Source organism: Rhamphochromis sp. 'chilingali', assembly GCF_963969265.1.
Source record: "Rhamphochromis sp. 'chilingali' genome assembly, chromosome: 3".
Taxonomy (NCBI): domain Eukaryota; kingdom Metazoa; phylum Chordata; class Actinopteri; order Cichliformes; family Cichlidae; genus Rhamphochromis; species Rhamphochromis sp. 'chilingali'.
The window spans coordinates 32,094,490-32,238,668 of record NC_137931.1 but is presented as its reverse complement, the minus strand read 5'-3'; the positions used below and the strand labels follow the sequence as shown (position 1 = coordinate 32,238,668).

Sequence of the window (144,179 nt, the reverse complement as noted above, 5' to 3'; positions counted from 1 at the left end):
CTAACTAATGCTCCTTCTAAGTTTTTGTATTATAATGAAAACCTCCTTACAAAAATCTGATTTTTGAGCAGTTGTTTTGTTGAATTAACAAGGCACTTATATAATGACAAAAACATTTTTTGGATCATACATATTGTTGCGCATAATTTATACTGCAGTCAAAAAACAGGAATCCTATTAGTCGTATTAGCTGAGGCAAAGTGTTGCATTAAAATATGCTATAATTAAGTTTTTGCAAATATACAGAAAATTTATACTATATAGTAGCCTGGATAACTAAAATACTTCTTTCCAGAAACATGCTGGTATAGATATATATAGATATATCTATATATCTAGAGGGAGAATACGAGCGAGAGAGAGAAATACATAGATCTGGAGGGATCTGGAAGTAAAACTACCCAGTTTCTGGGTCCTCGTGAGACATGCTTAGTTGTATTTTCTGATGAAGGGCTAAAACCTCTACCATCCCTCTCCCTGAGTGGGGTACGCTGGTGTGTAGAAGGTGCCTCTGTAAATGCCTGATCCAGTCCTCCTGAATGGAAAAGGGACCATGAAAAACTAGGTCGCAGAATCTGCAGAGATACACCAAAAGAAACTGTCAGTGTTTCTGGACTTCATGCATTTCTTCTAACGCCTTCTAACTAAGATGTAGTTTTATTCATTCTATACATTGTAATCAAAGATTCTCAAGTTTTCCAGTCTTTTCCATAACTATATAAAATTCATTGAGGCTTCAAAATGGCATTGTTAGAGACATGGGCACTTTAACTAATAGAAGTTACTAAACCATGGCTGTGTTTGTAACTTGACTTTTGGAGCACAAGTTCACTATCACTGTTATGCTGATGACACTCAGTCTTATCTACCTGTTACACTTGATAGTCACTATATTTTAAGAACCTCTTTGACTGGATGATCTCACGTTCCTGGACAGCAATACATTTCCTAAAGCAAAACGGACGTTATTTTATTTGCTTTCCCCCAAGCTCCACAGATATCTTAACTATTACATTCAGTCCTTTCTCCATAGATATTCAAACCGTAATTTAAGTTCCTAGAGTATTCGTTGATAGTTTCTGGACTTTTAACCCTTTGCAGCAGGTGGTAGTTCGGTTCCAAAAAAACTCCTCAGTGATTTGTTTATAGTTAGAATCTAAGTTAGATCTAGCTGAACTACCAGGTATATGCAGCAAGTTTGAGCTAAATGCATTCTCAAAGCCAAACAGCTTCTCTGAGTGGCTCCTTCTGGCCCAAAAGAGCAATGTGGTAATTACTATTAAGAAAAGTTGAGCTGTCCAGGACTTTACAAACCACTGGGTGACATCATGGTGTGCAAATATACAGTCATAAAACTGGGTGCAGACAAATTGCTTGCAACCATCAAACATGCAAATGTCAATATTCCAGCTTGTCCTTTATACATGTGCCAGTTTAAGCGTTGTTTTGTTGAAATACTGTGTATGTAGCCTTTCATTCCTTTTACCTGCAGGTCAGTGTGCACATCTCAGTATTCAGTGAAGGTAAATTATTATTTTTAAGCTCCGGCCTTTGTCTTGGTTTCTTCTTCCTAAAATCATAGTCTAGAAAAAAAAGCACCAGAATTCTTTATCTCAAGAAATACATCCGTTTATCCTTGACATGAACTTCTAAATGCACATTTTGCAACATTTTGTCTCTAAATACAGCAAATATCATCTGCTTTTCATTTTACTTCAACAGAAATTACCTTCTTCTTCAAAAATTGCAATCCTCTTCCTGTGTGCATTTGCTTGAATATGACCAGGAAGCTGGGAAACAGTGGGGAAGGTGCTATCACACTGAATATAAATCTTTTTTGAGTCACATTCCCCTGAAAAATAAAATAAATGATGTGAGTGTATTTTACATTTCCCTAATATTTAGGTTATATATTCATTTTATACAGTTTAGCCTGCGCATGATACCATATGTGACAAATCCAAGTTTACAAACATTAGAAGTTGAATATTTACGAAGAAATATAGAATATATTTGAGTTCATGCAGTAATTTTATTATCAGATAAACTGTTAGTCCCAGTGTGCGCTAAAGTCTTCTTCCACCTGGCTGCATTCTAAGCATCTTATTTGCACTCTCCTGTTTGGAAAGTGTTACTGGTAAAGTTTAACACAATCTTGTGTCTTCAGGGGGACTTTTTTCACATACAATTCACCACCTCGAGGGAGTCACAAAGGATTCCTAAACTACACACGCAGAGACACACACACAAAATCACAGATATATTCATTTTCCAGGAAAACTGGCAACAATGATGCTGTACACTAGACTGCATGTTAATGATTAATGATATCTGGCATAGTTCAGTAGATATCCCAAACGATCTTTCAAAAATTAAAGAACCTGATTTTACTTTTCAGTGTATTTGTATGTCAAAGAAAAATATCCCAAAAATGTGAGTAACACATGATTTGAGAGTCATCTTGACCTTGAGGTGAGAAGAAATGAACTCGGTGGTGCATTTACGTTAATACCCAAATGTTATTCTACAAATTGCCATTAAATCAGTCTTTAGGACAGAAGACATGGGATAAAACGTCTTTGGGAAGTACACTGCAGCTTTGTCCTCCTTAGTACCTCACTGAAAATTTGATTTGGACAGACATTAAACAAAATTGTGGATTCGTGGATGATGGGCTTGTGACACAACATCAAGAGGATTTCATGTTTTTTTAATATGAACTTCAAAAGCACTTTGGTGGCATTCTATGCAGAGAATGTGTTTTTCCCACAAATCAAATGACTGAACAATTCTCACACTGTTTAACTGTATTCTGTCGACAATAAACACGTTATCTGGGATGAGACATGGTAAATTTGTAATAAAATATGAATTAAAATCTGAGAATTAGTTGGCTTTGACGCAAGTGAAGGCAGCTCAAAAACAGGACACACTCTGAATTTAAAAGATATAAAGTTGTTGTTGATATGGATGCGGTTATGTTTTATGCAAGCCTAGCGTTTGCCTGGGTCAACATGCTATTCCTCTACTAACAATTAAATGAGAAATAAAAAGACAATTAAATAAAAAACTATTAAAACGCAACAATAAACTACACTTAATGATATAATAACTGACATACAGTAGCTTGTCTTACATATGATCTATTAAATGCATGATAATGATACCTCAACTTTTGTTTTTCTGCTTTGGCTGGTTTTGCATAACATTTAAAAATGATGTATTTTACATACAGTATGATGGCTGTCCAAATCTAGACTTAAAGATTCCATACCAGCAGACCAGTTTGGTTCCCGACTGGTCATCTCTGTTTTGGCCATATAATCGTTGGTCATCTCACAGATCACCCTGGTTGCATAGGCTTCTTGGCTCACTGCAAGCTCCACACTTTCCTGTTTGGCTTTGAGGAGTTCAACTAAAGTGCTTGATGTGGCTGTAGTGCCTCTTTCTGCTTCCCCATGTAGCTTCTTCCTTTCTGAGAAGTTATCTACCATGTGTTTACACACAAGGCTTTTCTTTATGGGATGCAGACTCCTTTTGACATGTTGGAGTTTCCCTGGGATGCTTGTCTGCATCAGAAAGAGGCCATTGCTGCAGATGAACTTCTGAGGGGCTAAAGGTTGAGAGGAGAACTGACTCTTAGTCAGAAGGTTGTTCCAATGTTCCGTTTTGTTCTGTAGCAATTCATTTAGTGCGCACAGCGGAGACTTACTGCTGCTGGTAACCTTTGTACCTATTCGTTTCAGGTGTCCCCTCACATGGTTAGAGATGCCAGTTTTGCTATCAAAACATTCCAAACACACAGGACACGTGTGTTGTCCTCGAGTTTCTGGCTTAACAGCTGTAATATAAGAACAGTGTGTCACAATTTAAGGAAAGAAAAAAGCTATTTTTAGTGTACATTTTGGAATGTGAAACTTTATAGATATAGATTTTCTATAGCTGCTTTTATATGTAAGTCATATAATAGACCCTACTGCCGATCACAGAAATACTAAATCGTAAACCCTATACCATATCCTGAAGTGCCACTTTGAAATGGTTGTGGAGCTTTGAAGAACTTTGACTTCTGTCATGGAGTAATTAACCAAAGCTTCTATAGAGAGGTGCGCAATATGCAATCCCACTGATTAAGATTATAGATGCTTGCTCCAACACATCCCTGGCTCCATTTCTTTCTCCTATCAAAAATGCAAAATGATTTTCTTACTAAATTACAAAATATGATGTTATTCATCTTTTGATAGCATTTAAGGACATACAGAACACATCTGATAGGTGGCACGCTTACACTAAAATTCTACAGTATGTGCAGGCACCTAATATTGCACAAGCTAGGCTATAATGAGCCAATCGGTGTTAGGGATATTAGTTTTGGCACACAGTCCATTCAGACTCGGTTTGTATTTATTATTTGTTAAAATAATCGTACCTTTTTTTCTCATGCCAGTAGAAATCTTTCTGCGGATTCTTGGCTGATAGTCCCACAACGCCACTTGCTCCGGTGAAACCATGTGCCGGGCATTGTAGCTCACCCCAGCTCTGTGAAGATGTCCTCGCACGTGATTGGACAGACCCACTCCGGACTCAAACGTGGCGGGACAGTAAGGACAGGGCTTATGTTTTACTGATGGTGTGGGGGACATATCAAAACTATCACTTGGAGATGTATTAGGCAATTCTGTGGAATCATCACTCACTGTCGTTTCAATGTGCTCCTCTTTGATTATGAGCTGTTCTATGTCACTGCAGTCTTCATCTCCATCATCTTCAACCTTGAGTGCGTGGGGGCTTTGGTGTTTGGCTGTAAAGCTCTGCCTCTTTTTCAAATACCTCCGAGCATATGAGTTCCTTTCATTCTCGCTGCTTTCCAAGAAGCTGCCTGTAGCTTCGCTGGTGTCATCACTGAAGTTATCATCACCCTCACAGTCTTTCTTTAACTCCCTAACTGCACACTGTTTCTTAAGCCTCTGGCTAAGCCCAGGCAATATATTACCATTCATTCTTTCAGTAGTGTTATGCAAAGGTGTAGTCATTTTTCCCATTGATGGAGAATTTTGGCTTACTTGTACTTGTAAACTCCCGTTTACGGGGTCATTTTTGCTTCCCTGACAGAACATCTGGTCCAATTTAAGCTTCCTGGCTGTAAAAGCAGCGGCTGTAGGACGGTTTGCCAGCTTTAAGCTGCCAAAAGCCCTGCGGTCATTGTTTTCAGCATCTTCTTGTACACAGGTGAGATCGGTTTCCACATCCAATTTTTCTGCTGGTTGTAAGAGTAACTTTCCATGCTTGTCGATTCTCCACAAATATGGCGACAGCATGCTTTTAGTGCAGCTGGCATTGAGTTTAAACTGATGACAATTTACAGTGTTGTCAACAGTTTTTTGAATGTGAATATCCCCCTTTTCAGTGGAACGGTCGAGTTTTTCCTTTAAAGTAGATTTAAATAGATTTGGTTTACATCGGGCCATTGTTTTATATTTGCCAACATATGGCATTTCAGAATGTTTTCCTAACACTACTTTGTCTCTCCTTGGGAAAAAACTCATTTTACACTGAAACGGAACATGTTGTGCTCCCTCTGCATGATTAGTATGACTCATTTTCCTGTTTTGAGGCTGGTGTGTGTTGAGGTGTGCAACATGTAAGTGTGCTACAAGTGTCTGCCGTGTCAAGGAAATGTAATTACACTCCTCACAAAAGTAGTAGTGCTTCAAATTATCATGTGTTTTGGTACCCTGGACAAAGACTTTTTGGCAGTTACAACCAAACGTGCACCGAGAGCACGGCACTGTGGTGGCCCCATCTTCAAATTCAGTCTTTTTGAGACCTTCAATTTCCTCCATAAGTTTTTCCAGCCTATCTTGGTGAATAATGATGTGCCTCATGAGGGAGTTGCTATCACAGAACAAAAGCCCACACTCTCCGCATATAAAGGGCTGTGAATCATTCTCACTGTTCACCTGATTATGCTTGCCTAAATGATACATCATATGTCTATGGAAATGTCTTTTTTCCTTGAAATTAACATTGCATGTTGTGCATGAAAAGAAAAGTGAATCTCGTTCAAGTTGCTCTGCCTTCAACTGTTCCACTTTTGGACTAACACAGTTTTCATCTTCAGGGTCATTTTCCTCATTACTGCCTCCCTGCGCTGTGCTATAAATATGGCTCTCAGAGTCTAAAGCTATGTTCCGAGAAAGGTCTTTGAATGGCATAACTGAATATTTAATGTCAGATTGTGTACCCAAAAATTCATCTTTGTTGCCAGTGTCAACACTTTCAACATCATTACCACTGCAGAAATGTCTGTAGCTGTTGTTAACCTTTTCAAGACAGCCTAACATGCTTTTCGTGTGTGTATTGTGCTTCTTGTCTCTTTGGGGCATCACTTTGGTCTCCAGCCTTCTGTCGTTGTGCAAAAAGCATTTTCTTGTTGAATCCCACCTGATTACTTCAGTATTATCATAATCATCCAAGGAGACTCCAGACCGTTCCATGTCCCGTGGAGATCTTGTTTTTATTGTCTGTTTTGTCAAAGGTTGGCTAATGTGCATTTGCTCTGCACTGTCACCTGACAGCGTGGAATAGGCCAGTTTAGACTCATTCTCCTCCGAGTGAGACAGTGGCGTGTTGACACCTGGCTGTGTGGCCGGTGTTTTTACGTCGGGTCCCACTGTGTTCTTCCAAGCGTCTGATTGAAGCTCACTAGGTGGTGGTAACACCTCGGGGCTCGTGTCCTTCTCCGCTTGCCACACGGCATCCAGGACACTGTTGGATAAAACAGTGCCTTTGTTCAGGACACAGTGTACCTCTGAGTTGGGGTGTGAACCAGGTCCATTAACAAGTGCTCCTGAAGGCAATGAATTGTCTTCATGGGAAACAGCAGGGACACTGCTGTATACAAATGGATTCGGCTGGGTTCCATTTAAAGGGTTTTCGTGTTCATCTGAGGACAGACCTGCAGCATTGTTCTTCGGGGAGAATGTGTGAGTCTGTAATGGCTCCCGAGTACGACCTGGGCTGTCAGACACCGATTCCACGTCTTTGTCCTCTTGCGCATTCAGCTTCAGATCAGACATAGCAGCGATACTTTCTGAAATATGAAGAAGAAAATTATTCTGCAAACTTTGAGCAAGTCAAATAAAGCGTGCAACGTTTTATACATATCTACACGTATACACAGTATAAATAGAAAAAGATAACTCTTGCACATAATATAGTAAAATTTAATTCTTTTTCTCTCATTCTCACTGACAATGTGGTGTTGTTGAAAAAATCTTTTTTTTTTTCCTTTTGGGCTATTCCCACTGCTCTGTAAAATGAGAGTGGTATTATTCTGTGCCGCATTATGATTTTCCAACACCCTCTTTCGCCACCTCTATTCACAACAAACCCTGCTGTTAGCCTTGAATACCCTGGTGAGGATGCTTAATTATGTGAGCGTACCTCTGGGATACAACCTTCCTGCTTCTCCACCTAAAGTTCTCAGTCGCCTGCTAAAATTGACCAATTTCCATGGGAACAAAGTACACCTCCAATGAGATCATATTGCGTCTTATCACTCTGTGATGGTGCCAACACAGATCCCAGCATGAGACTGTTGTTACTTGAATCCTGACAAATTGGCAGGCACACAATCTGTCTGAAATACAAACACAGACTCACACAAAGAAAACATACACTTTGGCGCATACACGTGGACAGGCATACAAATTCGTTTAAGAGTGGCTGATTTGAAAGCACAGTTACTCCATATTTATTTGGACAGTATGAAACCAAATAGCTCTGAGCTATTAAAAATAACTACAACTAAAAATGTGCATTTTGGATCTTATAACAGATTATATTTTGCTGTCCAGAGCAGATTTAGTCTGAAACATATGTTCAGTGGATTTGACATCCAGGGCTGGTCGCTCTCTACAGGAAGCTGCATTGCTAACGAAGTGGTAAATTCAGTGTTAATGAGTGGCTTCACTGTTACCACCTCAGAGGTAAAACCTTCCGAGCTCCATATTCTCCCCATCTGTTGTGGTGTTAAAGGTTCGAAAGGGGAACAGACGCTCTACATTTAAAGCGAGCTTCACTGTTACCCCCAAACGGCAGGGTGGCAAAACCATCAAAATATCTTGGTTGAAAATGTGCAAGCCTCATTAGCAGCCAACTCACACAACTCGCTTCTATATATAAAGAACAGGGGCTCAACAGAAAAGCAAATTTTAAAAATGTATTTGCTTCTATTTACTTCATTTAGTCAATGTTAAAAGGCTGACTTTGCCTTGCCTGAAGATATTTACAGGGATTATGAGCTTTAATACAGTTAAGCTGTATGCACAGATCAATCTGCTGTGAGCTTTTACTAACCCTGTCTGCTATTTTCCCCAAGACTCTCACTTTGTATTTTCAGTTTGGTAAATGAGATTTAGAAGCAATATCATGATCCCTTTTGTGTTCATCATTGTGTTCTGTTACACAATAGAAAACAATATAACACCTCTCTTTTATTGTTGAGTCTTTAACATTTTTTTTGTTCTTCCAGCACCTACAGCTTCGATCGTGCATCTCATCTCGTGAACAAAATGATGTCTAGCAAATGCAATTCTCTATATACTACAGCTAAACCTCCAAGAACTACAATAAATGCAGCATTATTGGTACTAACACTTCATATACTATATGCACCATATTCAACTATTTTTATTGCTGATTGATTAATGATTGCTATTTACAAAACTGTTGCATTGCATTCATCCAGAAACTACACATTTAGAAAATAAAAGTACTGATTTTCACTTCACTAACAGTAAAAATGACTCAAGCTAACTCAAGCTATGCGGTTAATTTGATCTCCTGAAGCACGCTCTGATATTTGGTGGGCTGGGAAGCATGCCATGTACTCACGTTGGTATAGCTTTGAGTCTGGCTCTCAACTACAGCACGTGTCATGCTCTATTCCCTTTCATCCTCCTGTCATTCTCTACTGTGAACAATCCGAATTCGTGAAAATAGCATAACATTCGACTGTAAATTACTTGTTCTAGTACACAAGGTAAGGAGTAATTTTACATGTTCTTTTAGACATGTTCCAATATTCCTGTGAGAGCAGACAGATATTCCTAGAGTCAAAAACCTGCCTCTATTATAATGACAGAGTGCAAAGGTCACACGTTGTTAGCTAAATTCTGTCATTATTTTCTCTAGATCTCATGAGCCATCTATGTTATAAGGCTGGAACTTGGAGCAGTGCGATGACGGTCTAGGTTTCCAGTCATTTCTGCTGTTTTGGACAATCATTAGAACAAAAGGTCAAGTGAAGTGTGAAAATCAAAGGCTAATAAGACAGAAAATATGGAGGAAGACATACAACGGATGAAGAAACCTGAGCTTATATCATTTCTAAAAATGGTAAATACAGGAGAGAGGCTATGTGCAAAAGTATGTTACATAATGTCTTTCACAGAGTTTATTTTACACCAGCGAAATCAAAAAGAATGTGCCTAGCTGATGACAGTAGGTGTTGGAGGTGTAGGAGAGTGCACTTATCCCGGCTGTGATGGAAAAAGCCGTGCTAAAATCAATACGAGTAATTGGGGAGTTTTATCTTTATCCTACATGTGAATGCAGCCTTTTATATACGGTTGATGTATTTGTTTATGCTGCCTAATAATATATAACACAACAGATATGGTTTAAGTAAGGGACTGTACTTTGAGATGAGACAGGTACAATACAGTGGGAAATACAGTGGGTGCAGTAATTTATTGAAATGTGCAAACAAACAGAAATATAATATACAGTTTAAGGCACAAACAGCATTTGTACAATTCTAATGAGCTTGGAAGTCAATATTTGACTACTTTTATTCTTCAGCACAGCCTGAACTCTCTCAGGCAAGCTTTCATGTTATTTCTTTTTAAAGTTGTATTCAGGAAGATCGATTCTGTGTGGTGAAAATATCAGTAAAAATATTGGTGTATTTTCCATTGTGCATTTTTGGACATTTGTTTTGGTGTTCTAACATATTTTTGCCTGAAACTACATCTAGAATTGACATTGCCATGTTATTCATCTCATGCCAGTGAAGTAAAGAATTAAATTCTGGCTATAGGTGTAGAATATTTGTTGTACCATTTTTGTGAAAGCAGACATTTATTAAATAAAATATAAAATAAAAATACTGCAACACTAAACTTTAAGTCACATGAGGACTACAAACTGATTGACCAGGAGGTTGGCACTGTAAGGCTGGAAATGTCCAAGCAAATTCATTCCTCTTGTTCAGCTGAAGACCCAGGCTGGCAGCACAGTGGAGACAACACTAAAGACCAACTGAGACCAGTCAGCCAAACCATTTCTGTTGCTGGAGCTGTCTGTATGGATCAAGAGCCAACCTTACATTCCTCTGCCATTGCCTTTGCTGGAGAAATGCCTGAACGAGGGGGGGCACAGTCCCTCAAGTACTGCACTACACAACTTCCTCAGTTAATAGGATCTATTGATTTATTTGACACAATGTGAATTTATGAAGCTGCCTCTTTAGTGTGAGAGTATCAAAGCGTGGCTCAAAACAAACAGACGGAGATTCAGCTTGACAATCCAGTAATCCCAAGGTGAGCAAGTTCTCAACGAAGGTGCCACAGTGGGGGAAAAAAAGGGAGAAACAAACACATCGTAAAGTTTTTCTTCTGCTATCTTGGCCCTGCAGTTACCCACAGTACCACACACCAGAAAGGCAGGATGAAATTAGCAATGCACTGCCAAATCTCACTTCTCAAGCAGACTAACTGGCTTCTTGCACACAAAAAAAAGGAATGTGACACTACAAAACACAATTGCACATTCATAAAACACCATAAATTTCTTAAATTTGCACAAGAGAAAATAAAGAGCAAGTGGCTTCACACAGCCTCTTTGTCAGGATTACATAGTATTCTTTTATCCTCCTGAATTCTTGTCACCCAAAGGTCATTTCCATAATAATGGTCTCCATCCTCCCTAATGGGATTTCGCCTGTGATTATGTATGCCAGCGTCTTGTGCAGACACTATCAGCTCTGTCATCCTGAATTGCACAAATGTAATTACACAAAGCCTTTGATAACTAAACAATGTAATTTACTGCTTGAGTGAAAATATATATTGGAGTTATACGACTCAAATTATAAACTAAAGGAAAACATGTTATACGAGTACCACAGAAGGTATGTTCCAAAGAATATCACGTTCTTTATAGTATGAACACATTAAATGGTAATGCATGCTTTGAAAACAAGAATAAAAGCTCACAGGTAAGTATTACAGCAAGACGTCACTCAAAGGAATGAGTTTTATTCTTTTCAAGGCGTTAGATGGGACTCTAACATCTATGAACTAAAGATGAGGCTTGTCTCTTAGTCCCGCAAAGTATAAACAAAAAAAACTGTTAGCATATATGGGATACATCCAGTCTTGGAACACAACTTCACTATGAAGAGTTGATAAAAAATAAGGATTATGGTTTTTAAGATCTAAAAACAACATTTTAGTTAAGCGGCAGCCATCTACAGTGACTATGGCTCTTTAGCCTGCCTGTGTTCAGTATTTGACAGAAGACAGCAGCCTGTTACGTCAACCAATAAGCAGCCAGACAGATGGGCACGTAAGCTGTGGTTGTGCCTAAATAAGTAATCACTGGTCCCCACTGTTTTTCCTTTTTATTTTCAAATTAATTTAAAATAAAAGTTTGGTTTACTAAACTTAAATCGATTATTTTATTGCATCCTCTCTAGTCAGTACAGCACTATGATGACATAATGACACTATAAAAATGAACAATTAATTGGTAGGATTTATTAACTGTATCTGACTTTTAAAGCCAGACCCGAAGACAAGACTTGAAAACAATGTCTTCCCCTCTACATGCACAATTTTATATTCTCAGCCCATGTAAGTTTCAGTGTAATAAGACAAAACCTTCTGAGTGCACTGTGCACCAACTAAAACTCTAACTGGCTCCCAGTATTTCCAGTTTAGACTAATATGTTCACGTTTTATTGAAAGTCTAGAGCATCCTTGATGTCTTCCCAGCAGATTCAATTTAGTGCCAACCTTTATGTTTGTAATTGTGATTGTACTTACAGCTAGATCATGTGACATGTGATGTGGCCATATATGATAATGACAAAAGTTAACATGTAGCTTAGCATAAGGGCTAGAAGCATGACTGCTAGCCTAGCTCTAGCCTTTTAATAATATCGATCAGCAGGTTTACAGCTCACTAATACACATCATAAATCTAATTTGTTTAATGCTCAGAAAAGTTCACTGTAAAAGCAACATCAGGTGTAATTTCTTACAGTTTTTTAGCAATGTTTACTTTGTGCTATGCTAACCTTTTCAACTAGCCGGCAGGAACTCTATGCTTAGCAAACGGAAATGCATCACTCTTCTTGTGTAAATTATTGTAATTAAATAGAATGAAATAAATTTGTGGGAGGCCTAAACAAAGAAATAATAAGTGGAGAATTTAAAGTTTTCATTTTGAGACAATGGGACTCAAAGAAAAGAAACCGAGAGTCTGTCTGAAAAAAATATGAACAACAGAAGGCAGAAAACCCTCTTGAACCTGTCCACAACAAACTTCTCCTCGGCCCCCTCTCCTGAAAAACGGGAATGAGTGAAATGGTTGTGATGGTAGATTTACTGATGAAGAAAGGTGAAGCGAGAACATTCGGAGTGATAAAAGGGGACAGGGAGCGAGTGACAGTTGGGTTAAGACAGAAGTCATGTTCAATAGCAGGTAGAAACATCAAACAGTGAGTTCACAGGAAACCCATGCAACCTTGTCTTGAAGGAGGATTTTCTGTTGTGTGGAGTAGATTATATCTGTTCAAGCTGCTGACACGGCCTCATTTGGTGCCCGTAGTGTTGGAGAGGGATTAAACGATATAAACTTTAAAGCTTTAAACAATACCTTTCAAAATTAAATGGATTAAGGGAGGGATGTCTGATGGGGATTTCCCAAGGCTTTGTTAGTTTTAAACTCCACTCCTTTTAAAAGGGGGGGAAAAAAACACAGCGCTTAGAAATTTCTCAGGCATGTGACTTTTTTAATGAGGCTCCTCTCACGTTGAAGAGGGCAGTGGGCACAGGAGGGCTGCCAAGCAGATGGCTCTCATAAACATCATATCTGCTCTGTTTAGATACATGACTTCTCATCTCCCAACACTGAGAGGAAAACAAACCCGACCATCACCGCAAGCACAACCCACTTGCCTGCTTTTGGCAAGCTGTGCTGGCGCATTGAAATGGCACATTTCCATTTCCTGCATTTCTCCTTCATAACAATATGCATGAGCTGCACAATTGATATACATAACCTCTAATCTGTTATAAGTATGCAGAGAAGATGCAGCGATGGCGGTGGTGTGTATTTTTATTTAGTGGCAGTTAGGATGTTGGCTTTTATTAAATGTTATTATTACCATATGACTGAAAGTATATAAATACTAAGCAAGACAGAAGATGTTGCTATGATTAGGCCGATGCGTTCCACTCTGGCTGAGACGAGAAAAAAACATGAAATATACATATATATCAAACTTTGTTGCTGCTGCTTCACTGTAGACATGTGACCATCCAGATGAAAGCGAGTCAGTGTCAAACTGCTCTCCCAATTGAGGACGGGCTCCACATTGCCGAGCAGACATCAGTGAGCTTAAATTCAGAGGCATGTCAAGCATCGCAGGTATTAGGACGAAATCTCTCATTATCTTTCTTTAACACATAATATGAGCGTTCCATGGCAGAAACTGAGGGGGTGAGTGGGTGGGGCAGGTAGCAGGGGCTCAGCACTCATTAATGGCAGCCAAAGTGATCCCTCAGTAGTCACCTTGAATTCTATTATTAGACCAAGACTCCAAACAGAAACTGGATCAAGTGCGTCGTGCAGCCTTTGATTGGTTGTAGAGTCCTAGAAGCGGCTAAGATAAGTGCCACTGTGATCACGTGAGGTCAAAGAGATGACACGAGCTGCAAAGAAGCCAAAACTGTGCCTGTCGAAAAGTCGCAAGAAATTCAGAAGCCCACAGAAGCCTGTTTATCTAACTATCAGGGAAAGTGGACAGCTAGAGCACAGTAGCCTTGACAGCAGAGGGAATCCCTTGTCATTTCTCAAGGTCCACACACACACATACACAGACACACACGCACAGATGCGTGTAAGATGATTATTCAGTACTGCTTGTCAATTGTACCTTTTCAACTCGGATCAATGAGTCGTCTTGCACCGAGACCCTATATCAACGCCGGTCATTAACATGTGAGTGCCACTCTATCAGCCCCAGCTCCAAATAAATCAAAGGGTCGACCACAGAAGAAAAGAGGCTAATATTTCCTCAATAACCCCAGAGAGACACCATGGAGAGATGCAAATTGCCTCCCAGGAGACCCCGGGGGATGTGAAGGAGAAACTCGCTGGGAGGCAACAGGAAGCTAATGAGTATAATAGTAAATGTATACATGGAGAGGGAGAAAACCCTCTCTATTCATACCAATTAATACAATCTTATCAATGGAAGTGTACTGTAGGAGGAGGGCCCGTGTCTAACCCCTTGCCCTCCTCCCCGCTCGCACCTCACAAGCATCTGTATTATTCAACACAGGCCAAGCTACGGTCATTAGCCCTGTGGGAGGCTGGGCCAGGCCTGGGGAGTTAAAGAGATTTTAAAAACCACTCACTCCTCACATCAAAACAAATCGGACCAAATCAAAGGGGCTCAAAAATGTCCTTTCTTTGAGGGGCGAGGGAGGTAACAGCCATTGTTGTGAAAGGCGGCTTTCTGCGACATCAGTGTTAAAAAAAATTGCAGAAAAATACAAGCTAGCTAAAAGTGTCTTCATCAATCATGCTGCTTTTGTGAAAAACGATTACACGTTATTATAATGTCATGATATCAGATAAGAAGTTTAAATCTTAATTGTGTTAAATATCTTTGCATAATAACTCGAAAATTATGACATTCATGTATTTAATCAGTTTAATGGTGCTTAATAACTGTGACTTTGGAGCTTTCATAATTTTCTATATCATTAGCAGATTTTTTCTGTGCGTTGTTAGAAAGGTGGCGTTTTACTGTAGCTGCTGACACCATACTAAAAATAAATAGATTAAAGATAAAAACTGGAGTAAGGTCACTTTTAGAGGTTGGTTATAGTTTTCTCTGAATCTGGTATAAAACTCAAAAATCAATACTATATACATGTTTAGGTCTACTTGAGTTATTACCAAAACCACTCTAACAACATCACCATTGCACCTGCAGCTACTGAAACTTGCTGAAAACATAAAAAAAACAAGCATAAACTAATATACAACATTTTACTTCTGTCAAATATTGATTGTGATGCTACAATGTTAAAGCTTCTAATGACAACCTGAGGAGTTGCTATGCTTATTTCAGTATTTCTGCTACAAACACTGAAACAGAACATTTCTCCACTGCACTGCTACTGGTCAAAGATTCCACATGAAATTGTCCAGTAAAGTCGTATAGCCTTACCAATAAAGATTTTGGGAGTGAGCTGTAGTTTAAAGATGCTGCTGAACAACATAAAAGGGCAAATAAATGCTTCAAAAGCTCTAGAAGAAGCAGGCCTGCCACTATCTTTTATTTTGAAGGTCATTTAAAAGGCTGGATAATATACCTGGCAACAGCTGATTGGAGGAGGATTTGCCTCCTAGAGATCGCCGAGGAGACTGAAATGAAGGTTAATCACTATATAACTTCCTACATGTATTATCCTACACTCCAGATTTCATTGAGCATGTCTGTAAAAGCCCTCCGTCAGCATAATTGCACCTAACCTGTGCCCCGCATGCTCAAATCTGTAAAATATCACATCCAACTCAGAGAATAAATGGGAAATTAATGAGGGAAGTGCTGAGCTCAACCTCAGATAGGTATCACAGAAAGGGTTAGCTGCCTCGCAGCTCATGTACAATGGAAGCTCGCTAATCCCAACCCTCAAAGATAGAGGTTGTTTGGACTTGTGAAATGTTCAGAGGGATAAATGCAAGACCATACTGATTTGACATTTTTGCAGACTTGTATGCATTGGATCAAACTTGGAATATAAGCGATAAGTATATTTTAGGTTGTGGTAGTTCGGATGTAGTCATGCAAATATACTAAAACCAACCTACTAAGACAGAATGATTGTGCACTTAATGATCTGTGCTGATTTAATTTCTGTACATGTTCTTACATGTAAGTCATAACTGTATATAATTAGAATTTTATAAGGATTTTCCTTTAGGTTATTTATCTTAAGGTTTCATACAAAAAAAAGAAAAAAAACATGTACCAACATCAACTCGTTATAGTTTTCCTATTTATATTAATCACTGACTACATAGACCCCCGTTAACTGATGATGCTCTTCAGTGTCTCATTTCTTAGAGTGAGGGCTGAGAGTATCAGTAATCATATTCTGCCCCTTAGTGGAGGAAATGGTCCACAGCCCGAGTGAAACAGGATAAGAGAGGGCTTGATCTGCAAAGGCTGAACAGCAGACTGGATTGTGGACAGCTCAGTGCTTCAATCAGCCTTTGATGGACTGCAATAATCTCACCTGCCAGTGAATTAAGATTCAAGTAGCTCAAGTCCTTCTCTTCTTTAAAAGAAATTCCTCTCCAAGAAGAAGTCACTCCCATGACTATTTAAAAGGGGGGTACCACTCAATTTATATGTAAATTTAGATTTAGGAAGACCAAAAGTATTACAAACTTGAAGCTAAAAAAGAAAGTAAATTAGTAGTTTGGAAGTTGTCAACATTAACTGTGTTCAAAAGCGACTTATTTGAGGCATTTTATATAATCCGAACGTATCACGTGTCAAAGAATCAGAATGCGAGCATGCACCTTTAACCCCAGGTATTCATCTACAATACATTTCTAAGAATCCTTCACAGTAGAGCTGCCGTCACAAATCAAGGAAATGAAAAGCTCTCACATTATCTTCATGCTGTTTGCAGCAGAAGTGGCAGCAGTGAATGAAGCAGGACAAAGACAAACAAAAAACAAGAGTTTAAATTGCAGAAACAAATGCAAAACCACAGAAAAAATAAAATCGATTTGTTACAAATCCTACTCTCGGTTACTGACATTTCACTAATACAAACAGAGAAGAAGCACATAGCATCCAGCAGTCAGCTGAGTATTTACTGACGGTACGATGCCAGTGTCATGGCAATTCCAACATCAGAAATCACAAAAGTCACTTATATTTTAAGGAAATTAAACAAAGACTCGGGGATTGTAAACACTAACTGTGTGTCAGTGATTCTGTTTCACACTGGAAAATAATCAACAGCCAGCTTGTCACTCCCCGCAACCTGCCAAGAGTAGGAGTGGAAGCACTGACACATGTAACTGACATCTCAGATTTAATTTGACTGGTAATCACACCCAGCTATAGTTTCAGAGCATTTCACACATCTGAGCTACAGTTTCAGGTGTTAAGCTGGTAAGGAGACACGCGACTGTGCCTCTGCATGATAACACCTTCTCAGAGAGGGTCACATTTTAGGTTTATGCTCTGAGATTATGATTAGAATAATGATAGCAGAAGAAAGTTAGACACACACACACTTTGTTGCTTTACAATTAAAACACAATCAACACACATTTTAAGCTCGCCTTTACTGCTCAAATACATTTATTTCAGTTCAGCGGCTCTTTGAAACGAATTATGGACATGTATGCTTCACTGCATGTCACCTTGTTGTGATTCTTGTCTGAATACTAAACCATGAATGGATCATTATGACTTCTAAAGAGAGACAATATCCTATTAATGCTCCTGTCTTTTGTCATATGGAAAAAAGCTTGATATGGATAATCATGCAGTAAATAAAACAAAAGAACAAATCAGAACGCCCTAACTTATCAGTGTATGTTGAAGCAATAATTACTCCACACTGTTCTCATAAAACACCTCTAACAGAGCCAAAAGCAGGTAAATGTTCAGAATCTTTAGAATTATTATGCTGACAAGCTGCACACTAAACGGATCACATGAGGGGAGAAGCCTTGGTAAGATTTTGTGAGTCCATCTGACACACACTGCCGGAGGGGATATGTCTCCATTCTCAGCAGCTTTCTTATTGTTTTGGAGCCGTTAAAATCTTCACTGTTTGTGCGAACTTAAGCAATAATAATTTTCAAGTTAACCAACTTTATTTCTGTAAGAATTTTTTTGCCTTTGGTGTTTCAGCTCTTTTGCCTGTTTTACTTGCTATGATCGAGTATTACTGGAAAAATGCAATAGCCAAGCAACCAAAAATGATTAAGGCTGCAAATGTCACTGGGCCAACTTGACCACACTCGGTCATCAGTAAATGCAATCCACACAGATGTAAGGAAAAAAAATGACCACGCAGAATGAAATATCATCTAATTCCATCTCTTTCTGCTAACACACACTGTACAAGCAGCACTTTTCTTAACCTGGGATCCACCAATAAGACCAGGTTAGCTAACTTATTTATTTATATTAAAATCAAATCACTGGGAGAGTAATGAGAACGCAAGCGTAAAAATTTATTCTTGCAATTTAACTGAGTGAAGTGGTCTGATCACCTCACTTTGTCATAAACTGACATTGCATATTTGATGAATATCACAGGAGCCTTTTTGTTTGAAATAATCCTGCAGATTGTGAGAAACAAGCTGTTTCTAGTGATGGGTCGTTCGCGAACGAAATGGCTCTTAGAGCCGACTCTTTGACGTGAACGACGAGAGCCGGCTCCTTATCACGAGCCGTCACGTGTTTTTTTTTTTTTTTTTCTTTCTCTCACCCTCTCTCGCACTTTTTTTCCGCTTCACTCTGCACGCGAGCCTTGTGCTTTACGCTGGGCAGAGGGGGGAGGGGCGGTAGTTACACTCAGTAGCACAGGAACAGAGCCAGAGAGAGAAAGAGAGCCAGGGACAACAACGTCACATTAGAAAGATATAGTAATCATCCACAACTATTTTCAGTTGCAGATGATAAAGGATTCAGAAAGTTTATTCATGCAGGCCCATATGACAGAGAATATGCATGTTCTTTTTGTTTTCATATTATAATTTATATTTAATTGTGTTGTGTTTTGCAGTGTTTTGTGTTGTTTTCACTTTAAATTTGTAAAAGGAAACAGCTGAAAATTTAAATAGTTTAAAGTTGAAACGTGAATAGTTGATTTTTGTATTATATGATTTATTTATTACATTTTATGTGGCATGAATAAATAAAAATATATTTACAGTGGTCCCTAGAGACAAAGCACATACAAACTTCAAATCACGTACGAACTCTGAAGCATGTACAAACTCCAAAACACGTAAAAACACGTACAAACTCCGAAGCACGTACAAACTCCGAAGCACGTAAAAACTCAGAAGCACATAAAAACTCAAAACACTTACAAAAGACAACAGAAGTGCTCCAGGATGCTGGGCGCAGTGTTGAGCTTTTGTTATCTTGTGGCTACACAAGCCAGCAAGTACCAACGACCGGATTTGGTGTGTGATAGTAACAGGTAGATGAGGTTTTTTTTTAATTATTTGAATATATTTGAGTGCCTGTGTATAAATACACAAACAACACACACATGCTTTCAATTGTGTAATTTAAGTGATCTAGTAGCTCTGCTTTGGAAGTTCAGTTCATGCTAGAAATGTGTTTTGGAGTTTGTACGTGTTTTGTCTCTAGGGGCCACCGCATATATTTATATATAAACATATATAAATAAAACCACTTTTTTACGTAGTAATTCCTTTTGTGCATAATTTTATATTATTGTGAATAATAAATTAATTAAAGCAACAAAACAACCTGAAGAGCTGGTTCGGAGCCAAAAGAGCCGGCTCTTTTTAGTGAGCCGAGCCGAAAGAGCCGGATCTCTAAAAAGAGCCGGAAATCCCATCACTAGCTGTTTCAGCTTCCTCTCATTGAACCACCTTTTTCTGATTGGCTCTCTCTCCCAAACAAAAAGATTTAAAAAGCAGGTGGGTGGAGCTTCTGTTTGGCTAAAGCCCTACCCATGTTCCATATTAGGGTTGTCTGCCCTTTTAGACTATAAAAAATAGTCTATGAAACTTGTTTTATGAAATATATTAAAGAAGCTAATTATTATTTTCTGAAGCTAAAAAGTATTGTCAGCATATTTTAGAGCTGATTTTCTTGTTGACAAACAGATCACGTGTCATTTTATGTGACTCTCAAAACAGAGCATCAGTTTAAAATCAGATTCGTAATCCTCATTATAAAAATGTGACAAGGCATGACTATCGAGGTAATACATCAATAGTAAGTAAAAAATCAAGTATTTGTTTTAACCTGTTAAAGAGGGTTTTGACTCTCTGGGGCCCCAACAGAAAATGATAGAGCAATATTTACAATATCAAGCACAAATCAAGTTCATTATTTACTGGTTTCGGAAAATTTGTAGGCAAGAAAAAAAACATAATTTTTACACTAATCAGTGATGAAAATAATTAGTCACAACCCCGATATATTGTCAAGGCATGGCTGTATAGCTTTGGTATAATTCGCTAGACTTCCTTGCGGGTAGAAATCACACTTAAGCATCACCACAGTTATCAGGAACAGGCGATATCCACGCATTCCCTCATTATTTTTAAATTGAACACAAAAATGGTAGAGCAGATCAGCTACTGATTGGAAGGTCGGTGGTTCGATCCTTGGCTTCCCCAGTCTACATGTCAAATATCCTTGGGCAAGATACTAACCCCAAGCTGCCCTTCATCGGAGTGTGAATGCATGTGAATGTAGATTACTTTGCACTTGTGTTTAGAAGTGCTTGTATGAATGGGTGAATGAGGCATGTTGTATAGAGTGCTTTGAGTACTCCGGGAGAGTAGAAAAGTGCTATATAAGAATCAGTCCTTTCACCATTTACCAAAAATCAGGAAAAGCTTTGTCAAAGAGGATTAAAATTTAAGAAATATGTCAACTGGAGCTAAAATGTCTTTAGTCAGTTAAGCAGTTACTAGTTTAACAAAATGTTTTGCACCACATTACATAAAATATTGGACAAAAATGCTAAAAAAAAAATTATTTTGTCTCAAGCTTTAAATGTAATGATTTCCTGCTTTTCACTGTTTTATGCAGTAGTTGAGCATTTGCACTGCTGAGTGGCTAAAACAAGCCCTCACTGACGTCATCTTGGACTCTGAAAAACTGGGTTGGACATTTTCACCATTTTATGTGGTTTAGAATAATGAAACAATATCTGGTTTCAGGCCCAGTGGAAACTGAACTGGGCTTGAAATGTTCACCACCAAGAGAAACACTACAGTGGTCCAGTCAATGTGGTTCTATGAAAACCTCCCGTCTGATAAATTCCTGCAAATTCTTGGTCGGAGCATCTGATTACTAAAATATCTCATCTCTGCAGCTGTTCCTCAGCTGAGTTGCTAATTCAGGCCAGTGTACTCCCATTTAAGAAGTCCCACGTGTCTTCATTTATAGCTGTGTAAGCAGCCAGCCAGGCCAACAGAGAACACGTAACTGTTTGCTATGCTGTGCATTCAGGGACTTCAGGCATCTTGGTTAAAATATTTGACCTTGTAAAGTGACATATAATCAATTCGTGGATAACATGCCTCAACCATCTGATTTATTTAGTCGAGCAGTTGACTCCTTTACTCTCTGCGGTATACTAATGCGGTAAAACCAACACTAGGCTGTTAAGCTGCAGCTGCCTTCTTTCTATAGCTGTTTAAGCTCCTCCTTAGACACCTGCAGGGAGTGATGGACTCACTTATGTAGGTCTACACTTTGATTTGACTAAACCTCCAGCATAAAGGTGATAACAGGAATGTGATGCACACTCACAGCAAAAAATTGTAAAACCCTAAAATCACAGGAAACACTCATTATAAATATAAATCTGAGCTCATAACTAAACAAAATTATAATAAAGCAATGTTTCTCCAAACGCCACATGAGGCGCCCTCTTGATAAGTTCATTGTTGCTTTTCAGGAAAGAGTTTTCTTACTGTATGCTCATCTTGACTGGGTGTTGTGGGTTAACTGATTAACAGAACTTCCTCACCTCTCACCCAGTGACAGCTAGTACAGGCTTCTGCTACAGGATGCTGTATCGTTCCCAGTACACTACATGCGTTTAGTTCATAGCCACTGCTATGACTCAAGGTCAAATGCAACCTCACTCATGCATCCATTCCCTTAACGAATGCTTCTCCAGTAGGCTAGTGTTTTTCCACTGTATTGCCAGCTCAGCCACTAAAAGCCCAACTTAGGGTCTAAACCCTGCATGCTCTTTGAATTAAATTCTATTTTAGCCACTGGCAATTCTGGCAGCTTAAAACTTTCTTAGTGTCCTGCATCACTCAGTTTGATATGTCTTGTTCTTTTCAGCAAAAAGCTCCCTAGCTAAGAGCCGTGACTTTACTTTGACTGGCTATGCGACAGCGAGCTTGCTGCTCTTCCCACAGACGGAGAAACTCCAGCAGCGATATCTTGGACAAAGAGTGAGTGTCGCAATAGTGAAGCAACTTAAGTTAAGGTAAGACTACAAAGCTGCCGCCTGTTATCACTCACTGCGGTGTTTTGCCTTCACAGCGACCTACGACATAAGTGACACATCACCGACTAATGACCGCACCTGCTACGACGTATCCCTGCGCGCATCTGTAACACCTACCTCAGGACGAGCGCTCATGTCTTCAAGTTTGTCACTGCGCCTGACACCGTCTTCTCTCCCTCTATTAGACTGTCGCCATTTTGCTGTAAAAGCACGCAGGTTGCACTCTGGACTGCAGGAGAGGGGTGTTCACGGTAGGAGGTAGAGAAACGAGCGTCATCCGAACCGCACACCTACACCTTGTGTCCACCTTAGTCCAAAGAAAACGGCGCATTTGCACTGTTAGATTATCAAACGTCCTCGAATTTGACATTGTAACAATTAGTGAATGGCATAAATGACCTTGACCTGATTATGAATATTTTTGAGCTTACCTGCTCTTACAGAAACACGCACTTTATAATAATAATAATAGTAATAAGCTCAAAACGTTTTAGTCGCATTAGATTAGATTTTGCATTACATTTTTAATCGAGATGCACGTATCCTTTGATACACTGTGCTTCCCCAAGCTGAAATAAAAACTTGAAGTGCAAGCAGGACAGAAGGGGTTAAATGTCTCATAGTGTATGTGACCTTGAACTGCATTTGAAAATGCATCCAATGAATGAGTGAATATGGTGGAGGAAAAATGCTTCTGTTGTATATTTAATGTCCAATTGGTCTTGTACAAGTAAAGCAGTGAGCTTTAACCCTCATTTAAATTGTAGCATAATGATGCAGAATGCATTATTAATACCGTCTCATGTTTTCTCAAGTGTTATTTCCATGTTTCCACTGGAAAACCACGAAGCTTATCAAACTTCATGAGTCAGGGGGAAGAAAAGCGTGTCATCACGTGCTTCAGAGAAGTGTGGTGGTATTTATTAACATTTTTGTTAATGTTGCCTTACTCCACATGGTTCCTTTTAGACAATCCGGGACAGGGCGTGTGATTAACGAACCTCAGACGCTGAAGAAGATCTCTGGATGGCGTGCAGAAGATTTTAGCAAACATATCCAAAAGACTGGTGCAATCTTACTGCATAAATTTCACTTAACTTAACTCTAGAGTCTAAAAAACACCTCAGTCTGAATATTATGATTTTGCTTCATAGCAAAAGCTCAGACTTAATAGTGGATTTTAAAACTTACTGTTTTTATTGTGTGAAGTAATGTCTTTGACCATTGCATTTGGGGAAACCCAGCCTGCGTGTGGTGCCTGCATCACTGCTGGAGTGGTAATTCTCATGTTCACAAACTTATGAAATATTAATTGGATTAAGCAAACAACTAACAAATCTTTCAGTGTACATTGCTCCAGTGATTGCTATTATCAACAAGAGATAGTCTGCAGACAACAGAAATTTCTCCAGATCTGTTGCATATTTATAGAGTGGGCGAAATATGACTTATTTATCTTTGCTAAATTATTAAAAGTGTGGAATGCAGATCATTAATCATTAATATTGATATATTGCAAAACTGTAAGACATAAATATTTGTGCATAAATATTTATCTACTCCATGCCAGTGTGTATTAACTTTTGGTTTAGCGCCTTATTCAACAGAGATATGTTTCTTTCAGAGATATTTCCAAGTCACTTACTGTATTTGTGCTTGCCTCGCTGTGATCTGAGCTCGTCATTGCACCCACCTAGATGGCAGAAAACACAAAGCAATTCCGAGGAGCGTGTTGTCTTTTTGTGTGAGATATAGGGATTGACACAATCCCTCTGTTTTCAGAGCATGAAGTAATTCTTTTAATGGCCTGCCAACTGCGCACTCCAAAGTTTGATTTTGCTCTGCAAAATGAGAGCAAAAATCTCGAACAATTTATTATGCTGTTTGTGCCTCGCTTCGCTAGTTATCGTCTGCAATTTATTTCCTACCTTGGGGTACTGCGAGCCATTTTTCTCCATTTTCAGTGGCTCTTTTTTTTTTTTTTTCTTGATCCTGCACGCTGCTGACTAAACTCCTGCCTCCAGCCATGGTGTTGGAACATCACAGAAAACTACATCATTATGCTGAAGCTGGTTAACAAAGAGAGGCAGACAACCAGTTTAAATCACGGGCCACAAGACAGTATGCGAATTACCAAGTTCACCACGTCAGATGCAGCAAATTCATATATTCTCTCTCCAGCAGCGCAGGTGAACTGGCTCGCTAATGACAACTGCTTCACACCTCAGTCTGAATTCAAGGTCAGCACCTGACCACTCTGCGGCATTTTAAATTCTATTTTTTTCAATTATAAATCAAGCTCGAGTTGAAACGTGAGTCACACGTCTGCGTCAGCTCAGAACCAGCGATGACCTTTTTCCCAGACATTTATTAATACGTTATTTACACCTGCGCTGTTATTGCTGCGACACATCGTTAAAGGCAGTATTTTCGAGAAAATTATGATTTATTAGTGATTTAAAGTGGACACGGTGACGCAGATAAAGCCAGAGTATAGAAACTTTTCCCAGTTCTGCACACAAGCTGCAAATATTGCAGGTGAAAGAGCAGGAGCATCATAAAACAGATTTTAAAATGAAAAGCAAACAGCAACTACAGCACCGCAGCCTGACATTATAAACAGTAACCATTATTCAGTGTCTTATTTACTTGTTTCAATGGGAGAAATGTCAATATATTAATACAAGAAATTTACATTTTGCTGTTTATATACTGGGGAAAAAGGAGGAAGAATAACTTTTTAGACCTCACTGCTGAGAGCTGCACATCAAATGAAAGTTTAAAAGTATCTTCGGAGCACCCAAAGATGGCCAGGTCATGGCTGAGCCTCGTTTCTCTGAATGACATTTGAAAATTACAGACCAGAAGTCTCATAATGTAGGGCAGAAAGAAAGGAGTGCTGTTAAGCCGTCGGCTGAGCACCACTTATCACACTCAGACACACTCTGAAGGTGCAGTTCAGCTTTTGAGTAATGCAGCCTGTGCATCGCTTTGTACTGAATCAGTCTGTGTTGCATGTTAGCTTTGTCTGTGTATGAATATACATTATATTATTTGATCATTTTTAAATGATAGCAATAAATCAGGTTTTATCATCATAATGTGGAAGAGTCCAAGTGGCTCAAAGCTGAATTCATGATATTTGTGGCTTTAATAACAGCTGTATATTATGCGCACCTCACATGTGTCCGTATCAGGTTCTAAAATGTCAGGTATATTGTAAGATAGTAATAAAAAAATGTTTTGCACACCCTTTTCATTTCCACTTCAACCCTGCAGTTGGAGAAAATGACCACAAGGTGGCAGAGAGAAACTTAGTGTGTCCATCTGTACGGTGCCTTTTGAAATGAGTCTTATTAACTACCATTAAATCACTGCTCACAAATTGTAGTTTGATATGCAAAACGATTTTTAAACGCATATTATATGCTGTTTTAATCCGTAATATCAGTAAATATGGCATATTAGGGCTTTTAGTATTCTTAAGAGATTATCAGGCGCTCGTTGCCTGTGTGCTTATGCAGACTTTGAGCATTATCAAATATTAATTTTTCTAAACTTGGACTTTTAAGAGTAGCCCTTTGATGTAGATGTAATTTTTCATCTGCTAAGCAGATCTCACACAGCGGTATCTTTTAGAAAGCAGTGGGCCATAATTCATTGATGAGCCATGCGTGGAGCACAGATATTCACGCCCTAATGTTTATGCAAGATCTTAAACAGTTCTCAGTTGTGGAATGGATATAACAGAGCACTGAGCTGTTGGCCTCAGACTAGTTTAAAGGGCTAAGTAGAGGGCGAGGAAAACTGATCAGTGCGAGCTTTGTATTTATCAAAAATGCTTTAAAAAATCCAGATAAGTTATTTGGAACATGTGTAGACATTCGAAGAAATTAGAAGACATCATAACTTCACAGTTAGCGCTTTGAAAGCTACTTTTCCAAGTCTGTTAACAGCAGAAGGTCAAAGTGATTATTTTTTTTGTCACCGCTGTGAAAAAAACAAGCAGCGCTGCTTTGATTCTCGTCATGTCTGTTTGGCGCAGAAAAAATCAGGAAGAGTATTACAGAGGCAATTATGGCAAAAACAGAAAGTTTAAGGTTATCATTAGTAAATTATTCATTTCTGACAATGTTGGCCCTCGGAGTTTGGGAATTGATCTCTCTGTAAACACACTAAAGCAAGTGAGATTGACATAAATTGCACAGACGAAGCCATCTTTTGAGCGCTCTTCTTTCTCTTTCATGTTGCCTCACTCTGGGGGCTGAATGTTGCTAATAAAAAATGGGAAGACCTTGGGCGAGTAACACAGGCTGATTAGTTCTGTACACGGGAGACGAGAAGTGCTTTGGAGTCTGCGATGATATTTGTTTTCTTTTCACAAGATATCTGAGGAAGAGAAATAAAGAGAATGCTTAAAGTTTCACCGATGTGTTTGTTCTCTTCAAAGCACAGAGAAATCTTGTGAGTCTGTGTCAGATATTGTATGTGCATGCTCATTATTTCAATAAAGCCCATTTTGCCTCCTGTGATTGCTCCATAAAGAGAATAGTGGATGACCTCGGTTCTGTTGTTAAGTTAATGTTTTTGCACAAAGGAATAAGAGATGCTGGTTTGGATAACAGTGAGGTTACGGCAGGACCCCCCCTCCTCCCCATCTGCCTTGTTATCGGCCTCAAATGGACTCGATGAGTCCGCAGCAGAGTGTGGCCCTCTGGAACATGCTTCAGTTATTAATCACACAAGACAAACAGCACTCTTCTGTAAAGTTTTCCACTAATGGGATAATTGATTGGCAGTCTTTGAGCTTTCATGCAGCTGTATTATTTACTGTTGCACTTGCATGCTGCAAACTCTTTCAATTTAATTGAGAAACAATTGGGTATAAGGGCAACGCTGCCATGGGGGGTATCAAGCGATGGGACTGTTTTAATGATTCCCCCTCCAGAAAAGTTAGATCCACAGTCAACTGAGTCTCTCTGCACTCTGATCTCGCAATGACTGTACACTATAGTGATTTTTATTGTTGATAGTGATCATCTATGCTGTGAAGTCCCATCCCAGTTGGAAATGTATTCAGCATGTGACGCTGGCAACTCTGTGTCAGTTTCAATATCACAAATGAATTCTTTTGTTTTCCAGACAGTAGTGGTGCAGGAGTTTCGCTTGTTTTTAGTGGGAGTGTGGCAGCATACCATGTACTTTTTCTGCTCTGAGGCCTCGGCCAGTTATTCCCCCAAACTTTGGCACGATGAGCGCACGCAACGAGCCAAGCAGCTTCCTGCACATCCGGCTGCTGTATTAAATGTGCTACAGTATGCTGGTCTGTACTGTACTGCTGTGGAATGCAGACTTTGGCTCAGGGTTGCAGTCTGCACTCCTCCACATACTCATCTCTCTCACTGCAGAAGTGTCTGTCTGTGCTGGAGGGGTTCAGTCAGGTTCAGATGCATCTCAAAGTATACTGCACTATTTTTTCATTTCAGTCAGAGAGGGCTAAGTGTACTTTGTGCATGAATTCGAAGGATAGTACTACCACTGGGTACGGATACAGGAGGAACTAGCTCCAGTCATGAGTCTGTCTGTCCTTAATAATAAATACTGCATGTTACTGGCTCTTTTTGATGACGTTTTAATTATTTTCGGCTTAAATTTGCACCAGAAAATACAATTACCTAAGATGTGCCATACCTAGAATTATTATTTTTTCTTATGAATCATCTAAAAGTAAGAAAGTGGATGTATGAATTTATAGATTTGTTCTTTTCTCTAACCCAACAATCTTTTCTTCTCACATTGGTCCATGTTATTCTGAATGTATGATGTAGTCTGTCTGTGAAGGTTCTCAGTCATCCAGGTCATCGTAGTCAAAGGAGCTTGGAAAGAAAAGCGTCTGGACTTCTTTAAGTTGCTTGAAGACGTTTCACCTCTCATCCGAGAAGCTTCTTCAGTTCTAAGGTCAAATGGTGGAGAGTCCCAGATATAAACCTAGTGGGAGTATCCCCCCACAGAGGGACAAAAGGACCCCCTGATGATCCTCTAATCGCCTGAGCCAAGGTGTGAAACTGGGCGTGGGTCCCAATCAGCCAGAGTTTCGGGTGTGTTCATTGTGAAACCTGGCCCCACCTTATCATGCGAATTCCTGAGGTCAGATGGCCCAGGATGTGAGTGGGCGTTAAGGCGTCTGGGAAGGGATCTCAAAACTGGATTATAGATGGCAGAGAGTTGGTGTCGTAAACCCCCGCCTCTGTTCAAAGATGGTCGCTCACAGTGGACATAGATGGCTTCTTTCACTCCTCTTTCGAACCATCTGTCCTCTCTGTCCAAAATGTGAACATTGGCATCCTCGAAAGAGTGTCCTTTATCCTTAAGATGCAGATGGACTGCTGAGTCTTGTCCTGTGGAGGTGGCTCTTCTGTGTTGTGCCATGCGCTTGTGAAGTGGCTGTTTGGTCTCTCCAATGTAGAGGTCTGAGCATTCCTCGCTGCACTGTACAGCATACACCACATTGTTAAGTTTGTGTTTTGGCGTTTTGTCTTTCGGGTGAACCAGTTTCTGTCTTAGCGTGTTGCTGGGTCTGAAATACACTTTGATGTCATGCTTGGAGAAAACTCTCCTGAGTTTCTCTGGCTGATTGGGACCCACGCCCAGTTTCACACCTTGGCTCAGGCGATTAGAGGATCATCAGGGGGTCCTTTTGTCCCTCTGTGGGGGGTCACTCCCACTAGGTTTATATCTGGGACTCTCCACCATTTGACCTTAGAACTGAAGAAGCTTCTCGGATGAGAGGTGAAACGTCTTCAAGCAACTTAAAGAAGTCCAGACGCTTTTCTTTCCAAGCTCCTTTGAGTATGATGTAGTCAAAAAAAAAATGGCTAGGTCAAAATAGCACAAAACAACAGTGGGTCTAGTACATCCACATACCTGAAATTAAAGCTTTATGGTGATTATGACTGGCATAGTTGAGAGTTTTAAAGTAACCCTCATTTATAAATGAGTTGTCACATACTTTTTAACATATAGTTCTACAGTATATGATCATATATCTTACTTTCTAACTTCTGTTTTATTATACAAGTAAGTACAGACCATGGAAATATGGGATTTCCCCAGGCCGCATTCACTGCACTCTGTTTCAGAGTGGCAGCTAACTACAGAGCTGAAGCATTATATCAAGTAAAATCCATCTGCTCAGAAATCAAAACTAAAGCTTAATTCTGTCGGATTTTTTTCCCACTTTGTCTTTACCTAAATAAAAATAAATAAATAATAATAGCTACCATCCTGTTTTGGTAGATTTCTTTTTAATACACATATTTCAATTTCAGATTTGAAAGTGAAATCTATGAATTGTGTTTAAAACTAAAGATGCAACTGAACTATTTATTGGTAAACACAGCAGAAGGTTGTATGAAAGCAGTGCAGGATCTCTGTGTGTGTCCGGTGGCAGTTTGGCTTTTAGGTAAATTAATCAGCCTAAAAATACATAAAAGTTCTTACAGCCTGTTGATCAATCTTCTGATGTGTTTGAGGTTTTGAAAACACAACAGAGAGAAAGAGGAAGAGGGTCAGAGGGCCTCACTAAGAAGCTTTGATAACTGCACGCACAAATGTAATTATGTTACTCAGTTTAGATTAGCAAAGTTCTAAGCGGTGACCTCAACCAGTTATAAAAACTTTAATTCAGTGAAAATGATTATTTTAACCATTGTATGCACACACTCCCACATTCACACTGATACTCACCCAAACAATGTCTTAATATTTAATTTTATGTCAATGTATTAACAATATACTACTTTAAAAGAAAGAAAGAAAGAAAGAAAGAAAGAAAGAAAGAAAGAAATATTTCTGATCCTGCCAGGATCTAGGAAACATTTTGTTGTCCAGCTCATGGCATTTTATTTCCACCAGAGGGCGCTGCAGATGAGCAAATGTTAGTGGCTTCATTTTGCTAACTTTCCATTTCATGTGTACATGAGACAGCCAGGTAGCCTGAAGAAACAAATTGTGGCATGTTGTTGATGGATGTATTTATTTATTAAACTAAAAGTATGACTGTGGTCTTTAGATTATAAAAGGAAGACATCCCATAATTTATTAGATAAACTTGGACATAAAACATAAGATTCATATGTTAACTATGAATAAACAGACTGAAACGTAGATTTTTTATTTTTTTTTTTTTTAAAGGCATTTAAGAACATGCAGGGATTCATCTGAATTTTATGTGCGTGCTTGCATGCCCTTTCATATCGTCTGCAAATGTATGCTTTATGGTCCACTTTATTCATCTGGTAAGCATGTGTGTCAGTCTGCAAAGAACTGAGTTTCTGCCAGTGGGTGTGCAGACATCTGAATTTTGTAGCGAGGACACTGCTGCACAGTGTGCCTTCAATGACCTCAGCACTTCGACCTCAAATTGACATATGATGTTTTGTGTGTTATCTCACAGCTTGTATTGACTGAAAAGCTAAAAGTGAGCTCCTGGCAGTCGCTCTTTTTCTTGCGCACTAAGATACGTGGTCACACAGCTGCAGCCTGGCTGAGCCTCTGTGACAAAGTCTGAGTAAAATTCCACTCATCACCTTTTATTAGAGAGGCCAGTCGTCCTTTGGGACAGCTTCTTTAGTCTGATGGTTTGCCTCTTTCCCTCCCCATGGCAGATACTGCACAGAGCTCATATTAACGTTGCGCAATCCACTCTCCTGGTTCTTATCCAACACAAATGTTTTCTGCCTCCAGAGTGTTACCACGGCCCTCTGCTGTGCCAATGAACACATCTCGGGCAGCAGCAGAAACTACAATTTATGCCATCCCTGTAATCCTGCGGGGAAGTTTCTTTGAGCAAGAGCAAGAACATGCAATGGCTTCACTGCTGCCTTTTAATGAACAGATTTAAATGATCAATAAAAGAAACTTACATTTGTTTTTGCTGGCACTCCAGCCATGCTCCTCCCTGAACCCTTTGTATGCTGCTGAATCCTGACTGCCAACTGTAGTTTTATTAAAAAATATTGGACCTTTTGAGGTGCTGAATGATGACACTCCTTTGTTGTTGTTGAGGTTTATTTTCTTTTTTGTAGGTGAACCAAGCACACTTGATGGATGGAAATGATACTGCTAAGCCAGGACTACATCTCCCAGCACGCCTTAGGATGCAAGTGTGCTTTTGTTAGGTAAAGTGCACTCATGCTTTCTAGATCTTTTTCTTTCTTTCTTTTTGCCAATTAAAGTCACTATTTACTGAAAAGTTTACTGCTTAATTAAGCAAATTGTGAATATAATATGCTGAAAGGCAGAGGCTAAAAGTTAATCCTCACCAGCGAATCCATGTGTAAAACATTAATAAACAGGCTGTTTTGCATTGTGCAGATAGAATCGGTGTAGTAACTGTTGCAAGAATAACCAAAAAACATTGTCTTTATTATTACAGCATAAAAGGTTTGGGGATTGAGAACTAACTGTTGTGTTTGGCAAATGCAGAAGTATCTAAGGTAATGCTGACTAGGGCTGCAGGAGAGTAAACCTCTCCAAAGCTAATAAAAATAGCCTGATACCCTCTAGGCTCTTGGATACATCAAGGAAATAAGACACAGTTAATGTGCTAGATATGAAAAGAGTTTTTTGGGTATAACATTTTAACGCTTAATAATTAATTTGAAGTATCATATTTTCAATATGCTGGGTAATTAGCTTTTTAGTTATAAATGCTAATATTTGTGTTAGATAGTATAAATACACTGTTTAATCTATTTCTGCAGTTTTACTATTCTGATTTTCAATTTGGAAAAGAAAAAAAAAACACAAAATTGGAAGTTGTGATGCGGATCATTTCCTTTCATTTGTTCTTACTCTTATTAAATGAGGTGATAGTGGAAGGATGGAGAGCACGGCTAGGTTCATCTGAGGCTAGTCAGCAAACATCCACAGCGACCCTTTGGCCCAAACACAACACAAGCAGGAGTCTGCAGCCCTTATGCCAGGATGAGTTATTCCTTTCTGTCCCGTCTGGAGGAGACGCTGCTCTGCTGCCAGGATTTTCACTCTAGGGAGTCACTTCCTCTACACATCTGGATCCCTGATCTTTTTCTTTAATTTGTTCGTGCTCTAGGATTATTAGCATTCATCTGCAATTCAACATCTGTGAGCTGATCTTTATTCCCCCGTACTTTTTCTTCTTCTCCCCTCGATGATATGGTGTCTACTCACTGGGCTTACAGGAGGCAGCCAACTCTCTCCGAGCTGCAGATGTTTTTTGCTGCTCTGCACGAAAGAGCAGGTGGCTGCCGGACAGCAGGTAGACCACAGCTTCCTGAAGAGGAGAGCTCTGGCAAGAGGCTTTGTACTATTTCAAAGCAAGGTAAAACAAACACTAGAGTCAAAAATGCAGTGTGTTAATACTCAAAAACATTTTTGCAGGGGTATTCTTAAGATCTTCATTTTTAAAAACGTAGTATTGGTAGATTGATTAAAAACACGCACACTGATACATAAAAACAACACGCTTTCGTGTGCTTTTCGGCAGCTCGTGGATCAACTTTAAGCGTTCCTCTCCTATCATTTCCTGTTTACAGGCGGAAAATGAGGATACATGTGACAGTAGTCTGTCTGTGAAACTCAAGACAGCTGATGTAATTTCCTACATTTAACACCCCTTAACTCACATGCGCTAAAGTGGCCTCAACCTGGAAACATCTGGCTCAGATAAGATGTACTTCACAAGCACATTCAAATCTCAGCCCACAAAGAAAATAAAGAACATTTAGTGTGTGAAGAGGCCTATTTTCCCTCAACAAATCAACATTTTTTTTTAACAGTGTTTGATAAGGTAGCTCCTTCCTTGCTCCGTGCAAAGATTGCGTTTAAAATTCGAGCAAAGGCTCAGGGAAAATCTATGTGGTAGAGCCAGCCAACAGCCTAATTGTCAGTTGTGGCGAGTCTAATGGTCTAAATATGCTTTATAAGTGCAGGGAGAGCTTTTTGTGTGTACGCTGCAGTTTTGATCACAACAGAGCCTGAATTTTAATGATTGCCCACGTGATTACGTTTACCCCTGGGAACGGAGATTTGGTGCAACCCGGATACCGCACGAGCTATACGCTGGCACCATTAACCGTGCAGTTTATAGCAAAGAAGGTCCCTATCCGCTTTGTGGCCACCGCAAGCATGTGGTCTGCATTTTTACACAACACACTACATTTCCTTGGCACCACAGCTTATCAGATGTTGTTATCGGGGTTCAATCTGTGAGACAGACCTGAGCTAAACTGGCTTAATGTAAGGGTTTTACACTAAATCCTGTTATTGTCACAAATACGTTTTATCAGTTGCTCTTAAATACTGTTTATTTCTGAATGTGACCACATTGTGCAGATAGCATCTTTCCACTATTTTCTTTTCTTGGCTCAGTGCTCTGCAGGCATGCAAATAACACAGAAAACTGGGGATATGATTGTTATCCCAAACAGAAGAAAAACAATCACTATTCATCCCAGCCTATTTCTTTAATGTCCACTGAGTAGATTAATAATTTTAAATATGCATAATATTCACATCGAAACCCTTCTATAACTGGATTACTTAAAGAAATGTGAGGATTAACATTGAAGTGTCAGGTAAAAAGTTGACTCCAAGTGATTTATTTATATTTAATACTGGGCAAAAGTCTTGAGCCATCCTTCATTTCTTTATATTTTGCTGCGAAAATAGAAAACACATGCAGAGATTTATTGAAACATGCAAATACACATCGAAATAGCAAAAACAGTCAGTATTTTTTATGACCACCTTTATTCTTCAGCACAGCCTGAACTCTCTTAAGGAAGCTTCTTGTGATTTCTTTAAATAGCAACTAAGAAATAAACCAACCACTACAAAAATGCAAGGGCTGGTTTTTTTCTGTTCCACTGCAGACCTGATTGTAGATTAGCCTTTAAGTGGGTTAACAAACAAAAAAGGAAATTTGAAAAGGGTCAAGTACAAGGAAAAAACAACCAATATCCAAAGAAAAACTTTGAAAGACCTTCAGAAAGTGGTTTCTTCTATCCAGAAGTCTGAGCACACCTCACTGAGCTGCACCACATTACCTTGTTTAGCTTCTACTTGAGTGGTTTTTTCCCTTGGAATTAAACAGTTTTTGTCTGAGGGTGCTGCTGAAATACACCAGAAGGGTCTTTGGAGTTTTTTAGAGCCTGCTGCATAAGGGATGACAGTGTTGTTTTTTCTGTCATTCTGCTCCTCCATGGCTGATGTCTGACATTCTTACCTGGGAATCTCCACCAGTTGTTCTAGAGCTGAAGAAGCATCTTCAAAAAAACCCCAAAGAAGTCCAGTTGCATTCTTTTTAAGCACTCAACAGTACAACAATCAAAGTGCTCCCTAGTCAAAGCATATGTGTTAACAACTGAAGAATACAGAGAACAGTGAATACAGGTTAAATATAGGACACCACAAACATGAAAACAGACAGAGGAAAAAGGAAAATGAAAAAAAAAGAATATTTAAGAAAATCACAAACTGAAATCATAGTGACAGCAAAAAAAAAAAAAAAGCACAATAAGGGACCACAGGTTCAGCAAAAGTCTAAAGTTCACATAGATTTGAGGGACTATTCATTGAATGTTTGATGCTCTCCATGAAAGCGGTTTTCCCTCTGTGAGTATGTGACCACTAATGCCTCTGGATCAGCAGCACTGAGAGAGATGAAGAGCAGCAGTGATACATTTAGCTCCTGGAGGGCACCAGTTGATCTCTTGAAGGAGTCCAGACACTCAGCAGTGAAATCAAATCAAAGTGGACCAGCTATCTCTCCAGTGGCAGGGACCACAGAGCCCATGGTTTAGTGTGTTGCCTCAAAGGGCTGCTTTGAATTCTCAAGTACACATCATGCATACATTGAGACCCATAACAATAATAATAATAATAATAATAAGCCCACAAACTGACATGTTAAATCATAAACTGGTGAATGCTGAACTTATTTAGTTTTTGATTGCATACGGTTAGGTTATGGTTATTTGACTATCAGATATCAATGTTTTTTAAAACAATAAAACGATTCGTACCATAAATGTAATTGTTAGTGTCTGGAAACCATCATGCAAATTACCAATTAAAATATAAAATACTATTATCATTTTACATTACTCTTCTGGCATTGTTATACTTAAGCCCAGTTATTTCCATGGCTACCAATAGGGAGTGCCAAAGTGGGATATTTTTTATGTCAATAGTAATATCCCATTTTTACTGCTTAATAACATCATGTAGAGACATATAATGTAGCAGGAAGTGTGGTTTTTATTTGGCAGTACTAAACGAGGTAATTATTAAATAAACAAGCACAGTCTAAATGATCAGATCCAGTTGAGTTTTGCACAAATAAAGGTTTTCAAGAAGTCAAGTCCAAGATCACATTAAATGTCTAAATTAAGACCCCCGATGGCTGTTTTATCCTCGCCCTTCAAGCAGCACCAAAGAACAAAGAAAACAAGGAAAAACATAAAAAGGAAGAGCTGAAATCTTGTATGGAAACTTATAGAAGATAGAAGAGCACAGCTGGAGATGATGCTGACAGGTTCAACAGACCCATAAGTGGCGAAGAACTCAAGAAGTCCATTCAATCAGCACTGATACATAAGGCACAGTCAGTTTTTCACACAACAAGGTTGCTCTGTTAGCACTGCAGAATGAAGAAGGATATTTATTTGGTCACCAGCCAAACTGGGAGGAAAGGAGGGATCCCTGGTTATGGGGCAAAAAGAACATGAGTCTCAAACACTAAAAACCAGGTGAGCCATCTGTTTCACGGCAGCAAGAAAGGTTTACATGTGGGTTCATCATCAGAGGGAAGGAACAACGACTGCAGAACAGATTATTTTAAAACAGCAGTGTTCATGCAAGATCAAAAAATTATTATATTTTTTTACACAATTCTCTATTTTTTGTACAGGTCTGAATGACTTTTAATAATGAATATTATCATTTAAATATTACATTCTGCAGTATAGAATCTGATGTAAAATAGCTCTGCCCTTTGATGGGGCTTTGTAATTTCTAGGAAGGCTTCCATGAAAGCTTAACTAGCCCTTGCAAGGTAATTAACTAATGTCTCTTGGGCTTCTTTGGCTAAAAGGCTATGATTATAGGTGTAATTTTGATAACTAATGACATAAAATATTCACTTAATTCTGAAATATTTGATCATTTACGTGATAAATAGTGATTTATTAAGCATAAGCAAAGCTTCTCTCTGGAGTCTTACCATATTATTCTGTGTATCACTTTGGTTTTAGTACTTCATTGCCCTGTTTTAGTCGTTCATTTCTGCCACAGGGAATATGGGGTAACAATGAAGTAACCGCTTCATTCTAGAAATTAAATCCTATGTTGAATTTCTCAAAAATTTAGTTTCTCAAATGGCCAATTGAGTTTGGTTAAAAAAAAAAGGATTATCCTAGACTCTCATGATAAAATAAAGAAGAAATAAACATTTTAGTGAAAAATCGTCGCTATAATTAGATCACCCCTTCAGTATCCTTGTGTTCATGAAGGGTTTTTTTCTGTAACTTGGTCACTTAAAGTGAAGTAGCTTAAAGTTATGCATCATTAGGGAGCATGGCTAGTATTGTATTTTTCACAGTGTTTGCTGGTACTAAGACACTCTAAAGCTTTACATTTACATTTATTACAAGTCTAGACAAAGTTTGCACCCTATACAATATCCCAGTGAATAATGAATATACCTTGCTAAAAAGGCCTGCTAGCCAATGATGCAGTAACCAATGATGTTACAGTGGATACAACCATCTTTTATATACGGTCGTTGCTCAAAATATTAAATGCCATTCACCACTGCTAACAGGATTTACACAATCGCATGCATGCATTGCAGTTTTAATGCCCAAAATATATATATCCATCCATCCATGCAAGAATTTCTGTTGTGTCAAAATCATTTTGATGTGTTAGCCTTGCATACACTGGCAACCTGTTGCCTGGTCACAGCTGTGATAGGCTCCTCCCTAACCACAATCTTGAATCAGTTAAGCAGAAAACAATGGATGGATATAGCTCAGCTTGAAAATATTGTTGATTTGTTTAACTTTTGTTTGTTTGTTTCGTGATAAGCCCCAGACCTGCCTTGCAGGGACGCTCACCCAGGACCTCCATAATAACAGAGTGGGGAAAAATGCATCTGGGTAATGCATTAGTAGATCAACCAAAATACTGTGTGCCTAGAAACTCTCAGCACTGCTCACCAAGGGCAGAGCACTCTGCTCTGCATCATATCTACTTGTGATTTATCCCAGTACTGAGGTGTTAGCACTCCAATAAATTCCCCTCATTATTAGAAAAAATGGTGAACAAATGCAACACATGTGCATACCTAATAAGCTGAACAGCTGATGTAAACCGATGGAAGTCAGCATCTGCTGGCCTGCAGAGGTCTCTCAGATGCAGAGCAATGTGTGGCGTTTTCATGGATGTCAGTATTAATCGTGTGTTTGTAGAATATTGTTCATAGAGATTTATAACATCGTGTTGTTAAAGTGCACCGTTACGGCAGGGCGTAATGCTTATTTTCCCCATGTTTTTCATGGTGAATCTTTGCACAGCTGGGCTCCAGAACAGGACAAGAACCTTCACAAAAATGTGAATCCTGGAGATGTGTGACACTTCCATAAACAGAGGTCCATGTGAATAATTTGTTTTGGGACCTAACCCTGAGTGGTTTTACTATGCTGACCATATAGGGTGTAAAGTAGACTCTCGTGGTAGCACTGCATGACTGGATCTTCAGAGTTGGGAGAGCACTGTTTACATCAGAGCAATCAGGCCAGCAGGACTTTTATAAGAATCAGCAAGTTTTAATAAATTAACAGCCTGCTGCCCTTCTGCTCCTGACAGCCTGCAGAGTATAAGGAGCAGATATCTCAGTGTGAACGGTCTCTAAATCTACAAAGTTGTGAGACTGTTGTGTGGGGCCCTCATGACGTGAGCTCTTTAATTAATCACTGCTGTCTACAGGCATTTTTGATCTTTAGATGAATTGAAGAGCATGTCAAGCCAAGCTTTTAGAATGTATAAATTAGCAGATTTGCAATAACGTCACATTCTGTGAGAGCTCTGTACAACCAAAGTAATGCAGAACACATTTAAAAACAGAATTTAAAAACTCTCTTGCAGTAGCAGGAGTAAAGAAGAAGAGGACAAACCACAGCCAGGTGTAACCTAAGCTTGACTGGGTTGCACGGTGTCTGTTTTTAAGATTGTGAGAAGGAGAAGAGATGAGAACTCCTCGGGGAGTCTTTTTGGTGACGTGTCTCTGGAATTTAACTCAGTCCAGCCAACATAGAGGGCCCCATTATAGGATACCTTGGTAATTGTATTCTGCTGTTTTTCTTTGCCAGTAACATGACCACAATTAGGAGAAAATATTCCATATTTGTCCTTGAGGTACCTTAAAACAGATGCCAGTTTTCCTCTTTGTGTCATATTAACAGGAACGAGTGGAAGTGAGGAGGGAGACCCAAAGAGCCCAATGCAGCTTTTATTGCAGTCAGGTTTTCAGTTTACCAGAGAGGAGAAAACTGGTTAGTGGTGTTTAATGGAATTTGAGGAGTGAATTGTACACACAGTATTTTGATTAAATTCTTACTTAGGTCTCTTTCAAGGGCAGAATTACAACTTAATGTGGACCTGCCCATGGGTGGAACAAGCAAGTCAGGGCACTGCCCACACTCCACCTGAAAGCAGGAGAAAAACAGGGTGAAAAAAGCAGCAGTGCCTGCCAGAACCATGACAATTTAAGGCTGATCGGTACCACTTGCTGCAAGCTTATTAGACTCCTAGCTTACTCTAATGCCAACAAGATACATGAGATCCTTTTTCCTCCTTTTTTGTGAAATATTACAAAACAGAGCCATCAGCAATTACCTCATGTTTTCAAGTAAGTCTGGATATGACGTTAAGAGCCGAGCCTAATTCCAAGACCAACAGATTCAAGATGTTATCAGACTAAACAGTCATGATTCGATTGTTTCTAATTATTTAATTTATTTCGGAGTCATAATTGTTCCTTCGTGTTGCAGGTGTTAAATCCGCACATGAAAATCCAAAATAGCAGTTGTTATCTGTCTGCTGGTTTTTAATATAAACACACCTTTCCTATCTGCCCGCTCTGCTGGTTAGCTATTGCTGCACTGGATCACACTGTTAGGATAAGACAGGAGATGATTTACTGCACACTTTTGCAGTTATAATGTTTAGTGTGGGTGCTATGAACTTAATGGGCAATAGTTATGTCGTGACATACTGGTTTTATAATGACGGTCGAATTGCATTTTCTGTTTTTTCAGTTAAAACCTTTTGGAATCAACGCCTTTGCCGTTCTCACAGTCATCACCACAATTTAACTCTGACATATGTACACATTCATTTTTTCATGTCATATGTTCTTTTTTGTTATTTTCATGGAAAATGACTCAAAGGCAAGGGGTCAAAGGCTGATTTTTAATGATTTGTCCAATTAAAAAAAAAAAGATGAGTGGTATGACGTTTCTTCATCATCTATAGTGACAAATGCCAGAAACTAAATTGAGAGCCTGCATCATGGCCTTTATTTGAGAACATGTCTCTCAGCCTCAGGGCTGCTCCAGGCTTTGAGGACTAGTTTGTGAAACAGACTCCCACCTGATCCACACTGCTATTGTTTTTCTGTTCTGTCATGCCGGCCGGATATGTGATCGGTTATCAATGAATTTGATGATGTTATTGAGGCCATTTAAAGTACAGTCAGCATACACTGTTCAACAACACATTAAAGCCACCTAAACAACTAAAACAACTCTGACCAGAGAGGCATTGACACAGAACATTGGGAGTGGGTTATCTTAGATCCCGTGGGTTGAATTGGAGGGTCTCCTTGGATCAAACTTGCTCTGGGGCATCCCATGGATGCTCAATTGAATAAGAATCTGGGGAGTTTGAAGGTTGGGTCAGTGCCTCAGGCTATTTGTGATCTTCAGGTGGATTTCATCTCACTTTCGTTTCTGCAGTAAACAGAAAACTGTATTTCTGGTTATTATATTATAATTTAATATAGTAGGAGCCCTTATCTACAAAGCATTTGTTATTGACCAGAAAAACTGAATTAATCAAATGATAAAATTATGCATGAACGTAGTTACTCATGCCTAAAATGAAGGCAATCAGTTTTCTGATTCCAGCGGTTTTCACCACTAAACCCACTGAAAATTTGGCATTGGCCTCTCGGTGTGTCAGTGTCAGCTGCAGCAGCTTTCCCTTTCCATGCACTATTTTACTATTCTTAAATTACACCTCTGCCTCGTTCACCTTTCAGTGCTGCCTCGGGCAGCAAACATAATTTCTGCACATCTGTTTTCTGGATGACAGATTTCACTGATCAGCTGGGGCTTCCACTGGACCAATCACAGGAAAGGTGTGTATTTTCTCTTTCTCTTTCAGAAGGGGGCAGGCATCTGGTTGTGCTTAGTAGAGGGTACTTGGACCTGGTGTATTTGGTTTGGTTACAGCATAGATTTGAACTCTTGAGGGATGGCGAGGCATTTTGCCGGATCCTGGATGGAAAAACAGATCTTAATGAAGTCTGGCCTTTCCTCGTGCAACTTTTGCTGCGTGTCACTTGTGGGCCCGGGCAGTAAGTAAAAGCTGTGTTTTCAGGAATCAGATTCTGTGTAGTTAAACTGAAAAGAAGATTAATGTCCCATAAGCCAGGTTTTTTTTGTGTGTGTGTTTGTGTGTCAAAAATAAACCTAATAAACCTAACTAAGCTCAAATTATTTTATTTCAGAGATAACTGGAACTTCGCATTAAGCATCAAGGCCAGGTGATGAAGTTCCTAGTAAGTTCCTAAGTTTGACACGTCCCAAGTTTTGTGATTCAGTTCTAGGGGTTTCAGAAGATTGTTTTTAAAGCTTTTAATATACAAACACTAATATAACAAGGTGCCATTCCTTCTGGCACCTTTCTCCTCAACAATACACTCTGCCCTACTCGCAGACAAGCAGTGTTGTCTTACACCAATGAACACACATACAGTAAGGCATCTGCAGGTGAGACTGTGTGTGAGAGTTAAAACTTTAATGTGTTAACAGGAACAGGAAAAGCTGCTAATTATTGTCTCAAAAGGTAACTGGCGCTCATCAGAATCTGTTCCTGTCACATTCGGCTTTAGCATACCAAGTTCAAAACCTACATCTCCCAAGACATTAATTTTCAAGTCAGTGCTACAGTTAAAACAACAACAACAACAACAACAACAAAAAATGGTTAGAACCAATGACACGTAAAAACCAAAACTAACACAGTAAATCCCAAACTAACAAATATCAGTTTAACACCAATGACTCCAAAGTCAAAGCCAATATTCTCTTTTGGATCAGGATACATTTGGCTTTCTTGTAAAGATATGAAATCTTATATAAAATCTGTCTTATGTACTATAGTATGTTCAGTATAACAAAGCATTACTTTTCCACTTCATCTAGATTTGATTTTGGTTTTACCAAATTTTATGGCCAGAGGAAAACAAGAGGGAAAAAAAATGCCTACGTCCTTAATTTGACTTCGACTAACCAAAGATGATTGATCATACTTGACAAAATAAGAGTAAATTGTTAAAAATATTTACCGACTTGTGATTCTTTTCTCTACTCCGTGCAAGTCATGTGACATTGGCGTTGTGGTAGTTTGTTAAAGATTTATTTAACAAGGTATTTTCGGTAAACTGAATAAAAAGCAACAGGCAGAAAATGGTATTCTAAACACACATCTGCAAACATAAAAGCAGGCACCATCTGTTGCATTAATGGCATCTGCACCGCAGATGATATGATTGATGTGGCACAAATCCAAACGAGCTCAACAAAAGTTCCTTCTGTTGAAAATAATCAGTGATGGTCCTGCGCTCTGTGAGTTTTAGAGCAATAACAGTCACTCGCAAAGGTTAAAAACCTCCAATTCAGTCTATGACTTAGTGTCACAAAAACATAAACATATCTGTTTGCTCATTTAGAGAGCCGCTTTTTGGATCTATCAAAAACGACAAGTAACGCATAAAACAACCAACAGATTGTGGTTCGGGATTCTAATCTGTTTATGTGTCATCCACTCAAAACCACCTCCCAGAGCGGTTAAAGTTGCTTTGGGGCTGAGGCCACAATTTGGTCAAGTGTAAATGAATGATGTGTCTGCACGAGCCACGTGCGCCCCTAGGCTCCTCCTAAGAAATTACGACTTCGACCACACTAGCAGAAACATAAACTGCCGCCTGCCTCAAATGAAAATAGAGTTATTTTCACAGGAAACTGTTGGGTTTATGCAATCTGACTTCTCCTGTGCAAGGGAAGGTGCTGCCAGGTGCGAGTATAATGCAGACACATGTAGATCACGATGAAGTGAACACTAGATGAGGCGAATATGATGAGTCTAGCAGGTTTTTTGTGGTCCCCAGACTCCTTCATTAGAGAAGCATGTGGATAGAGAGAACAGCTTTTTCAAACAGGAAAGTTTGTCCAAACAGTACAGACTTATGAACTGGAAGAATCGACGAGTGCTGGCTCAGTTTTTCCAGTTTGTTTTTGTTTTCAGCTTGGATTGCGGCTTGGGCAGCAAACCGCTTGGTGAAATTAAACGCAGGGAGGAAGGACCCTGTTTGGCTCGTGCGTGCGTATCATGCATGAATACACACATTGCACACATGCATGCAGAGGTCCAGCTTGGAGATGAAGAAATGAGCGCAGAGAGAGAGAAAAAAGAAAAGATGTTAACATTAATTGACTGGGAGATGTTTGTGGTATAAAACTAGTTATAATTGAGGTTTGTCATTATGAGGAGGAGTGTAATTTCAAGCTACAGAACTTTTTACTTGTCTTCCAACTGGAATCACTCTTTTCCATTTTCCAGCAATAAGCACGAGGGCCTCCAATCTCTACAAAGAAAAAAAAAGAAAAAAAAGCACATGCAGTACCCATGTGCCACAATCAAAGCAGAACTTGCAATTCAGCAAAATGAGTCCTGTTTTATGGATTCTGGCAGCAAAATGAAATGTAGCCTAGTCATATTTTTGCGCAGTATAAGAACCAGCTGTGATGTGAGGTTAAAGTTAGTGGACCTCAGACAGGGGCTATAGTTTTAGCATGGCTGAGAAAAAATTACCTCCAATAGGAATGGTATGCTAACTGGACCAAATAAACACTTTTATTGCTCAATATGTTGAACTTGTTGAAACGCAGATTTGAGGGATATCTCAGCAGAGACCTGCAAGGAGATTTTGAAAATATCACCGTGTGTGTACATGAAGTGCAGTGGGAACCCTTTGGCTGATGTTAGTGAGTAATGTTAACCTCATGGAAGAACTGTGTGACAATGGGTCCCAGGGCAGAGATGTGTCAAAGCCCCCTACTGACTCACTCATGTTAGTGAGACACCCAAACTGAAAGCAGGGCGTTGTTTGTGTTGTCATTTTGATTCTCCTTGCGGTCATTTTGGTCTCTCCGAGGCTGGTTTAACATCTTCTTGTGTTTATTTTGAGTCTTTTTTTGGGTCATGAGTTGTTTTGTTGAAGTAATTTTATCTCATTTTGTTGTGACTTCACATTTTTTTTAGTAGTTTCATAAGTTTGATCTTTTTTCAGCACCTAAGCATTTTCCACTCTCAGTTAACTGCCTCAAAACTTGAAAATGAACAACCTTGGGTACGGTGGCCAACAGATAATTCTAAAGTTCATCTAAAATGATCATCTGCTGTTGTCTCACGCTATATCTGTCATCATCAACTGTGACACACACCTTTCTTCTTCTCTGAGGTCTTCCTCTTTTACTCTATGGCAGCTCCATGTTCAACATCCTTTGTCAATTATGTCCCTCCTCTGCACATGTCCAAACCATCTCAGCCTTGCCTCTCCAAACTGCCCAACCTGAGCTCTCCATCCGATATACTAATAGCTTCTTCAGTGTACCAATAAACACTGATTATTTTTAGCTGCAGAAGCAGTAAAAATGACCCCTTCACTAAAAGTAACAAATGGCAACAGGTTGTATTAACACGGGAAAGGTTTGCAAGATTTAACAAAAGGTTTATTGTGTGGAGGGGAGGTGAGCCAGAGATCGCATTTGTCATGAGCAACAGGGAGTAACCAACAGTGAGCAAAGGAATGCCTCACTGTTGACAGAACAATATGGTAAGAATGAGTGGCAGGACCGGGGATATATATTCTGGAGTTCGATGATTAGTTGATTGAGACCATATGTGCTATTGCAGGACCTGTGGAAATCAGAGGAGTCCGCACAAACATGATATGACACTCAACACAGAGGCCCAGTTCCACTCTTACATTAGTGGCAAATCTAAACGAATTTTCAGTTGTTTCATTCACGTTTATTCACCAACAATGCTGCTTGAAAATAAACTTAGTAATCGAGTCAAAACTCCCTGAAAACGTTTCAAGCTCTTCTGCCCCCAAGTATTTGCACTATAGACTGTTGGCTTTATTATCATCGGTACATAATATAAAAGATGCACCAAATATATTACAATGAGTGTGACTGTGTGGATCAGATCCGGCAGAGATGCACCAGTTGAGATTTTCTTAGAACTGTGTTTTCTCAAATGAGATCAGATTTCATTTGACACTAAGGACCTGCTTTTTTCAGTGCAAGGTTTGTTAGCAAACGCACAACATGTCTGCTTTTCATCTATGAATAATGTGTTCTTTTTCCTGCCGCAATATAGTTTTGTGCCCTGAGAAAGGAAGAGGTGCTGTAGCTGCTAAAGCTCTGCGTAGGTCCACAGACTGTTAATCTGGTCTCATCCCCCTCTGTTGTTGTATAACAGCCAAAAATTTCCCAATCTTCTCACTTAACTTGCTTCACATAATCAACTTTAGGACCAGATGTCTGGTCTAAATTAGTCTGGCCTCCCCAGCGTCAGTGTTTGGAGTCTTGTCAGCTTTTAAAATAAAATTTAAAAAAGCCAGAAAAGAAAAAAAAAAAACATCTCTTTTTAATTTCATCCTGCATTTGTCATGCTATATTGTCTGGGCCACATGCAATCAGTGACTAAACAGATTAGCTACAGAACAACAAATGTGTGTTCCAGGTACCCAGAAAGGGAAAGTTGGAAATAAAAATAATGACATCATAATCTACGGGCTGATTCGTTTGTTGAAAAATTCAATAAATTAGTCATCAGTTGGACAAGAGTGTTGCAGCCTGAGGATGCCTCGGTGGGGCCGCTTTTGGGGGGAAAAAATTACAGATACAGAAACAAAAACTTGAAAGGGGTCTGAAGGATTTGGGACATGTGGACGTACTGAGCCAAAACAGAGCTGGCAAAAGAGCTGCTTTACTCTTCGCCCTTGGCCTCTTTCCCTTTTCAGTTTACTCCAAGGCAGGCTGCTTACAGCTGTCTCTAAGGAGCCCTAATCAAAAACAAAAAAGGGTAAGGACTCACATTGCACTCATCTCAATGGTCACCCCCATCCCCCCTATGGAATCCTCAAGGCAGAGGTCCACATGGTCTATATCACGCTATGAGCTCACCAGTGGCGAGTCATGGCTTTAGCGCCAAAGAGCCAAACCTAACACATCATTATTGCAGCTCATTGTTCCAAACTGCATCCTTATAGGAGTTACCCACATGTACATACACTCACAAATAAGACTCAACTAAATACCTAAAAAAATGGCAGCAAAATGAACAGTCATGACAATTTCGTGAGTTATCATGAACATTTATTGGTCATAATGGGAATACAAATGTCGTGCATATAAAAAGTTTTATAAACCAAATGGAACAATAACGGCTAACTTACGCTTGACACATGTACAAACACCAATAAAAGGCCGTCTTGGCATTAAGGGGAAGTTGTAATTTGCCATTGGTTGCTTTCAAAAATCAAATGGGAAACTGCTTTCAAACCATAATGGGGCCCCAGAAAAATAATCCATAGCAAAGCAAACACTCACATAGATACAGACACACAAATAACACATTCATAGAAAAACATGAGGTAGTCAAATGGTTAAAAAAAATACAATCAGTAACTAGTAATCCATAACTAATCTATGGATTTATGCTCCAATTTTCAGCTGTTCTGAATTCAGCATTTACTGTCTCTCAGCGAAGCCACATCTTTTACTGCTACAGTAACACGTTTGGTGTGGGACAGCATTATTTCGTATTTATTAAAAACCCGACATTATCCATACCTGTTCATGAGGGGGGGGGAAGTTTTGAAGTTTTTCCCAGCTTGCACTGGGGCACAACTCAGGGAGGAATGTTGGTATTTGAAAAGTGACTCTCACAAATTGTATTGAATTGTTAGTTTGAGTGAAAAATATCCCCAAATTATCTCAAATGAGAAGATTAGATCCAGAACATAACTCGAGGCTCGGGCGCTTAACAGCATGAGTGGATGAGGGCGGGTGGGGGGTGAGGGGGATAATTATATGTTTAAAATGGCTTCGCCACACTCGATAAGAGAAACCACAAAAGTACAGGAATGCCAAAAGCGTTAATCCCGCTACAGCTGCTGATTATAGGCTGCGGCACATTTCAACTCTGCAGCGCATGGATCTTTCACTGAGGATGATCACTGTACCCTGCAGTGGGATATTGTTTTTTTACAATTATGCTAATTGCTAACAGCAACAGTGCTCTGCAAAAGGACTGCTGCATATATGCATAACTTAGCTTTACCAAATAAAGCTTTTAGCTGGATTTTGGCTGTGGACACACACATGGCAGGAAGCCCGATAAAACAAACAAGCTGTGAAGGTTGCTCCAAACCGAGTGTTTCTAATACAGCTTAATAAAAAATATTTCTCGGGTGTTATTGAAAACAGTTGGGTTTCCACTATCAAAATAACTGAAGGTTGATTTTTTTTTTTTCCACTGTTCCATCAGGGGTTTAGGCATGATTTCATATTTTTTTCATTATCTTAAAAGAGGGTATATGTCACTGTTGTGACAACCAAAGAACCAAAACAAGTTGGGTATCTGGGTTTTTTTTTATATAACAATGGGGAGGACTCCATCCTTTACTAATTTTATGTGGAAAAATATATATTTTTACATCTATAGCTACAGCTTATCTTTAGTGAAATAAACTTTATACTTAAGATGCACAACATCTGATTTCATTACTTCATATCTGACACAATTTATATAAAATAGCGAGAAGCGGCACATGGAAAATTGAACCCAAACACTATCTGACAAAATAATATCATGCTTAAACAAAAGATTTGTATTCCAGATTTGTTTACATATGATAATAATAACAATCTCTTTCTATTGTATTCTTTATGAAGTCAATAAGACACATCATCCCATCAAATAACAGAAAGAATTAAGAAAATAATCATGACATATTTTTTACTTTTTTTTTCCAAAAATATTAGTCCCTTTCTGACTATAAATACTACTATTTCATTTTCATTAAAGTGTCCTAAAGAATGGTATAACGTTTAAACAAATAGTGTAAATAAATCCTCCCGCAAATGTGTGTTATGTATGAGCAAATCCACAATTCACAGTACGTACACACATAGAAAACAATAAATTTCTTTTAGTTAATATATTCCAAAATATAATTTTATACACAAATATATATATATATATATATATATATATATATATATATATATATATATATATATATATATATATATATATATATATATATATATATATATATTTATTTATTTATACTCTCTGTAGAAAGCTTTATACATGTTTACATGAGGAGAGAAAAAAATGAAAAGCTTTAAGATGATACACATTCTGGTTACTGCTTACAGAGTTAAATGATAGCAGGGAAAGGGCCCAGTTTGTCCTCCACACACATACAGCAATCATTCATCAACGGTGGAGTAATCGTGGTGCTGCAGTTTGAAGAAGGCAGGAAACTATATGTTGGTAAAAGTCAGCTTCAGCTGCAGCTTGTTCAACACACAGTCAGTGCCGAGATTCATAGAAAAACATCTGGGAAAAGGAAAACCAAACGCTTTATGTTTGATCTCTTAAAAATGACAACAAAAAACTCTCTCATAAGGAGTTCAATGATTCATCAGCCAACTGACAAAGTTAGTCCTCGTGTTATCATGAGAACAAACCAAATCTTTATTTTGCAGCCTTTCAAATGTAAAAATGTTCTGCTTTCACTTTATAACTTTGGTTTTGGGGTTGTTGGTCTGACGGGCAATTGATTATCTAATAATTAAAACTGTGGGATCCAAACCATGATTACCATATAAAACCACGACTGTCAAAACTGTTAACGTAGTTTCTGTTATTATAAAATCTGATTAATGAAGCTCACGCTGATGATCCAGCGAAACTCCAAAGAAGAAAGAAAAAAAAAACTACTTTGCACACACGAGTAATTACAGTATTATACAAAAATATACAGGCCTTGAACGAGCAAGTCAGCGCTTCGAGAAATACCCTTATTCACTTGCTTAACATGAGTTGCATCAGTATTGAATATAGTGCTGAAAGCAGTGGCGGACTAGCGTAGCTTAGCATACAAACTTCCGGCAGAAAGAATCAGTAATATGCAGCACAAAAAGGCCACGCTTAAAAATGTCCCAAATTTTCATTTTAACTTTTCTGATATTTTTTTTTTATAAAAAGACAAGATCTAAAGTAGCATGTATTTTTAAAAAATCTTTGCTTTACACAAAAGTTGGTGATAAGCTAGGTTTAGCATAAGGAATAGCCTAGCTGCTAGCATCACGGTGTCCAAAGCTGTAGTTTGGTGGGCCTATTTCCAAACTTTTGGACAGAGTATTTAATGCTCACTAATCCACAAACCTAAGGGATAGTTCAGTCCTATAACTGAGCCTGGGCAACATTTTTTTTTTACATAAAATGTAAAATGTTCAATAATATTTCATAAAAGAGATATAAAAATTAAATCACATAAATCAATTTATGGCCATTTTTGTAACTTTAGCATTAAAAAGGTCTCACACATAACAGAGTCAATCACTCCCTGCAATAAGTTCCAAAACAATGCCTGCCCACTGTATAATTTATTTATTATTCATGTCATAATTATAGTCTTGCTGTCACAAATAAATATTGATTCCTAATATTTTGTATTTTATATTCACCATGACTTAAACATACTGAGTGTTTTAGGCCTATTACCCGGAACTAGTCTTCCTAGAAATGACTACCACTCCCCTGAACTACTCATTTCCACCAGGTATGCTAAGCTAGGCCACTCATCAACTGAACAGAGCTCTATAATTCACACACAGACAAAAGAAGTGTCAATCATCTCAAATAAGAATAAGCAAATATTTCTCTTAATGCTGAAGTCTTCCATTAACAACAGCTAGTAAAAGGGAACCCATAATGCCCCTGTGAAGTTGAGTGAAACTAAAACTCAAATCTTTGCCTATACCAAGAGTTACTAAAGCATACTATTAGATCAATATACTTTACCGACCTGTGTGGCTGAATCCATTAAAAAGTACAAACAATTCGAAAACGTGGAATTTTCTCAGCATGTCTTTCACATTTTTCATTCACATTTTTTTGGCATTTACCCTTTTGAATACATTCATACCCAGACTACCTTTTTAAAGCCATAATCTCTGTGTCAAGATGATGACTTGTTCATACTGCACACTTGTCCGCATGAAAATAGTGGTTTATTTGCTTCCTTGCAACTTTCTAGGTTCCACTGTCATAAAACAACGTGCTCCGGCCCAGCCATCAACATCTCACTTACTAATACTGACGTCACTCCAGCCTTATTGTGTTGGCTTGCTCTCTGAGCACACCTGCTTAGCACAACCAGCCCCAATCAAACCATTTAAGGTCAAAACAAAAGGCTGTGTTGTGGTCAGAAAAAAGCAGCATTTGGATTCGAAAGAAATGTCTGGAATAAACTTGCATCTGTTTCTCGGATGAGGCTGCCAAGCTGTGTCTCAGAACTAACACACATCAACATAACCAAGACAGTTCATTTGTCTGCACACACTTAAAGTGGCACCAATTTAGCACAAGGACTTAAGGTGTTATTTTTTCTTTTTTTTGTAATCATGCTTTTTTTTTCTGTCCTGTCACGTCCCCAAAAATAATTCCTTTCATGGAAGGAGATAACAAACCGGTCCCTGTGAACCGTCAGAACTTCCTGGCAGTGCATCCTGCTGGGCTACGCGGTGCTGCTGCTGGAACACGGCGTGCTTTGCATGCTGCCGATACTGTGGCCTGTACTGCTGTTCTCCGAGGCAGGCTGGGACTTCTGGACCGGCTGTGTGCCAGCTGTCTCACCTAGATGTAGAGCAGAAGAGGGAGTGTGGCCGCGGGAGAAAGGGGATTGGACCAGAGGGAGAGAGGAAAAATGAGTATAATTTACAAAAAAGCCAACCCTAGGCAAGAACATTACAAAGTGATTTGGTTAAAGCTACAAATTGAACTCCTCTAAGACTGTCGAGCCTCCATTGTTCTTCTGCACACAGAATAAATGGGCTGCATAAAGCTCCTACTGTTTACTATAACTGCCACTTGACATAAAGCTTTCACTGAAGCCCGTATAAAATCTGAGCATTCCTATTTAGATTAATGTACTTTTATCCCTAAGAAAAAATGTGTACTTTTACGTATAAAGAACTCGGGACTTCATCTGCCCTCATTTTTGACCATTTTCAACCATAATCTGCCACAGATTCTGTTTTTAAAAACGAATCCTCTAAAGATGCCACCTCAAAACGACCAGAAACAAATGGTCGCATCCTATCTGACAGATGATATTTTAAACAAAGAGAAGAAGATGTTTCTACGTTCACAGAGTTCATTTCTGTCTGGAACCAATTAGCCTTGCTTTAGCAGATAAAGGCGAACAAACACAACACGGGCCCTGTGACCGGAGCTCAAACCAATGACTGGTTTATTGTTCTATGTCTAAATAAGCGTTTCATTTCGTAAACTCTTGGGATCCAATGGCTAAAAGGAAGGGAAAATAGAAGTGCTTGAGTTTGTTTCCAAAAACCGTCTCTGACAGACAATGAACAGCTTCTGAAATAAAGCCAAGTCTGTGTTTAATTTGAGTATTTGGCACAATTATTACTGCAGTGTGTCCCTCGCTTGCTTTATAGCTTATCTGAAATGAAGATAACACATTTTCTCCTGGAGAGAGATTGTTCTATCGATAGTTTAGTTTGTACTAGAGGTCGTGTGTGTTTTATACATATGCTTGCATATATGACAGGCATATGTATCCACAGGCATCCCTTTCCCTCTTTCGGGCCCCACATTTCTCCTAATGTTTACCAGAACAGGGCTGCCAGCAGTCTTTCCCTCACAGGACCAAGAGTGCTGCAAAACAAAGGCACTTGGATTCACCTCATCTGTCAGAGGAAATTTAAATTCCCAAGTCTGATATTATCTTTCTAGATAGGAAAGATAAAGGCTGCTTTTATCTGACCGAAACATAAAGTGAATGAAAACTCTCTATGAAAGTTGTTGTAACAGATGTCTACTTAGGGACAATTTGCCTTAGATTTCAGTTTGGGAAAACACTGACCCCAGTATCTCTTGGATACAAAAATTCAAACATACAATGTCTTTGTAGTGGCTAAGGATACAGTAACAGCATCCAGGACAGAAACCTCTCCACCCAACATCCGCTCTTTGCATGCACCTGCACAGAAAGCACGCTAACACAAAGTTAGCAACGAACCCGGCTTCATGACGCAGTCAGGCTTGTTCTACCCTACTCCTTCTACAGCAGAATCCCTGTGGTGATCTCTGTGAGGTGATCTTTGGGCTGGTTAATATTCAGAATTTCTTTTGGTAGAATTTTCCCAGACCATGACAGCCAGAATCAGCCAAGCATGCTTTTCAAGGGCAGGAGAAACCAGAGCTTCCACATAAAACCCAGTCGTAGGACTGGGAGAACATACAAACTCTACATTAAAAATAACGACATAGCTCTGGCTATAAGACCACGTTGCCATTATAATTTTATAAAGGCTTGTGGAGTAATATTGCAGAAATTTGGACTCTAAAGTGAAATCTAAAAACAACACAAAGCTCTGCAAAATTTTATATATTTACAGCACAACTTTGAGCTAAATCCTAATGTGACAAAGATAATATGGTTATGTTTAACCGTCTCTTACTCACCATATCTGTCCAGCTTTTAAGCATGACGACATTTGGGAATTAGGACTAAACAGAAAGTAAAGCAGGGGCCCATGGCATTAGCGTCGGTCTTGAATGTAGTAAGTATAAGACACATTCACATTGTGATAAGTAAAAAGTATTTTAATTCATTTTAAGGGGCGTATAAAGTATTTATCATGGAGTTGAGCTCATTTGATACTAATTTATACAAAAGTCAGCCTCAACAAAAATCATGTAATCGTGAAAAAAGTGTTTCAGTAGTGACTCAACAGAATGCCATTGTCATGCTCTGATTGAGCTTAGAAAAGTTGGTGTGGCCGTCTAGGTTTAGGTTAGATAAAACAGTGAGTTTTCGGATTATCTTAGTAACGTATTTAAGATATGAGTGCTAGTGGGACAATTTAATATGGCCAGATGAGCTTGTTTAAGCATTTCTGAAATAGCAAGGCTTGTTGTGTGTTCTCACGGTCAGAGGAAGGACAGTGTGTGGGATGTACTGGAACAAATTTGATCCGAATGGGTCCAACTTTCAACCTGCAAGTTTTGCTGTGGGTATCAGATTACACGGGACACATTTAAAAGTCCTGCAGCATCCTAGGCCTCCAAGTGACTGGACCTGCTTAGGTAGGAGAGGTCCTAACATTTTGGCTCATCGGTGTCTCACTGAATTTCAGAGCAGATAATGTGTGAAGTTTCTCCTTGTGTCTGGCTGTTTTAACAGTTGGTTTCATTTTGTGGATGAAAACAAAATTCTTGCACAAGGTGACAACAGCTCCAGCAATCTCCAGCAACCTACAAGCCAACTACAATATATGTGCCAAGACAATGAGAAAACTGTCAAAGGTTATAATGTGAGGTTGATGTTAAAGCATTTACGTTGCTGACTGCCTTGTAGGGAAATAAATCGTAATAGATAGAAAAACCCAAAATATAATTCCAAGGACTATATCTAACTGTTTTCTGAGAGGTCCTCAGACCCTGAGGGGATAGACTCAGTTTAGTTTTCTTGTTTCATCATTGGTTTAAAATATGCTCTCAAGTGGTATTTTGAGTGGTTGCTTTGGAGGATATACTTTCTTGGGTTTACATGGGACAGAAAGTGTTGCCATATAAGGTCATTTCAACTAATCCTGCTTAACACACCCATCTAAAAGTGTATTTTAATAATGGAAGGAACTTGTGCCTTAAAGTCATCGCCATGCATGTTTCCTCCTAACTGCTATCTCCACCCCTGTTTTTCATGCGTGTTCACCTTTGATATGTACTGCCAGCCAAATGTAAAGATTTGTCTTTCTTTCTTGGTCACCCACTAGAAAATCCATGAAGCACAAGTGAAGTGGTTTTCTGAAGAGAAGCCAATACCAATATTGTGACAAAGATAAAGGCACTAAACTCTGACAGCTGATCTTTACGTCTAAAAGATATTCAGAAAGAGCTAAACTCTCATTAATGTGACAGAGCATGACTGGAACAGTTTGCAGCACTGTAACCCGACACGTGCCTGTATTGTTGTAACTACCTGGGAGACTGATTTACACTGCCAAACTGTGAGCTCTTAAAAAAACGTTCACTTTACATACCGAATGCTAAAGTGAAACAGCCTAAGTCCTTCTGCAAAACGCACTCAGCTCACAGATAGTCAGTTAAAAACTAAGGCAGAGAAGAACAGGGCAGCTCTATGCAACGGTGAACTCAGTGGGCTGCTGGGAACTCACTTCCTCTCATAGGTCAGTTAGGGTCAGCGGGCTGGGGACGAAGGGGAAGGTCTTGGCATCTAATGGACAGATTGTGTGTCTTTTCCTGTGAGCGCCCACTAAACCCTACAAGGGGAATTTCCAACTCGTCTCCAGCCATTGTACTGGGAATGTACTGAGAAAGACCACCCCATGGCCCCCAAAACATTCAAAGGCAGGAAAGAGAAGAGCTCTTGCTGCTGACCAACAGGATATATTTACAGTAGAGGAGTCAATACGTTATTGTGAGCAGGCCTCTGTCAGCAGCAGGATGTTTGGCAATCACAGCGGCACATTTCTGGCACAGAGACCCTCAGGCATTCCTTTGCATCTTATCTTTTCATTAATGTGGAGAAGTGAGTTGGGGCCACGGAGAGGCAGGTAAAGAACCTACCTGTGTGCGCGTAGATGAACCACAGAGCTGCGGTCAAGAGAGCCCCGATGACAAAGGCTGCAAAGGCGATGCCCACCACCACAGGAGTGTCCAGTACATACACTACTGAACAACAAACCAACACAGAACATGGTTTTAATGTTAAACAAGTGTATTATACATACAAATACAGTACAAATATAAATGACCTAAAATGTGTAAAACAAGAAAACAAATATTAGGAACTGAAATCGTAACTAAGTTCACCTTTTACCCAGTCACACTGCCCTAGCATCTATTGCCTATATTCTTGGACTCTAATAGAGTAGCTATGCATGATTTACAAAAAACAAACAAAAAAAACAACAACTATTGCCTGGCCTAGTTAGCTGTGTTATCAGCAAACTACAGATCCATAGTTACTGGTAAATTCTAGTTACCTTCTTCAGTTTGAAAGAAAAAAGTCCAGCAAGCATCACAACTGTTATGGTAAGGACCAATATGAAATAATAAGTGACCTAAGCTGATGATTCCTTATATAGCTTCATTATTTACTGGTTTATCTTATGCAGTTTATTCATTTTTGGGATCCATATAATCCACTTATATACACACGGACATACGCAAAATAAAATGCAATCATATAATACTTACCATCAGGAGAGGGCTTACGTGGCTCTTCTGATAATTCTGATGTAGGATCTGCAAAAACAACATATAATAGTTTAAATATATGTTGACTATTGCGTGTACAGATGCACAGTATACAGTATGAATTATGGTACATTAAAATAGCACAATGCAAGCTCTGAGTCAGCCTGTCAGGAGCAGCAGATTGCTGATACTGCAGTGTGTTGATAAGCAATTCTCTGTGGAATGTGATCCAGAAATCTGAACCAGGAAAACACTGAAAAAGCAGCTATTCTGTAAGCCGGCAGTGTCCTAACGGATGAACCTTTTAACTCCAACCAATCATGCTCACCCATTTATTTCAAGCCATCTGGAAGGCTTTCAAAAGTGAAATTAGCTATAATAACGTCTTAACAAACAATACAAAGGCGCTTGTGTACGGGCGAACTCAAGAGGCAAACCTGGTATACGTCCAAGCCTGGGGCACAATGGCTGCTATTCTCGGACAGGACACCTTTAAGTTTTCATCTCGGGTAATGGATGATGACAGGTCATCAGAGAAGACTTTAATTTCAGAGGGGACGATGGCCAGAGGACGTCCTCTGTGCCACCCTACTCCCCTTCGGTCTGGAGCTATCTGTCCCGGGTGACTTGTTATGCTAAAAATGTCGAGGCCATGAACACATGCAGCCTCATAAGCAGAAGATAAAGGAGGAATATACAGACTGAACCCAGCAAAGCACAGGAGTGTTTAATGCTCTCGTCTTAACTCGACTCAGAGATCATGTGCAAAGCTGAAAGCTCGGTGCTTTCAAATACTGCCTTGATGTCTATAGGGTACAGTTCTCTGCAGGACATCTGACTGGTCTTGAATGTTGTTTTCTACTTTTAACAGAACCAGACATCTGCTTCAAAGTTGAACTTTTGATTTATGCTAGCTTTATGTTGTTGCCAAACTTGAAACAGCCCTGATATCTCTACGAACATCATTTATTTATGTAAATTTGCCTGATGTGGAAAGAAGCACTCCTGCGTAATGACTTGTTTTTGTTCAACTTTGGCCTTTCGTCATAGAGCTGTCGCTCCAAGACTCTCAACACAGAAGAGTTTCAAACTTATAAACCATGCAAAGGTTGAATTCCGTAGCTCAAAACATATTATTTAACCCAGCTCAGGTCCACAAGGTTACTAGCTCTGCCTAAAGTGTGGTGTACAATCTGCAAGCATATGTCAAAGATTTACTCTCTTCTTTTGTTCATACTCTGCTGAGGCATGAATCCTAACTCATGTTCATCCTTTCTTTTTCAGAACTAAAAAAAAATACGTTTTATGATATTTTTAATGATAAAGTGAGCTTCTTGACATCTGGCCAGTGAATACAGCAAACCATATGGAGAGCCTCATTCAGTTGGTTTTAAAATAATAAATGAGATATTTTATGAGAAATCAGTTACTTAGAAAGACAAAGTTATCTAAAGGATGAACGCATTCATATATCAAACACTGCAGTTCAACCTGTTCAGTCCAATGTGATATAAAAAACTATCCTCTGCCTTTACACTTTGCAGACTTTAAACTAAATTAATACTACATGTACTGATGTGATGATATAACCAACACTGCCAGCCTCTCAGATAGATTATACCTTTCAAGTTTTTCTAAACGTTCCTGAACCCATAAAAAAGGGATCAAATTTATTGACATTGTGAAGCAGTAAATCTAATTTTGATGGTAGAGCTTTGAGGCTGTTATGTTTTTCCATGCACCAAGTTGGCCACAAGTGGCTCCCTTTGATTTGTAGATTGAACTCAGCTTTTTGGGATGTTGTCCAGTGCAGAACCGTGGCCCTTGAAAAGGCTGCTTATTTTGTTTGCCATCCTAGCATAAGCGATGCCTTTGTGTTCTTTGAATTCGAGGGGTTTTTTTTCCAGTGTGTTTATGGCATAAGTGTGTTTACTTACTCCATGGAAAATAAACCCGCTGCACTGGCATAGTGGTGCAGGCAGTGCACCCTGCCTGTACCACTTTGGACTAGCTTGGCTTAGACACTCAGCCATTACTTCAAATTTCACCGTCTCTGTTCACCAATATCCTCAGCATCAACACTGGCATGTCTGTGCTAAAAAGTGACTCCATCCATTTAGTATCATTGCCCAGCATTGGAGGCTGATGTCCAATTAAAATGTAATAAAGCCACAAACTTCTGGTTAGAATTATCCTGCACAACTCTGACTCACACTAGAGCTCAGACAAGTAGGAACTTTAAAGCTAGTAAAATTACTGATGTTTAAGAGTAAGACCAGGATCTGAAAAATACCATCAGTGCATACACTGCAACTGGGAGAAATCAATCAATCAATAAATTGTTTGGTCTATGAAGAGCTCATCACAACTGATATTAACATCCGAACAAAATACAGGGTTCAAATCCACAATGGAACTATATTCTGAATAGCACACATATACTGTAGCACAGAGATTGACCAAGCCAATACCAAAACCAAGTTTCGTTAGGTAAAGGAGTAATCAGTCTATTTTCTACCATTGTGAAATAGCGGTTGGGCTGTAGCTTACACCAATTAAAATGATCTAATTTACATCAAATCACAAGCCAACAAACATGACTCAAACTGACCCCAGGTCTCATGTTGATGTCATTGCTCAGAGGGGGATGCTAATATGAAAAATGCTGGCAGTCCGCTAGAGAAAAGGCACTGATTATATCAGTCCATTTAGGTTTAGGTCATAATAAATATCATGTGAAGGCATTACCTCAGGTCTCCATCCTGCCTTCTAAATGTACTTACACCCCCTGAGGTGCTACGATAAAGAGTGTGAACCAACAAGTGACTAAACATCGAGGTACCTTTAGGCTCTGATTGGGCGCTCAAAGCCAACAAGTGGACCACCGCTCCTCATTTTCCCCCTCACTAGTGGAAAGCTGAGGCCACAGTGAAGGGCCTAAGTGAAAACAACTGGATCTTAGTAACGTATGACTGTTCTTTTCCATGTCTCCCTCAGCATGGTCTGGTCCACAGCAGAACTGGGCCTCAGCGTTAGCACACTCCCCTTTATCAGCCATATGCTAGTTTGAACACACACACCCAAAAACACACTCTTGTGTACAGATGTCAATGTAAACGGAGACACACCATATGTGTATGCCTAAGCACCTGTATACACAATCATATACACACAACACAGTTAATAAGGACCAGATGTTGGACCGTGATCCCGTCGTTTGGTCTGATCTCCAAGTATCGACTTTATGCGGTTCCTCTGCCTTCAGAATTGCTTCTTTCACTGTGCATACTCGTATTTGTGGGTGTCACAGTTCCAAGCACAACTGAACTCCTGGTGTAAACAGATGTAAATTATGTTTGCTTTTGCTTTTACTGACCTGGTATGTGGCTCAAGTCATCCACCACAACCAGCGGTTGAGTCGAGACCTTTTTGTTCATCATCATCGCCATGATATTGTCCACAGAGAGAGAATCACAGTTTTCAATGGGTGGCAAACACTGTGCAGAAAATTAAAAAAAAAAACCTAATTAATAACTTGACATTCATATTTCTCAAACTCAAAAGTGCATTCACTCATATCTGCTCAAAAGTACTAATTTGGAATTCAAAGTAAGGAAAAGCTTGCCATCTTCACCCACTACAGCTGATGGCAACTGTAATATGTTAGCACCACAATCACAAGCCAGCCTCAGGATACTACACACACACACACACACACACACACACACACACACACACACACACACACACACACACACACACACAACCCCGTTCAGCTATCTTAGTGAGGACTTTCATTGACATAATGGTTTCCCTAGCCCCTTACCCTAACCATTAAAAATGATTGCCTAACCCTAACCCTTACAAAAAACAAAAAACAAAAAGAAAAACATGACTCTATTAGTGGTAGAAATAAGCTTATAATTATTTTTATATCTAAAATATTAAATAATTATATAAAAAATATTATATTCATATCAGATGGATTAGACCGTTTCCTCTTGCACTGAGATTGCAAATAAATGTGTGATTTATAAAAACTAACAAAAAATTATGTGGGAATGTTGAAGACTAACAATTAACCTCACAATTAATTTTAAGAGCACAAAATAAAGCACAATAAGACTCAGTGTTTTGTGGAGGCTAAATCCCCTCCACAATTCTTTGGAGGAATCTGTCTGCCTTTCTGGTTTTAATATAATGTTTTTAGTTTATTTTTAGGATTTTTTTATATATATACCACACTTCCCATTAGCTCAAAAGGTGAATTCTTACACAATAATTTAATCGAAGGACCAGTCAGTCAGATGGGACAAGTACAGTATACGCCAAAGAGGACCGTCGAGGGAAGGAGAAGAGGAGCAGAAAAGTTTATCAGGAGCTTTAAAGGAGAGTATGGATGATCCAGCGGCCCCTAGGACCGTGCACTAAAGCTTTAACAAAAGAGAACTAAATCAAACTCTTTTTCATACCTAACCATAACCTAATTGTAACCCTGACACTAAAACCGCATTTTGAGCCTTCAAACCTGTGAGGACCGGTGAGTGTGTCCTCACAAGTGACTGTTGGTTCTCACAAGTATAGTAGAATGCAGATTTCGGTCCTCACAAAGATAGCTAGACAGGAACACACACACACATATATATTTATTTTTTGGGGGGGTGGGGGTAACATTTAGGTAAGACTTACAGAAAGTAAAAGAAAGCACTTGCACCAGACAGAACAAATAACAGAGGGAGAAAAAAAAAGATGATTATTTTGCTCAGTGGTCAGCCACTTGGGAAACTGTGCATCGATGCATGGTTCCCGCTTAGGTTTGGGGGCAGACCTGACACTGAATGTTGCAGGTCAGCCGGAGTAAAGATTGTCTCCTACAGGCCCGGCTGCTCAAACAAACACTGGTGATACTCTGGGAGACTAAAAAAAAACACAGCAATGGCTCTTTGGGGAAGATTATTCTGCATACCTGTGGTAAATTTAGATTCCTCTGAGATGACTTTGAGCACAGAGACATCTCACAATGCAGGAAAAGCAGGGACACTTTGAAAGTTGAGTTGAAGATGAAGCTGAAGGTTTTCTTATCCATCTTTGTAGGATGGACAGGGAATTGAGGATAGTATGTGACGGAGGCATCTGTTGGACAAACTGTCTCAATGAGTGTGTACTCTGAGGACACGCTGGGATTGGAGTCATGAGAAATGAAGCACGATATGATGGTGAACCCCAGTTCTGGATCTGATGCAGTTGATGTGATCTGGAGCAGATGAGAGGCAAGTAAAAACAGATTTTATTTGTCAGTTGTCGTGACAGGAGTCTTCATGAAGTGAAGTGACAAAACTGAACAACAACACAATACTGCTCTGATCTGATGTGAGCTTTACTTTATAATATAATCATTTCTGGAAGAAAACCTAATCTGCTGTTGTCTGAAGAAAGTCTGCAAAGTAATCTTGTTGGACAAAACATGCAAAATGAAAAGGTGTCATTTTGTATTTGTGTTTCTTTAAGACAATCGCAGAAACAATAAATACAAATTATTATTGTGTTTTATTGCCTAGTCCTAAAATTGGGAACAACGATAAACACAAATACAAACAAACATAATTTACAAGATGTTAAAATGCTAATTTAAAGCTGAAACAATCAATATTTTCGTGTTAACACTGGGCAGGACAAAAGGGGCACAGTCATGGTGAGAACCCTCAGCTCTAATGAGCTTCTGGTTTCTTTTAGAGCGTTGTTTTGGTTTTATGCTTCAGCTCACTTTTGCTGTACCAGCAGCTGTTCAGGAAAAATAAAATTCAAATCCTACCTTTTACTAACCACAACAGAAAAAGAAGTTCAAAAGTTAGCAGGCAGCTGGTGGCAACTAAAGTGCCAAATAATTCTGTCAGCAGCAACCCAAAGCTGAGCCAAAATAGACTAAATAAGTCTTCTAATAGAAATATTGTGATGTATTTATTGCTGCCAGTGTAAAGATATGCAAAACAAAACAAGAACGACTGCCTGAAAGGTGAGAAACAAATATTTAGTCATGTTTTACTTATTTCTCAGTTAAAATAAATGCAATGCACTTAAGAGGGAAGGATAAAGACACTCTGTGAGCACTTTGTATTTACAGCACACTGGCTTTGTGTCCATGCTGTGAGTGAAGCATCTCATGCTGATGTCCTCCTACATCACCTCTTCAAAGGACTTTTCAGTCTTTGCTATCTCTTATATGACTAGCATAACTACTGTAGTGAAACAGATATTTTTAGCCAGATGACATGCAGAACTGTGATATAATAAAAGCAAGAAGTGAAAGAAATTATTAGCTTTTTAGCTTGAAACAGTCACAATGCTCTTACTGAGCAAAGGGCTCAGGAAGAGATTAAATCTGGAAAAGCTAAAGCCTCAGATGGAGGCAGATGGTTGCAGTTTTCTGCCAAAAGTTTTCATTTACACCAAACATGTATTCTGGCGTGAGAGGTAATGTATTATAAATGCAAAACATACCTCCACAAACACTTTCTGATTTTGTGAAACGGTGAAGAAATTCTGGCGTGCAGGGTTGTTGATAGGCAGCGAGTCGTACAGCTCCATGTTAAACGTCATGTTGTTGACCGGTTGCCTTGGTGGTTCCTGTACAATCCTGGGATCTGAGGTTTCCTGATTCTTAGTTTTGCTTGTGTATGTGCAGTTGAACTGTTTGAAGAATAAGGCAAAGCCAAAACAAATATCAGCAGGACTCTGACGTTACATTCCACGGCTAAGCACTCTCACTCCACATGACTGTGTGTCACTGTTTGACCACATTAAGACGGACCAGGAACAAAAGAGATATGTATAAACAAGAACAATAAGTGGGAGACGAGGACTGGATGAGATAAAGGAAACTAAGCTAACAAAGAAAAGATGGAGAAACTTCAAAATGGAAAATGGAAGGTCAAGTTCATTAAACGGACATCATGGAAAGATGGGGACATTGCAGCAGCCAGAAGAGTCTTTACTAGCAGCCCAAGGGGCAGTAGGAAACTGGTGTTTCTTCCAACTATGCATGATTTACTGCAGTTGCGCATATAGAGATACAGTTTATCAGTAGTCTCAACTTGTCAACTTTCCCCTTGCAATGAAGTGCAGATCTGACAGAAAAAGGACCACAATGATTCCAGAGTCTTACCAATATGGTAGATGAATCGAACGTTTTCACGGGAAGCATTCTCTCGGGCCCTCTCTGGTCGCTATTCCCATCTTTGGTCTCAGCATGACTTACAGTGACCTGCACATCAAAAAGAAGTTTGTTACTAAGCCTACGCTGACAAACCTGAGCACAACAATCAGCAATTGACGGAAAGTTTACACAAGATTTTTTCCAATTTTTTTCCCCCTTTTCTACTCCTTTAGTATTGCCTCATTCAGGCGGAGATTTGAATTGTTAAGAGAGGTCGGCAAAACATTCTTGCTTAAATCTGGGAATGTCCTGTGGCCTCAGTGAGACAGGACATATTTCTAATTTCTCAGTGGAGTAGTGGCATGTCAGGGCCTGAGATGAGTCTGCTGCTTTAGAGAGAGGACTGTCTCAATGACACTAACAGAGCTGTTTTGAAGTTTGCTGACCTGCCTTTGGTGCCACTGCTGAAATAAATCAACATATCACAGCAATGTGGGGACAACAGCCAAAACACATTAGCTTTGATGAGTGGGAACCCAGACAATGAAAATTAATCTCCTTTGACCGGAGGTCAGAGGTTGTCTGCACGTCCAAATGCTAGGACAAAAGATGACCTTGGACTTATGCCTGGGTTTTTAATCTGCACTGGACAGAAAAAGTGTTTTTTCCAAACTTCCCCGAACAAAAGATTTTAAAAGGCCAGGGTAGAAGTGATTCATGCTTGCTTGTTAGAACAAACATGCTGAATGAATGCATTCCACAATAATGAAGATAACTGGGGATGTCTTAATCACATAAAAGCAAGTGATCACAATTAGATACAAAAATGAGTCAGAAATGTAATCATTTTCCCTGCACATATTGTCCATATTTTTCCAGTTTCCATTTGTACACAAAAAGAGCATGGCTATCAGTGGACATCTTTATTAAAAAAATATTTATTTATGACAGGTGTCAAGCCTCTGAGTGAGCATTTCCCATGGCAGTGCTGACATTTAAGCACTGGTCATGGTCAACACCCTAACAACTAATCTAATCAAATTAGCCTTCAAAGCTTTCTGCCAGATCTTTTTTAAAATGTGATTTATTTTCTTTGAAAGAGTATGTGTGTTTGAGTATTTAAGCTCAAATGATGATCTTTTTCTAAACTAATCAAATACATTTATTCTCTGAATGTACTTAAACTGCAAGTGAAAGCTAAAAATACCTTAAAATAAAACAAAAAGGCTTTCTGACAGTGGGTAAATCTTTCCCTGACTTCAGAGTGTCACAGCTCTGTACTGCCCATAGATATCAATGCTTTAACAAGCCCAACATCTTAATATGTTAAACCTAGGCTAACACACATCTATTTGCATGTTAGTCACTCAGGAATTGTTTAGACAAGCAAAGTTTGACTTTGGCACGTGGTTAAAACTGTGTAAAGGGTGTATTTCAACAAAAACTAGTATCTTTTCTAAAGTTTAAACAAGTAGAAAAGAAAGTTTTCTGACTGAAAGCCTTTCTGTTAAAATGTTCTCATTGTCTTCTCATTAAGTTGACAAGTTAAAATAAAGCAAGATAATTATAGGGATTTTTTAGAAAATGAAGAGTGTTTTGTAGTTTATTTCAATTTAAAATTAAATCATATCTTTGTATTTATAGTAGCAACTAGAGGTCTGATATACAGAGAGGGCATTTTCAAGTAATTTCAGCTATACTGTAACACCACATAATATACTCACAGAATTGAAGTAGATCGTGCTATCCTCTATGGTGAATGCGGTGGTCTGACAGCCAGTCAAAGGAGTTTCCAGAGTGTAGTGGGTGGCATTGACTGTTGCTTTGCATTGTGGGTCTTGAAGTGTGAGGCTGGCATTTGTAAACCCGCTTGCCTAAGTTAAGAAAAAAGAAATAAAAAGACAAACATGGATGGAGATCAAAACATTTTTCCGTTATTAACTTTTCAGAATTGTAAAAAGAAAAAAAAAGGAGAAAAAAGTCCAAGTACTTGTGCAAAACCTTGAGTTCTCAGGAATAAACAAATCCCACAAGGTGGTCTAGCTCCAGCTCCCAATTACAGCCTATGCCAGTTTCCATTCTGTGATGTGGGCTGATTGAGCTGTCCCTATGTTCAGACGCCAAATGCTTGAAACAGCCCTGCCTGCTTCAGTGATTTACTTTTTCTCATTTCACTTTTGTAGATCTGAAACTTGCTATCCCCACACAACAGATAGGTGGGCTCAACTGTCTCCATAATTATCCACATGTAACCATTAGACCAAGACAGCATCATTATTTGGTAACAACCTCAGCACACAGTGCGTGCTTTTTGAAAATAAACAACACAGCGTCATGGAGGTTTATGCTAGTATTTTGTAATCGCTGCAGAAGACATTCATTCAGCCTTTTAATTGGTCTAGACGCTGCTAGTCTTTTTGGATGAGCTCCATTTTGTTGTTTTCCGCTCTTCTTGTCACATTTTGTCACACTGACTCTGTGTCGTGTGAAAAGAGACGCAAAAGTAAATCAACAAAATGCCTTTCTCATTGATCAGAAGCATAGAATACATCGATATTTAAAATAACCATTATTTGTAGCCTGTTGGGCTCCGGGCAGAATCAGAGAATGTCCGGTTGTTTACTCACCTGAAGACTTTGTTTGTCAATGCTGACCACCATCCTTTCTTTTTTGCACTGCACACTAAGGTCAACATTCAAAACGATTTCGGGCTCATTGGACTCGTAGGGCAGGTGTCCCAGCGGAGGCATGCCCCCAGTTGTAAGAAATGGAAACGGCAGACCGGATCGTCGCAGTGGCGTTCCATCTACAGGAAGAGGACTAGAATCACGCAGGATGGCGAGTTCGGGAGGTAATTTGCTCTCCAGAGAATCCACGACATCTAGAAGTCACACGTAACCTTATGAGGCTGATTTTCCATCCAGGAAACTACACCTACAACTTTTTACAATTGCACGCTAGTTTTATGCTTCATCATGAATGGAGGATGTGATTCTTCTTCAGCTTACCTGGCTCTCGAAGTCGGATATTGAAGTGGTTTGCCACGGGAGTGCTGGTGTAAGATGTGACTGGATTGTGGCCACGATCGCTTGCCCACTGGATTAAGGCTTGTGGCCCTGATGGCAAGTGCTGCATGGGGGATTTGGACACTAGTGCCTGTGAGCCAACAGTCACTGTATCAGAGGCCTGTGGAATAGAACTCTCATTAGATGCTTTCTCAAAATAACAAGAAGAGAAATTTAAGTTAGCCAATACAGAATCTGATTTACAAAAAAAAAAAGAAAAAAAAGAAATATGGTTTACTGTTCAGGTTTTATCACAGATATTCAACTTCAAGTACAGTCCTGCACTTATTCTGCATGAATCATGTGTGAATCATGTGAATGAGTGTGAGGTAATGGGCGTGTCGCAGCTCGATCATTGCTCAGAAACCAACATGTTAGCTTGCTCCTAAAAATTTGCGTCCTGCCCTGCTGCTCCCCCAGTGAGGGAGGCCTCATTCTTTCTCACAACCATTTCCCACACATTCAAGTCTCTTGAGCAACACTGACGAGAACCTGCTTTCTGACAGATCGAGGCCTGAGTTTTATTTTGGCCATCATATCACTAGCGTAGCTGACGATCTCTCACACATTGGTTGCACAAGCAGCGTATCCTGTGTACCGCTGCTGTCAAGTGAAAGTCAAAATGTAAGCAGTGGGGGAGCTAAAAAATGACTGACCTTTTGGATGTTTAAGATAAATGGTTGAGAGATGTCAGCTGTTGTAACCGGTGCAGGTTTACAGTAAGCTAGTGTTACACTCAAAGTCAACCATTTAGACACACATTCACCATGTATGTTACAATCTTGTAAACATCAATTAAAAAGAATAAAAACAACAGTGATGTTAGGTTCTATTTGAACAATTCAGCGGGACGTAACAATGCTAGAAGATCATAGCAATGTCTGTTGCTGTGTGATGCACCGCTACATGCTAAAGTTAGCAGTTTCACATATGCACAAATGAGAACTTTAACACACTGATCTTTACAAGGTGTAATCTTCCAATCATATTAACATTAAGTTGTTTGCTAATTAGCTCTAAAACAAAATAAAGGAAGGAATTCAGATTTTCCAGAGGCTGCTCTCATTGTGAAGGCGATTCAAATAAACTGCACCTGGGACCACCACATTAAACAATCCAGGGTGTGTACACAGCTATCACACTAGTCAAACGAAGTGGTGTTTGAGGGCCAAACGTGCCGGAGCATGGATCCTCCGGTGAAAATGCATCCCTTAGTTGTTACATTTACAGCCAAATTGATGTTTTTCTTTATGTTTTGTACATCTACTAAACTGCTAGCGAAATATAATCCAATAGATGAACAAAATTTAACTCCGTAAAGTTGTTTTATACACAATGCATGACACTCAATTGTTCTCCCCACTAAGTGTTATGGATTTTTGACCTGGCATTACACCCAAAAACCTGATCGACTCAGTGTATAGCAGGCAGCTGTACAAACATAGCATGCCTGGCAAAAGTGCAGTGTCACTGCTGCAGCAGCGAGTATCAGCATTAGACACTGAGGAAACGCAAGCCCTCTCCCACACACGCAGACAAACACACCTCAGGGAACACAAATATACATGCTAGAAAATGCAAACTTAAGAAAGTGGCATACAAAATAAAAAAAAGGTGTTGGTGATTCTCTTTCAGTTCAACTGGAATTGTTTTTTTTACTCCAGGAAAAGAGGAGCTCTAAATTCCAGCCTTGCAGCAATTGTGGTGGTTGGACCACGGCCAGTTGTGTATCGACATGATCTACAGTTAAACTATTCTTCTAAAGTGTGCATAGGTGTCATATTCTTATGGTTCCCGAGGGTCCTGAGACTTGAGTGGCAGTAATGAAGATTTAATATCAAAACTATATGCTCAAGCACACCGTTGATATGCACAAACCCATATTTCTCAGTAAGGTGTATACTGATATATTGTAGTAATTAGCCTCTGTTTGTCTTTTGTGTGTGGTGAGGAAGCCCGAAAGCCTGAATAAAGCGCTCCGCGTATTTCACATTATGATTGATGGGAAGCAGCTCTGGCCCAATACTGCAGCACGCCTGGCTCTGAAAATATATGATGCCCTCTTCACTCCAGCCTCTGGCTCTCTCAAAGTGATGACAATTCCTGGAGGTGCCACAATGACATTTCACAGTTCCTCCTAACCTGTTATCCCCACCCTGTCCCCCAGCGTGGACCAGGCGCCAGTTCAACACACATTTTTGCTGTGACAACTTCTTTGGCCAGCAGCGTAAAGTGTTGACATTTCTGTCCGCGACACCTACAGTGATATGTGATCAACTATATAAAATCATCCGTGATGCCTGGAGAGCAAAAAAGATATCATTTGATGGAAAGCCTTTGTCTCTTGTAATGCTGCCAACTTACCACCACATGCACATTGCCCGTCACATTGTGGACTTTGACGACCCAGTTCACAGATTTAGCGCATTTGAGCAGCAAGACAACGTCTCGATGTACCCAGGTACCTTCCTTCAGTGGCCGCAGATCAACTATGACATCCACCTGGAAAGCACTGCAGGAAAAAAGGAGAGAGAAAGAACAAATAATAATAGATGGTCAGGTCTACGTAATGTTACTGTGCCTTTGTCTGGCCAACTAATTAAAAAGCTGGAGGTATTCCCAGAAAAAAGAATGCAGACGTATGCAATACATAACAGATAACACCGCAGCAAGATACAACACATTCCCAGATTTTCTGTCTTTTGGGTGTACAGAATAATCACTCCACTGGGGAGTGAGGACATTATCTGGCAAACTGGAACGTTAGACCAAGTTTTGAAATCTCTTCCTCAAAAGAAAACCACTAAGTGAACATAACCCCCCTCCGCCTTCATGTTAGTTCCCATCCAAAATAAACTCCACAGAGATTATTGAGAGCATCCTGACCTCAAAAATAAACCGTGACAACATGTATTCTTGGCCTCTGCAGCCTTGGCTGCTCACCTGCTGGCGTTTGGGGCTTGGAGCTCAATGATGTGGACTTCTTTGTCTTTGTGGGGCACAGAGAGGACGCAGCCTTTTGATGTCTGTGGCTCCTTGTAGCTGCCCAGGTAGTTCAAAGACAGGAACTTGGAATCAATCTTGCAGGTGTCAGAAGACAGTGGATCTGAAAGTGGAGAAAAGTTTGTGTTACTGTTCAGAGGGGCTGTGAAACTATTTTGATCCTGCAAAGGAGAAATATAGCTTCTCGTACTTCTCTACCACAGAGAGGTCAGAGCCTGATGTCAACAACAGAACAGCAACCCCTGCTCTAGTGACGAATTCAACGTCCTGCTCACGAAACCTTCGGAAGACTGAACATTTGCTTTAACCCAGCTGTTCCCATCTACAGCAGAGTTGCTCTTGTAACCCTGCAGCTACTATTCGCAGCACTAACAAGGCCCTGGGTTGTGCGCCCAACGAAGTTGGCATAATCTGTCTTGCCATCAACAGGGAAATTAGATTTTATGTGGGAAATCTTAGCAAGATGTTTTACCAGAATTCTTTTGCAATAACAGGACAATAATATTCATGCTCAGTCATCAAAACTTCTTGTGTTTTTTCCTTCAATTTCACAACAGTTCAAAAAATTCATTAAGATGAAAAGTTGTGCTCATTCTCAGCACAACGGGAAAACACAGACAGATGCTTCCTTATTTGGCAAACAGAACTTTGGACAGAGTGTAAACTGAAGGCTGGCACCTTCCTCTCCAGAACTCTTGTGGCACTTAAAGAGCTGAGGAGAGACCTTGAGTGTGGGCATGCTAGAAAGCAAAGTGAGGATCTCTCCATCTTCATGAAACACTTCTGAAGATGTGAAGGAGTGGAAATCTACAGCTCTTTACTTGAAGTAAACATCATGGCACTCTGAGGTTTTGCCAAACCACAGCCCCTAATGACACCAGCCAAGAGCGTGAAGGCTGAGCAACCTCTCCGCTCTCCACAGAAACTAACAAAACACAGAGAGAACTTACTTAGTGGAGCCATTAATTTCTTTCTGGACACAAGCTTTGCTCTATATTCATGTAGTAATAGATTCTCATTAAAAACAAGTTATCTCGTCTGACAGCTGATGAAATGCAGAGTCGGATGTGTTGTCTGTTCACAATGTGAGAGCAGAAAATAAAGAATTGTAATTCTGCATCTTGAACATGTGTGAAAATCAATCATAGCCACCCTGGAGACTCCTTCTGTGCTCTTCACTTGAGAAACCCTCCTCCCTCAACTTATTGAAAAAACCAGAAAGAATTTGTCTAATTCTTTCTAACCTCATCTTTCCCTCCTAACTTTTTTCTTTCCTGGTAAAACTACCACCTATTCCCCCAACTACAGAATATGACACCTTGCACCTTGTTAAAAAATGAAAAGCAGTACTGTGTGTTTGTTTGGCTTCACTATAAAGTCTTCTGGTGTATTAACAGCAAAGTAGCAACTACTTTAGTGTCTGTAAGCCCCAAAATTCAGTAAGTCAAAGTACTAAACTCATCATTTTGGCTTCGTAGTTCAGCTGCCATAACTTTTGTTTTACAGCTACATTTTTCATTTCTTGTCAAACACAAAAACCCTTGCACTGTCGATAACTGCAGAGTTGTTGCTGACAAACGTCTATGTGTGGGTTTTTTTGTTTGCTTGCTCTGATACAAGGATTTTAAGTTTGAAATAAGGATGATAAAAGCGTGACATTTCCAATTTAAATGGGATCATTTTTTTGTCTTGTAGAGAAAGTACTTGCCTATATATGTTTGTTTTTTTAATGTATTGGCTTTATTCTGAACCCAGTCATTTTTAAAGATGTTACAATGTTACAGAAATACAACCATTTTTGTTCTGGGTTCCAAGAACTCTTGAGGCTGTAAGCAAGCAAAACTTAGGAATACCACAGGCGGCCTGTTAAAAAGTGTGAAAGGGTGACTGTCTTTTGAGGGAAGGAAAATCTTTTTCTAGCGTAGTGCATGTAAACCTCTAGCCTGGGCTAAAACACAAAAGCTAAGTAAAGTTATGAAAGCTAAAGGGGAATGGGGTGGAGGAGTGCCTTGGGGCCCAGAGCTATGTTTGGGAATGTTGGGAATCTGGTGCACACCTTCTCCGACTTTGATGTAGATGTCTTGAGTCATCTTGAGCTCAGAGAAAGAGGTGACTGCCCTGTACTTCTTCTGGGCCCAGTTGAGGAGTTGCTCATTGCCGTGGGGAAAGGTCTCTTGCTGTATGCGGGTGAAGAGGGAGAAGTTTTCCGGCTTAAACCTGACCTGTGAGCCCATAGATACCTGGAGGAGAAGAAAAAAAGCAGGAGTGTAAGGAACAAAGGAACTGTTGGGATAAAACGTTACCTGCTCTATATAACGTGTTTTCTTCAGTTTTTTCAGCTTTCCTCAAGTCCAACTCAATTTCAGAGAAAATGTTTTCTGTTAAAAGTGTTTCACTTGTTGAGAATTACATGCACTTCAATGTTGCTCATTCTTATTGCGTCACAAAAATATAAACTGTAAAACACAGCAAAGCACTAACTCTTTAAATACGATTGAACTTCTCACTTTTTTGCAAAGCTTGTACAAGTATGCTCAGGATATTTCTACACATGTTCCTCTACACAACCAGGTGTCTGGTTTCCAGTGTAGTGCGTCATCACAAATGTATAGTTGTGTTTTAAAGTGGCCACAAGGGGCTACAGATATCCCACGAGGGACAACACATATCTTTGACACACACAAACCAAGAAGGCAAGCACATTTACATATTAAAAACAGAAAATACAAACTTTTTCAGGAAAAGACCACCTTTGCAACTTACTGGAATTCAGAGCTTCATTTCAAAGACATAAACATTCACATACATATTTACTGAAAGCCTACCAAACATCCAAATGAATCCTAGCGCACGGTCTAGACAGCCCACCTCCTTGTTTTTCTTTCCTCCAAGGTATATTATCTGTATGCATGAGCTGAGACAGTGCTGGCAGGTGCAATTGAAACAATAAATCCATTTGAATCTGAGAAATAATACGTCAGACCACTTCTCTGTGATGAGTTTATGAAGTTGTCCCTAAATTGCAATCATGCTTCAATGATAACAGAGTAATATCCCTTCTGACTGTTTAGGCTTTTCAGACATAACTTTTCAAATCTCCACATGCACAACATCTGTCTGACCTCTGGACGCTCCTCTCAGTGTTCCTGGCATTGTCACCAGAGGCTGTAAATACTGCTGCCTAGGAGACAGACATTGTCGAAGAATTCAGGTTGACTTTATTTTTAGTGTGTTTACTACAGTAAGAAGCAACAGAAAGAAAGATGGCGAAGATGAGAGGGGTGGTGCGCTAAGCTGCCGGGGAGGGGCCGGGGTATCCTTGCCAAGCTCAGCAGAGTTTATCAGTTTAATTGCGGGAATACGACCATAATTAGTCGCAAAGAATTAGAGGGGAAAGCCTGAAAGCCAAATTAGCTCCAGGCCTTCCAGAGTGCTGGAAACCTCAGGAATTTGAAACGGGGAAGTGAGACACCCACTCTGGGCTTTAACAAACTCTCTCTCTCTGCTCGGCCTCTCTCTGCACGCCTGGTAGACCAAAAAGTGCTGGAAACCAAAGTGTAGTTTCTTAAATGGCATTTATAAATATAAATATACTGTACTGCGTACTGTTTACATAAGCTGTCATTCAGTTCTCTGGTGCTAGTTTCGTTGCTGGTGTACTTAAACAGGGTGCTTTAGTTAATCCATTTTGCTTATTCTCATGTCAGGAAACTCTGGAAAAAGATCTTAAAGATGATTGCATTGTATCCATGTCCTTATAGGGCTGTAGCATGGACTGTATATATTTTGAAACCCAACATCAACAATTTGGCTGCAACCATGTTTGTCTTTTGGAGCCAGAAGTGACCGTATTTGGTCGAGTTGTTGAACTGCTAAGTTATCGGTTAATCCTATCATGCCTAGTTAGCAAGCTGCTTCTAAAAAGTGTGTAGGTGCAACACAGTGACACATAGGGTTAAATAACCTAAGGCACTAGAATTTCACTCAACAAAACCAAAGCATAAACGTTCTGTGCTACACAGTCTGCCATATTATTTGTTAGATATTTCCATTGAAAATATCCCAAAAGACACAAAAATTGCACAAACTGGTAGGGAGGGCCCCGTTCAGTGACGTAAATTAGTGTAAAGTGGACACTGTAGGAAGTGAGCTTGTGAGGCTTTCGATGTTGGCTTCGTTTTTGGGCTCCAGCGGTTCCCGACTGAGCTGTAGAAAAGAAATACTTGTGAAGTAAAATTGTCTCTACTCTCGGGTGGAGATCTGTTTTAACAAAGTGCTGCCATACTGAGTTCTCTGTAATGGTGTCAGTTATTTGAAGCTGAGTCACAGTAAATATATTAGACTACCAAGCTGGGGAAGTCAAAATTTGCATGTTTCAACAGGAAGTCTGATGTTTCAGCTTCCAAAATTATTGGATCAGTTCTGGAGGCTACTAATGTACCACTCTTTTTCTGATTATAGTAACATGAGCAAGAAAATCGAAGTTTAAAGACATGACTGCCCTGAATAGAGAGACATTTCTCAAATTTTGCAGTTGTTAGAAATTAACTTTAGACCTCTGGCACTGACATACATGCTTTCATGTTCATAATGGTACTTTTAGTCAACCATGTTACTGAAAGTGGTTACAGTTGGAGAGATTAAATCGTTTTTTTTCTTGTCATTTCTGCTGCCCTCTTAAAAAAGAAACAATCTTATTCTCTATTAGATTTTTACCTGGATAAATAAAGGATTCCAGAAAGCTGATTCTGGTCATCTGGTCATTGCATTTTCAGTGTTTTCAATGAAGGATATATTAAAAATCATGTAAGATAAAAGCACATCTGCCAGTCCTGAAGATCCCAAACATTTAACAGTATATTTCCGGCTCTTTCTGCCTGTATGGATCAACATATTATGGCCATATGTGGAGCAAAAGGGAGACAGCATGCCAAATGTTTGAGATCAATTATCACGAGCTGCGTTCTCACTGAGCAACACCCTTAGTCTGGGAAATTGCAAAAAGCTGTTTGGAAAATAAGAGGTGTTGCAAACACAGGAGGGTGATGGAAAGTGCAGAATGAGTTGATGGATATTATGAGCATGCAATAACTCTCTGATATTAATGTGATAAATGCTTTGGTGGCTGATTTGATCTTCTCTTACTCAATGAGATACTGGGACCTAATCATGCTGCTCTCTGCAGATGTGTTCCTGTGAACTGGCAGGCTCTGTTGTGGAGAAAACAATACCATATGTCTCAGCGCCACTCTGGAGCGTTCCTCTGCCATTACTGTCTCCAAATAAAAACACTAGTGGCTACCCATGGTTTCCATTGGTGATTACAGTGAGGAGGGAGCTCAAACTATGAGCCTATAAATAATGAAAGAAATACTAGAGTGAAAAGGCAAAGTTTGGCAACCAGGCAGTGGACAACATACATGCCAACAGCTTAAACAGTGTTGTTCCATGAAAAGTCATAAAACATTTGCTCCAGATCAAGCCTTTCAAGCGAAGATGCAACACAGCTCAACCTCAAACCCACAAGAAGAAATATATGCATTTGGCCACAAAGTCAGCAAAGCACACTTTGCAGATGTCTCACTTCCAATCATGGTGTCCCTTGGTAAAATAAAATTTGGCCTTTATTCAGTGTTCATATTTCATGTCAGTTTAGAAACGCAATGATTCCCACCTGCAGGTGATTGACAAAAAGCACTGTGGAAGGCATGTTTTACAACAAAAGTCTGGCATTTTAAAAGCCATCGGAGTCCAGTGGCCAACAGTAACAGTGTGCTCAACATCTCTGAAGCTTTTCCAGGCAGCCCATCTGTGTCCATGGAGCCCTGAGCACAGGGACCAGGAAACAAGGACTGGCAGGTCTGATTCAGAGTCCTGTTAGTCGCAGGAAACAGCCTCTCCAGTGGAAAGGCAAGTGAGGGAGGTCTGGCATAGGGTTTCTATTCTGAAGTGTTAAGTCCAAAACCGACTTAACTTGACTCTTTGCTCTCACTAAAGCAACATCTCAACTCCTTTCTAAAGCAGAAAGAGTGGAAAGTTCCTTAATGTGCTGACCTTTTTTTGCATCAGTGGTCATGGTCAGTTGTCGTTTCATGTGCAGTACCAGAAACGAACCTTTTCTACCTCATTAAAGGCGTGGATGTCAAAGAGCCCTGTGATGAACCTTTCCAGGGTTTACTCCACCTTTTGACAAGTGGTTAGGGAAAAAAATGGATGAAGGTAAAAGCATAAAGCAGGTCTGACCAAACATCGATTAGAATTAGTTATGACAGTTATTGGAGATGACGAAGATGAATACCAATTAACAGTTAGGAGAAGACTCAAGCAAGATGTTGAGTTGTATTTCAGTTTTGTGGCATGTTAAGGAGGTGTCACTGTGGAGAGAACCTGAGAAGATCCGGGACTTCTTTGGGCAATGTGCAGCAGTCAGGCTGGTGGATAAGATACCAACACTGCCAGAGGGCTCAGTGCTGCCACTCAAACAGAAATACTTAACACCTAATTCAGCAGGGGCCCCTGTAGTCAGTCAAAGCCATTAGTTCGGCCTACAGTGTTTAAATTCCCTTTATCTCTTTTCAGCTCGCTCAAAAGCTGCTATTATGTGTCGGACAAATATTTTACTAAAGTGCAAACAAGAGAAAGCTGACGCCTCGGTTTGGTTGGGTCTAAAATGCTTCAATTTAATGAATACTGTGAATTAAGTCAAAGATGTAAGAATACATTTTATCATTTAAAAAGAAAATTCAATAAAAGATATTGTTAATTGGAGATTAAGCTGAAGTTATTAAAACCTTGCCAACATGGTTACACTCACAGCATTAGCTCTGCCTCGAAGTTTTCTTTAAAATGATGGTTTTCAGCTGCTGTCTGTTCGCCACCACTGACAAGGGAAGATATTTAGTGTGATGCTGACCTGCTGGTCTTTGCAGAAACACTCATCTCACTGGCCACACATTATCAGAGCTTAAGAAAACACAAGCTGGCCAGATGCTCATCCATCTGTATGAAATGCATCAGTTTCTTTCTGACATGAGAACATTTCCATTTGTACAGGAAATGATAATTAAAAGGGCTGTTTAGCACTCAGGCCTAATATCCTAATGTAGTAAATTTCTCTGAAAACTATGATCCCACTCAAGGACAAACAGATCCCATATTGGTTAGTGAATTTTAGGAACTTCAAACATGTCTGTTAATGCTTTATTTAAAAAAAAATAACAGATTTTCTAAATTTCTCTAAGAATAGAAGAAACCTTTCTAGGATACACGATGAGTAAAAACAAAACCTTGTCAGCTAACTATGTAAACACTTTATTGTACAGGAATCACTCTTGATGCAGAGGTGATGAGACCTAATATGACTCTGTGATGAAAGTCCCTGTCACACAAGCCTATAAGGTTTCATAAGATCTAGCAGAGGCCTATTAATACTCAGTGAATTACTGTTCTAAATGTCAACCAGGCTGGGACACACAGAACATTTTATTGGAGTACGTAGTTCTTAAAATTAGATATGGAGAGGTGACAAATTAAAGGAAAAGAAGTTTGTTTCAAGACATGACTGAGCCTTTACGGGAGAACCTCTCTGTTGAAAGTTGTAACATAATACACAAGTGGCATTGTCTCTAAACCAGTTTTCAGTAGTAAGAACACATATGAAGCAGACTATGCTCTGCTGTGTGCTACATGTGAGACAGGGTACTTGAGGACAAGCTAATTCTCCAGATACTGCCCAATGTTCATGAGTGAAGACAGCTTTAGCGAGGTGTTTGGTGTTATGTGCCCTTGGCCCTCTGGTTATCTGTAAATCAGACTCTATAATCCATCCCTCATAATTTGTTCACTCTTTATTTAGATGTCTCTGGTCTGGTCTAATGAGCTGGAAGCCAATAAAAGAGAACAGGAAGCTTGTTCCTCCTCTTTCTTCTTCGTCCGTTTAATTCTGATGTTAGGTTAGATTTTGCGACCATTCCAAGGCTCGTCTCAGTGAATTTGATGCTTTCTGTTGATTTTGGCTGGCTAATCACTTTTTTGTTTGGGAGTAATATTTGATTACGGTTAATATTTTGGGTTTTTTGCTTTTGTTGTTGTTGCTGGATATGTTAAGCATCGTGCATTTGCTTGTGTGTTTTACAGTGGGTTATGTTGGACAACTTTTGTATACACCAAGTGGAGTCTATAAAAGCTGAAATGCATTTAGCATTTAGCAACTGGTTCCTAAGGTTATTACCAGTGTTTTTATGATAGCAGTGGAGAGTGTTTAACATGTCAGACTCAAACATTTCACATAGGTTTTCCACCAGTTTGAGAAATGATAAAAGCAAGATTAACATCATTCTCAAACTTTTGGCAAACTATTCATTGACTGGGGGATTATGATTCTGGAAGATACAACATCTATCAGGATACAAGTCTGCACTGGATAAAAGTGATGACCCACTTTATTGACTTGTAGTGACCCTTTCCTGTAACAGGGCCAGTAGACTGAAGCGCTGCCAGCAAAAAGCTCCCAAAGTCACTGGATCCTCTTGCTGTCCTTGTGTTATGCGCCTGTGCGTAACACAAGGCTTTTGCCATTTGTCCGTATTCTCCTCCATATCACATTGGCTTTATGGGAAGATGTTTTGAGCTTAAGAAGTAAGCTTGAAAACTCTCAACCACATATGGAAATAATTTGCGTACCTGATGCTGCATTCTTGCACAATGCTTTGGTGTTAACATAGAAATTGAAAAATGAATACTTCTGGGAAGCCAGCAATACAGAAAAGCCTTCAGCTCACATGAATGCAAAGCGAAGTTTTCATAGTTATATAGCACAGTGAAGCCACAGCTACAACAGAGACCACAGCTACAGCGGAGGCTTCTGGGTTTCATTTCGCACTGATTTTCTCATGTGATACACGGGCTTTGAACAAGAGCACTGAAGCAGTGCATTTTTACATTTTTATTAAGTTTCCCAGAGAGGCCCCCTGGTACCTTCACTAAATATGGCTGACTCCCCAGGGGACCTGGCTCCAACTTCACTAAGATACCCTTCACTAAATCTTTGCCTCTTCCACCCGAGTCCTAAGAAAAACTTCAGTCTGCAAAGCAAGAGGAAGAGATCTTGTAACAAATAAAAGTTACATTTGTAGAAAGAAAAACACAGGATTTATCAATATTATATACTTGCTTGCAAACCAACTTGTACGACAATTTCAACAAAATCAGTAGACGAAAGGATAAAGTTGGTGAAGCTTTAGTGCTACAGTTTTTGGTACCACACCTTCACCGCTGAGGGGTTTTTTGTGATACATGGATACACCCAGTGTCATATGAACAGCAGCCAAGCTATCAACAGGACTGTGTAAAGAAGGGTGGGGGACACGACTCGGATGTCGAGCATGAATAAAGCTGACGAAGCAGATTGTGTTAGATAAATACATTTTGGCCCATTTATGAGCGTAAAAACAACCTCTTACAGCTGCATCCTGTATAAGATAATGTGAGTCAAACTTCCGCTAAATACTTCCAAAATTATATTACGACTAAAGAATCCACTGCACCAGATGAAACATTATGCACGGCTCTACACAAGCTATGACTGCACATGCGCGTTGACCAGATGTGCCCCCAAAACATTGGAAACCTCCCTTTGAAGTGCAGAACGGCCTCCTCCGCAAATTTACATCGCTTCAAATATGTTACTCATAGAAAAGGCTACTGAAACGGTAATGCGGTTTAGCCTGTGAGGAAATGAATACACAGTTTTAGGAAGCAGGACTTAAAGGATTTTTTGTGTTCTGGACTCACATAAAAGGTATGTTGGATGCGCAGAGCCAGGTTCTCTGTTTTGACATTCCAGATCAATGGTTGGGGGGAGCTGAGCAAGAAGACCAGGGGCTTCTGGTGGTGCAGCATTGACTGGATGGGCTTCAGATGTAAGTCAACCTGGCAAGAGCAAAAAAAAAAAGGGAGGGGAAAAGGGGAAAAAGAAAGAGAGAAATTAGCGCCCTGTTACCACAAGTATATTGAGGAAGTGAGAAGAGTAAAAAACACAAATCCTATGAGATCAGTCAGAGTACATAATAATAATAATAATAATAATAATAATAATAATGGATACTTTATTGATCCCCATGGGGAAATTACTTGTTTTTCTCTGCATTTGACCCATTCACTCAGTGAAGCAGTGGGCAGCCCACTAAGCAGGCGCCCGGGGAGCAGTGTGTAGGGACGGTACCTTGCTCAGGGGTACCTCAGGGTAGCCGTTAAGTGGATTCGAACCGCCGACCTTCCGATCATGGGGCGACCACTTTACCTACTGAGCTATCCCTGCCCCATAACATGATCTGATTTCACACAGCTGAACTGGGCAAATGTCAAAGCTTTGATATTCTCATGTTCCGTTTTGTATAAGCATTAATATCAGGCAACTGCTACTAGTCTGGTGAAAATCCAGCTCTGTTATGATGTAAATTGTTCTACGTTATCTAGCTTTGTGGTTGTTTATGTACTCACTTTGCTGATAAACTTACAAAGACGGCGTGCTGTGTTCTCCCTAAAAGGCACTTGCTTAGCTCTGATATGTATCCTCAGAGGGCTCTTAACTTTCACACAGTGGAGTCTTTGTTCACGGGGAAAAAAATAGTAAGTGGCGGGTCCCTGTAACCATCTCTACAGCTTGCAATTATGCCTTTTTTTCAGACTCCCATTAAAATAGATTTTCACAGTCTGTTAGTGAGATGGCGAAAACAAACGTGTGTGTTTTGGGACCTTAACTGATGTTTCTCGTTTCTAGTGTTAGCCTTCACTTACGCCAAAGTGAGTCAGGTGGTTCAAAGTGCGAGACTTAACCCAAAATCATCTCAGGCAAGGGTCTGGCTTTCCATCATTTTCTTTAAATTGTACTCAAACTGAAAAACACCAACTTACTAACAAACTGTTAAAATTCTCTATTGTTGTCACTGATGAGAACTGACACTCTCGGGGGGTTCAGAGGTCTGTCTGACACTCATCTTTAAACTTCCTCCTCTCTGTATTCACAGACTAATCAAATCAGCTCCATTCTGTGTGTCAGCAGTAAAAAGCTGTAAATCACTAACTGAACCCACAAGGACTCATATTTTAGGATCTAAACAACACCACAGTAAGTTAATTATTCACAGCTCAGCACAAGATCAGCTTTTGCTTTTGAACTCAAAATATAGCTTTTGTACTTCAATAACAGAACAAATGAGCTGAAAACAGAGTGATGGTGATTAAAAAGCAAGTTGACAGTTTATTATTAGCAGTGCTTGAATTAGTGAAAAACAGGCTGAGCATTAAGTTGCTCAGATGTGGTTATGGAGTGCGTATTATCGAGACAGAGATCTACACGCTATAATTGAAACCGTTAACATTTTCTGCTACACTCATATGTTTTCAGTCACTACAAAACGTATTTGCAAACACTGCAGTACTCATTTAGATGGATTTATTAATGGAAAAAGTAAACAGTTTGTTATAGGTTCTGAACCAGACTAAATACTGAACAGAGTACAATATCCTTTATCCCTTTAATATTGTTTTACATTTGCTCTTGCCAAGTTGATATTTTACGGTCCATGCTTATTCCCGGGGTGTCAAACACTGGAGTTTTGTCAAAACTGCTGGCCTTTATGGCACATCTGCGACACATCTTCCCTTCCAGCTTGTCGTTTCAAAGCTCAGTACTGGTAAAAGCGCCTCCGTGCCACATTTAAGCCTAATTTTTCAACATGCAGCCTCAACCAAGCTGGTTTTAGCACGGTTTTAGCGACCAAGTAGCATTGTGTGCCTTCACCTAACCAGCAAGAAGAAGCAAAGTAAAAAAAAACAAATAAATTTCTGCTATCACATTTTCAGACCTGCTCTATCATAAATAGAGCAGAACATCAATGGTAGGTAAAGTAATTTATCAGCAGTAACTGTTGACTATGCTGTATGCTGTCATAAATTTGGGGTGGTCGAGTAGGTTGTGATATGAAGCATTGAGCAGGTTGTTTTCTTGGCCCACCCCTACAGCATTATCCTCCTCTCTGACTCCCTAAGTGGCCACTGATTCACAAAAAGAACATCACGTTGTATTCAATAATATTCAGACTAAGCTTACAGATTTCAAGCACTAAAGGGATGGTTTCCAAGGAACTTACATACAACTACATTTAAATACAGTCATTGGAGCTTGAAAAACAAGCTACAGCAACTGTGCAATATATGAAAACACTTTTCACTTTTGAATGTCTTAATATATGCAAAACTTCTGTATTATTAAATTAAAAGCTTGATTTGGTAATTTTTTTACAGTGAAACTGGAAGTGTTTGCCGAGGAAACATTACAGGAATCTTGGGAAAGCATAAACAAGAAGCAACCGCACCATTTTATCGGAATACTTTCACACACAAACAAGACTGTGATCGCACTCGAAGCACATCCTCAAAGCCAACTTCGAGGAAGAGTCCCCCAAGGTGCCAAAAACATACAAAGATTTACAATTTATTTCAACGAGTAAAGATTTGTTTTTCAATGTGCTTCCTCATGTTGGACAAAGCTGCCACTTATACCAAAGGTTGACTTTTGTTTCATTATCATGTAGACTATAATAACTGTGCCAAATGATATCTTCTTTATCGAGAAGTATGCAGTTAATGAACAGGCTTTTTTTTTTTTGGCATTTCTCTTTTTTCAGTTTCCATTTGATCCATTTGTCACTAAAACAAGAATTCATTGTAATCTGATGTATTTTTGAAGCCATGCAGCATTCTAGACTAACATATACCTCAGCACAGAAGGAAAGTCTGACTGTCATTTTCTGAAGTACAACGATGTGTCACTGTGATGATTCATGAAGTCATTTAACAAGAGATACTAGCAGAACAAACAGAGTCAGCATCAAAGTCCAATTATCATTCCTCAACAGATGTAAGCCCTCAAGGAGAGTAATGCAAACCAGAATGTTCAGTTATGTGGTCCATGAAAGTGTTGCAAAAATCGTTAAAACGTCCCTATGAGACAAGGAAATGGAAGAAATTACTAAACACTTATCTATGAGGCAATCTGGATGGTGATCCAAACAAACAGATCAGAGATTCATCGCTCTCTCTGTCTCACTATTTTTCCCCTTTTTTTCATATTTGCTCCCCCCCACACTTAATCCAGACACTGGAAAAAGCGACTGTATTGCTCCTTTGAGGATAACAACAACCAAGATATAATCATACCTGGCTTGGCTCTAAGAGACTGGCTTCAATAGATGGAAGAAGGAGGTAGAAAGAAAACGAGAGTCGGGGAGAGTTGTAAAAGATGAGGAATTTTAAACCCAGACAGAAACTTTTCCAGAAGACGTGAGTCACCTGCAAACGCAGGCATAAACACAGCTCCAAGAAGAGGAAGTGCCAAGAGGCGCTAAGGGGTCGGAAAGGGTGAAAACTGTGGTGATTATTATCTTTTTTTTTTCCAAGTTTAATGAGAAAACAGCATTAATAAAAATCTAAACCCTTTCTGGGTTGCACAATGTAAGCAATGATGAGGACTCAGCAGCAGCTGGTGTGCATCTCTGCCCACAGAGTTGTGTTCGTGAGGTCTGGTGAGGCTAGTGGGCATAGCAACAGACCTTGTCAAGCAGCCAGGGTGTGGAAAGAAGAGGTGCAAAAGCACCAGGCATCAAAGTACCTCTTGTGGTGCTTGTAAGGATCAGGTTGCGCTGAGTTGTCCTTGATGGAGGCAGCTACCTTCGGAGAACCCTGCAGGGTGTGCTCGGGACAGGAGGCCACGGCACGGCTGATTGATTATCAGGAGCCTGGCACAAGGATTTAGGGGTGCAGGGTCCATTACAGTTAAGGGGGGCATTTGCCAGCAGCCACGGATGGAGGCTTGTCTCGGACTATCACGTTACTGAAATTAAACTCCACACAAGGGACGACAGCTGTAGCAGGATAAGCCGTCACGCATCATACCATTAGTGGTGGTAGCATGTGTAAACAATGGAAATGTGAGGAAAAAAACAACACAGCATCAACTTTAAGCTCTAAATCAGCTCCAACAACAAACACAGCGCCAACTACAACAAAACCGAAAAAAAACAAAACACAAATCACAGACAAGCTTTTGTTGTATAGCAAAGCCACATGGTTAGATTTAGATCCTACTGATGCCTGTGACACTGAAACGGTAAAGGGTGATTTGTTTGTCCTGCTTTGAGCATGCATTTGCAATTCCAGGACCTTTCAAGCCAACTTAATTACACAATGTTTCAAGAGTGCTTTATAAAGGCTGTGCATCAACATTGTAATGAAATACTTTCACCATCAAATATTTTGCATAGCCGTGTAAACCTGCACCCTGCAGTTAGAGCACACTATCACTGCGGCTCAGTGTCCTTGCAGGAAAAGGGAGTTTCCTTTATTGACAGAGCTAATTAAATGCCTGATGAACCCTAGTGATTCTGAAAAAAACCCAAAACATCCTTTAATTATCTGAAAAGTAAGACTAATCTGGGAACACACTCTCCCACCCAGGAAATAATAATCAGCTTCAGAAAAACAGAAAGAAAGCACAGCATGTATCACATGACATGAACCATCATCACTAAAATCCAAGAGTATATACAAAAAAAACAACAACAACAACGACATACACAAACTGTGGCTAAACCCCATACCACAACATTTTTATAGTTGAAAACATAGACAACAAACTCCGAGAACTGCCTGGAACCAATCATACTGTGTTATCTGATGTGTGCGTATGTGCGTGTGTCTTGTCAGTCTGGATCTTGGTTCTTTCCGGATCACTGAGGGTGTACAGAGAGAAGGGAAGCTCAGGCAAAGAAGCTCAGAGATAAAGGAGAAGCGGACCAAAACCTGTTGACCGCTCTTATCAGCGCCACCCACATATTTGAGAGAGATGGTGATGCTACCTGGAGCCTTCCTCCTAAATGTGATGATAATCAGTCTGTACTCAGCTAAATGCAAAGCTCCAAAGAGGGAAAAAAAACCCCTGAAAAGACGCTGAAGTGAGACAGGACGCCTGGATAGCAATCTTTTAGTGATATGACACAAAAGCAGGACATGTTGAAGTAAATAACACAGCACTGAAGGTGGGGAGAGGGGAGCACAGGGTCAGGAAGAAAAAAAACACTAGATTAGAGATGCAGTGAAATCAAAAGCATATTTAGCTGTATATCGCGTCCTGTGTTTTGTTTGGACTATGTTCCTTTTTGGGCAATTTCCATTTACCAAAAAAAAGAAATGTTAATTGCTTTTGTTAACAGGATCCTCCCAACTGCTAAAAAGCAAAAGCACTTGTAAGGGAATCTGCAACTGATTCCAGTTGAGACTGGTCAATGAATTTTATCATTACTGGCCTACTTTTCTGACAGTTAAAAATAGTAACGTATGACTCGTGCAATGGAGCATTTGTACACCTGAGTCCCGCGTTTTTTCTACTCTGTTTCTACACTTCATTCAGACATAAAAGTTACTATGTACAGTAGCGTTAAACTACAAATCTGTGTACAATCAGTAATAAATAATGGGATCAACAAAGAATGGCATTAACATGCATAGTCTATATAGGCCAACACCACAGTTACCAGTGTGTCTTCTAGAAAAGCGAGCTCGAGCCCTATTATTTGTCAGAGAATGCCAATAAAAATGGTATAAAAGGCACCAACCCCACAAACATGGTTCAGTGACTCGAATTAGCTGAGGTGAAGCCTAGCAGACAGCTCCTGGCCACAGGTACCTATAAGGTCATGTATCTGTAAACCCCGCCCCCAAATTTCAAAATTGCTGTTTGTGGACCCAGCCTTAAGTGGCCATTAGAGAAAATACAGTTTTTGTTGAATGAGGCATCCTGTTTAAAGCACTTTAAATGCTCAAGTGGAGTAGAAAAGCGCTATAGAAGAACCAGTCCATTTCCAAAAATGTTGTTGTACTTTAACATGTATAAGTGCCGCTACTTTTTTAAAAATAAAGGTTATTACTAAGTTCCAAAGTAAGCTTCAATTAAAAAAAAGAAAGACCTAAACAGGTTTACTGTATGTGTTCGGTTTGTCTTGTGTGCTAGCTAAAGTCATATCTGACACTGTTACGTTTCTGCCTGGTAAGTTCTTCCAGCTAGTCACTCACAGTCTAAGATATCAGCAAATTCCAGCTGATAAAGCAATCATCTGCTCTACCTCTCCCTGATTCAGAGCCAGTGGCTGTGTTTGATGTTTGCCTAGGGTAAACTGATTAGAAAAAGATGGGTGATTTGAGATATCACTGACCCCTTTTATTTATTTTCTACCCTATCACCCAACCTTATGCCCTGACAAGACTCCTTTTTTTGGAATTGCTTATTTTGGCTCCACTTGGGAACAAAGTGTTTACAGTAATGTTGGGCTCGTGTGCATTCATGCGCATGCAGCAGTGGCTTGTTAGGCAGAGTACAAAAGGCTACCTCTACACGTGACAGAAAAAACATGTGGAAGATTGTTTAAACTTGATACCTACATCTTAAAACCAGAGCAAATAGAGAAGAAAAGAACACTTTGAGATGAGGTCACTCTTTTTTTTTTTAGAGCTTAGGTGGCAAAACACCAACACCTCCAGGTTAATAGTCAAGCCACGAAAAGCTATTTTGCCTCAAAAACCCAAAGGGCTTTCAAGCTCGGAGGAAATATGAGCAGCAGTCCACAGGTCGCTCTCACTAACTCTTGTCTTACTCTGCAAGATTGGGCTGTTTTTATAAAATGTAATTCAATTTTGTGAAAATGTGAAAATCATTCTGACATTATTTGAGGAAATCATTTCCTTCTGAAACACACAAGCTCAACCTGGCATTGCAGCTTTACTAGCAATTGAAGCCCAGCCAAAAGTCACTTTTGACCTATCCAAGAATACTGACTTTCCAATTTGGCCTGTCTCTCTGTCCTCGGAGGCCCACATGGGTAAAAGAGAGGAAAAGGTTTTCTGTTACTTTGAGCAGGGCCACTGAAGCTGAAGAAATCATCTATTTCAGACAAATGTGAATAACACGTTACAAGTAAAAAAAAATTAAAAAAAAAAAAAAAAAGAATTCCAGTCAAGCCAGTATCATAAGTGGTCATATTTTGAAAGAGGATAGTTAAGAGTCTATGAAACAAAGCCTACTGTTAAAGACAAACACTGAATTAAAAAAACAGAGTTTGGGGGGGTGGCTTAGATTTCAAATCCAGATCAAAAATGTTACTTTGAAATTGCAGAGTAGCTCAGTTAAACCATCGCACATATTTTACCCAATGTGGCCTGGCACTGCTCAGCACCCATTGTGTGGGGTAACATTTAAAAAGAAATTATTGGCAAATGGTTCAAGTTGCTGAAATATAAATAAATGACTCTTTACCAAACTGGAGCGATGAACCACTGATTACTCTGTAATTTTAAATTGTTTAAATAATAATGAACAAAAAACTAAATCTCCTGGAAGCAAATTTCTACCCAGCTGCAAACATGATCACAGTAACCATGCTAACATGGTTACTGCTAATCTGCAAACGTAAGCAGAAACACACTTATGAGTCGATAGCATAATGGGTAGAGTGTTTCCTAGATGAAAATAATAGGTTCGTAAATTAGTAATAGTGTATCCTGATATGACCAAGAATGTGCAGAGAAAATCTCTTGGCCACTCAAAGCACAAAAGTTCTGACATTTTATCAAAACCTACAAATTTCTACATCATGGTGGCAGGGCGCTGAGAGATATGAAAGCCGTCACAAACGTGAACTTTTAATCTGTACCAAAGTTACAGACTGACCAGACGACAGGCTCACTAATTTACCAACTCTTCTTGGATGTCTTCCAGTCAACAACAGAGTTGCACATTCTTGGCATGTTTGTGCAAGATTTGTCATTTTTGGCTGGTACAAAAAACTGCCTTGACTTGGTTGTATATGCTATGGCAGTCTAATGATTGAAGAGTCTCCTTCAAACCAGAGGATTTTATGTTGATATAAAAACAGCTTTTGTCACTTGTAATATAAATCAAGAGTGCTTTTAATAAATGCCAGTGAGAGTCTGTTCTTCTTTTGGATGTGTCAGTAATCAAAAATGATAATTCAAACTGAAACTTGGAGCACAGATAGGTATACTTTTATCACTTTGAACGCAAAGTTCGCAGATCATTCAAAATCAGATCATTGTATGCATTTCTAGCTTCAGTCTTCCTAAATGAGTGATTAGCATACTGTCAACCTCTGGTTGTTATTGTACAGTCAAAGCAATCCCTGCAAATGTCACGTTATCCAGACGAAGCACTTTGCACAGTCACTACTGAGGTGTTCTGTTGCACTTAATAGCTCGGCTTTAGTGTGAGATTGGCCAGAAGCCAAAGTGTGTATTGTGAGTCAGGTCCAGCTGTGCCTTTTCTTTCAATGAGTAGCAGTTCATACCTACTGGTTAATACCCATAAAGAATGGTTTCACTGGTACAGGCAGGAAACAATTCATTGCTTTCATGTCTTTACTGAAAACATAGACAAACTGCAAGCCATGACTTTTACACATGGGCGTGAAAGAGATGTGAAGCAGGCCTCACACACTGCAGCTGCAGCATGTCTGCGCGACTGTACACATGTGTGTATAAAAGTGTCTGAAACTGACCATGCAATCTCCCTTGTCCATATTAGCCCATGCACACCATGTGCAATAGCAGATTTATTCCACTACCTGGTCAAGCCTTAGCTGAGCAGACACTTATTAGGAGTCACCGGGGCACATTGTGTTCTCCAGAAGCTGAAGCTTCACAACGACACATTCAAAACATCCAAATACAGACTGTACTGCAGCCCAGTCACAACCTCGTCCCCTATCCGCTGAGGTGTGGAGGAAACCTCAGAGAAGGTCTACAGTACCATGCATTGACCAGGCGCCTTCATGAAGGCTTAGAAAATAAGCAAAGGAAACACACTAAAGCATACTCAGGAAATGATCGATTAATTAGAGTGAAATAAATGCGCAATCCTTCAAATTCAATGACAAGAAATATATTCATACACTAAAACTGAACTCCAACTTTAAATTAGGCCTTACTTGCTTTTCAGTCATCAGTCCCAGTTTCCTTAGTATCTTAACATAAAATAGAGTCTTATAATAGGACTACTACAGTCTTTTCACTGACAGTTAACATATCTGAATTACTGTACTGTCAATAAACAATGCTGCTGTATTTAGCCATAATTTTCTAAAATATGTTGGACAAAAACCGCAGATGCACAGAGGAGAAACTGATTACGCTGCAAGAGTGGTCTGAAGGCTTCATGTGGGAGTTCTATTTTGCCACAAAACCAGGATGTTGTCTTGTGTTGGAAATCACAGTAACTGTTGGGAAGCCAAGCTGACTACAGCTATTTTCCTACATGCTCCACCTTTTAAGCCAAACAGTATTACTGCTGAAAACTCAAAAGAGTTCTTTTGAAGTTTATATGTCATTATATAAACTATATATCAACTTATAAGTTATAAGTGACCTCAAGAATTTGCAGTAGAAACTTTCTTTTTTACAACTTTACTTGTTTTTTGAAAGAAGTAAAGGGTTTAGACGCTCTGTGGTCAAGGATTATTAATGAAGACCAATGAGGTCTTTTCTCCAACAGCCTTCTAAGTAAGAACATCCTTGCCCAAATGCAGACTAGGATGTTAAGATCCCCTTGTTTCACTTCCATTTTCTCACTGGATTATTGCCACCTCCGGTCACAAAAGATCAGGGGCAGATTGTGTCAATAAGACCATAGTCTGACGCATTGTTTGCCCTCCAACACGGTCCTGTTGAAGGCTGTCAGGAGCTGCTTGTATCTGAACAGGCCAATCTGTGCCCACGTCTCAGGTGGAAACAAAATCAAGGACCAGAGTGGGTAGAGGGTCTGGGTGTCCTTTAGGATATCTTATCTAATCATAAGCAGAAACCTCCAGTAACAGAGTGAGCTTCTGTAGGGCCACCTAATCTCAACCAGACCTGGCGTGACCTTCTGTAGCCAAGGCTGTAGGCAGGGGAACAGACAGCTGGATTTCTCCCTCCTCCGCGCTAGTCCTCACTTGACCATGGAGGTGATGGGTGATCGAAAGCTAGATAAAGTGATGCGTTTCACAGACTCTGTAACTAAGTCCTTTACTGTGCTATAAAGCTGTAGTTTTAAATACAGCAAATTAGAATAACATTCAACTTTTGTACACCACTTACAGAATAATCCAACTGTAGTTAAGCTAGTAGAAATTCAACACTGGTGATGTTTAGTGATGGACTTCTCACTGATCTTGAACTTAGAATAAATAAAGTCAGCTGAAAATAAGGATATATATCAAATGAGGATATATATCGAATAAGGAAACCAAAGGTGTGCTAAATTAGTTCTAGCAGACATTGCTGTTTGACTGTATTTATGAGTCATCATTTGGTCGATGACGACGTGCAGAAAGATCTCCTGAGAGCAAGTGACAACAAGATTTAAACAGTCAGTCTTGTGGGTTGCGAGCAACTTTCACAGCAGATAAAATATGGTTAGGATTGTTTGATTTTCCATACAAGTCTGTTCAAGCTTAAAACAGGAACGCTCTTTGTCATGTGAGTCTTAAATCCATACTAGGCATACTTTGACTTGCACTCTGTCTATTAAAACGCCAATCAGTTGGTTTGGGAATTACCTTAAGGTGAGGAATGTGCTAAGGCCAACAATCATAACTTTCAGCAGGTGAAGACAAAACCCAGTTCAGTTTGTTCTGTGTGAATACAATATCTATCTGCATGTAATCATAATCCACCCTGACACAGTAAATCGGGAAGTAGATGAAACGGAGCAAAGCCTTCAAACTTTGCAGGACACATCCAAAAAAATCTACTAAATGATTCCACAGAAATTCATAAATAAGAGCAGCTACAATTTGCATCGCGCTTATGGTAATCCCTGGTATTTGGGGTTCAAATTATTACAATTACAGTGATCCAGTGTAGTTTCTGACTGTGAAGGCCACGTGCACGTGTAATACTGAAGTCCATCATTTTTTCCATAAATACTGACTCGGTAACTTATCAACTGGATAATAATGTTTATCTTCAAGACTCGCAATGTAAACTCTGCTAGTCACTATAAAGGAACATAAATTCTTTCGACATTGCACCATTTTAGGTTTAATATTACATTACATTTTTCCTTAAAGGTGAGGCTTCAGTTGTTTTAGTTCAGTTTAAGCTTTGTTATTGGCCGAGTCATTCCTTTTATCGTGTGTGTGACGTACGCAGCTTTCGTCTCGTGAGTAGTTCACGACCAATGTGAAGTGTCCACCGACAGCGATGACTAAAACGTCTATAATAAGACATAAAGTGTCAAGATATGCATAAGTTTCCATTTCACAGCTATTTAAATGTTTCCCTCTCAGCCACCCAAATAACATTTCTTTATTTATGTGCTGATGAAGCATACCCACACACACACTGTGCTTCTGTACATTTGGCCTTGGCAACACTAATGCTTACATCAGCAACACAACTGCAATGACAAGTCTATACATGCTGCTTTTCACACTTCTCTAACAGAGGGGGATGAAGGTTTAAAACCTAGACACCGGTGTTTTGAAGGACGTGGGCCTGTGATTCATCTCCAAACTATTGCTGATGATTGGGACTCCAGCCACGAGATGTGCCGTTTAACACCCGAAGATAGGGAGCGGTTTTACAATTAACATCAAATACAGGAACACTATCGGTAGATGTGCTGACAGTTTAAATGAGTTTAAATGAGGCAAATGGTGGGAAAATACCAGGTGCTTAAATTACTTATCACTTTGTTAATTACTCACGCTAAAAAGGTGTTTCTTTGAAAGCTCACCTGATCATAATGTCTGACACTGTTTTTGTTTTTTGTTTAATGAGTGGAATCAATAAAATACAAAAGGCGTTCACTTTTGCCAAGAAGTCTCCTTGAAGTAAAATGGAAAATAACTGCAGCCATTATCAGAACTGAGAAAACTAGGGCAGTGGAAATATCAACCACAGCAGGTCTTACAATCTTCATCCAGCTTATGGCAGGTCACTTCTAATTTGAAATTCTTGCTAAATTGAAAAATTAATATAAATAAATCTATGAATATACTTTCTCTGCCTACTAAATTTTGATCAACATTAAAGCATTTACAGGTTAACTTAAGACAATTTAAGTTTCAGGTTCTTTGACTAAGGATGACTCACTTTTACTGGAGAGTTGTCTGGTCCCTCATGAGCATGTCCTCTCAGGTTGATGATGTGGACCTCCTCAGGCAAGCTGGTGGTGCCCCTGCTTGCACACCCTGACAGGATAGTGAAGCTCTTCAGCATGGCTTGCACTGGGTGTCCCGTCCCCACTGGCAGCAACTCACATGGGCTGCGAAACAGCGGTCCTGCAGCAGAGAAACAACGATTCTTGCAATAAAAATAAATATTAAAGCATGTGTATGATTCAGAGCCTCATATATTGCTGTCAATTAAATCCAAGCAACATTCTTGAGGGCTTAAAAGGGAAACTAACCCACGAGTGACAAAAACTGCAGTCCCTCAAGTGGCCACTTGAGCAGGCCATACCCCATAGACTTGTATGTCAAAAAGCACAGCTTAACAGCAGAAAAATCCTATTTATAGCCTATTACAAAAGCATTTTACCTCTCTATATTTAAATGTCTCCTTCATAACTGCACAGGAAGCTTTTTTTTTAAATTATTCATTCACTTTAACTTACTAAAGTTAAATTTTTGTTTTTTAATCTTGACACAGGCAGCTGTAGTTGCCACCTTGTCCTCACAGAACAATATATTTCATCTGTTTATGCTGTCGGTGCCTCTTGGAGAATATCTGATAGGATAATCTGGCCAATAATACGTAAGTAGCCTGTGCTCCAGTTTTTTTGTTAGTAAAATGCTTCTATATTATTAGTCTGTTACTGAGCATTTATTGTCAGATATGTCTGTTTATTAGACCTTACTAACCTTTTTAGTGTGAGCGCATAACTTAGTACTCCAACCTCTCATCCACTGTAGTCCACAGGTGGTTTAGCTTGACTTTTTTTAATGCTAAAATTGGATTTTATGAGGTGAAACTTTTTAACAATCATCAAATGCTAAAAAACAAAAAAAAACAAAAAACAAAACTACATGTCAGTAGAATGACTGGATACATTTGTTTTTCTGATTCCCCTACAGTCTAGATTTTTCCTCTAAATGGTGCCATGTTATGCACTCTATAACTGTATGTATGCTGAGTAACATGAAACACAAAAGCATCATCATCCCTAAATATAAATGCCCTAAAGTAACTTCACCGATTTCCTGCAATGGTTACATTTAACATTCAACAAGAACCAGGGTTTGCAGTCCACATCTTTTAGAGTCTGAGCAAAGGTCTACAGTAATGATTTAGTTCATACTTTACAACTTTGCATATGTCAGCAAGAAAAGAGCAATTTCCTGAACAATCAAAACATCTGGTGAACACTTGTGGTGTAACAAAACTGCATAAACTAATTGTTGTTAAGGTCAGTCAGTAGGTTTTACCGATCTGAAATCTGAAATCTTTCTATTCTTAAAATCGGAAGTCTTATTTACTGCGAACCATCCCTTGTAGTTGATATCATCCTAACCTGATGCCCACAGTGTGGTTTGAGCCAATGCTAACTGACATTGGATCAGATACAGATGTAGAGAAAGAACTGTTCATGCTCATGTTCACATAGTGCGCAATTTAAGGTTGCCAGTAAACCCAATCTGCATGTTTTCAGACTGCAGCAGAAAACCCATGCAGACACAGTGAAGCCATCCAAATCCAACAAAGAAGGCCCCCAGCTGACTGGGCTCCTTACGGACTGCTAGAAGATCGTGCATTTACTGACTGGCTGAAAGATATAGGCCTTCTGTGGGATTCACAGACCATAGTCACCACCTTAGTCCATTTGCTTATTGCCCAAGTTGTTCCCACACATAGACTTTACCTGGGCTGGCCAAGTGTCTTCGGAGTCCTTTATTCTTTTAGTCTTTTATTTTATTTTGTTTTATCTGTCCGAGAGAACAACGCCATCCACGAACAGACAACCCTCTCACTTTTTATTTTAAAGTTCACCTGGTGGTAACCAGTACTGCTCTAGAGAACGCCTTGTCCCTTAAATTCCACTGCCTGCAGCTGATATCAGTAGTCCTTGTTCTGCTCTGGGGACTGACTTTGAGTTGGAGGGCCATTCTTACCAGGACTAAGTAAAGCTATGAGGCTGCGAAGAAGGACAGGGACTACTGTCGCCAGCTGCAGTCCAAGAAAATGAATTTGAAGTTCAGTGACAGGACAAGAGACTCACTAGAGAAGCAGTGGATTTTAAGCACAGTTATTTGTTTGTTTGTTTCAAAAAACTACCAAATATAAAACTGTGTTTATTATTGTTTATCATCATTTACTTTTAGGGTACCTCCTTTTGTCCCAGTATACAAAATTAAAGACATTTATATAAGGATTTTTGTCTTGGTTTCCCCATCATTTTTAAAGCATGTCATACAACTGTCAACTCTCAGTAATTAAATGTTCACATTAATACGTTTTTGGCAACGGGGGAACTGGATGTACACATATCTCTTTTACTTTCCAGTAGATGTTCGGAGTTCAGTCAGTCTGGCTATGCTTTCTCTTCTGCACAGTCAGCTATAATGAACATTTCTATCATCCATTAATGCTGCAATTCCTTGACCGGCACAATGGTTCGTTTAGATTCACATGACTGCACTTACCATTCACACTCTTGCATGATATGCAACTTCTATTCATAGGCCACAACCTTTGTGGTGGTTAACTAACCTAACCGCAGCCTGACAATTTCCTATGCTGTAAATTTCCTTTACGTTTTAAGTGAGTATGACCCACTTAAAAACAATGAGGGTGCAGTTTGCAGATGCACAAACCTCAAGTGGGACTCGGGGTGGTACAAGAGAATTTGTTCCGAGTGAGATAACAAACAGCACTTTTACATTAGAAGGTCAAGTACACTATGAGAAAGAGTTTGGCCAAGTATTTTTTTTTCTTGGGGTCAGACCTCACAGGCTTGTGCCAGCCAAGGCCCGCTCACATTTCAAACACATCACACTAAACACGCAAAGGCTGCCAACAGCAATCAGATGGAACATTTGGAAATAATTAAAGTCTAAGTGAAAGACAGTTTGATAACAATGTTAAACTCTCCAACTGACTCCAAAAACACAGCGCCTCAGCGGTGGGGTACAGCTAGGGGGAAAGGGTTTGGGGGTTTTTTTTGTTGCTCAGAACACATAGCTATTGTTTTCTCTTTCTGTGCCGCCAAATAAGCCTATGTTGGATCAGCATAAAGCCAGAGATCATGTATGGCATAGTTTCCCTCTCCTTGTTGTGAGGAAAACATCAGAGAATTTATTATTACCATGTTTTTCTCAAGAGATAAATCCCAAACTCTTCACAGACAGCCTCAGCCTGGACTTTATGTTGCTATGCTCTTGTTTCTCGTGAATTTACTACAAACCCAGAAAGATTATCTTTAACTCTTACTGAAAGGATACATATATTAAAATACGGTAAGGTCTTACTATAGCGATAAAACCACCAGACCTAATGGCAAAAACCTGTGGTGCATCAGTACGTCAACCCCCGCCTAACCCCCCTCGCTTTTCCTCCCAGCGGGCCGAAGCCTATTCCCTCCCCAACCATGTCAGCACGCCTCACTCCCACAAACACGTCCGAGGGCACTTCAACTCACTTTTTCCCCTCACACATGGAGAATAACAAACAACTGCCAGACAAACAAAGAAAAACACACGTCTTTCTGGGAGACTGCCAAAAGATTACAACAGCTGCTGGCCAATGATGTGATTTTGTAATTGTTTAAAAATACAGCAGAACAGAGAGACTTATGGGAGAAAAGAGCAACACATGGATAGAAAAGTAGGACATTCACGGTGACATTGGTTTTGTTTTTGTACAAAAAGGCAAGATCAGCCAGTCGGTTGCAAATCTGTACGAAACCTAAGCAAAGAAATAACAAATAAAAGTCACCAGATCTGTGTGGAAATAGCCAGTGATATTTATTATTCCCAGAAGATGATGATGTCTCTGGCCAATTATCATAGGCAAAATGTTCTCATGACAAAGTATATCGACAACTAATGTTTTCAACAATGAAAAATACAGCAAATAGTCATGCTCCCAGGGGATGCATGGATGATCACACTAAGTTTCCACAGAAAATATTTAAAACTTAGAGGAAGACTGAGTCAAGTGAAAACCGAAACCCCCGGCTCCAAAATACATGTTGTTGGATAAATGGGCAAATGTTTTACAAAAAAAGCTTAGAAACAAGGGTGTCTGTTCACTAAAGTCTTGGTGTGTTTCATTAAAAAAAACGATCTATGCAGTGACAAGGCTTAGCTAAGATGTTATCATGTTATTGGTTCATTTTATTTCATATAAGGAAAGGTGTGACACCATGAGAGCAGCGGGTTACAGGATTCATCGTGCTTCCTGTGTTAGCGCAGTTCTGGTCAGAGTGACGAACTATAAAAAAACAATTCGCTGTATAGTGTTGCAAAAACTAAAGATTCTCTGCAAAGCCAAAGTGTGAACAGCAAAGGACCAAACATGATCGCGCATAAACACGAGGAATTATACACTTCAGACAAAGCGAACTAGTAATAAAAGTATTTGTGAATCAAATACATTAAATGTGTGTTTTGTCAGAGGATAAGCTCCACCCATTTTTCCTGTCACCTCTCCCCTTTCACCACAACCTATTTTAGCCCTGAAAAATGTTCATAATTTGTCCCATGGGCCAGTTTTCAGATAAAAACTGTGCATTAATATCGAATTAGCCTCTTCTTCTGTGCAACATCATGAGTCATTTCCAGGACACCGTCTAAAGATATCCATCATAACTTCTAAACTGTAACACCTCTTGTGGAACAAGTCCGATGTCTTTTAACGAATACGAACTAGTTTAGGTGACACTGATCTAACAGTGTCACACAAATAGAGAGTGCACTGTTTGATCAAACTGACACAAACCGTATCATGCATGTCATTACCATCAGCATACAACCACAGTTGACATCAAAAGTTATACAGGAAATAAAACGAGCATCTGTTGGCCCCACCACAGCGTGGTGTCTGCTGTCACCTTTCCTGTCTGCCTTTCTCCCCCGCATCTGTCTCCCCTTCTCTCCATCCACCTTTCTTTTCCCTCAGTCTTTGGTGGCAGGCAGAGTGTGTCCTGTCCAGCTGCTACTAGTGACTTTAGCTGGTCAGGCAAAACACCCACAGCACAGGAATGAGAGAAGCCGTTGTTCACTCGGTCTGAAAAGCAAGTCTACCAGACACTCTGAAGAATACATCCTTAACCCATCTCCAAAATTTTTAAAACACTACAAAATCTCAGACATACTGCAAAAGGCAAAGCCCTCCATTATTCTGTAACTCAATCTCACTCCAGTCAGCCATATCAAATTGATCTTGCAAACTACATAAGAAGAAAAGAGCAGTAAATATTCACCTTGAATCCTGACAATTCTTTGTTGCAGTATCATTCAAAGTAGGGCTGGGCCATACTGTACCGTTCACGGTAATACCGGTATAATATTGGGCAACGATAAGAAAATGAAATATGGGTAAAACGCGCATGCACAGTGCCTTTGTTTTCATACCCACATAGCGGAAAAAGCATGGCGGCGACGGAGAATGAGAAGGGCGAAAGCGGATCGTTGAATGAAACGGATGAACCAGAATTGGTTTGTAAAAATGCTGCAACTTCAGTGGTGTGGAACTGGTTTAGCTTTCATCTGTCAGATACGCAACAAAGCACTATTTTTGGTAGAGCATGCTAGCGGGCCGTTGTTATTACCGTGTTTTTTGGAAAATACGGCACACTTAAAATCAATCCTTTGATTTTTCTGAAAATCGACAGTGCCCCTTATAATCCCGTGTGCCTTATGTATGAACTCTGGTTGTGTTTACTGACCTCGAAACGATTTTATGTGGTACACGGCGCTCGAAAATCTCTCAAATGTTTTAGTACAACTTTGCTAAGCTACGAACCCGCACAGCTTGATGGATTGTCGGAGCATTGCGACTATCGTAGGCAGGAGCCTGGCGGAGTGATATGTACTGTGCTTCAACATAATATTACCGTATTGCGTGTGTATAGCCTCTTTTTAAGTTTTGTGGGTATTATACATGGTTATGCTGAGGATATGTCGGCCAGTTTCCACTGGAAATGCCTTTTGGTTAAACTGTCAGCAAGGAATTTGCATTTGCACTGTTAATTTTTTATATAACTTTAATGCACATAAAAAACAGCTGCTTTTTTAAGTGAATATACGTTGTTGGGGTTTTTTTTGCACTAATAAAGTTGTGGAGTTGTAAAGTATTTTGTGTCATATCAATTATATCGTCAGTTATATCGTTATCGCAAATTTTCAAATGTATATCGTGATAAATATTTTTGGTCATATCGCCCTGCTCTAATTCAAAGCAAAGTCTATTTCTCACAGGCCTCTCTCTGAAAAGAAAACACCTGCAATAAATGAAATTTAAGAACCAACAGCTACAAGGACAAGACAGCTAAATCTTCATTAACACCTCATCATCAGCCTAATCCTTCCCATGTCGGATCACAACCCAAATTCATTAAAAAAAAAACTATGATTTGAATTCAAATTTCTTTGCGTACAAAGTTACAAGATTAAGATCTTTAAAACGTGTTTATTAAATTAGTTTAAATGGTTAATATCGTTCACCTTTGCACGCTTGTATTTTCTGACAATGTGTTAACAGACGAACGATCTGAAACTGAAAGAGAAAAAAGAAACCATTTAGTCCACCTGCAGTCTGAACTACACACCTAACCACCCACTGACCTCCCAACACTGTGTTCTGCTCTGCGGTTCACTCATCTACAACACTGCATTAGCAGATAGTCCTCTGTTGTAACAGGGCTCAGGGGGAGGGTTTGACAGCTGGCATACCTAAAGCAAAAAAACAAGGGCTCAGGAATAGATCAGACTTTATTTAGACAATAGGGTTTATCTGCAGATGGATGTTTTGGGCTGCTGTTCAGAGTCCTGCTGATCAACACTGAAATCTATGGAGAGCCACAATTAAACTAAAGATTACTATTCATCAGAAACTTCTTCGCAGGCAGCTTACAAGCTTATTATAAAGTATTATGCATCAGCACCGGCAACTACTGCAAATGTCACAGCGTCGAAACCACATGTAATAATATAAAAAGATTGTGGTTTCATTCTGAAAGTGAGAAGTTCTACACAGACAGAGACACATGGCAAATAACTTTCACCGCTACGTTTGTTCCCGTTTACTCTACGTGGGCACACACAGGAAGATGTTGTGACGTGGATTTGTTTGAAATACTTCGTTAAATACTATCTTGATGCTTCCCCTACGATTTACCACGACAGAGGCAGCGTTTATAAAAGATTGTGAACAGATAATTTAGTATCTGGCGATGTGATGCTGAACTATGTCACTGTAGCATATATTTGAGCAAACTGCATCTAAAATGTACCTTTTTCAAAATTTGTTGTTCTGGTTCTGGCCAGGAATAAAACAGGAAAATATAAATGGCAGAAAAAAGAAGCTGAGCCTGGCAGAAACTGTCGAGAAACTTTTCTGTGTTTAAAGTAGAAACATTGTTTAAAGAGTTTATCTCGTGTCACGATGGCAGAAAGAGAGTAGTCAACAACACATTTAGAACAAGAAAAAGGTTTCTCCAAGTTAGACTGTTGGGGACGTCGTAGCTTCTGTGTAGGTCTCTTGCCTGTAAGTTCGCTGATGGACTTAAAGTATGTTTCGGCTGCAAACTACTCAGTTTCCCCTCCATCGCCACCTCAAAATGTACTTATTTATCTACAGGGCTCTAGAGTGCGACCAAATTTTTCAGCGGTGCGACTAAAAAAAAATAAAATATTTGGTTGCACCTGTGCGACCAACTGTTCGGGTAGCAAAAAATAAAAAATAAAAAATCTGCAACCTTCCCTGTGGTCAACAACAGACACACATTATGCCCCTATCGTGGACTAAACCAATCAGAGATAGTAAGGGGCGGGACCTCTCTGATTGGCCGTGGTCCAGTTGAAAGTGCAGGTGGAAGTGGGAGGTGAGTAGCTTGAATAAAGCGATATCAATTCATTAAATCCTGAATTGACTTTTAAATATAACTGTGTTTTGCCAGAAACGCCAGATTCTCAGATTAAAGCTCACAAAACCATTTCAACAACAACCAAACAGCAAATGAGAGCAGGTACACGGATTCCACACAAAGACGTAAACACAGAGGACCGACGCATCAGAATCAACTTTGTCTTTCTCGGGTTTCTTACCTGACGGCCCATAGACGGACACGCTGTCGGAGCTTAGCGATTCTGATGCGTCCGGTCCGCGCTGTGTTTACGTCTTTTTGCGCTGATTCTGAGCTGCAGGTTTTGTCTCTCTCCAACCAAAATTCACCGAGCCAGCAGCAAAAGAAGCAGCAAACTGCGCTTCACATTTGATCAATGTCGTCATGAATTTTGCTGTTTTGCTTCCACGACTATTAAAATCACACTTCATGCACAGCTAGCTCTCTCTCTATCTCTCTCTGTACTTCAAGAACAGTTTCCCGTCTCCAATCTCCGTTTTCTGTATTATTCATTCGCTTATTACCCACCAGTCTACCGTTGTTTACAGCGCTGTCGGCTGCTGTCTTTTTCTTTTTCACTTAAATGACCTCTGACAAGAAAGCCTATTTTTTCTGTTGTTCAATACTGAAGAAATTTAAACTTTATATGCAGAACATTGTAGAATATTTTTAAGGTTATCTGCTATAAAAAGCCAGACCAGGAAAATCTCCTTCATGTTTTTCTGTGTTTTATTCTCAGTTACTTTCACACAAAGGCATCTGCTGTGATGTTCACAATTCTGATGAAGTCAGTACTGATAAATGATCAGAATTATAATATTTCTGACTGTCTGAGGCTAAGTTGAATCGAATCGGGACTTTGAAAACCGGAATCGAATGGATTATAGAAATCAGTGATGATACCCAGCCCTAGTGAGCAGCCTAGGCACGACAGAAGTGGATGTAGCTGTAATAGGAAAAGAACTATTGCTAACTTTTCTGTTAAGTTAAGGCCTGATGCTTCTGAAATTCATAGCCAGTGCTCTGACACGGTGTCATCAATCTTTGAATGCTGAAAAAGCACAGTGTATCCAGAAAAACACATATTATATAAATTATTATAAAATTTGTGTGCGCCTAACTTTTGTGCCGGTGGTAAAAAGTTAGTCTAGAGCCCTGATCTATTAGTTTATCTGGTTTTTAACTGAATTATAATGGAAGTTAAGTGATCAGTGAGGCCTGCAGTATAACAAAATAAGTCAATTTTAACACTGAAATATGCAAAGCAAGGCTCTGGAGTCCCAGACTAAAAACATGGAGCTGAAAATTAGCACAATATGGTGATCAGTATTTGCAGAGTTCACAACCAGGGCTTCCTGCAGAGTGACTGATTCTACGTGAGAAAAGCACATGAACATGAAAGAGTAGCACCAATGACTGACACGCACTTTAACCTGCTACCTTTTCTCCTTACCACCCCCTGGTTAGATGTTTATTTCTTCAGTTATGCCTTTTTGAGGATTAGTGTCAAATATACAGACACTGAGCCTAACAGAAACGTTGGATATAGTGTGACAAGACCGTGTGCAGGACAAATTTATTTTCTGTAAAAAGATATTAATTATATTCTTTTATTTTTCTTCACTGTCTAAGCGTCACTGTGATAGTATTAGAGCTCAGATAGGAAGTGAGCATATAAATCCATATTAAGAAGGGAGAGACTGTGCAAATACTCACTTTTGATATATTTAAACAATGTGAGGTCCAAGCAGTGATGTCACTAGACACTTTTCACAGTCCTTGGCAGGCTACTTTTGGACCTCATTTGTTATACACTAATATCTCTTTCAGATATTTTGTTCCAATTCAGCAGATTATTTTTCCAGACTATTATGTGATAACGTATAAAAATCCTGCTCTTGTTTTTATATATTCCCTGACTACAAGCTTCCTCAAAAAAAAATTTTAAGTGAAGAAAACCAGTCTCTATATAATTTGACATTGTGCAGAGTACTGGTTGCTTTGCAGTTTGAAAATCTGTCCTGTTGCTTTCAATTAATAGAACCAGCCTCATGCTTAAAATAACTACAAAAACACCAGGGCAATTGGAGTGGAATTGCAAGAATTTAGAAGAAATAATAAAATAAGATGGCCTGGAGGTAGAAACAATGTTGTAATTATGTTGTAATGCTCTAAATTTTTCTGTTTTTTTACTATAAACAAATATAGTAGATGTCTGTATCACACATATCTTTGTTTATTCCAGTAATAAAATGCATAGAAACATAGGGTAAAAAATATATAAGTGCAGAATTCACATAATGTTATCGCTATCAGATCTAAATCTGGTTGCAACACATTTATTTCATCTATAAAACATATACAGTTGGGTATACTATGAACAAGAGAATAATTTCTCACAATGCCATCTTGAGATAACATACATGTATAGCCACATGTATATCATAGAGGCTGTCTGGGCATTGTACTGAATTTTTTCACATTATGCAACGTATTGTAACTTGTGGTGACTAATTAGTTACCCAGAGCGTGACAGTGTTGAAATCATGACTACGTTTGATAGCAAGGTGATTGCACAGGTCACCAGATAGGAGACAACCTTTCTGCAAACAGTAGACCTAGACTGACTGCAGTAACCTTCAGAGAGATCTTCGAAGGTTTGCAAATAATTGTTATCTAATTTATAAATGCAGACAGATTGCCAACATGTTCCCATCAGTCTGAGTAAGTGTTTGTTAATGAGCACACTTGAGGGCACTTAACTCAACTGGCTGCCAGCTAGTTGTATGCTAGTTCATAGTCCTATAAAGCACGCCAGTTGGTGAGCAAAAATGTAATGTCAAACTGTTAAATTTGAATTTTTGTCTACATAGACATCAACAGATATGTGATGTTCGATGATTCATCGCAGTTAATTGCTGTATTATCGGAAACACATTGAATTTAATTGCCAACATGACCTCAATCAAATTGCAGACTGATACCTGACTGTCGTACGATAGCATTTATGCAAGGCTTTAGAGACAATTTTAGTATGCTTGATAATCTCATTTTTCAGCAAACAAACAGTTAAAGTAAGACTTGGTCTTATTCTGTAAAATAGATACTGACAGAGCTGAACTCTTAAAGAATAATTTGCAGATGAAAAAGATGCTAAATCGCAATATATGTTACTGCAATACTCAGCACATTGGAAAATGCTAAAAATCAAAATAACATCATTTCGACTGTATGTATAATGTCGTGATAATATCGTATCGTGGCGTGTCTGGTGATTCTAATGTCCAGGATGATGATTTCAAATGTCTTTGTTTATCCAAACAACCCTAAGCTAAAAAAGGCAGGTTGCTAATGATGTTTGCTCCTTTAATGACCAATTTATTCATGTAGACAAACTTCTTCTGTCATAGTCCCTGTGGCTGTCCGGCTGACTCATTAAGGCTACATGTGTTATTGTTTTTGTTTCGCTCTCGCTCTCTCTACCTCTCCTGCCTCCTCCCCTGCCTAGGCGGAGCTCACCACAAGCTCCTGCATTTGGCCACACACCTGCAGGCAATTACACACCTGCAGGCAATTACACACCTGAGGCTCACCATCCAGCAGTTTCGTGGGCACTACTTAAGGTGGTGGCTCAGAGCTTCTCATCGTTGGACTGTTGTACAGACTCACGTTAGTGTAAGCCTGGCTTTGACTTTCTGTTTGTAAATAGATTTCCCTGGGCCCGTCCCTTGAGCCTTTCTTGAATTCCCGAGCGTGAGTGTTTGACTGAGCAGTGTGGCGAGTTTTTGCGTGGAGCGTGTTGGAGTAGGAGAGCGGAACGAGTGTGCGTGTGTGGAGCGTGGAGCACCGAGCGAGTGAAGAGACCCTTCCCTTGGATCCCCGGGCCACTGATCTTTCCCCACACTTTGTATATAGTTTACTTGGTGTTTGTAAATAAAAGACTGTTCATTTCAATCTTTCCGTCTGCACTTGAGTCCGTTCAGTCAGCCCAGACACGGTCAAGATTGTGAAACATGTATATGAATTTTTACAATTAGAAAACTACCCCCTGTGAGTGGTGCATCTGACGTCACAGCCCTCTTCTACCATACAAAGAAATATACGCCCCCGTTTCCACAGAATGCACTTTGTTGCTTTCCACAGCATGGCACTGAGCCAACCACTTGGGTACAGGAAGTGATGTCAGTCTGTGTGCCAGTTAGGGACAAATCTGATATTCCCACAAAGCCATTTCCAAAGATAAACATACAGAACCGTTCCCCTGTGTGTGTACACATCCTAATTCAGTTGCCAGTATTTCTTCAACAATTCTGACTGTGTTTCTTCAAATGCAAAAGTAAGGCAGCAGCACTGATACACACATTCACTACACAGATAGACAAAAGAGCCGTGGAATAATGTTAAGAAAAAGCCAAGTTAATTAAAATGTATGAAGAAGCATAGAGGTGTATCTTTGAGATATGCCTGTTCCCCTGGGAATGGGATTAAATGAATTGTTATATCTTTCCTTCTTACTGCAGGGCATAATTCCCATGGACCATGAACCTTAAAAACCAGTTTAGAGAACATAATATTCTACCCGCTTTTGTTTTCCTAAGGGGGTTTGGACTAAAGAATCACTAGCTCTGCAGTGTTGACATAAGCACAGCCCACTCACCCCTGAACCTTGAGCCACTACTACAGGAAGTGAGTAAAGCCTTTCATAAGGGTAGTGTAAGTTCACTTCACCGGCCCTCCTATGAAAAGGATTTATCTCTGGATTGTAAAACTTGGAGGCATGAGAGGAGGAAGCTGGAATGGGATGAAGAGAGGAGGGGCAGGGGTGAGCCTGAACGCCATTAGGGAAGTCATAAACTTCGCCATCAAAGTGTGAAGTCTGAAGTTAGATATCCCACAAATCTGTCTGTAACTCAATATCACCCAAACAGTCTTTATTGGTAGATTCATCTCTGCAGCTGGCATACAGTAGAAAACACAGCTAAATCAGACACTCATTTCACTGGATTATATTTTATCTACTGTTTGAAGGGAGTAAGGATATGCAAGCAAAGCTTCTTTTAGTTCCTAAGTATGTTAACAGGTGTTGAGATAATAAATTAACTTCCTTTGGATGTAAACTTCGACGTTGAAAGGCAAGTATGGTCCTATCATTTTGAAGGTTTATGTTCAAGAGTGGCCAAATAAAGGGAAACTTACTTTAAACCAGATCAATACTTACTGCTAGCGCCATTTTTAACTTAAGTACACTTAAGTTAAAGTGTACTTAAATAATGTTACAAAGGGCTAAACAATAAGAAACTTCAATAAGTGAAAAATGAATTTCATAGAGTAAAAATTATTTTAATATAAACAGGAAAAAACAAATACTGCATATTAAAAATAGGTTGAAGTAAAAAATAGTTTTTGCAAAGAGATGTCGAGTTCAACTGCCTGCGATCTTCAGGCAGAGAATTCCACAGTCGTCGGGCCTGAACTGCAAAGAACACCTTTAATGACCAACGACTCTTTGGGGCTGCTAACATGCGTCAGGCAGTAACCAGTGTTCATATGCCGTAATCACTTCTGTCTCTTCAAATGACCCCAAACTGACTCAAAGCAGTTTATATCAAGACCCAACATGGTGAAGGACTTCTTTGTTCTTGTCACTCAAGACGGTTCTTTTTTAGTGTTGCTGTATTTTTAAGACAAGTGTCTTGTGGTGGAATGAATGCAGACTTAATCAGATGACTCCCCGAAGGCATCTGTACGTTGCATAACGATCTAAATAGCATAATATAAGACATCAATCTACCAAATAATTACAGAGAAAGAAATGGGTTCAGGTAAGTGACTAATTTGACTGGTCCTTCTAGAAACAAGTTTTGCCACTTGGCCACCGCTTTAACAGTTAATACAACCATGTATCTAATTAATGAGGAGGGAGCCTAAACTTGAATTTCAGTAGTGATTGGCATATAAAAACAGTTCAGACCTGATGCAAACCTCTCCAAAAGTTTGGTGAGTATGCCCAAAAATAAGATTTACAATGTTTTCCCACGGCAGGTTATACTTCTACATATAACATATCTACAAACATACAAACATAGACGGCATTAGAGGTTTATAAGCAGCTCGAACCAGACTGCCAGCATCATGAGCATATTTGGATAATCCCACCAGAATTCTTAACAAAATATTCTAATTCACATTATAGATACCGTAAGTCTGTCACCACACAGCTGAACCTGTTGAAACCTGAAACCTCTACTGCACTATGCATCAACACAGCAACATAAATGGATAACATTTTTCACAGTTGGGTTGCTGATTAGCTTTTTGGGGGCAGGATTGTTTTATTCAGGATTCTTTAAATTATGAATAGAAGGATTTCTCTTAGCTATTTTCTGATATATCAGTATCATCATTTCTAATGACCAATAGATGTAAAAAGTAAAGAAGAGATGAGAGAAACACTCTTTAATAATGTTATGGGTGTTGATGTTGCAAAGTTTGGTCATGTTTAAGTTAGAAGGTTTTTCTTTGTAAATGCAGATCTGAAAAGATACTTAACAGCTTAGTGTAGCTATGATTTATGTAGTATATAACATACTAGGTACTGATAGTGAGACTGGTCATTATTCATCAGCCCTGACAGATGTAGGAGGCTCATGTTGGTAAGTGATCAAAAAAAAACAAAAAAACATGACCACTTACAAGCAGCATATGAAGTCACAGGCAAGCAGGCAAGATGGAAGCGGGTACATTTCTGCCTACCTCTCCATGCAGGCATAAATCAGAGGTCTTTGAAGAGATGGAAGACAAGGCTAATTCCCAGAGGAACACAGGAGCCACTGTGTAAAGTGAGACAGCTGGGGGAGACCGAGCATATGACTAAAGACTGGCTGTGCTACCACTGTATGTCTTTACTGATGGGTGCTGACATGTGCTGTCTGGACCTATAACATCAAAGCAAATAAGTTGTCAACTCAATCAAGAAACAAGAAGTGGCTTTTCATATATATTTAAAGAAGTTGTGAATTTTCCAACTCTGGGACTAATGTAGGCTAGCTTACCTTATCTTTAATAGATAACATCAGCTGAGAATTATACACAAAATAATACAGTAACAGTAAAAAACAAAAATGCAAGAAGGAAGAGTCCTATAATGCTATAACAACAGCAACACAAGCACTGCTACAGTCTGTTACACTGAAATACCATAAGTGGCGTGCAACAGCCATCAGCCAACCCAGCACAAATCAGTTCTCAGCAGTACTGAAACTACCCAAGCAGTACAACATTTACCATGCAATGGAGAGAAATGTCTGTCTTGCAGCTCCAAGGGCAGCTTTCTCATCAATCATAGATGCCTTCAAAAGCCGAGTTTTTGACAACAGCTCGGCGGGGGTTTGGGAACAGCCACATCGTCTGCATTCACAAAGATTTAGACGTAGTTGTGGAAGCAGAGAGGTGTGCCCTGGGGTCTTTCTTCTTGTCCCACTAGATATCAGACTCGTTTCATTTGTGCTGGATCATCTGCTTTGCCAGAACTCTCAATGTAAAGTATTTAATACAATCCACCCAACAGATTTAATAAAAAAAAATAAATCTGGCAGATGGACTGGGGATCAAGTGGAGATGAAATGTTTAAGTTAAAGTGCAGTGTTTTAGTTTAATAACCGCAATGTCCCCGTTATACAAAGAGACAACATTCTAAAAATAATTTTGATATAAAAATCAAAATTTGAAAGAGTGTGTTAAATAGACTATAGACAAAAAAGGAAAAACTGGGAGCCGGCATGCTGATCAGGATCACAAGGAAAGTGTTTCTAGGTATCAATGATAGCCATCCTTAGCCTCCTCAATCTGACATCTGAATTTACACAGGCACACACCCTTACTTACCCGTTAAAATCATAAGTCTTGCCTAGTTAGGCATATTTGGAGGGGAATTTGCCAAAGCAATAAATAACATGAACTTGTTTAATCAATCATATAGCAGCCCAAAATGTCTTTGTTCTTGTGATATTTTATAGAACTATCACTCATATGTGATAACAGGGGCTTTTGAGAAGCAGCAGGCTGCCATCAACAGAAGGCAAAGGCTGAAACAATGCTGGTCCTTTGTGCCAGTAAGTAAGCCCAGTGCAAGAGAGCCAAAGAGGTGGAAAGGGCAAGTCAGACGGCATTTTCACACACACTGGAAGAGACTACATTCCACTGGGCTTCAACTTTACAAAGGGGAGGGCAAAGAAGAAAAATGACTTGTCAAGTGCCATGTTGTCTCATCTATTAACATGCACAAAGGAGGCTTGGGAGAGCCTCTTAACTGGACAGTTAAAAAACAGAAAGTGTGATGAATAATTGGCCAGTTAGAGAAGACCACAGACAATGAATAAGCAAAGAAGATTTTCAACAAATAAATCAATAATCATGCAGCTGAAATGAGCTCCAGCCTCCCTGTGATCTTGAATTGGATAAACAAATCTTAGGATTTTTTTTCTTGTTTTCTGTTTTGCAGATGCACTATTACAGTGCTTTTTAAGTGTATAACAGCTCACTACAAGCTACTTCAGAACTACTTTCTCTGTCAAATTCTGAAAATCAAGTGGAAAGCATATGTTTGTGATCTATAGCACGGATCAAGCTCTGAAGGTCTTACTGTCATTTTTTGGAAGTCACCCCTGTTTTTAAAAGGGATTATTCCAAAACTGCGACATGGTCTTTCATCAGGACTCATCTGGTGGAAAAGGAGTGGGGAAGGTGAGGCCCCAGGAGGGGTGAGTCTGTTGAAAGACACAACCTGGAGGCCTTCACCTTGCATCCCATATCAGGATTTTTTGAGTCATACGCCCAAATTTGGCATCTTTGCAAAGTGATGAAACTGCACTTAATAAAAAAAAGACACCTCAAGCAATATAATGTGATAGCCCAAAATATTTTTTCTTGCTGCTTCCGTAGGTTATCAGAACAGAGGGAGTCCAATTTTTTACTATTACGCTCTCATTCTTCAATGAAGTCACACTCCACATAACTTTCTTACTCTTACTCTCCAGATTTATTTTTTTTTTTTTTTTTTTTTTTCCACGGGGCTGTTAAACACAATGGAAAGCGCACGATCACCCCAGCTGTCTCCCATTACTGGCTCTGACCAAAATTATTTACACGCCTGCTTACTGGAACTATGGAGAGAGTGAGAGCGAGAGAGGGGAAGAGAGAGGGTTGGGGGCGGGATTTGGTTGACTCCTTCAGATTTACGTAAGCATCCTCTTAACAAGAGGCTGATAAGAAATGACAGACATAGAAGATCTTGTGTCTGTAGAAACTTGTCTGCTGCACTTCACTTAGGCACTCTTCCATGTGTTGGTGAGAGTCTGCTTTCAAAAAAGCTAGTATATGAGTTAGTAAATCAAACTAAATACTCCACCAATCACTTTACACACTTTACACTGTTAATTAAACTGGGTAATACTGCGGTTCCCTTCATTCATAAGTAAAAGCTATAAACACACAGGGCCGCAATGACTGCCTCCTACTTGACAGCACTGTTAAGATAAAGGCTTCACCATGGGGGAGAGCAGATCTGTAATTAGACAGACTCAGGACACCCGTTGCTATGTAAACATCCCAACCACTCAGCGTAGCAGCACACTGCCTCTGCGCTGCGCTGCTCCGGCTCCTCGCATGAATCACTGGGCCACATCTGGTTTAGCATGCTGGAAGGGACTTTGTCGGTTTGGCACGCCGTGCGTGTGTGGAGTGTGTCGATTTGGACCAGACGACCCACGGCTGCGCTTACTTCTCTCCTCCCCCTGGCTACCCCACCTCTCAGATTACAGCGGTTGCACAATGCTCTCTGGCAGTCCTGACTCTTGCTGGCCCTAAGAAAGCACCGTGGATACACAGACAAACCTTTTGCTCAACTGTGGAGAGAAAGAAAAGTTACAACCACTTTTGGCACCGCAGTGACTCGCGTCTGCCAGGAGTATAGAAAAATGCAGACTGAAAGAAGTTGTTTACTCGAATGTAAAGCTGAAAGCGAACATATGCACTCTGAATATGAGCACGGCTCCAAATTCTCTCTCGTTTTGTTTAACAGTCTACAATGAATCGCTGGAGACAAATTCGCACTAGTAGCTTGGTCATCCATCAAGCCACCTCATAAGTAAAATCAGGATAGACAATAAGAGAGAAAGTGCTTTTGCACTCAATAACGCTGGTGTGTTTTTCAGTTAGCCAACACCCCGGCCTTGTGCCTCCAGTGTAACCAGCATCCTGCCGGAGCTGTTTTTGGCAACTGTCTCAAATTAATATCTGGCGTGGCTCCTGAAAGACTTTATTTCACTGTAAAATCCACAGTCAGCCCCAATGTCCCTAATATATCCTTCACAAAGTTACCATTATGGCATGCTTAGGAGACGCAACCGCAAAATGGCAGCGATCATATTGAGGGAGAAAAAAAAACAACAACTTATAAACAGCAGAGTGAAGCAGCAGAGCACAGAATTGAAATATGGACATCAAGGTGCTCTCAGTCTGACTTTTAAGAGTTATGGGAGGCTCAGAACCTGGATTGCATTACGCTGAAAGAAGACTCATTGCAGACTAATCTAAACATTACGTAAGAGCACTCCTGACAAGTTTAAGGGCAGATGTGACTGTTTACACAGATGCTGTGCGATAGTAGGAACAGACAGTAAAAGAGAGAGAGGTGAAAGAAAGAGGCTGATGTGGTGTGGAGTGTCCGTGATGTGGTTTGGAGTAAAGAAAAACTGGTAAGCTTCTCAGTGGCAGTTTTAAAAAATATTTGGCAGAAAGCAAAAAGGATAATGTTCTGAATGTGCTATTTGGCATACATTTTCCCTTAAACGATAGAAAACACCCCCCCCAAAAACAAATCATTTGCCAGTAAATCAGTGAATACAGTCACTGCCAATACTCTTTGGAGGAAAGGGCATTTGGTTGTCAAACTGTAAATATCTGTCCCTTGTGACTTAGTATAACAATGCATCTTGCCGTGTGAGGAGGAATTTAGAGGAAAACTTCGTATGGGACTTCATTGTGTTGGAGATCCTGGCATTGTGGCAGAAATTATGTTTGCTCTGCCCACAACACATATTCACTAACTTGCTATTGTCTGAGTAAGAGTCAGCTCTCTGGAGTGCGGTTCAAGCCCCCAGAGAATAAGAGAAGAACTTTTACAATAATTACCTATGGCGGCAATCAGACTGAAACTATGAAAAATGCGAACCACACATTATTCCTGTGCTGCCACAGAAAAACAAAACGGGATACTGCAGTCTAAATCTGGAGTGAGTTCAAGTCGAGAGCCGTACATTGTGAAACTGCTTTCTGTAAACAGGACATCTTACATTCTAAAAAAGAGACCAAACGGAATGAACACTTGAATCTGAATATGGTTTGTGCTCCTTTCAAGTCAGTGTGACAGGTTTGTCCTCAAACTGTAGGGCTAAGTGTCAGGATGGGGTCAGTACACTATGGGATTTGTTCAATTTACCAAACAAAGAAACCCACAGTTGAACTTTGCAGCCAGTGTAGATGTAAAAGCAACGAAAGTTCCTCTAATTACCTCTCATGGCCAACTCCACAACTACTTGAAACTCCACCCACTTCTAGTCAACACAGATGTGGCCACAATTGCCGACTACTCACCCGAAACAGAACATCAACAATTCTCCCAACAACTTTCAAGGGACTGGCATGAAATTTGGTACAGATAATACTGGACCAGAGGTTTTTAGTTTAACGCTATTAGGATTATTTTATTCCCTTGAATTTCTACGCATATGCAGTTTTCTTGTATCCTATTTGGATATTGAGGGAAAAAAGTGGTGCAAATATTCATGGCACTTTATCTTCATTAATAAAGATAAATCGTGATGGATCTGGGTCTGCAAATAGGTTGACATTGTTAGGGTTTTAGCGAAATTCCAAGAAACTCATTCTAGTATTTCTCTACATTTTACAAACTAATTGGCACAAAATCTGCTAAAGACATTCATGCTCCCCAGAGGAAGATCCATGCTGGATTAGATTTTTTTTTTTTAATTTGGTCTATAAAATCTTTAAAATATTTTGGTTTTCAGTGTGATGCTTTAAAAAGTTACTGGCTACCAGTTGCTAAATTGCCATTCCAATTTCTCCACACCTGTGAAACTGACAAGTTTTTATGCTTCCAAGGGGATTTATTCTGATGTCTTCATAGATCCATGCATCCATCCTTTGCCATCCAGGTCTGGTCCAGACAGCAGTCTAAAAAGAGATTCCTACACCACTCTCCAGCTCTTCTGGAGAAACACTGAGTCATTACCAAGAGATAACATCTCTACAGAGATTTAATCTCTCCAGCATGCCCTTGCTCTTCCCTGGGACTCCTCCCAGTTGGCCATGATCAGAACACCACATCTAGGAATTGTCCAGGAGACATCACCACCAGCAGATGCTTTTTTAGGTGAGAATAAAATCATCACAGGCATTCTTGCCCCCTCATGATATACTCTATATATTTTGCTGATCCTCCTTGAGTATTCATCCATCAATATTCATATGAGACTTTGCTCTGTCTTTAAACAACATGCAGAATGTACAGTTTGTTTGTTTTTTGTTTTTTTAAAAAGCAGCAAAAATGCTAAGAGAAGAAGATAAATGTAACCTTTTAATATCAGACTATTATAATTGTCATTGTGTGCATGTTAGCATGATAATGCCTTTTTTTCCTTTGTACTGCTCAAGTCTCAAAGAGCTGATATGACTGCAGAGACTTGACTCTCTGTGTGGCAGAACTGTCTTAGGAAGTCTAAAGGCCGCAGTATACCCACGTTTCAGAGAAACTTGTATTTATACCCATGGTTACGGCACAGGAAGCTGCTGCAGTATTCTCCGAACAATAGGTGTCACCACTCAGATAATATCACCACATAAGGGCTGATATAGGGGGAGAAGAAGTTAAAATGAGAAGCCAAGACTTTGTCGAGTGTTTTTTGCGAAGTTTTTCGACAACCTCTCGAGTTTTCAAAAACTGTCAACCTGTAGCACATACAACCACCTGTGTAGCAGTTTACTTATCTATTTTCTCTCTCTTTGGTTTGTCTGCATCACTGCTGTGAATTACGGAGTACTTGGCAGAATCTGAGTCTCATTCCACCCAATCTGACAGATACACGTAGGCCTGCTGAGTGTTTTGTATTCTCAGATCGAACTTGTCAGCACTTTCTTTAGTATAAATCCCCCTTACTCATGACTCTGACAAGCACTGTCTAGAAAGGCATGCTGGGAGAAGGGTGGAAAATCCCATAGCATAGGCAACATTTTGACACCACAATGTTTCAACACCATAACACCATAAGGATTTTTGCAAAGTTTGTATGATTACAACAATTCTGAAGCAGAGCCAAACATCCAGAATAATTAATAAGTTCCATCTTCCAAAACCATACTGGAGTTGTTAACGCCGAGCTAAATTATGCACTTTCAAGTAACAAGTAAATTATCAGGGTTTATTTTTGATTATTCATCTCCTCTAACGCTATAAACTAAAATCATGGTTCACAAACTGAAGTATGAAGCAAACTTCGGTTCAGGAGATGTTTTTGCTCTTCAAACAAACAAACACACATATATCTGATAACACCTAGTCTCACACGAAAAGCATAGGAAGTGGCTTGAAATGAAATAAACATACCTGCAGATGCCAGGCAACATATTGCAAGAAGCATCAAGGGAATATGGGACCTTGTAGCCATTTTATTATTCTGCAGATTCCAGTATGATAAAAGTGGATGAACTGGCCGTTCTTCAGCGTCTCACAAAGGTTTCCCTTCTTGAGAATGGGTCTGCAGAAAGCCACGTTCAGGCTCCAGCTGCAAGTGAACAAAAATAAAAGATGTCAACCAGAAGAAGCAGGTTCAATTAAAGCATTTACAAACAGCAGGGAACTGGGCTCTGCTTAATATACAGCGTGGGAGTGATGAGATGAGACAAGAAGAGAGGCACTTAGGAGACCAGGGGATTAATCTGGGAGGGTTAATTGGAGGTTATGCATGCTTCAAAGGACCAGGCTGCACACACCTTCCAAGCCTGTTAGAGTGTGCAAGTAGTTTGGGATGGATGACTGACTTGCTGGGTGTTAACAGTCCAGAACATGCCACAGGTTATTAACACACTTTAATTTAAAGACTCAGGAAACTCTAGTGGGGTCTTGAGTAAGCAGCTTAGTACCACCGCACTAATTACCATGACCCTGACTGAAGCTTTAACTTAATCTAAGTGTAAACAGTGACGGCTATGACAAGGGGAAAAATGAAATTCATGTACATTTATAAACAAAGAATATCCAGAATTTTACAGAGTTTCTCTCAGAAAGTGGCAGAAGGAAAAATCCTAATTGTCTTGCATAGAAAGGAAAAGGGTGTAAAGTTTAATTATGAAAGTGATTTTTGTACAGTGAAAAATTTAATTGTTTTATTCTAGTTGATAAAACTGGAAAAAAAATTCTGCCACTATAACCACATTCCCCTTCCTTCCGTGGCAAAGGTGGTGGGGTATGTAAGCAGTGCCAATGACTCAAGAGTGGCGGAAAAAACAAGAAACCAAAACTGATTTCTAGTCTGAATCAATCAAAAAGGTCACCTGTCTAGGTTTCACTTTTCAGTTTAAACAAACCGAACAACGCAAACGCATTTCCCAAGTGTTGAGTGTTGCAAAGCTACAGATGGTTAACATGCAAGTGGATAGATAAGCTTATGAAAGAAAAGGGTAAAAGTAACATCCACTGGCCATATAAGGCTGTCAAAAAGGACTAAGTAGCGTGCAATGTCAGTGTGACTGCTGGCAAAACCACCCCACAGATGTCAGCTACTACCTTTGGGAAAAACCCGTTATAAGACGCTTGCAGCTTAGATGCTTTTTGACAAATATATTTAAACACATCATGAAATGTAGAATCATTATATTTTGTAAATTCTTTTGCAATAATTAAGAATTAATTTTCATTTAGCAGATTTAGCAGTATAATTGTAATTATACTTGGTCCTTTTTCTTTTTACAGAAAAAAATGAATGAGGCAGGAATGATTGAGTCAGGAGTTAGGCTCAGACGAGCAGGTGCTTTTGACCATGAAGTCCATCTTGCAAAAACAACTGTGTGATATCTGCAGCCGCAGACACGGCTATTACAAGTATATTTTAATGCATTTTTATCAAGGTTATAAATTCCAGTATCAGCAGCAGAAAGATGCCTTCAAAACAGTGCATTATAAGAGTCAGACCAGAGAAGCACAGAACAACTTCAGAGCAGCAAAGCAGATAAGGAACACATGGCCATGCTGTTCTTACATTCTGACAAGTATTAATAAAAACAGTACACTGGAACCTAATATATCCAAATGAAAGCAAGCTTTTCCATTTCCAATAATCCAGCTCGTTGTTTTTCAAAGGCTAAATCAAGATTAAAACGTGGACTTCTGAAAGATTTACCATGTTCCGAAGAATCCTTTTAGCTCTTTCTAATTCTCAGTTATTATGTGGGTATGTTCTGTAGATGCAATCAAAACATGTCTCTAGAAAGATATGGTCCGCAGAAAAAGTTGTGCAAATTTCTTCTCTGATTGATGTCTGACTCTTTGTGGCAAGAAAAGTGAAACTGTTGTCATGTTAGAAGTCTTGTAACAAGAACTGCAGGTGCTCACACTTTAAAGGCACTGTCTCTAACTAGTATAGAGCTGTGTGGAAGAAACACATGTGCATCTATATAACCTGTGGTGAGCTATACAGTGTATATAGGAAGTGATGCACAAAGTACTGAGGTGCATCACTCTGCAGTGCAAGCAGCTTGCACAGGACAAAAGGGCCTTTCACTGTGTGGCAGCTGCAAGGGCTGGGAAGTCATTTTGGAACATCATGACAAATATTACACTTTCAGCTTGTCAGTGAGAACCAGAGCGCTCTGTTTGATTTATGCCGCTCCTTGACCTTCATCTCTTCACTGACTAAACAAAGCTAAACTGTGTTGCAATACCTTTTGGGAAGCAAAGACCAAATCAAAGGAGACTTTCTTTACGTAAAACAGTGTGTAGCTCTTTTGATGTATCTATGGTTGGAATCACATTTGCACTGGGTTACAATACTAAGAAAGCTGGTGGTAAAACAGCTTCTAAAAACCTATGTGCAAAAGATTTAGTCATAGCCTTTTAAAGCTGTTTTGGGTTGGAGAAGGTTTTAACTCTATGCTATGGTGATGGTTTTGTTGCAGCAACAACTCAAATCACCTCATGTGACTTCTTCTCAACCCTGACTGTCTAAGCCGAGCAAAGTATTTCCCTCAAAGAGAATCTGGAAAGTACATTATAGCATGCAGACCCCAGACTGAACGTACTGAACATCAGTGAAACCAAGCTGAATACTTGTGGTCAGTTAAGTGTTAAAGGCCTGGCTTATATCTGTGTCATCACGTATGCATACGCTGCAGTTAAGCGATGTCAAGACCCAAGGGCATTTACAGGGTTCTTGTAATCGCAAAGCCATGCGCGAAGAGAGCAATAACACAAAGGCTGAGGTCTGTGTTATATAGTGCATCTTGTGGTGTATGAGTAAGATACTCAGGATTAATACTCATAAGTCATTTTGAAAATCATGTGGTCATATGAGCTTCTGAAAGAACTATAGTGAGCTCTTCTGCACTTTCAGTGTCTATGGACTGTCACGAGACTGCAATTTCAAAGTCGATACCGATACCCCTCAAAAATTGAAGATTGTCTTAAGGTTGTGCAAAACTGTCTGCGATAGCTTGTACTGTGTTTTTGGTGACATCAAGCTATATTTTTGTTGCTAATCAAATAGAGCTGGTAAAGTAAGCCACAACTGCTTCTGTATAGCAGCTGGCAGACTTTTCTCAGTTTTGATCTGAGACTGTTCCCCTGTTAATGTATTAATGTTACAGATAAAATGTCACAATGTCTCATTTTCCCCTTAGACAGTATCAGGGTTTATCCTGCATTGAAATGGACCTTTGGTGGGTGCCATGTAAACACAATCGGTTGGCACAAAGTAAAAGCAATAACTCTGTTTTACTATAATTAATGAATTTTCAGCCACTTGATTAACAAAAACTTCAACAGACTTGAATATTCTATCAACAAAACATTTTAAAAACGTCTTTTTATGACAGCACTGGCGATCTTATCTCCAGACTGGTCGTAAAACTTAAAAGATGGCTTACAAAATGTTCCATCTATTTATGTAAACATCCATCCATTTTTCCATTTTATTTTCATTAATCCTTATCCAATGTAGCACAGAAGGGGGCTGGAGTCTATGCCAGCCGACACTGAGAGGGAGGGATTGCCAGTCCATCACAGGGTGATAAACAAGCACAGAGAAAGATAAACAAACAATCACACTTATGGACAATTTAGAATCATCAGCCTAAAATAAAAGGCATGTCTGTGAACTGTGAGAAGGAGTCGGAGAGGCCGGAGAGAACCCATGCAAACAGGAGAACATGCAAACTCCTTGCAGACAGGCCCCAGCTAGCCAGAGGGTTCGAACCAGAAACCCTCTTTGTGTGAGGCTAACCGCTTCACCACTGTGCTGTCCAGATAAAATGCAAATAAAATACCTCATGATTTTGGAGTTTTAACAAATTCATCTATAATAAAAATATATATATGTGGTTGCAGTAATATCCCTGAACTCACCATCTGGATGTGTGAAGCTAAAGCAAGCTAAAAGAATAGAGAAAATATCCTAAGCATGAGCAACCATAACATACAAGTACACCGTGACTGCCACAGTAGTCCTGTCCATTTTAATCCAGTGTAAAGACACGAGTTGACACTCTTAAGTTTTTCTCTAAACTTCTTGCACTGTCAGTCACGTTTGTGCCCACAGAAGCGCGCGGGTGAGAAGAGAAAGCACACCCGTGCGCGCGCGCACACAGTATCGTGCTGTTGTCACTCTGAAGGGAATACTTCACTCAATGTTTACCTGTGCTTTTCTTTAAAGCAGCTTTCTTATGAAACACAACCAAACCAGCAACAAAGAGAATTTAAGCAAGAGCTCTGTGCTGTTAGCCCGTAGCTAACAATCAACAACAGCGGGAGAAAGCAGGAGAGCATGTCAGCGGAATCATGACAGATGTTCTGCTGGAGTTTTGAGCGGCTAAGTACACTGTAACTGTAAACAGCATTTTCAAGGGATTCGCACCCACAGTGCTGCCTGACATTCTTTACATAAACCTTATCTTCTGGACAAAAGCTAAGCGTTATCTAGTCAAAGAATTAGGTCTTGAAAACAAGCGGACATACCATGCAATCTTCAGAAAATGCCCAAGTAAACTTGGTTGAAGTTGAGGTCGCAGCGCTGGATGCGGATATCAAAGTCGTTATTTCGGCTGCACATTCACGCAGTTATTTTTGATGTAGTAGATAAAAAAAATCACAGAGAACAATGTCGACGGGATATTTTATCAGTTTGTGTTCAAACAACCGCACTCGCTCAAAGTTTCTATCAGTTTACTACTATCTTGTCTGCCTTTTTACTGAGGGCTTCATCTGGGGGCGGGGCCTGGAGGGAGGAGGCTGAGCTGCTGCGGCAGAGCTTCCCAAAGCAGGGTGCACGGTCTGCTCAGGAGCTCCTGCAGGAGGATCACAAGGTCCTTAAGTGATCGCACATATCTAAGTCCGAATGTGAGAGTGCGTAACTTTAATATCTCAAAAGGACCCTTCAGTCCCATATGAAACATAAAGACTGTAACTGTATAGGCTGTATAGGCTTGCTTCAGGTTAATCTCACCACACAGGCCAACAGAGTGATCCTTATCCACATGGAGGCCTATTATGACAGGTAATACAAATATCTGGTTAACCAAGACTTCTATTTGATGTGCACCTTTTGCTGCAGCAAGAGGACTTTGTTTTGAGTCATGAAAATAATTGTGTTGCAAGGTGTTTGGCGGTAGGGTATTTCTGTGTAATCCTTTGGCATCTAATGTCCAGTTTATTAAAAATCTCCATGTATAGGATATTGTGCAATTACAATTTTACAAAATACCATGATTTATAACATATGATATAGTAATAGAACAATCAGACATGTTATGACTGTTAAATCAACCATCATCATCTATATGCTTTAACTAAACTGAGGTCAAACTTTGGCAATATTTATTTAACTGAGACAAACATGGCAGACACTTGGGATTGCAAGCAGATGCAGCTTGCAAGCCCAAGTGGCACTTGGTATTCCAGTGACTTGCTAAAGAACAATAATATTTTTGTGAAAAGACCACTGCTGCAGGAAATCCAGAAGTTGTCGGAATAGTTGTACAGTTCAAATAATGTCTAAATTATCCAATCTGTGTCTGATGTGTATGCTTTTTGCATGTGTACTATCCAAAAAGCATACAAACAGAAAAGTCACAGTATCGCTGCAATGCGATGTGAGGAATTCACAAACCATCCAACCTGATTGTACTTTAAGCCAAATCAAAGGAGCTAGTATATAAAAAATGCTGTTATGACAGCTGAATTCTATTCTAGCTGCTTTATGTTCAGGACCATTACGCATTTGAATACATTAGCGCCATCATTAATGTTGAAGAACGTCTATGCTTTTCCTACTATTTCCTACTATGTCTGCTGTGAAAAAGACCATATGCACTCAGTTTGGGTTTATTATTTATTTAAACACTCTGAAAGTGTAATGGATAGGAAATTACCGTCAGCAGATTGAGAGCAGCAGTGACGGGTTGCACTGCACAGTGTCTGAAATGCCCACTGGGTTAAAGATGCAGTCACTAAACATATCATGAAGTCTCTCACCCCAAAAAAACATAAAGTTGTCTACCTTTTTGAATTAGTTCATTGTCACATGATGATGACTACTTAGCAAAAATTACTACTACAGGAAAGACATTAGATGTTCACTGATGGAGTAATTTGTCTGTTGTCTTTGCCTAAAGATAGTGACAAATGAAAGAAAATCCAGTTTTGGGAAGTGTTTTGGGAAAGTATCAGGCTATCAAATTTTCCCAGAACAGCTTTTAGGCCAGCTGACGCAGGACGGATGGCAGGGTAGGTATGGCACATAACTTTCATGCTGATGAAATCATTCAGTGACCGCTCATGGCCTAAGGGCGGAGGCAGTTATCCTCCTACATGTGTTTCATCACAGGGAGTCAAATTCTGTGTTTATTTACAAGGATCCTTCACACTAGGGGGACCAAGGAACCCATTTCACCAAAACAGGCCCCAAAAGCATAACAGAGCCATCAAATCCCATCAGTGCAGAGGTCAAGGTCAAGAGATCAAGTCCTGAGGTTTTACTTTAAATGTGCCATTTGACCGGAGTGAATGTTTTTTATGGTGAATGGGAGATCTGGTGTCACCAGATAGTGATCAAAGACCACCAGAGGCCCTCAAACAAAGACAGTTTAGAGGTTACAGTGTGACTGATGTGATGCCTTTGGGCCTACATACTTTAAATTCTTTTTGTAAAGCAAAATGACAAAAAGAAAACACAAAAAAACCCTTCTCCACTCTGTGAAATATTGTTTTCCATGTGAAGTAGAGCAAACATATATATACACACATATATACATATATATATACACATACACATACACACACACACATATATATATATATATATATTTTTTTTTTTTATTTAACATTTTTAATTTTTGCCTGTCATTGTGATCATTTCATTAGAAATAAAGATAGTATTCCTATGTATTAGTTTCATATTTATCATCTCGGTCATTTGTATGTTTAAATGTTTTGAAGCGGTTTCTAATATTAGGAAGTTTTTTGTTTTTTTTTCTTTTACAGCTCTCACAAGAATTTTTTTTGTCACATCCTTTTTATTTCAGCACCCTGCAACCCCCATCACAAGCACTAAACTGTGTGCGGAGCGATTCCTGCGTGTGAAATCTCTCGTATGCTGCTAAACAAACACCGAATTGCTCTGCTGTGATATCAGACTCCCAGCAAAAAGGAGATGCTGTGTGACTTGGTACAACATAAATGTCAGCTTAGTGATTCACCACTAATGAGATGGCACCTGTGACAAGAGGGAAGGAAACTTTTGTTGTGGAAAACACACAAAAACACACTGATGTGCTGCTTTTGAGAGTTGACAAGGAAACGCTCAAAGGGATCAAATTATTTTACATCTCATACATATGCATGTCTCCGTTAAAGTGTTCCACTTTGTTTATTTACACTGTGTTAGGGTTGTGAATACAGCTGAGATGAAGGGGAATAGAAAGTGTAACGGTGCATCAAAGATATGAGCAATCTGAAGCTTCTTCACTTTCCATTAATGTAACTCCCGTTCTTGACTCTTTATTGACCCAGTTGATTGCTCTACCTGTCAAGACCAACCATGCTTTTCACTAATATTGCTCTACTTTGAGTGCCACCAAGTGTCACCGCATGAAATAATAAGTGATCTTGGCTGAATTGCATTACACGCAAAAGAAAAATTACAGTTTTAGACAATCTGGGCTTGAACATGTTCATTTTTGCTGTATTGTTATTTTCTATCACTGCTGTGTGTGGTTAATGTATTCTTACAAGTAAATATAAATTACATATACAGATATGTTAAGTAATGGACTACCCATAATAAACTCTTTTGTTCGGCTTCTTTACATGATGTTTCAAGGACACAGACAATGATTTTCTTTTTATACTGGAAGGATCATTTCCTTTTTATGGCAAAGGTAATCTTTCAAAAGACAACAAAAGCAGATTAATGTGTTCAAAGCCAGAATGAAGACAGTAATAAATATATGCAGAATATAAAGTGGTCAAGTTTAAAGCGCAACCTTTTCAGTGTCCTTTACAAGGTGGATAAACACAAAAAATAAGTGTCTCAAAACACTGTTAGTAGTGAAGTAGAACTACAACACATATGATATCAGTATTTCAGAGTATTGTGCTTTTCCTTTGTTAACGGAACAGCAATGAAGGTTTTATGAAGTGTACTTTCACCTGACAACACACCCCCACTTTCAAACACACTGCATCTCAGTAGTCAATATTGTCAGCAGTCATCTCAGAAATATAACAACAATTAGACGCCTCCATTGTACAGGTATAGCCACTGTTCTAAAGAGGGTCAAATATTTGCTTCTGTAAGTATTGCAAAAAGACCAAAATCAGATGTACTTTATGCAAGACAAGCCTTTTTTCTCTGATAATATTTTATCTTGAATTGGGTTGAAACAATATTTTTTTGAATGAAAAGAATAAGTTATTATCACAGCGATAGTCCCCCTTGCTTTGTCCTCGGTTCAGCAATGTTTTTGGACACTCCAAACGTTTGAGCAGGGCAGGGTTGTTATTGGACTGCTGTTGACTTGGATTGCAGTGTGTTATCAGATGGAAAGAGTGAAAAGGGATTTTCTGGCCCACATTTTCTCAGTCACACAAAGGCCACAAAAAAAAGGCAAAGCCAACGTTAAAGCCTCATTCCAGCTGGCTCTTGGTACAGCACGGTGTCTTTGACTACTGACCAGGACAGCATCTCACATGTTCTCACTTTGATTTCAAATACCTATCAGTAGCAGGAAAGATGAGAGGGCTTACTGTAGAGCACTAGTTTTATGGTAAAACTGGGGGTTTTCTCCTAAATCATTGCAGAAACACATCTGATTTCTATTTAAATGTGGCCTATTGCTTTTAATTCATTTTAAAACCAAACCAAATGCTGCTAGACCACTCCAGACATCTTAAGTTAGATGAATGGATATTCCATCTGGTAACAACATATGAAGACAATAATGCAGCAGGTGAACACACAAATCTGCACATGTATTTTTTTTCTCCAAAGTAGTCAGCTGTGAAAGCATAGTAAAAGTCTTCTTGTAATGTTAATTTAACGTAGCTATTAAGCAACCAGACAGATTGGCAGCACCTCTCCCTTCGGGCATGGCCAGTAAACTTACATATGAGATTCTGAAGTCCCTCAATGTGCTCAAAAGTTTAGACTTTCATTTAGTCTGTTGTTTATTCAAAGATTTTAATTATATTCAAATTTTTCCAGGTTATTTTTTTAACTATTTAAATAAAGGTAAACAAAAAAGACATAAGAAATACATTCTGTCAATCTCACATATAGTTTAAAGGTCACCTGGGAAAAAAAATTGTTGACCTCTTAGAGATCATCTCATATCTGTTATTAAAAGACTTTCATTTTACCAGAGTTGCATTAGAGAGTTCCTTGTAATTTGCAATTTTCTTTAGAAAAACAGAGTTTTGTGGTGATTTCTGTCACTCAATTTAAATGTGATGCACAACAGGAGATTTAGTAGATTTAGTTCAAAGTTTCAAAATGGGAATAAGTATTTCTTATTCCCATTTTGGACTGAAAAATAGGGTGAAAAATAAGAAATTGCATTTTATTTACACAACATAAAGTGTAGCATAATAAAAATATGGATTCTGTTGCCCTCTTATGGATGGTATAGAGCAAGGTAGGGATTTGCTCAGCATGTTTTTCTGCTCTTCAGTGAAGGAGTTAGACCATTAAAAATAGTAATACGTGCAGCACAAGCAGAGGTAAGAAAAGTGCCATCCTTTACTAAACCCTGCTCCAGGAACAGGCCATATCGGTTATTAAAAGGCAACCCGACAACATTTTTCAAGGGTTACCAAACACGAGACATTCTCAGCCCAACTACTGAGAATAAAATTAATGTAGCATGGTTATATTTCAACTCTATAGTTTTCAATTGATTTAGAATTAGAACACTTTTAATAAGATCATCATTTCCTGGCTGATTGTTGTCAGGCTTTTATTTACGCTGTGTATGAAGTTTGGGTTAGAATCCCACTGGAATTACAGGGAAAAGACGTTTATTGTCATCTGAATAGAGCCAAATATTATTTATTGCCTTATAGCTTTGGAGTTGCTACTGGATTTAGGATCATCTTAGGTGGGAATTTTAAAAAGTAAATAAATTAAAAGTTTTAAGCAAAGTAATAATGCCATCAAATTGTATTTAATGCATAAATACTCAATTTTATAAAATGGAAATATTCTAGTCATTTTGATATTAATGTAAGTTATATTAACCATCATGTCTGTCTTGATGTGTTGTTGTTTGAATTAGAGTTAATCCTGATTATTTAACATTTGCTTAGCTAATACAGAACAATGTGTCACCTAGGATCACTAAAGGTTTGGAATGTGGTAAATCAGCCTTTCCTGAAAATAATATGACAAGTACTTTTCAAGTAACATAAAGTAGCATTAAAGCTATTTGACTTCTGATTAGAAGCAGTTAAATGTGTAAACAGTGTCTGTTCCCTCACTTCTTTTGAGTTTATGTTTGTTCATTCAAAAACAAATACCCGTTGTTTCTCCTCACTTTTGAAACATGGGCAGGGCAGAACCTTTTCCTTTATGACCTCCTCCCTTCTCAACAAGCTTCCGGTAATTGTCAGGGGAACTCACACTGTGTCAGTATTTACGCTCAGATTCAAAACTCATTCTGCCTGCCTATACCTTTCACTTTCTGAACTTCCTTGCATTTGGTCTTTTATTGGTATACTGAAGACTGTTTAACACCCCTTTCTGCCTCAGTTCCTAAAAGGTCTACTTCTTGCATTTAAATTTAGTTTGATGCTATATAAATTACAATATACATGTAAACACGTGTTTTCACTTTAGACTGCAGTCAAAAATCTCTTTTACTTACAAAGATATACAAGTGAGCCTTTAAAAAAAAACTAAAACCTCCAAAAAACAAACTGATGTTTATGTTCTGAGTTTACTTCCAGATGTTTAAATGACAGCCAATAATTTCATAATGACATTTAAACAGAAACGTGAATATTCCAGTTAAATAATTTGTGGGTATGTGGGACATAAAGGAAAGCAACATGCCGCCTCCTTTTGCACTCGAAGCTGTATAATTTCACCACACATTTTTGGCCATGGCTCCATCTTGTGGAAAAAAGGTGCAAGTGACTAATGTCGAATTAGTTTTATACTCCTTTTTACTGACAGGCTAAAAGACTTAAAAATACAATATTTTACAAATTACCTTAGAAAGAAAACAGGTAATATACATATAAAAATGCATGCACAAATACACTCACCGGCCACTTCATTAGGTACACTTTGGTAGTGCCAGGTTGTTCCCACTTTTGACTTCAGGACTACACTCATTCGTCATGGTACCGATTTAACAAGATGATAAAGGTAACTGAATCATTCCTCAGAGTTTTTGGTCCATACTAACATCATAGCATTGTGTAGTTGCGGCAGATTTGCAGCTACAGATCCATGATGCAAATCTCCTGCTCAACCACATCCCAGAGGTGCTCCATTGGATTGAGATATGGTGACTGAGGAGGCCATCTCAGAATAGTGAACTCATCATGTTCAAGAAACCATTTTGAGATTAACTGAGTTTTGTGACATGGTGCATTAGTCTGCTGGAAACAGCCATGAGAAGGCTATACTGAAGTCATAAAAGGGATAGCACGAGCATCAGCATCAGCAACATGGTGACCATGGAGTTTAAATGATGACCACGTGGTACAAAGGAGTCCAAGATGTAATATATTCCCTATATCATTATGCTACCTTCACGAGCCTAAACCATGGATACAAGGCTGGATGGATCCATGCTCTCTACCATCCGAATATTCCACTACTAATTGGAACTCATTAGACCAGGTAAATTTTTCACAATTTTCTAATCACAGTGGCAATTTTTTCTATATATCAGATTTCATTAGAAGCAAACTTAATGTACTTAACATGGAAGAACTTAAAAAGTGGTGGTAGGTTTACAATGCCAAAGGCAGTAAAAAACTACAAAATGTAATAAAACAAAGCAAAACAATGCTGATCTACAATCTTCTGTCCAGTTTTTGTGGAGCCTGTATAAACAGGAGCCGTAATTTCTTTTTCTTAGATGACAGGAGTGGCACCCAGTTTGAACTTTGCTAATGTAGCTCCTCTGTTTTATATAGGCATAAAGCAGTCTGGCCATTCTTCTCTGACCACAGACATTAATAAGGTATTTTCAACCAGAAAACTGCTGCTCACTTGACATTTCTGGACCATTCTCTGTAAATCCTAGAGCGAAAATCAAAGTAGATCAAAAGATTCTGAAATACTCAAAACCAGCCTGTCTGATACCGACAATCATGCATGTTTAAAGTCACTTAAATCACCTTTCTTCCCCATTCTGATGCTCAGTTTGAACTTCAGCAGGTCATCTTCACCATGTCTACATACCTAAAAGCACTGAGTTGACCATTCAGGTTCAATAATAAGGAAAGGAATAATTAGAAAGAATATTGCCACTAAATTAATTAATGAAATAATTGAAAATTTAAAACATGCACCACTTGAATTATAAGAGCAAAGTTCTCCTTTCATTAAAAAGAGCAGCAGCAGGAAGAAGAAATTCCACCAAAGAAGCAGCAATCCACTTGTTGTGGTATAGTAGCCTACAGCCTCCACCTTTTAATAGGGGTAATTAGATTCCAGCATTTCATTTGGCACAAACTCATTTTAAACACAAGATTGGAAATATTTAAAGGGGGGGTGTTTGGTGAATTCTGGACAAATTTGTATTAAATGGCATTACACAATGAAGAAATTTGACCCAGTCCTGGCAATTTTATTGTCACTGCATAGACACACTCAAACTCATTGAAGGCTTGTTTTATTTTAATTGTTCGTACTTAATAACACCAATTTTGTTATTTTTAAATGTTAACTCAACTTCAACTTAAATTCAAGGCCTGTTTCTATTTCGCAGGAAGTAAAATTATGTCTGCTTCAGGTGATCCTTGTAAAAGTCACATTCACCTCTAATATTCACCCTCTAATATTTTCCACTTTCCTTTCACAACTAAGAAAAGCCCTTAAAACTGTTTACTATTGATTAGAAATTATAATGTCTCGTTGCATTTTCAAAAGTACAAAAAAAATTAAATGAAAACTTTGAGTAAAGGCGCGTAATTCAAGTTGTTTCCTTATAAATATACTTTTTAAAAAAAAACACGAAGACGATAGACAAAATCGCTTAATAAATCAAGTAGACGTAACGCAAGGGATGTTCGCTGCTGAGAATTGTTTTGTAGCTTAGTTCTGTTTAATGAAGGCAAATTTCCCGTTTCTGAGTCAGCCCGTAAACTCATCGCTCCGCCCAGATCCCGGTTTTGTGTTCCCGGTGAGCCACAGACACGTTTCCCCCCACAGTTACCACAAGTCCGCAGCCTGCTTTCGCAGGCTCACAAACCAGGCGAGTGGCATTATTATTTGCAGGAGTTGCTCAGCGGAAGCAACCGATAATGTACTGGGATGTTATCGAGTTACCATTTTGTTGGGAACGCTCAACATAAATCTGTAACTCATGGTTTAAAGAGAAAAACAGTTAGCTAAACACTTTGCAGGAGGCTGTGTGACGGTGATTTTAATGTCATTTTTTAAAAACTATTTCAAAGAAAAACACGGGTAGGTAGGTAGAATATAGGCCAATCAAGTCTGGAGTCTTGAGCAGAGGTGTATAAATTTGAAGTGGTTGCCTTAGAAACGTCCACTACCGAAGAGTTGAACGCAGGATTCCGCGAAATCTCGTAAGGTAATGTTTGTTAGTACGACAAAGACGACGACTAAGGTAGTAGTGATGATAACCAGAGCAAACTTGTATTATGGTGGTTGGTGAATTTTTATTTCCCAATATGTTGGACTTATATAAAAGTCATCAAACTGATAGGAAGACTAATGAAACGTGACCGCTTCTAAACACTTCGGTTATTAGCGCGCTTAGCCGCGTTAAATGCTTGCCTAAAGCGACTTGCGTTGAAAAGAAGAAAATAATTTACAGACTAGCTGTTAAGGTTGTTTTTTTTTTGTGCAAGATTCAACTGCTAAAATGTGCAGAGATGAAAAATACAAAGCGTTTAACTTTCTAGCGCTGACGACCAAACTCATCCGGGAGCATTAGCACATCATCAAGGTTGTTAGTGCATAAAATACAAAATGCTACTACTTAAATTGCTCCGTTAGTACGCGGCAACTGTGGTTATTTTATTTGGTATAGTACACCGACTGTTGGTAAGGTTAGCAGGCGGGCGGACTAACCGGTGGGCGTGACTGAAGCTGGTTTTTTAAATGTGCCTGCCATTTATTGGTTTGACAGAGAGGGCGAGAGACGCACTCCTGTGCATCTCTCCAAGATCTTGGCTGCTCGTTGCTTAAAAGCAGGTGACGTGAAGCACTTTAATCGGTAGAGAAATAATACATAGTTATTAAATATTTAATTTAAATTTACGATACTGATGCCTAGTGCTGTGCATGAGTCGTGAGTTGCCCCTAATTTGTCGATCTTTTACTCCATACACACAGACTTTCTTTGTATTCAGCAATAGCTCTCCAGGCTTTCCGAAGGCCTTTCAAAGTATTTCTATGGACATTGGCTGTCGTTTAACTCAATTTCAGTACAATTCTTGTACCTGACCATTTTTAGGGGATTTTTTTTGTTATAACATCGACCTATGAATCATTTAAGCATAAAAAAGGCACCTTAAGTGATGAATTGTATCTTTACCCTCAGCCTGCTGCAAAAAGATGCCCTGTTCAAATTTCTTCACTTTAATCTATGAAAAAAAAGTAACACAGGTTGACCAGGAATCAAACTAGGTAATTCCCAGTGATCTGTTGGCTGATAACTTGGCATCTGGTGTGTCAGAGAAAATAAAACCAGTAAAGAACAAAAGGCGTGAATGCCTTAAAAAATTTTAATCTACTGCAAATAAACGGTATCTGAAAATCATGCAATTAAATTATTTCTCAGAGATGCATCTGGATCTTCTGTTGATCCATCTACTGCCTCATCAGAAATGCTGATGGAATGTTGGGTGTTTGGTTCAAATCATCATTATTATCTACAAAGGAGGTCAGCAGAGAAATACTTAGCTTGCAAACATGAGCAAAATCCAGAATCCTGTCACCTATACATGTATAATTTGCAATCCAACATATTTCCTTCAGCACACAGTTTACAACTGTGAATCTGTACATCATCATCATTACACAGATCTTTAGTCACCACATTTACAAATTACTTTCCCAAGCACATTGAGGGGACAAATTCAGTTATGGTACATATGTTTGTAGAAGCCATTATCCTCTTTTTAATGTTGAATTCAGTGTCACACTGAATAACTTGAACAGGCCCTGAATAACTGCTGGCAGCCAGCACTAAAAGGAAACCGCAACTAAGTGATTAATAAGACCATTTCCAGTAATCCAGTGTATGTTTAACTATTTAGAATGCTCATTAATGTATGATTGAAAAGGATGGGTAACAATACCCCAACGTATCAGACCCACATAGTGTACTTAAAGGATGCAAACATACTGTTGCTTCATCTGAAGTAAAATGTGCACTGGAGCAGTTTTGGAGAGATGCTGTAGATGGCAGTATTACATGTGTCTAGCACAAATGAGCCTCTCCTAAGCTTCCATTCTTAAAGAAATATTTAAAAAAAAACAACAACAAATATTTCTTTTCTGTTTTGATTCTGCTATAAATCTAAGAAGTGTTTGTACATACTCATTTTCTGCTGAAGAGACTATAGTTGTTAGACTCATTTATTGATATTAAGGTTTTTTTAAGAGAAAAAAGATTCATCCTTTGCAGCTTTATCTTTTTTTTTCATACAGTGGGTAAATTAAGTATCAAACACTTCATCAAATTTCTAAATAAAGATATATCTAAAGGTGCTATTGACATGAAATTCTCACCAGAAATTTGCAACACATCCAGTCCATACATGCAAAGAAATCCAACCATGAATGTCCATAAATTATGTGTAAAAATGAGAAATGACGCAGGGAAAAGTATTGAACGCACTTAATGAAATTTTTTTGAAAACTTAATTTGTTTGATACTTTTTACAAAAAAAGGGAGGGGCTGTTCTTCCACACAGTCGTTAAATCCTGCAGGTTTCCCTGGGCCCCTGCTTTGAACTCTGACCTTTAGTTCTTTCCATAGATTTGGATTCAGGTCGAGTGATTGGCTTGGCCGTCCAAGCAGCTTAATTTTCTTTCCTTAAACCAATTGAGTTTCCTTGGCTCTGCATTTGGTATCACTGTCTTGCTGAAATGTCCACCCTTGTTTCAGTTTCATCATCCTGGTAGATGGAAACAGATTTTAATTAAAAATGTCTTGGTAATTTTTTCCATCCAACAGACCCACACCATGATATCCCCACCTCCAGATTTCACTATTGGTGTTTTGGGCTAATAGAAAGTGCCCTTTGACCTCCAAACATGGCGTGTATTGTGGCATCCAAAGAGTTCAATTTTGGTCTCATCTGACCACACTATATTTCCCCAGTATTTCACAAGCTTGTATAAATATTGTTCAGCAAAATTTAAAAGTGCTTCAACATACAATAGAGTCTTCCATGGTAAATGCACATACAGGCCATGGCAGTTCGTTTCATTACTTACTGTTTTCTTCAGAACCATTGTACCTGCTGATTCCAGGTCTTTTCACAAGTGGTCCTTGGCTCTTGGACAGCTGGTAGTTCTTTTCACTGCTCTGTCTAAAATCTTGCCAAGAACACCTGGTTGTGGCTGGTTCATGTTTAAATGGTGTTCTTTCCACTTCCAGATTATGGCCACAACGTTGCTTACTAGAACCTTCATTCATTTAGAAATTCTTTTGTAAACGATGCCATCAGTATGTTTTGCAAAAACAAGGTTGCAAAGGTCTTAAGTGCGATCAATAGTTTTACATATCAAGGGATGTTTCTTGTGTAATGACTACTACTACTACTTCTTTTTTTTTTTATATATATATTATTTGGCTGTGTGATACTTTGGTAATGAAACCTCTTTTTATAGGCCTTCAGTTGGGACTGCAAATTAATATTAGCTGATAAAGAGGCAGGCTTGCTTTCTAATTACTGATAGATTTCAGCTTGGGTCATGACGTCCATACCCGTTTGCACCTCTCTTTCTTCATGTGTTCAATACTTTTCCCTGTGTCATTTCTCATTATTACACATAATTTATGGATATTTATGGTTTGACTTCTTTGCACGTGTGAAATGGATGGATTGTTACTGACATCTTGGGGGAATTTCATGAAAATGGCATCTTTCGAAATATATTTACTTAGAAAACTGGTGACATGTTCAATACTTAATTTTACCTTTATGTATTTGGCATGTCTTCAATTTTATATCAAGAATATGAATGCTATAGCAGTCACGGGGAGTATTAATGCTCAATATAAATTTTTAAGAATTTAGGGGGTCGAGAGACTAGTTTGCGACATTCTTGTAGTAAAGTAATTTTGTTATATTATTGTTGGTTTAATCAGCAGATGCTTTCCTTTTTTCACTTGACATGTAGGAAAACGTGGTACGAGCATCGAGTTTCTGCAAAGCAATTTCCAGGTGGCTTTACCCCTGCATGCAATTTGGATATCGCAATGTCTGAAGGGAACGTCGGCCCCCCTGTGAGTGGAAATCCCCCTCCACCAGAGGTCATAAATTCCAAGAGGCCTGGACGTGTAACCAATCAGCTACAGTATCTGGAGAAGGTGGCGCTCCAAGCTTTATGGAGGCATCAATACTCATGGCCTTTTTATCAGCCAGTGGATGCAGTGGCACTGTGTCTCCCAGTAAGTAGTAAAATTGTAGTTGTAGCACTGCAGTAAGAATGCAGTCATGTGTATTTAATGTTTGAACCTAAAACTGTCTTCATGAGCCACACTTCAGAAAGGCATGTTTTCATGTTCATGTCTTTGTCTTCAGGATTATTATACAATTATTACAAATCCAATGGATCTTGGCACCATTAAGAAGCGGCTAAAGAATAGTTACTACTGGCAAGCAGTTGACTGCATAGAAGACTTCAATATTATGTTCACCAACTGCTATGCGTACAACCAGGTAAGATGATAATAGTTATGTTGCTGTATGATACCAAAATATAACCACAAAGCACATTTCATATTCCTTCACAGAAGCAAGATGTACAAAAATCAGAAGTAGTCCTACAATGAAAAAAAGCTGGACAAAAAAATAACAAAGTCACACTTTTGTTTTGTGTAACTTTTGGTGCTTAACAGTATTGGAATGCATCTCAGCAGTTTAAACTGTCACAAAAGCACATTTGCCTTTTTTTCCTATTTAATGCATCATTTGTCTTTCCACAGCCTGGGGATGATATTGTCTTTATGGCAAAAACCCTCGAAAAGCTTTTTCTGCAGAAACTTTCTAAAATGCCTCAGAAAGAGTTTGTGGTAGAAGTCACTACAAAGGACCTACAAAAAGGGAAACACTCTAATGCAGGTATGTTGCATGCTCCTAACTAGTAATGCAGGGTCATTTTGTCCTGTCTTATAATTTTTGTAAAATTTTAAATGAGAAAGAGAAACTTCAAAAATGATATTACGATGTTACCACAGGAAGATATTAAAATTGCACTGATTTTGTTCACCATATAAAATTTTGTTCATGTTTAACTTTATCACCTGTGATGCAGATGCATTAAAGCACCGATCCCTCATGTCAGAGGTTGTTCTTCAGCAGACTGTGACAGTCATTCCTCCAGATGTCCCTCAGTCGAGCCTACCCATCCAGCTCTCTGCACAAACTGACTCAACACTAAGCACTGAAATGGTTTGCGAGCAACTTTCAGAATATACATAAAATCATGCAGTGTTCTATTTAAGTAAAATGTGAGATAAACGTTTTACATAAACTTAGCTGTACTAGTAACGGTTCCTTATGCGATTGTCTAACCAAAGACCTCAAACAGTGCATGCATTTAGTATAGTAAGTGCATCATCGCATATAGATGATCATCATTAACGAATGATGTCAGAAGCTATTAATCATATTTATTACTGATTGTTTTTGTGCCTTAAAACAAACTTTTAAATGTCACTTTTGTTATTTGTGTCCCACTGCTTTTTTCCTTTTTTTAATATCTAGAGCAAAAAAGGTCTCAAGCGGAAAGCAGACCCCACCACCACCTCAGTGATCACCAGCAGTGAAGTCTCCCCTGCTGAACATTCAGCACCTTGTATGCTGATCTCCCACAGAGGCAGTGGAAAGCACATCAAGCGTCCTAAGAAAGAATTGCCTCTCATTGAGGCCAAGAAGGTCAGACTGTCTGAGCAGCTCAGATGCTGCAATGACATCCTGAAGGAGCTGCTCTCAAAGAGGCACTCTGCATATGCATGGCCCTTTTATGTGCCAGTCGATGCGGTTGCTTTGGGTTTGCATGACTACCATGATATCATCAAGCATCCCATGGACCTGAGTACTATCAAGGTAAAATGTCTGAGCTGATTAACTGAAGCATGTAATGTGATTTTCAGTATATGGTAGATCAGTTTTCTCAACAAAAATGTTACTTCCTCAGAAAAAGATGGATCAACGAGAGTATGGAAATGCAAAAGTGTTTGCTGCCGATGTTCGCTTGATGTTCTCCAACTGTTACAAATACAATCCACCTTCAAATGAGGTGGTACACATGGCAAGAAAACTTCAGGTACAGTTTATCAATTTATTGATTTCTTAAATCAGTAGGACAATATTTAAATGTAAGTTATGTTTTATGTTTACCTTCACATGCATTTTGCATGTCCTTAAAGCCGCATTCACATCGAATGAAATTCACTTGTCCGACATTGGTTGGTTGCTTATTGTTGGTCACTAGTTGATATGTCTTTTAATTACATGCCTTAAAGTTGTACCCGCACACCTCAGCTTGCAAAATGGCATCGGCTTCCTGTTATCCCTGGTTGCCAAATTGCTGCTGGTTGCTTCCTCCGGGGATGGGGCTCTGGGCCTAAAAAGCAAATGTGTTGTAGGTGCTAAACTTGAAATCTCCTCCTCCTCCTGAGCAGATTCCCACTTAAGTGATTTATCTGCTGTTTGCTGACTTCTGAGAACATTGCAGTTAACAAGTGTTATATGATTTGAAACCGTTTACAGTGTTGTATCATCATGAGCCACATGTACAAGACACTAAACAGAAGCACAACAACAGCATGCTTATTATATGTTAGAGTGCGTCTTAGCAGTAACTTGTTCCACACATACACCTTTTGAACCAGTTTAAATTGAACTCTAAAAACACCCCCAGATAAATAGTTTTTCACTTAGTTGCAGCTGCAAAATGTTAAAAAAAAAAAAAAAACTAGTGTGGACTTTTAGGAGGAAAGTGTCTTTGCTTGTCTAACTATCCTGTGATTATGAGCACTTTTTGTACAATAGGGGTGGTTTACAATTTCTTTGTGCATGATGGAGCATTTTTGCCACTAATCATCCCCCCAAAAAACAAAACAAAAGGCCTTCAAATACAACTTGCTTTGACATGCCCCTGTAACAGTTGTATAGACTAACCTATGTCAGTTGACGAATTACAGTTGGTGTAATTGCTAACAATACTGCAAAAATATTTTGTTTTAACAGGAAGTTTTTGAGGCCCGGTATCTGAAGCTTCCCCATGAAGCAGAGTCCTGTCAGACATCACATCAGCAAGAAAAGGGAAAAGGAAACCGAAATGGAAGTCTGTCAACTTCAGAAAGTTCTGACAGCAAAAGCTCATCATCTGAGGAAGAATTTTCATCAGAAGGGAGAGCCATTCTGCTTGCCAATCTGGAGGATCAGGTCAGTATTGCGCACACAGTAACAAGCAAGCTTTGAGAAATAAATTACTTCAGTGCTCTATAGTTAACTTAAATGGCTCGCTTTTCAGTTGAAGGCTGTCAGTGAGCAGCTGAAGAAGTTTGTCCAGGATCCCATGATGAAATCAAGGAAGAGAGAAAAGCTGAAGAAGGAAAAGAGATCAAGGGAAAAGGATATAGCTCAACTAAAGAACAAATCCTTTAAATACAAATCTGTTGTTCAAAGTATCGCACCCAGCAGGAGCTCTTCCTTGTAAGTGAACCCCACTTAATCAATCAATATTTTTGTATTTTTTACCTAACATAAACTGTTGGGCTGTGTATGCTACTATATAAACGAAACATAAATATTTCATATGTATGTATAGGAAAGAAACCAGACCTCCTAATCTCCGTGAATCCATAAAAGATGAGGGTTCAGCCCCATTGGCACCAATTACTTACCAGGAGAAGAAACAGTTAAAACTGGACATCAACAAGCTGCCTGGTGACAAACTGGGCAAGTTGGTGAAAATCATCCACACCAGGGAGTCTTGTCTGCGAGATTCCACTCTGGAGGAGATTGAAGTTGACTTTGACATGCTCAAGTCTTCCACACTGCGAGCTCTGCAGAGGTTCGTCGCAGAGTGTCTGACTAAATCCATCAAGAATGTAACAAGTAAGTACAGCGTGACTTAATCAGAAAATACAAGTTAGTCTGCTAAACTTGAAGTGTCTTTACAGTGACAGTGCTTGCTTATCAGGTCAAGCAGTCAAAATCTGTCCAGTAATGATAAAATAAATATTAGGTTTAGTATATGCTTGTCTTTATACATACAGTACAAGTCAAAGGTTTGGACACAACGCAACAACTCATTTAATGGCTTTTGTTTATTTTTACTACTTTCTGCCTTTTAAATACACGCTGAAGACATCAAAAATATGAGGCAAAATGTATGGAATCATGTAGCATAAATAAACTCCGGCTTTTAAGGTGTCGTGGATAAATACAACAAAATAAAACTAGCACCGGTACAGAAGAAAATAAGATTTATTCATAACACAAGTGAAAAGACCCAGGAAGACCGAGTTAACGATAAAAACGATAACAAAATAACGCTAAAAAACAATAAAAACCCCGAAAAACATACATTTCACACCCGAGCCTCACGACCCGGTACCAAACGACTCCGGTCCGTGGCCCGGGGGTTGGAGACTGCTGCACTATATGAATATTCTCAGTAGTTACAAACCAAAATTCTGCTCCACAAATGTATCTAGCATGAATTTTTCAAAAAATGGCTGAAGAGTAGATTAAAAAAAAAAAAAAAAAAAAAAAAAAGTCTGTCCAGTCTGGAAAATAATGGGAATTATACTGATATTTTTCTACTTATCAACACAAACTGATAAAATTATAGTATTTACAGCAAAATAATTAAACAATAAAAACAATGTTATGTTAAATAGAAACATAATTTTTCAATTCTGTTGTTGATGACCTGTATGTCGTGCTTCTCAGAAAAAAGACCCAAGCCCACAGGAGCAATCCAGACTGCAAAACTAAAGTATGGCGGAACGTCTCAGACTGTCGGCAAAGACCAGCACTTAACTGGTAAAAAGAGGTCATCAGGTAAGAAACAGATTTGTTGCAATGGTACTTCCACGTGTGAGACAGTGTAAAAATGTCAGTCTTGTGTTAACAGCTCAAGTCGTGGCCTCTCCTGGTCTCAGCTGCTCCTCAAGTGGGAGCAGCAGCAGCAGCAGCTCATCCGACAGCAGCAGCTCATCCGACAGCAGCAGCTCATCCGACAGCAGCAGCTCATCCGACAGCAGCAGTTCGAGTAGTCTTTCTACCGCCTGTGATGCCAGGGACACTGAATCAGGTCTGGTGCTGTCTTCAGCTTCTCCATCTCTTTTTCCCCTTCTTTCTTACATGGGTGCCTTTTTTCATTAATTTGTTTTATTTATTTATTCAATTATAAAGGTCTCTTTTCTTTTTTCTTTTTTCTTTACATTTCATACACACCTTTTTGTAATCTGCTGACATGGATGAGTCCTGCATGTTTGTACCAATGACAGCTGCAGTAAAGTCTCGGTCTTTTGGGGGGTATTTTTTTTCATTGTTTTAGTAGGCATAATAGTGTGTTGCATAATAGTGGTGCCATTAAACAGAAAAAGCATAACTCATAAAGTAAATTTATGCGAGGCTGAAAAACGGCATCTCTGATGGGCGATTGGTGCAGTCAGGCATGTGTGCTCTCTCTGATGACAGGGTCTTATTGCTTTTTTTTCTCTCTTTTTTTTTTTTTTTAAGGAAAAAATAAATGAGAGCTTATGTAACAAACTATTCTTATTTTATGCTGCCAAGATATCTCAAATAGCTCTTTTTTCATGATGTTTGAACAGGAAACTTTAAGAGGCTGTAGCCTAAATTAAAGAAGTAAAAAATCTAATCATATGCTTACCAGCTACTTTTTTTTTCAGGTATCCGGTCTTTAAATGATGACATGATGAATCCTGCTTCTGGGCCCAAACTACCCTGCGTTTAATAAGGCTGTTTAACCCGTTTTAATGCTTTGTATCTTGTTCTTTTAATCTCAAAAAGCCCCTAAAAACAGTCAGTGATCACTGTCAGCCTCTCTCGCTTTTTATTACCGCTATTCATTTCAAAGCTCAGTTTTTAAAACCTTACGATGTAACTACAGCCCAGCCCATGCAGCAGTATATTAATGACTAACCTCGTATTGCAGATGGATTATCTCATTTGTTCTCCTGACTGAAGTTTGGTCCATTTACAGCATCCTGCCATGCGACTGCATTTGTCCCTAACCATCGGGAACCCTCACGTTAACTTTTATGGAGTGGGAAAAAGTTAGCATTCATCCTCCAGCTTCACTGTGTTTATGTTATGCTAACGTAGCTGTGTCGCTAGCGATCACGTAGCACATCATTAAATACCAGCTAGCGAAACTTCATTAACCCTATTTGGGCAACCACCTACTTAAAAGTCCAGGTGAAAAAATGAATAATTAATTAACACTTGGAACTATTTAGCTTTTCTTGAAGGTTGTGTGAAAAGCAAATTGTTATAAATTTCACGGTGTCTTGTTTTTCCAATTTATGGCACAAAATGAGTTATTATTGTCAATGTTTTTCAGTGCTGAAAAAGAGGAAGCGGAAATCTAAAGACCATTGCCAAAAGGTTAACAAAAAGGTAAAAAGATTCTCTTTTTTCTTTATTCAATAGATCAATGTAAGCTGGCGGGTTACATTGATAAGTAAGACTGTAATTTCTTGTGTCAAAGGTGAGACATGCTGCTGGTAAACAGATGTTGGGAGGAGCAGATTTGACGAAAGCATCCGTCAAGACCAGTCAGCTTCTTGCTAATGGGCAGTCTGTAAAGAAAGCAAACAGGGAAGGACATCCAGCACAGCACGATGCAGCGCTAACCTTTGATGACTTCACTTTATCGCCTCCAGGTAATGTTTTTGTCTTTACAAATGCAACATTTGTCCAAAAGTAAAAAAAGATTTACCAGCCTCTTGAAAAGATCTTTCCACAAGATTCTTTATTTCTCAGGACTAACAGTTTTCCCACCATGAAAAGTACAGTAACAGTTATCTGATTTTACCACCACCCATTTACCTGGTAGGCCAGACAAAGAACTAGCGCCTCCTTACCCTCCCCCCGCTCCTGGTTTGGAATATAATACTCATGCTTGCCTTTAGTTGGTTTTACTCAATAGTAGCACATGTGTTTAAATAAATGTGCAGAAATCTGCTTCTTGTGTCATTGTAATGAGTTGAGAATGAATTCCTGTAATTTACTGTTTGTCCAGATTTGTCTGCACTTTTATCCCCCATGGGATCTCCCGTAGAGCTACTGGACTGGGCTGCTGCAAGATTTGAGGTACGTCAAAAAAGGCACATTTCTGCACACAAAGGCAACTTTTACAAAATCTGCTTTGTAACAGCTTTTGGGGTAGATATTAGATACATGTTTTATCATATGTTAGGAAATATGTGTAGGCATGTGCTGCAACTACTATGAACAGGCCAACGTCAGTACCAGCAGCTGATTTAAAAAAATAACGTGCCTGAAATGATAATGAAGAGACCTTTATTAAGAACGTGTAGTCTAGCAGAATCTGCCATCTTTCCCAGCAGCAGTTTACTATTGCATTATGTAGGGATATGTTTTGTTTATTTGGGGGTTTTTTTCTCAGCAATTTGGAGCCTTCATAATTTGAGTGCATGAGTTAGCCACGTGGAAAAAACTGCACCCACCCATTCCATGTGTCATAGTTGAAAGCTATGGTTTTTAAACAAAATTTTGCTTTTCCTGCAGGGTCCAGTGCTGTCCCCTCTTGGAGACAGCCCTCTGCAATCCAAAGACGAAATAACACCCAGTAAGTCGCTTTAAATCACTTATTATTACATCACCATCTTTAAAAACTACCGTTTTCTTCATAATGTTAGGAAATGTTAACTTTATTATTGCAGATTTCAGATACACTGCAGATCTTCCTGACAAGCAGTTGATTAATGTGCCTAACACTGATGCTGCGAGTAAATCTGCTGAGGGTGAAAAACCCCAAATTCCCAAAAAGGTTGGTTTAATACTCCAGAAAACTGTCATGATCATTTATCTTACTTTTATGTGCTGATATAGCTGGAAATTATATCAATGTTCAAGGATGTGCTGCTTTTTATGTGCATTATTCATTAGAAAGTGGTGCAAATACTTTCAAATGTGGTGTTTCCACCACCAGAAGGCATTAAATTATTACAACTTAACTTTTTTTTGTGTTTTTTCCCTCTAGTGGCCAAAACCTAGCTGGTTGATGCCAACAAATGCACACCAATGTTTGAAGTGAATGTATCTAAACATTGTGATTTTCCTTGCTTAGGATATTGTGGTGAAAAACACCGAGCCTTGGGTGAGATTGGGAAGACCGAGAGAGAGGGTGATGCTACCTCCAAACAATTCCTCAAAAGGGACCTTCCAGATGTTTCGTGAAAAACTACTGAAAAAGAAATTGTTGGATGAAAGCAAAAAGATCGAGGCTCCTGAAAAGACCAGGTGTTCACACAGTTAATAGTTAAAGCATTCGATGTGAATTTAAATTAATAGGTAGATTTAATTAAGTTGTCAGGCATACAGTTGTTGCCTTTTGGCCAAAGTTTTAAAGATGCCAAAACTACTGAGTGCCTGTATTAGTTGCTATAAGCCAAGATATATATATTTTTCTCTGAAAACATAATAATTGATTTAAAGAGAGCAAAGTCAGTAACTTGGGTATTCTCCTTCTAGTCTACAAGTCCCATGTAAATCAGAACAAAACCCACAGCCTGTTAAGGAAGTTTCGGGTTTGCCTGGAAGTATTTGCACAGAAGGTCCCTTGGATGCTCCCAAACATGTTGAACAGCAAAGGTCTAAAAAAAGGCAACCTCTAATCACACAGTCGTCTTTAGATAAAGAAAGAGAGCGGGCCCGCAAAAGAGCGCAGGAACGTCGCAAGCGAGAAGCAGTGAGTACCTTCTGTATCTGTTTCAGTGATCCATTTGTATCATTTCATTTGATTTTGGTAAAAAATATCATGTTAAACTGTATTGCTGTTTGTTTTTCTCTTTTATATAGATGACTGGTATCGACCTAACATTGCAACGGGATGTCATGACTAGATTTGAGCTTGACCTTTAAACTGGGCGGAGATTTATCTGAAACGTGTTTGATGTCTTGATAGTTTTTTTTCCCTTTGATGCCCTGTACATGTCATTAAACCTAATAAAATAAATGCTTCATTTGTGGGGGTGGTAGTAATTTGAGCCCTTTTCAAACATCATTTCATCATACTGTTAAGAGTTAATTTTGTTAATGTTCACGCAGAGAGTTTGATCGGACATGTCAGCGATGGAGGAAACCACAGTATACACACAATGTTTCCACTTTTGCAACAAGCATATTTTAATATGCTCGTCTTTATTTAGTGGAGTAGTTGGAAAAAAATTTTTTAGTTTTCTCTGCACGGTATGTCCTTCTGTTTGTTTTATAGTGCTGCTGAGAGGATTAAAAGAGAAACATTTTAATCTTAATGCACTTTTGAAACTAAACTGTTGAGATACAAATGCTATTATGTACATGTTATTGCATCCCAAAGATGTGGGAAAGACCTGGCGAGATTGATGTTGTAAGCATTACGGAAACCTGACCAGGTGCTCTTTGGCACAACTTGACAAAATGTTGAGGCGCCATCAGGTGAATGTAAAGTCGTGCACATCTTAAAGGGGCTTTAAGTGCAAATGGATTTAGTCCTTACTTAGCATTTGATAAATGCCTGCACTAGTGCCCTCTGGATTTTCGCCTGACTAGGGTTAAAGTGCCTTCATAAAAGAGTTATGTTTTTCTCTACTGTTCAGAGGTAAGATATGCACAGTAAGCTAGTTCATATCCCATGTACTGCAGTTTCAATGCCACCTTGTTGCATTGTCTACTTAAACATGCAGCGGTTGTTCTGGTATTATGTGTTAATGTCCTGTAAGTGTTTACCGTGGTTTTGTTAATACTGACTTAAATATACTTGAAATGTAAACAGAACACTGTAGCATGTTTACACACTGACTTTTTTCTTCTTTCTTAAATATTCTTGGATTTTTTTATTTTTTTTATTTTTTTAAACTGAGCCAGGAAAAAATATTATAGTACCAAAGTTTTCTTTGTGCAATTGACTTCTCAGTTCCTTGAGTACTTGAAATGCCAAATATTGTGTTAGCTGTACATGCAAGGCACTTTGTTATTCATGCAGTTTTTTCTTACTCAATAAACCTTTTTCACTAAACAGTCTGGATCACTTTATCAAAATATCAGGTTACTGCACAGATGCAGTTTACTCATAATGCAGATGATCCCCCATAAATCCATACAAGAGCTAATCATATGGTTACCAGCATGCACCACAACCACTGGTAAGTTTTCTTTCATTTAGTTATGGTTGCTGTGCTGCATGTCATGTCAGAGTGCAAAATAAAACCCAACTGCTGGCAGGGCAAATTAGCTAAAGGTATATTATTTAAACAATTTAATCTCCACACACAATCTTCTACACTAATTATTTATTAACTTGATGAAATATGAAGGAGCTTGACGTGTGTGTGTGTGTGTGTGTGTGTCAAGTTCACATTATTTATGCTGTCACGGATAAAGCTACACACGAAATTATTAAACTTGAACTTTTATATTGTGCTTGATATTTAGCCAAGCACAGAATATATACTTGTTAATGTTTTCATGAATACAGAAACATATCTAAGAACTGTTTCCATTCTTTGTTAAAATCAACCACATGTTCTTTGGAGTTACTATTCATAACTGCATTGGTAATAGTGCAGTCATGAATATTGATAATCCATTAATTAGTGATGAGTTTTTGATAAATCAATTGGATTTAATTATAGATGAGGTTATTCTCTTAAATGCATTAAAATTAGAATCTAAATGTCTGAATGTTTTAGTAAATTTCTACAATATAAATGTGATGTAGCTGTAAATATGTTGTAGTATTCCCATAAGTTATCCTAATAACAAACCGTGGGTAACACAGGAAGTCAAAGCTGTCCTCAACATGAAGAAGAAGGCTTTCAGGAGCAAAGTGAAGGAGGAGATGAAGGCAGCACAGCGGGAGGTGAAACGCTGCCTGAGGGAAGCAAAGGACACCTACAGGAGGAAGGTGGAGCAGAAGTTGGAGAGGAACAATATGAGGGAGGTCTGGAATGGTGTGAAAACCATCACAGGCCACAACACCAAGAAAAGCACAGTGGGGGGGACTGTGGAGAAGGCAAACGAACTTAACAACTTCTTCAACAGGTTTGACCAGCCCACAACCCCCCCACCCTCACCTTCACTACAGAGTCCAATCCCCACTCTCCTACCTCCCTCGCTTCCCCCCCTTCCTGACACCATGACACCCCCCTCCTCCAATCCCTCTCTCAGCAGCAAGACATCTCCCCCCCTCCCCTCTGCCCAAACATCTCCCAGTGTCACAGTGGATCAGGTCAGGAGACAACTGAGGAAGCTTCGCCCCAGAAAGGCAGCAGGCCCAGACAAGGTGTGTCCTAGGATGCTAAAGGCGTGTGCTGCTGAACTTGGGGAGCCGCTACAACGAGTCTTCAACCTCAGTCTGCGACTGGGGAGAGTGCCCGCCCTATGGAAGACATCCTGCATCGTCCCGGTCCCCAAAAAGAACCGGCCCAATGAGCTGAATGACTTCCGACCGGTGGCACTGACGTCACATCTTATGAAGACTCTAGAGCGGCTCTTCCTCAACCTCCTCCGACCACAGGTACAACATGCCCAGGACCCACTACAGTTTGCATACAAGGCGGGTGTCGGAGTGGAGGATGCCATCCTGTACCTCCTACACAGAGCCCACTCACACCTGGATGGGGGAAAAGGCACGGTCAGGATACTGTTTCTTGACTTTTCCAGTGCCTTTAATACCATCCGGCCCTGTATGCTTCAAGAAAAACTGAACAGGATGGAGGTGGACCCCTGCCTGGTGGCTTGGATCTCCGACTACCTCACCGACAGACCACAGTACGTCAGGCTGAAGGACATCACGTCTGACACAGTGGTCAGCAGCACAGGAGCACCACAGGGAACTGTGCTGTCCCCTCTTCTCTTCACCCTGTACACCTCTGACTTCGGCTACAACTCTGAATTATGCCACATTCAGAAGTTTGCAGACGACACAGCCATCATGGGGTGTATCTGGGATGATCAGGAAGAGGAGTACAGAAGTCTGGTGAGGAACTTTGTCGCATGGAGTCACACAAACCACCTGCAACTCAACACCTCAAAGACTAAGGAACTGGTTGTGGACTTCGGGAGGTCTAGAGCAGGTCCACTGCCGGTTCAGATAGAGGGGGAGGAGGTGGAGGTGGTCAACAAGTACAAGTACCTCGGGCTGTGGGTGGACAATAAACTGGACTGGTCATGCAACACAGAGCACCTGTATAAAAAAGCCCAAAGCCGACTGTACTTCCTCAGGAGGCTGAGGTCTTTTAACATCTGCAGGAAGCTCCTGAGGATGTTTTACCAGTCAGTGGTTGCTGGAGTACTTTTCTATGCTGTGGTGTGCTGGGGGAGCAGCACAGCAAAGAAGGACTCATCCAGGCTGGAGAAACTGATCAGGAGGGCTAGCTCTGTGGTCGGCATGAAGCTGGACACTCTGGTGACAGTGGCAGAGAAAAGGACATTAAAGAAACTGATGGACATTATGGACAATGCCAGGCATCCTCTGCACACGGCCATTAACAACCAGAAGAGTCTGTTCAGTGACAGGTTGCTTCTCCCAAAGACAAGAACTAACAGACTTAAAAACTCCTTTGTCCCACACGCCATCAGACTGTTTAACTCCTCTCTGGAGGGGAGAGGGAGGGGAAACAGGAGGACAAAGGAGGGGGGAACAACTAAGCTGTAGTGCCTCTTCACCTCACTGTGCAATACCTTTTGTGCAATACTTTTGTAAATAGTCAACGGTGCAATAGACTCAATACTTGAAATGTGCAATTCACTTGTATTTTTATTTTTATTCCTATTTATTATATTTATCCCCTTCGTATATTTTATTTATATTGTCTCTGTATTTATATATATGTGTGTGTGTATAACTCTGTAACTTCTGTCGGTGCTGTGCTTTTTTGGAAATCGAATTTCCCAGAGGAACCCACCCGAGGGATTAATAAAGTTCTATCTAATCTAATCTAATCTAATCTAATCTAAGTAAAATAGAGGGGTAAATGTAAAAAATAAATAAATGACTAAAAAGGGGTAGAAATCAGTATTTGTGCTTCAGGCATATATGAACATATCTATTCAGTATAGGTTTACTATTGCATTATGTATTTTTTTTCTGTGCAGAGCTTGATTAAAGTCTTGGATTTAAAAAAGAAACATCATGTAGGGTAGATTTAAAACAGGAACAAAACTGTTTATGAAATGCTGGTGCCATCCTTGCTTTTTAAAGAATGTGTTCTGTTAAAATGTGTTTTTCTCACAGCGTCTCTGGGTCGGATTTACAATGAAGCATCCAAACTAACAAAATGTTTAAGAGTTAGTAGACCAATCAAAATGTGGGAGACTAGATATATAGTAACAAACCTCCTGTTGGCTAAATAACTAAAGCTGAGTTTAAAGGCAGAGGGAAACACTGATGATCACACAAGCTTTGTTCGGGGCAGGGGCGGAGCGTGGGGGTGGCTTACGGGGCTTAAGCCCGGGTTGTTTTGTCAGAAGCCCGGGGTATTTTGGAGTGTAATTTTTTCATAGTTAGATGCCTGGCTGACAACTGTATAAAACAAAAAGTACACACAATATTCGAAGCACATAGTGCACACTGTGGGAATTTACGACTGTGCGTGAATCCCCCCCTGATATTGGTATGATCCAAGCTCAGGCACTAAGCGACTGAGTGAGGGGGCGGGGGGAGCTGCTGCCCGTGAGTGCGCTGTTGGAGAGACGGAGCCAGCCATACTAAGGAGAGCTTAAGTTTGACCAGGTACCAAAGCAAATC

General features: G+C 39.4%; 3 protein-coding genes across 4 annotated transcripts; 1 reads left to right on the top strand and 2 right to left on the bottom strand.

The window, feature by feature from the left end:
• Positions 1 to 226: 226 nt before the first annotated feature.
• Positions 227 to 22,784, bottom strand: znf644b (zinc finger protein 644b). The gene is made up of 6 exons (XM_080877859.1): positions 22,710 to 22,784; positions 4,433 to 7,096; positions 3,275 to 3,841; positions 1,730 to 1,852; positions 1,487 to 1,583; positions 227 to 575 (listed from the first exon to the last, which is right to left on the bottom strand). The coding sequence occupies exons 2-6, from the start codon at positions 7,080 to 7,082 to the stop codon at positions 398 to 400; spliced, it is 3,615 nt and encodes a 1,204-aa protein (XP_080733985.1). The 5' UTR covers positions 7,083 to 7,096; positions 22,710 to 22,784; the 3' UTR covers positions 227 to 397.
• Positions 22,785 to 48,978: 26,194 nt separating this feature from the next.
• tgfbr3 (transforming growth factor, beta receptor III) lies at positions 48,979 to 117,479 on the bottom strand. Of its 2 annotated transcripts, none has more exons than XM_080879110.1 (17): positions 117,242 to 117,479; positions 112,622 to 112,799; positions 90,969 to 91,156; positions 78,558 to 78,695; positions 70,822 to 71,005; positions 68,706 to 68,868; positions 68,127 to 68,274; positions 65,706 to 65,883; positions 65,325 to 65,578; positions 64,422 to 64,571; positions 62,707 to 62,805; positions 62,043 to 62,231; positions 60,511 to 60,798; positions 58,921 to 59,041; positions 55,545 to 55,592; positions 54,912 to 55,016; positions 48,979 to 50,930 (listed from the first exon to the last, which is right to left on the bottom strand). In XM_080879110.1, the coding sequence occupies exons 2-17, from the start codon at positions 112,680 to 112,682 to the stop codon at positions 50,812 to 50,814; spliced, it is 2,433 nt and encodes an 810-aa protein (XP_080735236.1). In that variant the 5' UTR covers positions 112,683 to 112,799; positions 117,242 to 117,479; the 3' UTR covers positions 48,979 to 50,811. The 2 variants fall into 2 exon arrangements, with proteins under 2 accessions (XP_080735236.1, XP_080735237.1); XM_080879111.1 differs by having other exon boundaries at positions 54,912 to 55,013.
• An 8,705-nt stretch (positions 117,480 to 126,184) lies between these two features.
• Positions 126,185 to 140,408, top strand: brdt (bromodomain, testis-specific). Its single transcript, XM_080879043.1, has 20 exons — positions 126,185 to 126,549; positions 130,338 to 130,608; positions 130,742 to 130,879; positions 131,146 to 131,281; positions 131,475 to 131,611; positions 131,927 to 132,268; positions 132,360 to 132,488; positions 133,415 to 133,612; positions 133,701 to 133,882; positions 133,998 to 134,287; positions 135,128 to 135,238; positions 135,312 to 135,491; positions 136,767 to 136,822; positions 136,914 to 137,088; positions 137,448 to 137,518; positions 137,957 to 138,017; positions 138,112 to 138,218; positions 138,519 to 138,691; positions 138,923 to 139,139; positions 139,250 to 140,408. Exons 2-20 carry the CDS (start codon positions 130,417 to 130,419, stop codon positions 139,310 to 139,312), a joined length of 2,958 nt encoding a protein of 985 aa, XP_080735169.1. The 5' UTR covers positions 126,185 to 126,549; positions 130,338 to 130,416; the 3' UTR covers positions 139,313 to 140,408.
• Positions 140,409 to 144,179: the final 3,771 nt, after the last annotated feature.

Excerpts from the sequence above, each read along its gene's own strand:
- znf644b (XM_080877859.1), bottom strand. The coding sequence starts at position 7,082 with ATGTCTGATCTGAAGCTGAATGCGCAAGAGGACAAAGACGTGGAATCG. Across the intron at positions 1,853-3,274 it reads GGAACCAAACTGGTCTGCTG|GGGAATGTGACTCAAAAAAG; the intron begins GTATGGAATCTT and ends TTTATTTTTCAG. Across the intron at positions 576-1,486 it reads ATGTGCACACTGACCTGCAG|ATTCTGCGACCTAGTTTTTC; the intron begins GTAAAAGGAATG and ends GTATCTCTGCAG.
- tgfbr3 (XM_080879110.1), bottom strand. The coding sequence starts at position 112,682 with ATGGCTACAAGGTCCCATATTCCCTTGATGCTTCTTGCAATATGTTGC. Across the intron at positions 71,006-78,557 it reads GCATCCAACATACCTTTTAT|GTATCTATGGGCTCACAGGT; the intron begins GTGAGTCCAGAA and ends CTTCTCCTCCAG. Across the intron at positions 62,232-62,706 it reads TCGATTCATCTACCATATTG|TTCAACTGCACATACACAAG; the intron begins GTAAGACTCTGG and ends TTCTTCAAACAG.
- brdt (XM_080879043.1), top strand. The coding sequence starts at position 130,417 with ATGTCTGAAGGGAACGTCGGCCCCCCTGTGAGTGGAAATCCCCCTCCA. Across the intron at positions 130,609-130,741 it reads CAGTGGCACTGTGTCTCCCA|GATTATTATACAATTATTAC; the intron begins GTAAGTAGTAAA and ends CTTTGTCTTCAG. Across the intron at positions 135,492-136,766 it reads TGCCAGGGACACTGAATCAG|TGCTGAAAAAGAGGAAGCGG; the intron begins GTCTGGTGCTGT and ends AATGTTTTTCAG.